Source organism: Podarcis cretensis (genome assembly GCF_951804945.1).
Source record: "Podarcis cretensis genome assembly, chromosome: 6".
In the NCBI taxonomy this organism is placed as follows: Eukaryota; Metazoa; Chordata; class Lepidosauria; order Squamata; family Lacertidae; genus Podarcis; species Podarcis cretensis.
Window position 1 is genome coordinate 52,049,467 of NC_137175.1, and position 141,494 is coordinate 52,190,960.

At 46.9% G+C, this 141,494-nt stretch overlaps 5 protein-coding genes across 13 annotated transcripts; 2 read left to right on the forward strand and 3 right to left on the reverse strand.

Annotated features, from left to right (window-relative positions):
* The first annotated feature begins 3,052 nt into the window (after positions 1 to 3,052).
* On the forward strand, positions 3,053 to 18,560 carry B4GALT2 (beta-1,4-galactosyltransferase 2). Of its 3 annotated transcripts, none has more exons than XM_079980497.1 (7): positions 3,058 to 3,293; positions 10,807 to 11,183; positions 12,473 to 12,708; positions 13,380 to 13,570; positions 15,198 to 15,320; positions 15,730 to 15,834; positions 17,010 to 18,560. In XM_079980497.1, exons 2-7 carry the CDS (start codon positions 10,874 to 10,876, stop codon positions 17,158 to 17,160), a joined length of 1,116 nt encoding a protein of 371 aa, XP_079836623.1. In that variant the 5' UTR covers positions 3,058 to 3,293; positions 10,807 to 10,873; the 3' UTR covers positions 17,161 to 18,560. The 3 variants fall into 3 exon arrangements, with proteins under 3 accessions (XP_079836625.1, XP_079836623.1, XP_079836624.1); XM_079980498.1 differs by lacking the exon at positions 3,058 to 3,293 and adding an exon at positions 3,554 to 3,747; XM_079980499.1 differs by lacking the exon at positions 15,198 to 15,320 and having other exon boundaries at positions 3,053 to 3,293.
* A 219-nt stretch (positions 18,561 to 18,779) lies between these two features.
* On the reverse strand, positions 18,780 to 23,285 carry LOC307218319 (von Willebrand factor C domain-containing protein 2-like). The gene is made up of 3 exons (XM_079980576.1): positions 22,732 to 23,285; positions 19,998 to 20,127; positions 18,780 to 19,454 (listed from the first exon to the last, which is right to left on the reverse strand). The coding sequence occupies exons 1-3, from the start codon at positions 23,089 to 23,091 to the stop codon at positions 19,270 to 19,272; spliced, it is 675 nt and encodes a 224-aa protein (XP_079836702.1). The 5' UTR covers positions 23,092 to 23,285; the 3' UTR covers positions 18,780 to 19,269.
* A 411-nt stretch (positions 23,286 to 23,696) lies between these two features.
* On the forward strand, positions 23,697 to 35,478 carry CCDC24 (coiled-coil domain containing 24). 3 transcript variants are annotated; one of them, XM_079980491.1, is made up of 9 exons: positions 23,697 to 23,926; positions 25,308 to 25,468; positions 27,610 to 27,794; positions 29,537 to 29,644; positions 31,497 to 31,583; positions 32,567 to 32,621; positions 33,900 to 33,969; positions 34,179 to 34,299; positions 34,691 to 35,478. In XM_079980491.1, the coding sequence occupies exons 2-9, from the start codon at positions 25,313 to 25,315 to the stop codon at positions 35,058 to 35,060; spliced, it is 1,152 nt and encodes a 383-aa protein (XP_079836617.1). In that variant the 5' UTR covers positions 23,697 to 23,926; positions 25,308 to 25,312; the 3' UTR covers positions 35,061 to 35,478. The 3 variants fall into 3 exon arrangements, with proteins under 3 accessions (XP_079836617.1, XP_079836615.1, XP_079836616.1); XM_079980489.1 differs by having other exon boundaries at positions 23,701 to 23,926; positions 25,281 to 25,468; XM_079980490.1 differs by having other exon boundaries at positions 23,850 to 23,952; positions 25,281 to 25,468.
* On the reverse strand, positions 35,429 to 90,108 carry SLC6A9 (solute carrier family 6 member 9). 4 transcript variants are annotated; one of them, XM_079980357.1, is made up of 14 exons: positions 89,888 to 90,108; positions 80,055 to 80,200; positions 46,204 to 46,360; positions 45,248 to 45,379; positions 44,290 to 44,545; positions 43,148 to 43,280; positions 42,273 to 42,407; positions 41,998 to 42,101; positions 41,033 to 41,270; positions 40,108 to 40,242; positions 39,901 to 40,000; positions 38,452 to 38,552; positions 37,926 to 38,096; positions 35,429 to 37,818 (listed from the first exon to the last, which is right to left on the reverse strand). In XM_079980357.1, the coding sequence occupies exons 2-14, from the start codon at positions 80,082 to 80,084 to the stop codon at positions 37,600 to 37,602; spliced, it is 1,911 nt and encodes a 636-aa protein (XP_079836483.1). In that variant the 5' UTR covers positions 80,085 to 80,200; positions 89,888 to 90,108; the 3' UTR covers positions 35,429 to 37,599. The 4 variants fall into 4 exon arrangements, with proteins under 4 accessions (XP_079836483.1, XP_079836482.1, XP_079836481.1 ...); XM_079980356.1 differs by lacking the exon at positions 89,888 to 90,108 and adding an exon at positions 88,827 to 89,125; XM_079980355.1 differs by lacking the exon at positions 89,888 to 90,108 and adding an exon at positions 88,827 to 89,125 and having other exon boundaries at positions 80,055 to 80,219.
* Positions 90,109 to 127,159: 37,051 nt separating this feature from the next.
* On the reverse strand, positions 127,160 to 133,778 carry KLF17 (KLF transcription factor 17). Of its 2 annotated transcripts, none has more exons than XM_079980448.1 (3): positions 133,012 to 133,778; positions 130,372 to 131,365; positions 127,160 to 129,702 (listed from the first exon to the last, which is right to left on the reverse strand). In XM_079980448.1, exons 1-3 carry the CDS (start codon positions 133,102 to 133,104, stop codon positions 129,527 to 129,529), a joined length of 1,263 nt encoding a protein of 420 aa, XP_079836574.1. In that variant the 5' UTR covers positions 133,105 to 133,778; the 3' UTR covers positions 127,160 to 129,526. The 2 variants fall into 2 exon arrangements, with proteins under 2 accessions (XP_079836574.1, XP_079836573.1); XM_079980447.1 differs by having other exon boundaries at positions 130,372 to 131,368; positions 133,012 to 133,747.
* Positions 133,779 to 141,494: the final 7,716 nt, after the last annotated feature.

Consider the following 141,494-nt stretch of genomic DNA (forward strand, 5'->3'; position numbering starts at 1 on the left):
CGGCATAAGGAGCCAAGCTGGCTCATCAGACTAATGAGCTGGCAGGGATCCTTGTAGCATCGTGGGTGGGTGTTGTGGGGAGAGTCTTCCAGGATATTTGTATCCTGGCTCCCACTTAATGAGCATGCAAGTTGCTGGGTGTGGTAGGAAGGTAAAGATTACCAGATCGAGGCACTAGGCTGGCATGCAAAGCTGTAAAGAAGAGCTGGGGAGCTTGACAGCTCTCACACAGAGAGAGAATAATAAACACATGAGCCCCGCAATATTGCACTGGGACTGAAGGAGCTCAGATGTGCTTGGGCAAGGATGTTGGCATGGCTTGCAGAGTGCCTGGAAGCACTGAACTCATTAGGTTACGTTACATGATAGTTGGAGGGGAAGGCTGGGTGGGGCTGGGTGGCTGAGAGGGAAGAAAAACAAAAGAAGCTCTTCGTTCAGAACTTACAGGGTTCTCCAAATTCTAGTGAGGAACAGACAATACTTCCTGATGATTCTTGAGGGTATTAGGGTGTGGAGATTTTGGAGGCTAGTGTTAATGGCACTGTCTTGGCAACAGCAGCATAGTCCTATTGGCAGAGGTTATAGTTCCCTGGAGGAAAAACGTGTTTTGCATGCAGAATGCCCCAGGTTCAATAATTAGCATTTCCAACTGAAAAGATACCAAGTGGAGAAAAAGAAGAACCTTGGACTGCCTCTGCTAAGATAGACAGTGCTGTCTATTGTGAGTTCTTCCCAAGGCCTACCTGTGTAGTTGCAAGAACAGCCATTCTGAAGTGTAACATACAAACAAGTGGCATTTATTTGCTTGTCTCAGCTCAAAAATGTTCAGAGAGGGTGATGTTCTATCAGCCCTGCCATAGTTTACCCAAGTTAAAGTTCAATCCTATTTATTAAAGAAAAGGATACAGAGATGAAATAAAAAGAAAGATGCATTTGTATTAAATATATGTAACTATGACAATTTCATCATTCAAATTTCCTGGGCCTCTCACCACTGTTAACATGTAGCATGTCTGCCAAACCATATTCTCATTTAATGAGCTCCTTCTCTCCTAGAATGTCCTTTATGAAGAAGGCTCGGTTCATTTCACAGTTACCTGGAAATATATCCCAAAAGCATTCTATAGTACAGCTGGAAAGAGAAACTTTGGGAGGAAGGAGTCACAAATTGAACTGAACTGGTGGGGTGGGGGGCGGCAGCAGACAGACAGACCAAGACAGAGAACATTTGAATGGTCCATGCCAGGTAGGAAGGTGACAGTGCACTAGCAGACACAGGTTGGATAACAGTCTCCTAAACATATGGACATTTTGGGAAACCCTAAGCAAGTTAATACCTTGCTATAGCCGATGAGTTACATGTATGCTTTATTTTTATTTATTTTGCATATTTTGATTACTGATGTAGTGCTGGAAATGAAGAGCCCAAGTCTCTGGAGTTAGGCACATCTATACCCTACCAAATTCCATGGGTCTGATTATGCACCCCCTTATCCAAGTGATAGCTCAAAGTTCTTATTAATACAGAGCTTGCTTCAGGGAGAGGCAACTGCCACTTGCTGGGTTCTGTTCTACTCCAGCATGCCTAGAAGTGTGACTTCTGTGTGCCGCTTCTGTGGGCAGCATTGGCATCACCCTATCATACCTTCGGCAGCATGAATTTCCCTTGCATCTCCACTTCATTTCCAAGTTGCCTAACCAAGCACCAACATGGTGACAGCCACATTTTACATTTCTGGCTATATAACCCTGCTGAGAGGCAGGTCCTGTGAAGCCATATTTAGTGGAAACATTCAGTTAGCGCTGTCCTGGGGCCTCAGTAGATGTGCTTATAAACTTGCCACCTGACCATTTATATGCCAAATTCAGAGAAGAGTGGAGAGGCATCAGGAAATGGAAGGACCTTCCCCATTGCTTTTGCAGTACCCTAGACTTGAAAGGAATCTTAAAAGCGAGATTTTTTATTATTATTATTCTAGAGAGCTGCAGATTGGAAGGAGGCCCAAACTTCCTTGTTTGTTGCATTTCACCAGTTGGGCTCAGGCTCCCTGATGGTTTTGGTTACCCTAAGTAACACCATATTCTAGCTTAAAACATGGCGGGCAGGACTAGTAAGTGGCCTATGATGAACCACAGTGCCACAGAAAATGGGTCAGGGTGACGAGCTCTGTGGAAGGGACAGATGGGCCACCACCCTATCTTGCATGTCAAAAACTCACAACCACAGAAAACATTAATTTTGGAATACCAACTAAATGCTCCTTCTTTTTTTGATGTGGCAACCCAACTCCTCCTGTTCGGTGTACCTTTGTAAGAGTGGGGCCTAGATTTCTGCGTGCCTGGACCCTGCGTACCTGGGAGCCCTGCTGCTAAGTTCAAAAGTGAGAAAAAGGAGTGGACTATTTAGAAGGGAGGGAGATGCATTCTGTATGCAGTCAAACCCGTTCCCTTGTTGCATCTTCACATGCTCCAGAGCCCACGACTGAAAACGTGTGTCCCCCATGGAGCTGAGCCCACAACGTTTAATATATGCGATTCTATTTATTTTATTTGCAATATGGTGTGTACAGTTGACATTATGGGAAAATATCATGGCGACGAACAGCATAAAATCAACAATAACATGAGATTCACAAAACAAGTACGAAATACATCACAGATCGGCAGAGAAGGTCAATACATCGCCGCTTCACCCCTCAGGTGAGCATCATCACCACTGGGTGATGAGATTCATGCCTTGGCTGGAGTGCGTGTGTGATGAATGGGTACTCCCCACCCCACCCCCTAGGATCTTCTCCTCTGATCGGGACGGAGAGCCGGCGAGGAACCTGTGATCTCCACCAATCCCGCTCTCTCCGCGTTCCCTAATCTCCCACGTGACTTCTTGGAGAGCAGCCCCCCGTCCTGTTGCACTAAACGGGGCTGACGAGGGCGGCGGCGGCGGCGGCGGAGACGGCGGCCCGGGGAGCGGGCTGGCTGGCTGGGAATGGCTGGCCGGAGCTGGCAGGGGCGGTGCTGAGCGCGCAGGAGGCGGAGCTGCCGGCGCGCCCAAGCAGGCCTGATCCGCTCCCCGGTGTGGGCGCCGCTCATCGTCCTGCCTGGGCTCCGCTGTGCTGCCCGGGATGGGGCGCAGGAGCCGCTGTTGCAGCTGGCCGGGCAGCCGCCCGCTCTGAGGCCGGGCCGGGCTGGGCTGGGGCCGGGGGAGCCGCCGCGCCGTCCCCTGAGCCGCCCGGCCCGGGCGCCGAGAGACAGCGGCACCACGAGCGCACGGCGCGGCCGGGAACAAGCAGGCGGTGAGCTGGAGCGAGCGGGGCCGAGCCGGGGAGGGAGTCCGCTGCTCGGGCGCGGGGAGCCCAGAGGGGCTGCACCCATCGCGGGCGGGCGGGTGGGCGAAGAGAGAGACCCTGCCTTTGCGGCCGCCAGCCTCCTTTTGTTGTGGAGAAGGGGCTGGGTGTGTTCCCAGCAGGTCTGGCTCACACGGCTCCTCTCGGCGCCTCCATCACCTGCACCCACCTCCGGGGTTCAGGGGCGCATCCCTAGGCGGGGCGCTTCCTCCGGCACCTCAGCCATGTTTCGTCTGATCAGCCACTCCTGGGCAAACGGGGCATTGTGTGGGCCGAGGGGCTTGGGCATAGGTGTGTCGAGAGGCGCTGATGGATGCTCTCGCGTGTACCAGTTCTCGGTGGTGTGCAGCGTAGATGCGTGTCTCTAGATAACAGTTGTGCACGGATGTCTGTTTACAAGCAGGTACGTGGGCGAGAGTAAAGGTGTGCCTCTGTCTGTCTGCGCGTATCTCTAGGATGCTGGCACTTGAGCCCCTCCCCCAGCCAGCCTTGCTCCCCCTCCCCCAAGATGGCTCCTGCACAATCCCCAAGGCGCTTCTTCGAGCAGAGAAAGGCTGGGGCTGGGGCTGGGCCGCCTGGGAATTGGGGAGGGGGGCGCTCTGGCACCTGCTGCACAAGCTTGTTCTCAGCCCCTCCGCCTCTGGGCCGGATCACTTTTGAGGTTCTTCTACCCGTTTGAGGTTCCTGACAAGACGGGGGATTTCCTGTTCCAGGCAGGGGGATCCGTGGAGAAACAATGTAGCCTTTCTCTTAGGAAAAGGGAAGGGGCAGCTGCTTTTAGGAACGAGGGGCCTCACAGCCAAGGCAGCCCAGGCGGAAAATAATGGAGCTTGTATATGTTTACCAGGCTGTGTGCTCTGTGTGGAACAGAATGGCCTTGTTGCTGTCTTTTGGATCAGTTTTGCAAAAAAAGAAGAAGAGAGGAATAAACACACACACAACAGCAACCCTTGGCTGGCATCCACTTACCTTTCCCAGAGCTTCCCCATGGGCTTCTCTTCAGCCAACTGGTTTTGTTGCCCCTTGGGAGCCCATGTGGGACTAGGGGCTAGCACTATATATAGCCTAGAAATGTGTGTGCCTGGGAAGCAGGGGGCTCCGTGCTGCCTGTGCCTTCCTGCAGGCACCATTTACGAATGTTTCACTTTCCTGTTTTCACAGATAGGTAGATAGGTAACTTTCCAAAACAGGTAACTGTTAGGGATGCTTATGCCAAGTCAGGTCAGCAAGGAACATTATTGACCCGAGACTATGTTTTCTGACTCCAGTTAAAACCTGGATATTTTTTAATGCCCACAAATTGTATAAACATTGGTGTCTGCTCTCTGGTGATCATCAGGCAGAAGACAAGACTGAATTTCCAGATAAATTATTCACAGCCAAGGAGCAGCCCAGCTGCAGTCTGGCTCCATTAGTGGATTGTTAACATTGCAAAAGCCCATCTCTCCAGCTTTGCTAACTTGTATTTTGCACAGCTTGCCTGCACTCTGTTTGTACAATGGGATATCCAGCTACATACTTAATCGAGGGGAAAGGAATGGAGAGACTCCTGTGAGGGAAAACACAGGCAGACCTGGGATGCCATCTCATTTAAGAGGCTGCTGTAGATAATATCCTAGGAATAAGATGGTGGCTAATGGGCTCCTGCAATGTGTACTAGCTTCACAAATAGTCTTTCTTGCCCCAGAGATGAGCTGTCTCTGACACACGGGCCAAGTTGCCACTTAAGCAGTTTCTGACTTCTGCCTCTGTTTCTCATCCTCTTGTGTGAGAGGAGGCCAGGGCTTTTCTTGAATGCAGTGGATGTAGGTTGGCAAAGGAAGTATCTGAGGATGAACTCGGGGACCAGCAAAGCTCCTGGGAGGAGATAATTATATTCCTTTGGCACCCACTCCACTAGCCAGAGTGCAGCAAAGCCATAATTTTGAAGGAATTACATGATGGACTACAACTTTACCAGGCCCAGCTAGCATGTGCCATCTAGGGCTGTTTGGGAGTTATAGTTCAAAACTTTGGAGGGTGCTATGTTGACAAGGGTTGCTTTAGGACAAGAGACATCTGCTTGACAGGTAAAACATAGTGGTTCTAAGATGCCAATGTGTATCCACATATTCTGTTTTGAGATATTTTGTTCCTTAAGAGGAGCCATCTTATTGTGAACAAGGATGTGTCTGGACTGGTTTTCTTAATCTTCAGGTTCCCAGTGGCAGACTTTGGATCCCCAAATTTCAGTGGCACCCTGTGTGATGCTATACTTTGGTTCCCCCCTCTCATGCCCCATTCTACATCACTGTTGTGGTGCCCCCCTGTGGTGCCAGTGCCTAGTGCGGCCAAACTGGCTGCACTACCTTAAAACTACCTCTGAGGTTCCCCACACCCTTCCATTTAAGCAAGGCCTTGTTATCTTCACCACGAATAGAGCAAACTCTGGTGAGGTTATTCATCCAGCAGACTCAGCAAGGCACTGGGATGCTGTCCTGGCACACGTTCTGAGAAATGGCTACTTTTGAGATTCCAGCTCTGCAATGTGCTTGGAGTAGAGCAAGTGCACCTGGCCCATTGCGAACCATTAGGAAGCTACATGGCCCTGAGACCAGTGTGATGTGCTCTGCAGCCCGCTTCTGCTTGGAGCATGACCCATATACAGCAGTGGTGCTGGTGTCAGTTGGTTTGGCAAGGAAGCTGCAAAATTGTACGGGGCTTCATTCATTCCCTGAACCATCAGAATGCCCCTGGCTATGTTGTCTTCTGCTCTTGATCTCTCCTTAGTGTATGCTTTGTTGGGTGTGCCGTAGTGGCAGGTGAGATGTGTGAATCTCTGGAATGGGAATTGTTGCATCAGCTCAGATGTTTATATTGTTCCTCTCATTGCACTTTCCTCGCTGTGTCCTGGAGCAAGTAAGCGGGGTGTTTGGGACATGCAAGGTTAAAATTAAATGAGAGTGCCTTATAAATCCTTTTTCCACTCTGCTGCATTCACAATAAACATACTTAGGGGCATTACTAGGACCTTAAAATACTCAGTGCACATGCCCATGATATATATTTGCATATGTTAATTTCCGTTCATGTGTAGGTGTAAATTTAGGCTCCCTTTCAAAGGGAAAGCTAGCCTGCAAGCAAAATGGTTTTGAAAAAAAAAAGAGAGGGGGGCAAGAGATCTAGGACCTAGTGCAAAAGATCCAGGACTCAAGACTTCTGTTCTATCCCCCATATAATGTCCCAGCATGTATTTCAGAAGTTGTGAAAAGCTGTGGTTTGTGTTCCAGGGTGAACACTGTCGTTTTAGTTCAACTCTTTTCAACCCCTAGCTCACAGCTAATATAAAAACTCCCTGCACATAGAAATGTGCGTGTCTGGGAGAAATCCATGCTTTCCCTGACATTTACATTACTTTGTGGGTGCATTTTTCCCCATGGGAAAGCATTCAACCTCACTCCAAACCTTCAGGTCAGATGATAGAGCTTTAGGAAGAGTGTTACAGTTCAATCTGTTGGTTGTGTGATCTAGACCTGGATGAAGTAAAGATTCCTGTCCGTTAGGGTTGCATCCAAAGCAGCATCAACAGAGTCCTGCTGACAACAGTGGCACTTCTGTTTCTTCTCCTACCCCTGGTGTTCCCCCAAAATCTTCTCCAGAGGGTTCCCCAATCCTCCAGAGCTGATTTTGAGAGTGTATGTGGAGCTGAATGGGAGAGGAGGTTCCATTCCATTAGCACAAGGTCTTTTGTACCAGTGGAACAGGAGCGTTGGACACTGCCCACAGTCGTCGTGAATTTGGAGGCAGAAGGAAGTAGTGATGATCAACTGATTGTTGTAAAATGAATACAGGAGTGTTTTCTTGTGCATGCATATTTTGGAAAGAGTGACTACTCCCACACCCACCACCAAAAATTTATTCTGACAGCTCAATTAAAAGAGCCTGAGACTCATAATCTCAGGGTCATAATCAAGGGTTCAAGCCCCATGTTGGGTGAAAGATTCCATTGCAGGTGGTTGGACCAGAATAGATGATCCTCGTGGTCCCTTCCAACTCTACAATTCTATGATTCTGTTATTCACTGCCTCCCCATGTAAGGAGAGAGTTATTGGCTTCTTCCCTTTTTGTGAGGGTCATAGAACTCTATAGTGCAGTAGTAAGGCAGAAAGTCTGCTGTTTCAGTCACAAAGGATGAAAGAGATTTTATGGGATTAAGGTATGTGGGTGAATGTACTGAATATGCAGCTGTCTGACGTGCTAAATGCTTTGTGATTAGCCCAGCATTTGCTTGAATGAAACAGCTTATTATAACTTTCCTCTGTATTAAGCTGAGAGCTTTGTCCTGGTGCCTGAAGTAGTTACTTGAAAACTCCTATTTCCTTCCATCAATGGCAGTGAGTGCAGTGAAATGTTTGACTTTGGCATAAGGTAAGACTCCAAATAAATAAACCTATTGTTATAGAGACTTTATTCTTCTTCTAACACAGGGATGCAGAACCCCTGGCCCTCCAGATGTTTCTGAACTACCCATCAGCCCCAGCGCAGAAATGGACAGTGGACAGGGATGATGGGTGTTGTATTTCAGCAACATCAGGAGGGCCAAAAGTTCTCCACCCCTGTTCTAACAAAACCTACTTACACACAGTCCCATGTTCAGTACTTCCTAACATTTCAAACAGCTAGAATGAATTAAAGGAGCAGGTTTATTATTATTTTTAAGCTGATATTTCATGCACAGTAACTTGAGATGATGATGATGATTATATATTTATACCCTGCACTTTTCCCTCACAGGGATTGTGAAGGTCTAGGCGGGGAAACAAAAATATTTGGAGGGGATACCCAGTTCCACACCAAAAAGCCTTACCCTGCCCCCTAAAGTGAAAAAATAGGCTTATGAAACATTTTCTTTTGGAATGGTGGATAGAGTTTTACTCCCCAAAATGATTTCTAAAAACTTCATAATAGAAAGACTTTTATGTAAGACTTCGTACAGTACAAGATCCTTACAATATTATTCCTGTACACTTAGAATAAGCAGGTCATGAGTTGCACACTGAAAGCACAATTCTCAAATGCAAAAGCAAGTTGCATTGCTACCTCTGTGAGGCACTGCAATTGACATGTGAAAGATTCAGTTACTTTGCTTGTGGGCTTCCTCTTGTTGGCACAGTTGTTAGGTTTGTTTCTGTGCTCTTGCCTGGGCCTCAAAGGACTGTGGGTGTGAGTGGAGAAAGTAGAGGTTTTAGAAGTCTCTGATAAATATGATGACAGATATTAAGAAGCGGAAACTGATGGCAATAGCTCTGAAAATGAGACTGATTAAATTCCATGTAGTATCCATTGAGTCTTGGTCACCCTCTTTTCCCCTCTCAGTTCTTTTTATGGAATTGAGTGCTTTATGTCTGCTTGACACTGGAGGTCTGGAGGAGAAAATAATATTCTTTGTCTTGCTATAATGTTGATGATTTATTCTCTCTGTATAGTGTTTTGCCTGCTCCTCATAAACTGGTAGAACCAAAGAGATGCTAGGTTCCTTACAGCCTTCTTGACCATTTGGCCCACTATTGGTCTCTTCTGCTGAACATAATGGAGCCTGTCTTTGCATACAGGGAAAGTCCTTAACTTACTGAGGATTTGAGATCCATTGGCCACCCTTACCTGGTTTAGCCAGCCAGTTGAAGCCATTTCCTGGAGTCTGCCACTGTCACATTCTGACAGCCTATAGGAGCCACAGGTGAGAGCTGAGTGCAGGGTGGGAACCAAATGTGGACAAACTTTCCCAGAAAGAGCTTTACAAGTCCCCTGCCAGAGGTACTCCTCCTCCCCTAACACCCCTCAATCTGCATAGTGCATTAAAAAAGTATTGCAAATGTTTCAGGGTCCCCAGAAATGTCTGTTTTGAGGTAGTGGTGGGAAAAACCCTGGGTTTTTAAATCATGGCTTCAATATTTCCAGAAAATTTACTTCTCTAGTTAGACCTTAGACTCCTTGGGAATCCTGAGAGTGCCATCCTAACCATTCCTATTCAGAAGTAAAGGGACCCTTGACCATTAGGTCCAGTCAGGTACAACTCTGGGGTTGCAGCGCTCATCTCGCTCTATAGGCCAAGGGAGCCAGTGTTTGTCTGCAGACAGCTTCCAGGTCATGTGGCCAGCATGACTAAGCCGCTTCTGGCAAAACCAGAGCAGCGTAAGGAAAGTCGTTTACCTTCCTGCCGGAGCAGTACCTATTTATCTACTTGCACTTTGATGTGCTTTCAACAGCCTATAGGAGCTGGAACCGAACAACAGGAGCTCACCCCATTGTGGGGATTCAAACTGCCGACCTTCCGATTGGCAAGCCCTAGGGTCAGTGGTTTAGACCACAGCGCTCACGCGTCCTTCTATTCAGAAGTAAGTCGTATTAAACACAGTGGGGCTTACTCAGATAACTGGGGCTAGGAGTGCAGCCCTGCTCTGCGTTCTGTTCTTTCTGCCTGCTTTCTGCTATTATCCTACAAATTCGTTCTCACAGATGGGGGGGGGGGGGGGAGAGAGATCCTGCTGATAAGGATAAGATCAGATACTCTTCACATGTGTGCAATTGTGCCTTAGATCCAGCTTGCCTTTTTTTATCCCCTCCACACACACAAAAGGGACTCCAGCATGGGATGGCAGGATTTCAAAGTGAAAGTGGAACAGCCCCTCTTAAATAAAGCTCCTGTTGAGAATTGTTCCCTTCCAAATGCTGTGGAACTGATGCCTTTTTCTGATAAGAGGTGTGATGATGGGTGATTGATCTGTGTTATCTGTCATGTCTGTGTGTGCAGGATGTAGGTCTTTGAGGGAGCAAAGGATAATTGAATACAGAAAAGGGGGTGTAGGGGGTGCTGGTCTGGTGTGGTAAAGGTCTAGTTCCAGAGCTGGTATCTGAATTGCTGTTGGAGAGATAAGACAGGCCCTGATCCCTGGAAAGGGATGCAGTGCCTAACTTGGATCATTCCCCTCTTGATTCCTGTGTCTGCCCTCCCCAAAGCTCAAGGGACATCTGCCCTTCTTTCATTTCTGATGTTAAGGGCAGGAGGATATCAGTGCTGGCAAGTGGGAAGCCCTCTCCTTCCTTCTTAATAACCCCTTGTTGAGTGCCAGCCCTTCATCTCTTTTGTTTTTGTTTCTTTGGCTGGGCTGCTTCTTGCCCATTTGCCAACATTTCTTTATAGGGGGAGATAGAATGTCAGGAGAGTTATTAGATTGAAAAAGCTCATCTACTTAGACTGGAATCAATGCCATAGTGTAAGCATGCATAGTCATTCTGCAGGTTGTGGGTGATGGTAGTGATAGGATGGCCACCCTTTCCCCATGAAACATGCCCAAAATTTGTGGGGAAGACCGAAGGGGTAGTACTTGCTTGCCTTTAACACACTGTGCTCTTATGAGAGTGTTTGGTGGGTGCTGCAGGTAGGGAAGGTGTATTTGCTGACCCCTCCATCTTTCCCAAACAGGCTTGGTGCCTGGGCCAGAGCCCCCTACACTGTGCCCCCCTGATGCTGGCTGGCCTGTGCCCAGAAGATGAGCAGATTGCTGGTGGGAGTGACCCTGGAGAGGATCTGCAAAGCTGTGCTGCTCTTATGTTTACTGCACTTCCTCATCATCATGATCCTCTACTTTGATGTCTACGCCCAGCGCCTGGACTTTTTCAGCCGCTTCAATATGCGCAACTCCTCCCGCACTCTGCCCTACGTCAACGTCTCTCGGCCTAACGGGACCGCCGGGCCTCTGGGCCCTGAGCTCCTGGCCCCGAGTGTGAAGTCCGTCAGTATGAACAGCACTGTCACCGAGAAGCCCTTACCACCTTGCCCAGAGATGCCTCCTGGCCTAGGTAGGATTACAGATGAGCTCTGTCTGCCTCATGCCGTGTCCTACAGAAGGCCCTTTAGTGGGGAAACTGTATTGCAGTTATTGGGTTTATTTGTGCCCTGCTTGCCACCTGCTGTTTCCCTGTCAATGCAAATATGTCAAGTGGCTTTGGCTCCTGATAATAGGAACTAGAAGATATAGGAATCTGCAGAACAGGCATGATATTGCAAATCATAGGCTCCAATAGCCTCTACCATTGGAGCCAATCCTGCAGTGGAAAAACAGTTGGGGATATGTGGACAGTATTTGTTGAAAGCTGGCAAACTGAATAGTGTTCTTAGTATATTTACAGTGATCAGATAGCGGATTTTTTATTTCCTTTTTTGCCATGGCAACTCCTTGTCTCTTTCCCAGCCCCACTGTACCTAGCTGGTGCCTTTCTGCAAGTGGGCTACAAGTAATTGGGGAAAGGGCTCAGCTTCTGCACAGACACGGCTTAGTAGGGGCTACAAGGGTTAGCTCCTTCTTATGCTGATCTCTTTGAATGAATGCATGAAGTAGACCAGCTTTCACTCACCTGATGCCCTCCAAATGTATTGGACTACAACATGGCTGCGGCTGATGAAACGTAGCACAGAAACCTCTGGAAAGCACCTGGTTAGTGAAGACCAAAGTAGACCATCTCCTCACCCTAGGGGGCAAAACATTTAAGGCATAGAGAACTTAATACCCTTATTCCTGACAGGTGAATAAAGAGTTGAAGCATAAGCTTTGGTACAGTGGTACCTCTGGATGTGAACGGGATCCATTCCGGAGCCCTGTTCGCATCCTGAAGTGAACGCAACCCGCGTCTACGCGTGTGCGGGTCGTGATTCGCCACTTCCGCGCATGCGCGTGATGTCATTTTGACTGTCTGCGCATGTGCGAGTGGCAAAACCCGGGAATAATGGGCTCCGTTACTTCCGGGTCGCTGCAGCGCACAACCCGAAAATACTCATCCCGAAGCTACTTTAACTCAAGGTATGACTGTATTGATATTTAACTGGGGCTAAAACTTATTAAACAATGCAATCTGCAACAAGCAACAACCTTTCCTGTTAACTCTGAATCACTTATCTGGGTATTCAAGTTAACTCTGCTTTGACTGTTTGCTGTCTCTATGCTTGATACATGTTTCGGTATTTAGGTTTCTTTGCTGATTTTTTTCTGGGCAGTGCCCCACCAACTTGGCTGGTGAAAGGGACATGAGCTGTTTGTGTAAGTCAAGAGGCTGTGGCTGATGCATAGATAATGGAGTCCTTTCTCCTGCAGTGGGCCGGCTCCTTATCGAGTTCAGCACTCCCATGAGCATGGAGCGGGTGCAACGGGAAAACCCAGATGTGCGGGAGGGCGGCAAGTATTCTCCTCCAGACTGTGTGCCTCGCCAGAAGGTGGCCATCCTCATTCCGTTCCGGCACCGGGAGCACCACCTCAAGTACTGGCTGCACTACCTGCACCCGATTCTACGGCGCCAGAAGGTGTCTTACGGCATCTATATAATTAACCAGGTGTGTAGAGAATGATAATGTGAAGCAGTGGTGCAGTTGGGTCATTGCGTATTCTGGACTGAATGGTCTCATGGGCATCCCCTTCAGATGGTAATGTGCATTACTTCAAAATATGGTGTTCCAGCCCTGCTGTGCTCCAAAGCAGAAGGAGTAGGGCCTGGATATCTGACCCAAAGTTCTGTCCTAATGGCACCACTGATGCGGAAGAGAGCAAGATGGTTGGGTTTAGAACATAGTGCCATCCGGTTCCCTTGAGAGGAGCCTGATTAGGGAAAGCGGTATGTTAGTTTTCATGAATATATGCCTCTCTGTTCTGAGTGGAAGCAAAGGCTTCCTGCTTTGTGGGGGAAGTTGAGTGTGGGCCTTACAATGCACCATGAACTTTGCACCTATGGTAAGTGTGGAATGTGACATAGATGCTTCTCACTTGCTTCTTGTTTTTTAAAAAATCAGGCCTGCTCTCTGACATGACAATAAATCTGCAATACAGTTGGTGGGACTTTGCAAGATCTATAAAGGGAGATATAACAGTTCTAGAAAAAAATAGGAAAACAGTAGAATGTTATTCACAATGAAATGTAACAAGAGAGAGGTCAGCCAGATGCATCAGGTAAGAGTAAAAGGGTTGTGGCAGTTGATGTGATCCTGTCCTTCATTATCTTTCCGTACAGTTTGGTGAAGACACCTTTAACCGAGCTAAGCTGTTGAATGTGGGCTTCCTAGAAGCCCTTCGAGATGATGAGAGCTATGACTGCTTCATCTTCAGCGATGTTGACCTGGTGCCCATGGATGACCGGAATCTCTATCGCTGTTATGACCAACCCCGGCACTTTGCTGTTGCCATGGATAAGTTTGGCTTCCGGTGAGTTTGTGCACTTTGATCTTTTTTGAAATGCCAGTGGCCCCTTGAAAATGTTCAGAGTGTCAGAGGCAAAATTGAAGGAGGAATATATGACTTTATTGCACACATAACTTATGTGCTCTCATTCTGTGTGGCTTGGACATTGTGGGGACCTGCAAGCTGTGAATTGTGTTTCTTATCTAGATTGCAGTACAGGAACCTCCCCCATTCTTAAGACTACCATGTCACATTTCTTCATAATTTGCAGGGGTTTTGTACTGAAAAGTGGGGATATACAACGGCTTTGGATGAATCCCAAGCCAAAGCAGGGTGCTTTGCAGGGATGCTGGGATTGTCTGAGACAAAGTGGAACCTCTTCAAGGATCCAGAGACAAAGTGGGGAGTTCCCAAAGTGCCTCATGGCACCGTGACAACTCTGAGAATTGTCTGCTGAAAGCAAAACTAATGTAGCTAACCTTAGTGTATAAGGAAAACACAAGGGGTGTGGAACGGCTGAAGTAGAACAAATGCCATGGTAAGGGGGGCGGGATTCTGCTGTGACTGACAGGTCAAGCTTGTAACCAGAGGGAATGAGTTCACCTGGAGTCTTCAACCCCAGTGCTTTGTGAGGAGGAAAGGAAATCCTTTTTAGTTCTGTCCCCTGCCTCCCAAGATTAACTTTAAAAGTCCCCAGTTCACAAAAGTTGAACCAATTTGTCTGCCATTGGCAAGTTTCCTCTTTTGTGTCTGGTTTCCGAACAATTGCCCTCAAAAGACATGGGAAGTTTAAGTGGACACTTTTTACCCATCCCCAAACTGTGAAGGCTGTCCTTGTGGGAAAACCAATGAAGCTATCATTCAGAAATTTGACAGGATTCATCTTTCTTGGAGACTCTGATGCCTGCAAATTTCATCCAATAGTGGGGGAGGGTGAAAAGTTTCCTTAGAAAAATAACCATAACATTTCAAAGGTACCTGACAGAAAAAAGCCCCACCCTGGAACTATTTGGCTGGCTGAATCCGCTGTGGAGCGGCAAATGTGCCTGCAAATTTTATCCACTGTAAAAAGGGGGAAAGGTATAGCTTAAAAAACAACAACAACCCAATAGTGAACGAGGGGAAATGAAATCTTGTTTTTCCCCAACTCAGACTCAGAAGCACTTGGGAATGAGGCATGTTGTTTTCTGAAGTACTGACTCAAGGTCCAAACTGAATCTTCTGTTTGGTGCACACCCCTAATTTAAACTTTGCTGCCTCTTATATGACTAGATGAAATGCTCCAGAGTCCTTGTGTTACTACATTATGGAATAGGCGCTTCCAAAACCTATATGGTGATGTAAACAAGCAGACAGGATCCCCACGTGAATTTTCTGTGTTGCCTATATTCTTACCTGCCAAAGATGGCAAAAGGAGATGGAGGAGGTACAGTGTGTATAAAATGGAACCCTGCATTCCAGCTAAGGAGAAGGGAAATGGGAAGGATTTAGGAGAGACCTGATGCAGGGGGAGCAATGGGTGACATCACATGGCTGATTTGGAAACTGGGATTTAGACTGTGTCAGGTGTAGCTTGGACCACCCAGGTTCTGTGCTCCTGAACCCATTCGTGGCTTGACTGATTCCCATCTCTCCTGCTTGTCCTCTGCAGGCTGCCATACTCTGGCTACTTCGGAGGTGTCTCTGGCCTGAGCAAGACACAGTTTCTGAAGATCAATGGCTTCCCTAACGAGTACTGGGGCTGGGGTGGGGAAGATGACGACATCTTTAACCGGTGCGTGAGAGGCTGGGCCAAGCCTAGCCAGAACTTGTTCTCTGCAAGTTGGTTGTAGTAGCCATGTAGTCTGTTTTTCCGTGTGGTGTCTCCTGGGAATGTGCTGAGTGGCAGGGAACAGCATTCTCTTCTGGGGTGGGGTAGCTGTGCAAATGGCAGGTGGCAATATGCAACACCTGCCTTTCCTATAACAATGCTCCCAAATCTGAGAAAGGAGGACATAGGCAGGTAGGTATTCCACAGCACATAACAGGCAGGGCCAAATAGAAGGCCTGGGGAGCCAATACTCTGAAAGCTAGAAGGGTTTGGGGGTGCTGAGGACTGGAGGGTGAGGACTAACTCCAGCTTTATTTAGAGTTTGCCCCCAACCTGTCTGCTGGTCTTTGAGCTGCACTTTTTCTTTACACAGGATCTCGCTTAATGGCATGAAAGTGTCACGTCCTGATGCCCGCATTGGGCGCTACCGCATGATCAAGCACGAGCGTGACCGACACAACGAGCCCAATCCCCAGCGGTGAGAGAGACAATGTGCTTGCCAGCTCCCTCCCTAGTCCATTGCAAGCTACATAAGGAGATAGAAAGCTCCCACAAAATTTCTGCACCATTTCCCTGGGCACATAATGGCTTTCAAGCCTGATTTCCAATGGAATATAATCTTCCAGACACATCTTCCCTTTTATAGCATACTACTGTACACCTCGTGAGGAGAGAGGGGCCACATTTGTTTGCCTCCCTGTAGAATCTCCATGAAACAAACCAAGATAGCCTACAAGTCCTTAGCCTTCCCCCAGAGAGTGTTTTCTATTACTGTGTGTGCATTCCTCTCTTTCTGATCTACCCCCAGTTTTAATTCCACTCTCTGCCTCTTCTAAGAGACACAGACATGAATCAGAGTCCCAACCATGCACCAGGTGTGTTTGGTTAAATCTATGTTTTGCTAGTTCTAGGCAGGGAAAGAGAAAGGGACTCCTGTCCTGTGCCCTAACATTTATTGTCTGGAACCAGAGAAAAGCCACAGCTGGCATGGTTTCAGGGCAATACACTAAACCTTATTTCATGAGACCCTGACATTCCACTTGAGAAGGTTGTGTGGTGGTAGTAATCACCTATCATGAGAACTAAATGCAGTCACCATCCATGGCCCTCCAGGATCCTATGACGCCATCACACTTTGCAACCTTGCTATATCATTTGACAGGGACTGTTGTTTTACAGCTGAGCTCTGGGTGGAGAAGCTCACTCTGTTACTTGGGACTTTCAACCTGGAAGGGCTGTGCATGGTGATTGTCCGTTCATGTGTTCAGAAAACACAATTTCATTTCGGAAGTCCCAGTGCTTTGTATGCTGGAAATCTGACATAAGAAATTGCTTTATTGTGCATGGATAATGCCACGTAAGGCTCTTCCCAAAATCCTTCCAAGTGGCCTGAGCTGTCATTAGACTCTCTATTCCAGGCTTCCTCAAACTCAACCCTACAGATGTTTTTGGCCTACAACTCCCATGATCCCTAGCTAGCAGGACCAGTGGTCAGGGATGATGGGAATTGTAGTCTCGAAACATCTGGAGGGCCAAGGTTGAGGAAGCCTGCTCTATTCCATTCATCAAGGAATGGCTGGTAGGTTTAACTTGAATTAACCTAACTGCCTACTTTCATGTGTAAGATGACTTTCTCTCTGGTTCTCCTGGCAGGTTCACCAAAATCCAGAATACCAAGGTGACCATGAAACGCGATGGCATTGGCTCGCTTCAGTACCGCCTGGTGGAGGTGGTTCGTCGTCCCATGTACACCAATGTAACCGTGGAGATTGGCCGCCCACCACCACGCCCCCCTCGGGGCTGACTCTTTGCTGCCTGGCTCTGCCCATGGCCCATGCATGAGGAGCTGTGCGGATCCCAGCCCTGACTGGTTCAGAGGACTGTGTCCTGGCTTGGAGGAGCTGTCTGCCTCCTTTGTGGGGATGCGGGAAAGGCCAAGACTACACCTTCGCCTTGCCCCAGCCTTTGGCTGAAGCCCATCTCCTGATCACTAGTCAGTTCTCCACAGTGCCCTTCACAGGTTGGGGAGGAAGTGTGAGTGTGTCATGGTGCCTGGCGCAGCGCTTAGGGGTCCTGGGCACAGCCAAGCCCCACTCCTGGCTGGAAAGCACTGAGAGCAGAGAAACCTTGTGCAGGTTCTTGAACCTCCCTATCCTCTCCCAGAACTTTTCACAGAGCGGCATCCCTTAAGGATCCCGGAAGTACAGTACAGGTAGTTGTTTTCCTTTCCTCTCAGTGTGCAAGAGTGCCGTTTGAGCCTTCCTTCCAGGGGGTGGCCTGGCCTTACGACAAATGCCAGCTCACAAGGTGTCCAGGTGGTTCACTCGTGCCCAGCTGAGGAGAAGCTCTTCCAAAGGAGAAGCTCTCATGGGCCTGGCCACTGCCCACCTCCATTCATGGCTTGGTGCTGTCCCCCTGCTGGGCCCTGGGTATCACTTCTGGCTCCAGTAACACAGGGGTGTTTTATACAAAACCCTCATTAGAATACTTGAGTGCTTCCTGGGTTAGTGTGACAGGTAGCCTGTATGTCAAGGGACAACAGGTCATTCTTCCTAGCAGTGTTTGCTCTTCTGTCTGTGAATGGGGAATATTGGTTGGGCAGTGTGTGCTTCACTTCTCAGCAAGGGTGGAATCAAAATGGCATGGTTCGGCCTACTCTCTGGTGTGGGCTAGCTTCTCTTTTTTACAGGCACCGATGGGCCTATGGCCATGGCTACAGAACAGAGGAAGGTGAAGTTGGCTTCTTGCTGCCTGTCCCCTACCTCTCACCTCCAACCCACTTACCCCATACCAACCCTCACTCACCAATCAACCTTCCCGCCATCTGCCAGGCAACCTGCCGTTGACCACTCATCGTGCCCTCTTTGTCAAGCTGCCATCTGCCACCACCTGAGGCCAGGCCCCTGGGTCCGACTGTCTGCTCATGACACATGGTGGCCGTGTGCCTAATTCCTGGAGCTAGGAAGCTGCTGGTGTCCCTCATCTCTGGTTATGGTGCCTGGCAGGTAGAATCTCCTGCGCCGGTCCACTTTGGGATGGCAGCTGGGCCAGGCTTGAAGCCAGGCACCAGCGTGTTGCGCAGCCCAGGTGTTGGTGACTTTTGTACATTTGAATGTTTTGATCCCTTTTCAAGCCTATGGTGAATGCAGCACTGGTCACTACGATCAGACTTTTGTATTCAATAAAGTTTCAAAACTTGGGAGACTCCTTGCCTATGGGATTCAGGTGGGGTCTGTGGATAGAGGCAACACTGCAGGTTTATGCAATCTATCTTGGCAAGGTACAAAATTAAGAATTAAATTCGTTTCCAAATGAATGGCACCTCATTGTGCTTCCCCAACATGTTTGTTTAAAGCAGGGACTGGGTTTTCTGGCCCAGGAAACTCTGGGCGTAGTTACTCAGCCCAGAAGACAAGAGAGAACTATTCTACAAGGTTCTTTTATTGATGCTCACACACAGAGAAAAACTGTTAAATAGTAGCAAAAGATGCTATGTTTAGTTGAAGCTGGAGTGGGAATGTGGTGGTGGTTGGTGGGTGATTCCCTAAATCATATGGGGAACCTCTAGCTCTCAAGATGTGGCTAAATTATTCCTAACCATTAGCCATGCTGGCTACAGCTGATGGGAGCTGGGAGTCCAACTATATCTGAATGGCCACAGGTTGCCCACCCATCCTAAATAAAACGGGCTTTCTCATATGAGCTACTCCCCTGTGTAATAGCTCCAGACATTGTCAAGGGAAAGGGGGTAGATCTGGAAAGGGGTCTACGACTGGCAATTGCTTATGTGTATGGTTGAAGGAGTTGGGCCAGGGCTGGGTGTAAGGGCACACTAGGGCTTGTCTGGGTAAGCAGAAGCCTTGCAGGTGCTGAAGAATGGCTGGCCCAGGAATTGTTTCGTGTTTGGAGCAGCTCAGGTGTGATGTGCACCTGTAGCCCGGCATCCCCGTAGCCGCTCGCATTTAGCTAAGCGGTTTCCTTCCCAGTAACCAGCGTCCTGGCCATCATGACAGCGGCAACGGGTGCAGGGCCCCACCCATATGCTCTCCCCAGCAGGAATTATGCGTCGCTGGCTCCCATCCACGTAGCAGTTGGGCCCTGTGGAGAGACATGTCCATGTATTAGAGTCTGCCATTGTTTGCAGAAGTCTCATCATGACTTTTAGAAGCAGAAATGGCAAGCAGTTTAAGAGTACATGTGTGGGTGGGGGCAACCCAGCTAGATGGGCGGGGTATAAATAATAAAATTATAAATTATTATTTCTCCAGCCTTGCACCCCTATCCTCTACCGGAAGCTCACCTAGTGCCTGTTCGTCCACAGGTTCTGTGCTACAGGCTGCTTTTGTACAGGAGGACATTTTTCATTTTTGGGGGAGCCCCTCTTCTAACACTAGGGGCAAACACCTGCCAAATCCTTCAAGATGAGGTGGGGGCTACCAGGTGTCCCACCATCATTTCTAAGTAGGAGGCTTCCTGTTCAGTTAAGCAACCTTGTGTCTGGTCAGCTTGGCCCAATTCCTCTCACTTCCCTGCTCCAGTAGACAGGGGCCCTGAACAGCGAGGGAGACAAAGTTCTCTCCCCCTTCTGGACAGCTTGAAGTGGAACACTTGTCCCTTGCTGTGAAGGTGTTTCTTTCTCACCGTCCTCACAGGTGGGGCAGCAGTGGCCCTTCTCGTAGACTGGATTGACACAGGGCGGAGGGGCGCAGTCTGCCACTAGGCAACGAGCGATGCCATCTAAGTCACAGGTACACTGCTCACACTCTGAGGGCTGTGAGAGACAAATGTTGGTCAATAGAGCAAGGCAGCTTTACGTGGACAGCACACGGTTATGATGATGATGATGCAGCTCCAGAACTATTTTGCATCAGTGGTGCAGAAGCTTCTTATTTTCTGAGAATTGCATTCCCTTGGGAATCTGTTCAGAATTGCATGCCAGTGGTGTGCTGGTCCAGAGTCAAAGTGGGTAGGGCACCTCCTCTGCTACTCTGTTTCCCTCCCCCTTTTCCTCCTAATGAAATTAGGCTGAGAGAAATAGGTTACCCATCCACCCCACACCACCAGGTTGCAGAATTGACTGGATTTTGCAGTTCCAGAATGAATTAGTCATGTCTTCTGTCTGTAACTTGCAAAAAGAGGTGTGTGTATGCAAGCAGGTGGGAAACTCATGCCTCAGATACTTAATTGGATTAGGCTCCTGGCTGCATCTTTGCTTACCTGTATCTGTGCTTTAAGTTTCAGGGAAGGGGGTGATCACAAAAGAAATATAAGGCCCATCATCTTCCTTTTTTTGTAATGTGTGAAGAAGCATTCCAAACTGAATGCATAGCCATGGCAGTACTGGGATTATACCATCAGATGGCACTATCAACCAAGAATTGATAGATAATGAGGGAGGAAAAGCTTCTGTCGCAATCTCCCTTGATTTTGTGTATCTTGTCAGCTCTGGCCAACTCAAGATTACTCTCAAATAATCATGCGGCTGGCCACTGGGGAAACTGACTGGTCATAAGAAAATGTTGAATAGAGAAAACTGTGAGTGAGTGAGAGATTGTCCCCAGTAGCACAGAACCATCAAGGATCCCAATATGCTAAAAAGGGCCATGAATGTGTTTTGGAACCCATTAACCAATCAAGCTCCTCCTTAAAATATCCAGTAAAGGATACTGAAGTCATTTTCAGCACCTCACCTCTCATTCGCCTTCTCACTTGCAAAACATGAGGTAATTCTAGCCAAGCCACATGCTTTTGTTCTCTGCCCTAAGGGGAAAGTTCCAAGATTCTACCTTCTGTCAAATTCCCTCCCTCCTGAATTAATAGATTGGTTGTCTGATTTCACACCTTCAGGGTGGGTGATGATAAAGACTGGGCTCCACTGAAGTTCAAGTGGTTGCAAATAAAAACATTGGTCACTTGTTCTAGATCACTCGTCACAATACTTTAAAATAACAAAGCTGGAAGATGGCATCAACATTTAACACCAAAAATCATATCTTAATGATGTAATTGTCCATGATCATCTTTATAACACCAGGGAAGGAGATTGCACAACTTCACTGGCAAGTTGATATCTTGTTCTTACTACAAACCTACAGTACAAAGGAAAGTGTTTACCCTTCCTAATTACAGAACTTTTCTCTCTCTAGATCTACAGCACTTGTCTTGCTTGTAAGCAAATGCAAGATAACCTAGTTCCAGGAGGTGCTGGGAAGCAGCCCTAAATTACTGTAGCCACAACCCAGATGTTCTGGACCTAGAGCAAAATGGCCATCCCTAGTAAAGAACTGAGAAGCTTTGGCTGAGCAAAGTATTTTAGGGCAAGTTAGGCCCCAGCTAAATGGTTCTGGATAATCAAAAGCTTGCTTGCTATTATATGATATTTTGGTTGGCCATAATAAAGTTATTATTTGGGGGGAAATTATGGCTCAATATGGCTTTGCAGAAAGCATTTACTTTCTGTGTACCTTTCAATAGAATTTTGTGTTTGGGTAAATGGGACAGGCCAAGAGATAAGTCATCAAACAGACACACAATAATTTGGTGTTTAGCTAACAGACAATTCACCTAGGAAGAACCCCACTGCCCATTCTTTGACTATATGTAGCAACTGGTCCTTTCTTCATCAATACACTTATTTTTTGCAAACACTCAATTCATGCTATCCAAAGAGGCATGGAGCCCAGGAATGGAGGGCTTTGATCTTCCACCTGCAGCCTCAGGGCCAGAATTTGACTCCCTTCGGCTAGTGCAGGCGTAGTGCCAAAAATACTCCTTTCCGAACCCACCCTCAATTGTCCAAGTCAGCCATGCTAGAGATTGTTTGGTCTGACTCAAGTCCTAAAATAAACTACACACATTTTTGGCAGCAACAGACAATAGCCAGAAGCAAGGTCTGAACAGGTCAATGTCAGGCCTAAGAAATGGATGAAAATGAAATTCAATTAGTCAAAGGATGCTCAGCTAGGTACTACAGCCAATAAAATTGCCTTCTGAATTATTGGTTTTATGGGAACATCTTAAGAGCACCTCCAGCTTCATAGAGCACTTTTGATTTGGTGCTTCTCGCCCACTTTGGAAAAAATGCAATTTATTAGTTTTGTTTGTATTTTCTTTTGCTTCAGCCAGTAATGAACAAACTATAAAAACACAGCGTTCCTGCTTCCAGTCTCTTACTCTCCTGCCTAGGCCTCCCTTTCAGAACAAGATTTAAGAAACAGAAGGGACTGCTTGAGATTCTTTTTCAGGAGCGTTCGCTTTTTCTCCTGCTTTTGAATATCCTCACTTTGCCCATCCATCACCTATTCATCCCTGCCCACCTCGCTCTAGATTCCTTCTCATGCCACCCCTTTGCCTAATTCTCCCTTGAATGCCTTACCTGGAAATGCTGCCCCAGCTCATACACTTGTCCACGGTGCTCACAGCCAACCCTTTCGCAGCGTGGGCAGCAGTCGCTGGGGTAGTGGCTGACGTGAATGCAGGCAGGTGGCAGAGCGGTGCAGTCCGTGCGGGCGCAGGCGGGCCCCTCCGCTGTGCACTCGCACTGGGTGCAGTGGTCACTGTCCAGGAAATACCACTCCCCAACATAGTACAGGCTCCCGTTGGCATCGCACGTGGTCACTGGCCCTGCCAGTCCTGGGATGGGCACCAGAGTCAGCAGCAGCAGCAGCAGCAGCGCTAAGCTCAGCTGTGCCAACGGAAAGGGCATCGCTGAACTCGAGGGACAGATGCCGGGCATGGGAGTTGGCGAGAGGGAGGAGCAGAGCAGCAGCAGCAGCAGCAGTAGGGAAGCGAAGCGGAGGAGAGCTGGCGGGGAAAGAGGGCATCCAGCCCGCTCCAATGCCGCCCGCGAGGTCCCGCCGGGAGGTTGCCTGCTGAAGCTGCGTCTAAGAACCGCCCTGGCGTGCCTCGGCCTTTGTGCAGCCGCCGCCCGGCCCGGTCCGCCCCTTCTTGCAACCCGAGCCCGCCCAGGGGCACAGCACCCCCTCCCCAACGGAGCGGGCGGGACCGGGGCGGTGGGAGGGACCTGGCCCCCTATCTGCACCTCAGGAAAAGCCTGCTAAGAAAAGTCCGCTGTGCTCCCTCTCCAAACCCCTCGAACACTCATCCGGGCAGCGAATGCTGCGTCTCCCCAGTTCCCAGTCTCCGCGGCCTCCAAAACACGCGCGGCGCTGGATCTCTCCCCCCCCCCTTTATTCCTAGGAACATTAATGGGCAAAGAAAGAAGTTTCTCAATACTGTACTGTTACCAAAGCGTAAAGCCAGTGGGACCCCTTCCGGATAAAAACTGGCCGACGTGTGGCTGCTCTTTACCTCCGACTGCTTGGGTGCAAGCGCGGGCGCACCAAGAGCTTCAACGCACACGCTTCCTTCCCCCGGGACCCCCGTCTCCACGCTCAACCGACATCCTGTCTGCCTCGTGGGCACGGCTCCTTTAAGAGGCGAGGCTTAACAGGAACGCGGCGGGGCGTTTCCATGGAGACGGCGGGTTTATATTCCAGAGAGTTAGAGGGTGGAGGGGGCTCGGATAGGGCAAGACGCCTGGCCCTCTGCCCCTCCGCCCGGTGTCGCAGGTGAGGGCTACCGCAGAGTTATGTCCGTGAGTCCGTAGGGAGTGAGGAAGTGTGGGGAGAGTAAAAGGTCTGGGGCGGAAGTGGGCTCGGTGGGCCGAGACGTAGGTGAGTTAAGCACTGGGGAGCAACTATGGGGAGGGATAATGGGCAATAGGTTACATTTGGGGCTATAAACAACTACCTGACATTCAGAAGACATCTGAAGGCAGTCCTGTTCAGGGAAGTTTTTAATGTGTGACATTTTAATGTATTTTTAATCTTTGTTGGAAGCCGCCCAGAATGGCTGGGGAAACCTAGCCAGATGGGCGGGGTACAAATAAATAATAATAATAATAATAATAATAATAATAATAATAATAATAATAATTACGATTAACGGGAATTAGTATGACTCTCGAGGTTAATGTGAGGGGATGAGTTTGGTATATGGAGAGCAAGAAAAATTATATGCTCTTATTCTCTGGTGGCCCACGTGGGAGAAAGGTGAGTGCAAGTAACATGATTTGTAGACAGTAGTGCAACTCGGGGGGAAAGTACAGAGCACCACAAAAATGGGGTGCCTCAAATGGCCATCTAGAGAGTGTCAGGTGATGGAATCAGGAACAAACGACCTGTGGCAGCACCTGGGCTGGCATGGGCATGTTGTGGTCTATTGGCGCTGATGGTAGTCACAGCGGCATCCTTGTTTTCTACAACAGTTTTAGTCAGAGGGTGGTTAGCCAGGCATGTACATGGCACTCAATTCTATTTTTTACTTTTATTTTCATCCTTGGTGCTCCCCCCCCCCCCAAATAAACGTATTTAACATCAGGGCAGCAGAAGCAAATTCCATTGTATTCCTGTAATGCTAGTGCTATGACTTAAGTGAGTTTAGAATGTGAAACTGTACATGCTCAGAGTATTTCACAACCATTTATCTATCGTGCTAATGTATCAGGAATGTAGGAGCAGTTATAAAACATGGGAATGGCTTAACTGACAACTGACAAATGTAATATGTGTAGCTGTCTAATGGGAGAGGGGTGTAAAACCATGGATGTGGCCAGGATTTTAGTTGGGGAGGGACAAAGTTGTTGAGCTTTTCTTGGGAAATCATGGGTGAAAATACTTCATAAATAGGATATTGCGGGGGGCCAGGCTTCTGTTGGGGGGGGGGCAGAACCTCAGATAATTGAATACTTTCAATGGTTTTCAATAATATTTGTGAATCTTGGGAGGACAGCAGCCCATGTGTAAAACCATTAAGTTCAGTGTCTAAAATTACCTAGGTGCACCACTGCATGTTGCACCAAGTAGTTGTGATGTGGAGCTTCTACTCACTGTCTCATTGGCACAATCTTTTTTTCCTTTAAAGCCTCATTTATCGTGGAATCGGATACAGCACCCATGTTGCCCTTGCCTGGTGCATCTGGGGAATCCTTGCAGTCCGTACCATCACTCTGGACAATGGTAGAGGAACAATTAGCACCCAGTGAGAGGCTTGAGGCGAAAGCTATCTTGGGTCATGGCCTTGTGGAACGGAGCTTGGAACTTCATGCTGAGGTTAAGTACCAAAATACTGGATCTCCTATTCAAAATGATTCACAAAAGAGCAGAACAAACAAACCACCTCTCTTACTACACAATTTAGAAGTGGCTGGTGACAAAGGGATATCTGAATAAAGCATCAAATCTAGGTCTTATCAGCTAAAGAGGCAGCACTAATTTTGTAAGGGGATTTGACTGATGAAAGGGCCCGCCTTTCATGTCTATAGATTGAGTGGCGTGGACAGTGCTAAAATTGAGTGGAGCTAAGGGAGGGCTTGGGCGGGACGCGGGTGGCGCTGTGGGTAAAAGCCTCAGCGCCTAGGGCTTGCCGATCGAAAGGTCGGCGGTTCGAATCCCCGCGGCGGGGTGCGCTCCCACTGCTCGGTCCCAGGGCCTGCCAACCTAGCAGTTCGAAAGCACCCCCGGGTGCAAGTAGATAAATAGGGACCACTTACTGGTGGGAAGGTAAACGGCGTTTCCGTGTGCTGCGCTGGCTCGCCAGATGCAGCTTTGTCACGCTGGCCACGTGACCCGGAAGTGTCTCCGGACAGCGCTGGCCCCCGGCCTCTTGAGTGAGATGGGCGCACAACCCCAGAGTCTGTCAAGACTGGCCCGTACGGGCAGGGGTACCTTTACCTTTAAGGGAGGGCTTATAAATTGTATTAAGCCCCCTTCCACTGGGCAATGGCCACTAGTTTTGGCATACATGCATTTTCATATAGAGTAGCATTCATGTGTATGATAATCTTGTATGGAGAAAACCTCTGGTTTGCCACTTACATCTGCTTTGAGTGCTGTTTAATTTAAGTGAAAGGAAAGCATATCTGAGAAGGCAAGTCAAGGAGGGGATAAAATATTGCAACCACCCCCTCCCTATTTGACAAGGTCCCCATTTGCCAGCTCCCAGCTCAGCTGGTTCCTAATGCTTGGCCAGAGCCCCTAATCCATGCTATTCCAGGCCCTTTGTTCTCCTCCAGCCATTCATGCCCTTTCTTTATTCAGCATGGTCCTGACTGCAGCTGAGAAGAACAGTAAACATCCCAGAGGCTTTTCACATGGTAATTGCCTTACCTCCTCCTGAAACCAGAAGAGCAAGCACAGCACACCCTGACAAGATGGCACCTTTTTCACTCTATCACTTCTTCATGTTAGAGCTTTGCTTGAGATCCAGCCCCCCCCATTGTGATTAGTGACCCCTCCCCAGCCTTTATGGGGTCTCTCACCTGGCTGTCTATTACTTCTTCATCACAAGCCTGATAAATGTAGCCCAGGTACTGCCTGTCTCCCTGCTGTGTTCTTGTATGTGTCCCCGCTCCCCTCCCCAATTGGATATCTGAGAGGCCGCCCAGGGAAGCAGCTGTACCATAAAGTTCCTCTTGTGGATGTGTGGGGCCAGAAAGGGAGTTCTGGCGCTCGCCTGCCTTACAAATATCCTGCAGATATTTTTGCGGCATGACCTTGACTTTCCTCATGGGGGGAGGGAGAGAATGATTGTGGGTGGGCTGTCTGCAGCTTTGCACCTTTTATGGAGTGTACAGACAGCAACAAAGTAGTGCCCTCTTGCCAGCTACATTGGAATGACAGTGTCCTGGCTGGTGTTCTTATCTTCTGCAGGCAACTTTGCCCACTTTCTGCAAAAGAGTTGTTTTTTTAAAACCTAAAAACTTCACTCTTAATCCTAAAATACACTTCACATAAACTAATAGCCTCATAGTCTGTTCCCAGTCTTTGGGGAGATGCAACATTTTACTGAATTTTAGTGTGCTCTCTCACACACTTATCACATTTGAGGCATCTTTTATTCCCTTGATGCATGACATACTTCCAGAAAGTTGTCAGTTCCCTGACTGTGGCCTTTATGAAATGTAATTGTCTACCATCAGGTGAGTAATTAACCCATGGCTAGGTATTGGTTTTCTTTTCTTGCAGGCAGGCACCTGGCTTGATTTCCAGGTGTGCAGAATAGCAATACTGGAATGGGAGTGCAACTTGTATTTTTAGGTTGTGTCAGTGCTTCATCATTTGGGGAGGTGGAGGGTGGGGGAAAGATTACTTTGAGAAAGTTACTGCAGTTTGTGTCAATGTGCACATGTGTGAATTTCTGCGTGTGGCAATGCACTGTCCCTAATGCAGTCCAACCCCTTCCCTATTTACAGGTGCGGACACTGTTGGAATTACATCAGGAGTTGCAGTCAGGCCGCCTTGGAGTGGAGCAAAGCCCACTGCAGGCGGATGACAGCTGGGCCTTGCTGGCAGCTCCCCCCCACCTCAAGGAGCTGGTGAGGGAGGAGATCCGCCTTCTTCTAATTGGCCTACAGCAGAAGGCATCGCAGGAGGGCAGGTACTGGAGATTGGAAGAGAAGGGACTTGAGAGAATTAAGGGCTGAGTTGAGGGGGAGCAGGTAGTAGGGATAGAAGAAAAGCAAGCAGAATATCTTAGGACCTGAAGCATATTTGATATAAAAATGAGCCCATTAGTTTCCAACTGATGTGGCTGGTGGTATTTATGTGTGCAGAATGGGTGAGTTTTATATCATCTTTGGGCCAAAGCAGTCTAGATTGAGGAAGCCATAACTATTTGTTATGAGAGGCTTAGAGTTTCATGGGACAAATCAGTTAGGAGGCTAGACAATAACCTGATTGTCTCTCTTAACAAGAACAGGATGAGGGAAACCTCTGATTCCACTCAGATATAAATAAGTCCAGTGCCACCTAGTGACTAAACTATATATTTACACTATTGACACAGTATTCTTTCTCCCTTTGCCTTCTAAGGGTGACTGTTCCAGAAATGCTTACTAGGAAATATCAGCTCCAGTGCAATTTAATTGGCAGTTCCAGTATAGTTTCAACATGATTGCCGCTCGGATGGCCAATGTCCAGCAAAAATAACCTGTACCAAACATATGTTTGCACCACACACCTCCATCTGTAACTTGCGCTCCCATTCAAGTGCAGCTTGTCAGTTTGTGTATCTCTCTAGTCTTTTTTATCTGTAGAATTAATTCCAGCCTTACATTCCCATTCTTTGGGTCTCAATAATATAACCTTTGTCATTCCCACTTAGCTCCCTTACATCATGCAGGAACTGCATTGCTGAGCGCCTCTATCAAGAATGCCAGTCCTGCTAGTGCGTTTGTTTTTTATGGTGTGTTCAGTCCATAGCCTGAGGCTGGGATTATGTCCCACCTCCAAGTTCAAAGTGAGCATTCATCCAAGTAAGCACTGGGATCAGCACCTGCTGGAACCCTTGCCTGAGGATTTGCTCCCTGCCTTAGCCCTGTGTAACCAATGAATAGCTCAGTGAAGGCACGGATTAGAACAGGCTGGCTAGTAAGGGATGAGCTCTCAAACTCCCCATGCTGGAGTTGTTTGTACCATGTTGCCATATCGGAGAATCCCTTCACACCCTTTAAACCTTTCTACTATCTCTCAGTCACAACCTGAAATTCTGCATTTGTTACTTACTTTCAAATAGCTCCCCTCTTGTTGAATTGACATGAGCACAGGTCATGGCTCCCTGTGTTCTGCCTAGAACTGGGTGGTCTAATAAATGGCCTGAGGGCTGCATGTAGCCCTCAAGGCCTGTTTTGTTGGCACGGGCAACATTTGACACCCTCCCCAGCCCTCATGCTGCCTTCCCAAAGCCAGATAAGCAAGACACTAGGCTTAGGGAAGGAGGTGTAAAGGATCTGGCAGGGTCCTAAAGTCCTCCTGTCTCCTACCCAAAGCCCAATTACTGCTTCCCTGGAGTGCTCTAGGACCCTCCCAAAGCCTGTTGTCTCACTTAGCTGGCTTTGGGAAGGCAGGGCAAGGACTGGGGGGTGGCATCAGATTTTTGCCTCAGTCTCCCCACTGCACAATACAGTATGTGTTCTGTTGGTTCTGTGTCAAACTACTTTTGTGGTCTACCTTGGTATGGAAAATTGGACCTCACTGGGCTCTTTAGTCCAGCTTGTTTTTCCTTTTAGGCTTCTATTCATTCCAGCTACTGGGTGGTTTTGTGACCCAGCACTGCCACCAACTGGTCTTCTCTTGTCCTTGTCAGCCCAAAGACATACAGCTATGTTTTCTGCTTCACAGGAACCAAGATTGTGCCATCGCTAAATACAGCCCTCATGTGGTCACCTTTGCACTGAAGGCAAATGCTGGCAATAGTCAGTCTTCATCTGGGAGCAGTGCCCTAATCAGGTAAGACTGAAGGAAGCTGCAGCCTCCACACAATGAGCTTCTGGGCTGTGACTTGTTCTTACCCGGAACACCATGAACTGTATCACCACAGGAGGTCTCAGAATCCAGGACTGATTTTGTCTGTAGGAAGCCTAACACCACAGAGTGCCATATGCCATAGACTTAGAAACCTAGCAGCGATAGGTTCTTTTTGCATCTATGGGCAGTTTGGGGCTGATCACTATTATCCCATTTGATGCTTATACAAGTTCCAGGAGCGGGGTCTTGCAATGAGTTGGCCTCCCTGCTGGTTTCAGTCCCATTGTGGCATTAATCTAGAAATGTGTTTGTATTATTTATATAGATATGCATATTATGCATATGTAGAATTAGCAATGGTGTGCCCACTTAAATTATAAGTCTCCATTTTGGATAGAACCTTAATGTTAAGTCAGAGAGGCTGTGAAATGACAGACTCAGCCAGCAAAGATGGGGCAATATCAATGGGGTGGGGTGGGGAGACTCACTGAGCAAGCAGAAATCTTTGTGCAGGGCTTCCACTGACAGTGATGTAGGTGAATCCCACCCCTAGTATGTTTTCCTTTTATATCTAGTTGAAGAAACCAAGAGCAGGTTGGTATGCGAAGGTACAGTCTCTCAAACATCTTGGTGAGGTTCCTGGGCATATCAGCTCCAGTTTCTGTGGTGTTAAGTACCACCTGTAGGTGAGTTTCAGAATGAGTTCCCTTCTTTTGGCTGATATGGACTTAAAGGGAGGTATAGACCACATTCTAGTCCATTGGGTGGGGTTAATTTCATAGCCTATATCATGCTCCCATTGTTCTTTGATTGCATCAGTGTTGTGGGGATTTACTTTAGTTTGTTTTGGAGAAATGGGTGTGCTGTTGTGGGGATGTTTTCGATGGTATCCCCATGAATTTTTGTTCCTCTGCAGTTATGGTTGGCATGGTCAGCCCTGTTAGGAATCTTCTGATTTCCTGTTCAGGTGGGTTGTGGGAGGTGTATAGGTTGGCATAAAATTCTGAGGTTATTTCTTTGGTGGTGGATGTTAACGCAACCGTCTTTTATAGTGACACAGTATATACTTGTTTTGAGTGATTCCCCCCCCCCCTCGCATCTGTTTGCTAATAGTCTGGAGTTCTTCCCTCCATATTCGTAAAAGCATTGTTTAGGGTATAGGATGTTAATCATTGTTTTATTGATTTCTGGAGAGTCAATTTCCCTTCTTTTTTGTTCTATGAATTTAAGGAGTTTTTTTGGCTTCTGTTTGTTTGTAGTGTGATGACAAGGTTGAAATGTCTTGTTCTAATTTACCAATTTTTGAGGAAGTTTGTTTTTTAAGGGATGTCCTCTCCTTTATGTAAGCTCCTCTGATGACCACTTTCATTGTGTCCCAGAGAAGGGGGGTTGCAATGTTGTCTACATCGTTGTCCTTAAAGTAGTTTTGGAGAGTTTTCAAGAGACTCTCTAGGTAGTTTGTTTGTGGTTAGGATGGGGCTGAAGGACCATGATTGGGTAGTTTATGCTTCCTCTCCTGTTAGGAGGGTTGCTTCTACTGGGGCATGGTCTGTGATTTTAATGTTCTGTGTCTGAGTCCTAAGAAGCATGCTAGTTCGGTTTGATGAATCCCTGTCCTGTGACAGCCATACAGAGAGGATGGGAGTACAACTCATTGAAAGAGACTAGGGGTCCTGGAAAGAAAATGACTGACATCCCCAACCAAATTCTGTTACCTGATCCTTGTGCCAGTGTCCCATTCAAGCTTTGTTTAGTGCAGGAATGCCCAGTTGCAGGCATCAAGCCCGTCTGGCCACAGGAAAATGCAAGTCTCACCCAATTTCTGTTTCCTTAGGCCATTATTCTCCAGAACCGCTAATCTGGAATCCTTCTGTAATAAACTGAATATTGCCCATATCAGTGAGGTAGCCTCTCAACTTCGGTAAGTTTTTGCTCTATTAGGTTTTTTATTTGCACAAATATTGTAAGAGGGAAGAAGGCACAAGAGGGTTACAGGTATCCGTTGCAGGTGTCTGGAAGGCAGATATAACAGAAGACCTTGTGTCTGAGAACAGTAAACTCACTGCAGAGACAGAAGGGAAGCTGGGGATGGCATTGTGTGAAAATGTGTGCAGATGGACCCAAGCAGCTTGTATTCTACCTTCTAACTCTCCCCATCATCTGTCTCCCAGTCTGGCCTATACCACAATCATGAAGACAAGGAGGGGCAAGAGTCTCTTTCCAAACTTCCTCAGGGTACAGATATAATTTTTATGGCACATTTTGCTCTGTGTAATTGCAAGGAGTGAAGCAGATGAAACAACAGTTGTGGCAGAACTTGGTGGGAAGGGCATAGCATAAAAAGGTGGGAACCTCAAGAGAAGGTCAAGAAGCAACACAGGAGTGTGGTGTCTAAGCCATACATAGTCTTGGCTTCCAGTGCAGTCTCCAGTGGGGAACACACAAAGGGCTTTGTAAAGATTCTTCCATCTTGTGCCACTGGGCATCCTGCAAATTCCAGGCAGTATGTACAGTTATTGAAGGGAGCTTGCTAAAGTCCACCCTCAGAAATGCCAGAAAGTGTTCACCAGCCAGGAACTTGGGGAACTCTGAATAAGGAGAGCAGCAGAGTACAAAACAAGGTTTAGAAACACTGTCAGCATTAGAGATACTTGTGCCTAGTTACGAACTGCTTCAAAGTAGCGTGGTTTTCTCTTCTCATCCCTAGCAACATGAGCTGCCATTGCAAGCAGATGGTGGCTATCCTCACATCTAACTTTCATTTGAATTGCCAGCCCCTACATTGGGAACGTAAACAAAAAGTGAGGAAGATGTGGAGACACCAAGTCTGCAATGCTGGCAATTGCTTTCTGTCCCAAATGTATCACCTCCTTTGGGTCTCACTGGCTGTACTATTTTTTCTAGAACCTTGCTAGAGGATGAGTGCTGTGATCTGGAAAGATACATCCCCTATTTACAGGTAAGGGCTGAACCCTTCTCATCTCAAGGAGGGTCTCTAGGGTTCCTCATAAGCAGCGTTTCTCCCATGCGCTTCCAAGCATCTGCTTCAAGTTTTGGTCAATAGGTCTGTGAGACTGGTTTTTGTTGCAGCTTGGGTGGAGCATCTGCGGCAACATTTCCTCAGCCCTTCTAGACTATTGTGTAAGAACAGAGGCAAGGCTCTGTGGGATCTGACCAAAGCCCCATCTAGTCTAGCACCCTGTTCTCACAGATGCTTATAGTAAATTTGCATGCAGGATATCTCCACGGCAAGTCATCTAAGTTGGCACCCATCCCTATATCTCATGGGGGCAAATTCCATAGTTACTTTTGTTTGTCCTGAATGTTGCAACCATCTTCTTCATTGGATGGACCCAAGTTCTAGTATTACCGCTCTCATGTCTTCCTTCCTGCCCACGTACATAGGAGCTTGATCTCAGAGCTGTACCTACAAAGCTGTTCCCATGGCTATGGCAGCCTGGGTTAGAACAGAGTGTGGGCAGGCCTTGGGTCAGAACTCTTGAGAGGAGTGACAAGGGTGTTTGGCTTCCATACCAGTTCTATAACTGCCCAAATAGCTAGCTTTTTTGTTTCCTTCCCAAATCTGGGGGACAGGGAGGGGCTGAGGAGTCAGTGGCAGGAAAACTGTTATGATGATTTGGATGTGAAAACACCATTACATTGGGCTGCAGGACTGCTGCAAGGGTACTTCCTGTCACCAGTGTCTGATGATTATTATTATTTATTAAAAACACACCTTTGCAGCAGTACACCCATAGTGCTGAGAGCTGCCAAGTTATGAAATCACAGTGACTTGTGACTGTGGAATCAGGGTCAAAAGAATTGTAGAACTGCAGTTGGAATGATCATCTAATCCCAATGAATCTGCTCCAACCTCCAACAATGTAGGCTACCCACTGCTAGAGCATCCCTGAGAAGTGGCCATTTAGCCTCTGCTTAAAAACCTCTAACAAATGAGAGCCTATTAAGTCAGCCCACTATTTTCCAGAAGAATATGAAAAGAGCATCATCAGCTGAAGGGACTGGATATGCTGGTGCCTCTCCATTAGCTTTCTGCAGTGACTGGGGCAACTAGAAGGCTGGGAGGTAAAGTAAGGTATTTAATACGGGAAGACATTCCAACACGAGGAAAACTTGTAAGCAGAGACATGTACATCTTTAAGAGAAATGGTATAGTTAAAGGAGCAGCTTCTTTCTTCAGTGTTGTGTTTCCTATAGCATTTTTCATGTTCCACAGTGCCAACTGGAGGAGGCGCATCAGCATGCTACAGAGCTGCTAGAGGCAACACATGAACCCACCATGGCTGGTATGCAGAACCCGAGTCTCGGATAAGGCCAGGCTGGGAATTGGGGAAGGGATGCAGCATCATGGTGCCTATAGCCATCATCTTTAGGCAGGTGTTGCCAAGGAGTGGCGTTTGCAGTGGGGCATGGTCTCTTTGTGAGTGCCAGCCCCAATGCTCTTCATGATTGTTGCTTCCCCCAACCCCCATGAAATAGGGTCTTCTCTCCACAGAATTACAAGAGGAGAAGCGCACCATGGAACGGGATTTGCAGCTAAGCCAGCCTAAGCCAGGCACCAGCCCTTCCCTGATGTCGAAACATCTTGGGAGTAGCAGCTACCAGCCGCAATTCAGGTGGGCTTGCAAGCACCAAAGCTATGATACCATGAAGCTGCATAATATTATAACTGAGGGGTAGCTGTTAAACTGGCGCCTGCAGCAGAGAGGTGCAACCCATAGTTCAGGGTTGGTTTATTATTCTATGGCAGGGGTCACCAACGCAGTGCCCTCCAAGTGGGGCTGTTGGGAGTCTAACATCTAGAGGGGGCATCTTGTTGGCTTTTTGTGCTGTATGGTCTCTAGCATACCTGCCATATTTTAAGTAAAAATTCTGGAGTTTGTTGTGCGTAGGACCCATTAGTTCTGCTGGTAGTGACTAAGGCTTTTCTCTCCTTGATGCTTTACATGGAAAGATGCTTGGTCAACACCTCCTGCTTCTTGGTAACCCCTTCCTTTCCTTTCGCAGTGGCTTGAGAGGCTCAGCAAAAGGACCAAGCTTTGGAGAGATCAGTCCTGCTTCTTCACCAACTCTCAGAGATCAGGCTTCTCCTTTATGCCATCAGGCACTACCCTGGCGGGGCCACTCAGCACGAGGGTCCTATGGATGGCCGCAGCGAGATGGTGAGGAACCCAACCATGCCAGGAAGGACAATGATGTTCTGTTGCCCAGACCTGTGCTGCCAGTGCCTCTGAAAGGGGGCAGGATTGCTTCAGCCTGTGGGCTGGCAGTAGCAGGGTTGGACCATGTCTTCCACCCCACGCCTCCTACAGAGCCATGCCCAGTGCCCCGCTTCTGCCCTCGCACTCGGCTGCTGCGATGCAAAGGACCCAGCTAGGGAATGGAGAGCTGCCGCCTTCCCTTAAGTACCCCATTTCCCGCTCCCATGCTGCAGAGTCTTCAAGGGACCTAGCCCTGCAGCATCCTGTGCCTCAAGAGTTGCTGCGGTTGCCTTTTGCTCATCCTTGTGAACAGGGTCAATGGGATTCCAGGGAAAGCGAAAAGGCAAAGAAATGCATACACACAACCTCCCCCAACCCATGAATGCAGATAAACTACTTGCAAGTGGGACCCATGCCAGTGAGATGCTTCTTCTCCTTCTTGTCCACAACACAGGACAGTGGGCCTTGTGGCAGTGAGGCTGTGAACCCAACCCCACACCTTCCACATACCTCCACGCACACCAAAGAACTGTACCACCCAAGGTTCAGGAATATAAATTTCATTAAAATCTATCAGACTTTAAAAATCTACAACTGGAAGAGTCACAGTATGGGAGACGCGTCACAATTATTGCTATGAACAATGAGGCGGCAATGCTAGCTGCCGCCTTCGACACAGGAGGAAAGGACAGACACGGAACCATGCATTAAATAGTGCAGCCTCGGCGCAGAGGAGGGAAGGTCTGGGGGCTTGCGGCTTAGGGCAAAAGTACCATCATGGCATGGAGCCATCTGTCCCCCCTCTCCCTCTTAACTGCTCACGATGCAGACGTTTGGCACTTGAACGCTGGCTGCTATGCCCATGCCACCGGCTGGAGCAGGTACCACGTGGGTAGGAGCCAGGTGTGCCCTTGCTGTTGGCACCATGGCTACACCGCAGCAATCGTGCACGGCTGGGAGCTGAGGGGTGCCCCCCGACATGCACTGTTTGGCATTGGTTAAGTGAATTGGCATCGGGGTACAAGACAGGATTGTGGCTGCCGGGGTCTCCTGTCTCCTCCACCCAGGCGTTTCTAGGGGGTAAAGTGCAGGCAGCAACACTGACATGGAAACACGGGACGGTGAGGCCGGAAGACGGAACCATAAGTACCTCCTACCCATCTGAGGCAGCACAGGCCCTGCTTTGTGTTAGGGAGAAAAGCCTTGGAGCTGGAGACGGGGCTGGTGCCTATGGCCAACTTCTCCAAAGCTTCACCATGAAGCTAGCAGCTTCTGCCCCCACCACTAGTGGAGAAGTGGGCCACATGGAACCCAGGCCTGGCCAGGATAGCCTTTAGGGAAGCTTGTGCTTTTGCTCTGTGTGTGTGTGTCTTTCCCACCTGCAATGGTGTGGGCAGGACATGGCACATCATCTGCTCTTAGCACCATGGTTGGCTCTGTCCCTTTCCCTGTGGGATAGGGCAGAGCTAGGTCCCAATGGTCTCTTACCTTTGTGGAGACCCCATTCAAATTAATTTATTCCCTTTAGGGGAAGAGTGTAGAAAAGTGCTTCAGAATAACAGGCTTGGGGGAGCATCCAGAAGATGCTGTCTAGACCAGGAATGCACACCTGGGCAAAATCTGTCCAGTGGGCTGCATGTGCTGCCCAGAGTCTGTGGTGCTGCCCAAGATGTCTATCATGGTAATACGGTGCATCCAGCCTCTCAGCTGTTGCTTTTTCTATTTGTGAGAGATGCTGTTTGCTTATGTTTCACTCTGCAGGTGTGCGATTCTGGATGGTGTGCAAATAAGGCTCAATATTAAGATCAGGAGGGAGACAAGTGCATATTTTTGTTCATGGAGTTGTGATCCTCCCATGCTCTTGCAACCCAATTAAAGAGAGCTCTCCTGCCCCCTACCCACCCACCCCAATCATTAACCTGCCAAATTCAATACATAGTTTCTAGCAGGAACGTTTCTTATCATGGGAGGCCATGGCGAGAAGTGCAAATTGGTAAGTGCTGGGGAAGCTAGCTTTCCTTTCCTAGGTGGGGAAGCTGGGAAGGTCTGTGCAGTGGTTGGGGGGGGGAGGTGCAGTCTTAAGTGCATCTCTGGAAAAGCCCTCGCAGGGGCAACAGCCTAGCTGAAGGCTGCCTAGCCTGTGGCCAAGCGATGCCTAGAATGTCAGGATTAACATTTACAATTAAAACCAACCCTCTTGCCCTCCCCCTCCCCCCACCCCAATCCCCCATTTGCTTATCTGTGGGGCCAGTCCCCAGGGCCCTGATCCAGGGCAGTATGGGGCATACCACCCCCAATAGATACCAGACCCCCTGGGCCCAGGTGCAGCTGCCAGAATCCACCCCCAAAGGGGTTGCTGAGCCAGCGAGGCTCCAACCGACCCTCCTCCTGGTGCCCTTTCCCAAGGCACCCCCAACGGTTCAGCCAGTGCACACCCTCCCCACCCCTGACCCTGGTCCTGGTTGCAAATTGGGGCCATCCGAACGTGACTGTAAACATGAGGGTTACAAGATGGCACGGGGGCACTAATGAGGTGGGTGGGGTTGGAACTCACAGCCCCTCCCCCAGAGTCCGGCGCAGCCCGGGAGCCAGGGCTCCCCCACCCAGTGGGGGGGCGCTGTCATATATCTGAGCAGAGTAGGGTTTGGAGAACCAGGGCAGGTGGGAGAGGGGAGGTGCAAGGAGGGCTCCCTGCCCTGCCTCCCAGGCTCATGTTCAGATCTTGGAGTCCTGGCTGTGGGTAGAGCCGTTGGTTCCCACGGTGATGGCAACAGCCACGCCAGCCTCGTCGCTCTTGGGCTTCTCGGGGTTCAGCAGCTGCACCTCCAGCTGGGACTCCGTGGAGGAGCTGAGTACTGGCGCATAGCGGCCTTTCCGGTGCTCCATAAGGGCTGGGCCCCACTCGCGGCTGGGACGGGTAGCGTTTTTCAAACGCTGCAGGGAGACAGGAGGCAAGGGAGCGGGTTAGTGGTTTCAAAGCCCTTGGCCATTGGGATCCAAGGCAGGGGGCGCTCGGCTAGCCTGCTCACGGACAGCCTCACCTGCATCAGCGAGTCCCCTTCTGAGCGCAACACGCAGAACACGGCATAGATGGGGATGCAGATGACCGACGAGAGCGCCATAAGGAAACCGATGGAGATGGCCCAGGTGGGGTACACATAGGTATTGTAGGAGATCGGTCGGTACTGGATCACTGTGAACACGAGGATGAACTGAGGAGAGAGGGGAAAGAAGACTGAGTGATACAAAGCCCAAGGGGAGCAAGGGGGGGAGGGGTGGCATCAGGCAACTGCCCTAATTCCACACCCTCCTGTCCTCCTTCATACTGGTTACGCTTATGCCCAATGTTACACTCACTGCATCTTTGGGAACCCCTCTTGCCTCTGCAGATGTGGTTCTTCCTCGTTGGTATTTCCCTTGTCTTCTTCCTTGGCACTGTTCTCTCCTGTACTGGTGCGCTACCTAACGTCTCCCCCCTCCCCCAACTCATATGTGAGTGGCTGTTCACAGTCCTCTCCCTCCCATTCTAGCCCCCTCTCACTGGGAGTGTTCTTGTCACACACTCACAAATATGATAACAGGAGAGATGAATCTCCAGCAGATTTGGAAGAAGATGGGTGGTGGGAAGCCCAGCATCATCTCAATGTCCTTGAAGTAGTTCCGGTGCCCTGTGTGAAGCAGAGGCAAAGGGTGGTCAGAGGAGTGGCATGAACCAGGGATGTTGTAACTGGGCACTAGGGCCAGTTGCAGGTTTCCATGGGCCCTGTTGTATGTAGTAGGGTGTCTGTGGGACTCCACATTGTAGATTGTGCACTTTCTCCCAGCGTGATGGGTCTCTCTTCCCACCCCACATCATGATTCCACAGATTTTCCCTGCTTTGACAGAGGAAGCAGAGCACCAGATAGTCAGTTGCCCCAGAGGTTCCAACTGCTTCATGGGAAAGGACCTGGATGAGACAACGGAGCTGAACCCTTGCACACAGCCAGTTCCAGGGTTGTGTTTCTTATGTGGGGTGGGAACTGGGCCCTCTAGTGGGCCAACTTCCACAGACAGCTAGGAGATACCCTTGTACTTTCCCACAATGCCCTTGGGTGCCTGATGTAGCTCTAGGGCACTGTGGGAAATGCAAAGACTTTCCCAGCTGGATAAATAGCTGTTTACAAGAGTGTCCACTCCTTAGGGTTTTAATTGTATTTACTGTTATTGTGTTTTTAATTGCTTTTAATTATTTTAAGTGTACATTGCCTTAAGACCAGTGGTTTAAGAAGGTGATCAATAAATTGTGGTGATGGGAGTGGTGGTGGTGATGATATAGTGCTGCCTGCAGTCCCAGCTGAAAGGCATAGAGGATCCAGAGCAGCCATCAGCATTGGTGGGCCAAGAAATAATCCTGAGGCCTCAGCAGTTGTCCAAGATTCCAGATGCTGACACCAGGCCTGCTCTTGCACAGTTTATTTTCCTAGCAACAAGCATTTCTCTCACTGGCGAATGGGAAATCAGGCCAGCATCTTGGACCTCAGCAAGTGCCTCACCAAACTGACCATTGGTAGAAGCCTTGTTGGACATGTTATCTTCAACAGAATCCGTATCGCCCTGCCTGAGCGACGTTACTCCTATATGGATTTGGGGACTAGGGAAAACATTGCCTTCATCGTTAGTCTGAAGAAACTAATCTATGGTGAAGGTTTCACAAGCCAAGAATGAGCAGAGGGTTTGCTGATTTCCCTCCAGAGGTACCACAGTCCCTTTTTCTTGTTGAATATAATTTATTCAATTTCCCTAACAATCCTAGGGTTCCTATCACACTGCAGACAGAAGGAAGATGTCTTGGTAGTCTTGACTACCAGTGAAAGGTTTTGTTGGATTGTGGAATACCCTGCCCAATTCTGATTGGGAATGCCAGTCGCTGCCCAGCTTATTCCTGACATAGCTTCTAAAAAGGACGAAGTGCAAACGGCCCATATCTTGACTCGCTACCCCAGAAGAAGCTTCCAGGCAACTCTCAGGATACTTACCATAGATGTACATGATAGAGACACACATGATGCACGAAATAACGACAAGTGAAAAGCTTGCTGCATAGTTGTCCATTAACAACAGCCAATAGATGCCAGCCTGGAGAATGGAGGGAAGGAAAGCTGTCAGTATGGGCAACACCTATTGCCTTCAGCTCAGTAAGGGCTGATTTCCCTAAGAAAGCCCCCTCTCCCTGTGCCCCATACCTGTGTAGTGAGTGGAACCCCTAGAAGAAAGCCCACTACAGCCACACCTAGAGTCACAAAGGTTTTCCGACGGATGATCCACTCATTTCCTATTTCATCCACAATGGCTGTGACCAGAGTCTCCAGGAGGCAGAACTAAGGAGAGAATTGACCAAGGAGAAACAGGACGTGAGGAATATTGAGATGGCTCCAACCTCTCCATCCACCCCCTTTAGCAACAGGGCCTGCTTCCTTCCTCCTCCACCTGAACCAGTTCTAATATACTTTCAGGGCGAGGATCTGGACTGTTTGAGATGTGACCCACAGCCTGTGATCAAAGATGCTTTCTTTGTTCTTTGGGACAACGTGGGCACAAATAACATTTTATATAACACCATTCTTATCTGTTCTTATTTTATCTGTAAGCCACATTGAGTCCCTGTCAGGGTAAAAGCTGTGATATAAATAAATGCATGAGGATGATAATAATAATAATTTTTTTTTAAAAAAATAATGTAACTTTTTTGTCTGCAGTAGGGATAGCCAAAGAGATACCTTTCAGATGTTGTTAGATTACAATTCTTACCATCGTTGACCATTGGCCATGTCACATGGGGCGGATGGGAAATTTGTAATCCAAAACATCTGGATGCAACCAGCTTGGCTACCTATCCCTAGTCCCTAAGCATGTGACTCAGCTCGTCCTTGCTCTACCCTGTCTGGAAAAAGGAGAATTCATTTCTGATGCAGTGCCCTGGGTGATTTCTGTCAAACCCTCCATCACCCAGTTCTGCAATGCCTCAGACACCAGTGCCCACTCTCACATATCCAGCCCTCCATTACTAAAGCACTCAAGTGCCCCAATTGCAAATGTGTCTGTTCTACATAGGTGCCTATACCCTCTCTCCCACCCCACAATATCTGATGGGTCAATTTCCATGATTACCTGTGTTCCCAGCCCCAGCAGGATGAGCATGAAGAAGAAGAGAACAGACCAAAGGGGCGAGATAGGAAGTAGTGTCAGTGCCTCTGGGTATGCCACGAAGGCCAAGCCAGGACCATGGTCAGCCACCTTGGAAACATCCACACCTAGATGATTGGCCATGAAACCAAGGATGGAGAAGATGACGAAGCCTGCATAGACACTTGTGGCGCAGTTGGTGATGCTGATGATGATGCTGTCCCTGTTGGAAGTGGGAGGACATGTCACATTATGAGACACCACGGAAAGGGTCAAAGAATGAGCCTTGGAGGTGGAGAGAAGGAGAGATTATTTCAGCCATGAAAAAATCATTGAATGAAGGAGGAAAAGGTCAAGCGAATGGTTTCATGGTATCTCATGTACTTTGTACTTCCTAAAGCTAAGCGCTTCTAGCTCTCAACAATATCACCAGAGACCCTCTGTAGAGCCCCAGATAAGCAGCTCTGATTTATGGAGGAACAAAAAAGCATAAGACACAAAATTTAAATTTTAAAAGGAGTAGGGAAAATCACCTCTTACTTCCCTTAACAAACTGTGGCTGACATATGTATGAGGTAACTAGTCCACCGTGTTTAATCCTGAACATATCCCCTATATTAGGGGTAGCTAATCTGTGGCCCTTGGAGTACATCATCCCTGACCATTGGCCATGCTGGCTGGGGCTGATGGGAGCTGGCGGTCAACAACGTCTGGAGGACCACAGGTTAGCCACCTTGCCCTATATGTTTTGTTAAGGCTCTGGTGATGAAATCAAGTCCCTAGACTTCACGGTTTCATGGAACAACTTGAAAATGGGCAGCATCTAAAATTGAGCACCTCAAAATGGAAGGGGTGCACCTCCCTATAGACACCTTCCAGAGACAAGAACTATGCCACGCCAACAAATAGTTTCAACATCCTTTCTGGATTGCTTATAGAATGAATCTTACCTGTAGCAGTTGTTGTGGAACTTGTTATATGATGCCATGGTGATAAGTCCACCCCAGGCACAGCCCAATGAATAGAAGATCTGGGAAGCCGCATCTCCCCATACCTACGAAAGACAAGGAAAGGGCATTACCAGCAAAGCTCCTTGCCTAGTTTACACAAGCCCCCAAACTCCTATGGTAAGGAGGGGAGGGGAAGAGGTGGTGTGATCATGAAATCCCAGAGATCATGTCCCAGGGGCAACAGCTCAAGACTACCAGGCATTCCACACAAGTACCTTTGCATCAAGAATTTTGTCCCACTGCGGTGTCAGATAGTACATGATCCCGGTAACGGCTCCTTCAAGGGTTATCCCCCGCACAAATAAGATTGTCAGCACCACGTACGGGAAGGTTGCCGTGAAATACACAACCTGGGAGTCAATAGGAAAGTTGGATGAGAACATTAGAAGAGTCAGCTGGATCAGGCCAATGGCATCCTGTCCAGTGTTCTGTTGTCACTGCGGCCACTCAGATGCTTGTGGGAAACCTTCAAGCAGGACCCGAGCACAAGAGCACTCTATCTGCCTATGGTTTCCAGCAACTGAACAAAGATGTCTTCTTCCCCAGAAAACTTAGTTTCATCACTGTGTCAGTCGCAACAGGCTTGCAACTTAACTTTTACTCCCCGTCCTGCTCTTAAGGAAAACTTGCCACTGTTGCTACTGCTATTGTTGAATGTTTCTTTAGTACAACATTTCTCAAACTTGCATCTCCAGCTGTTGTTGGACTATAGTTCCCATCATCTCAGACCACTGGTCCTGCTAGCTAGGGATGGTGGGAGTTGTAGGCCCACAGCAGCAGGAGACCCAAGTGAGGAACACTGCTTTAGTACCAACAGTCTGTTAGGCAGCATGATTTTTCTGCCTATGTCATGAATCCGTGTCCCCTGCTTAGTCAAGGTCTAAGCACTGGGCACACAGCTCAGCCTCTTCCTAAGGATCTAGAAGGGCAATTCTGAAGTAAACGTTTCTCACAAGCAACTCGTTAGGCCTGGATAAGAGAGGAGGGGTAGACTGTTCACAGGCATTGGGTAGGCCATGTTGGAGGGCCAGAGAGGTCATTGTGCTTTGGGTTTCCATGGAGACGTTAGAAGAGAAGGAACACTACTTGCTTTTCCTGAGGACTTGACACCCTTGATGAGGCAGAGGAAGACGACGACCCAAGAGACGCCCAGACAACCCAGAAGAGGGAGCCGTACTTCGCCCAGGTTCCCAATGTCATCTGACAGCTTCAGCACATACCGCCTGGGGTAGAAGACAGCAGCACAAACCAGAGTTCATATGTGCTCCAGAAAACACACACCCAACCAATCTGCACCTGCCCAACCTGCCCCCACCCAAAGGTCCAACCCCAGACATTAGGGCTGCTGACATTGCCAGGAGTGACAGCCTATTATGTTAAATGCTGGCGTAATGGCCTTATGACATTAGCTGCTTTGATCAAACAGTTGAAAATCGGAGATAGGAACCTGTGCATAAGTAAGCAAGCGAGCAAGCAAGTGAATGCACACAATTTAGCACTAGCCTCAAGGTTTTGGTTATTTCTAGACCACTTGCATCATGAGACTTAGAAAAAGAAAAAAAATATCACAAGCATCTCTCAGATTCCTATGGGAACAGTCCATTTATAACCCTCCTCACAATATAAGAAACATTTTGGGGCCCGACTGGAGCTGAGGTCAATCAGAAGATGAATATAAAAATAATCCTCAACATATATTCTGTTCCAATATTGTAATTCAAAAGGCAAAATACACAGGATGGTTTTGAACTTTTAAAGTGAAAATGCTGCAGGCTCATATTCACACCTACTATCTCCATCCCTTGGCTCAGCAATAAAGAGCCTGCCTTCTAATTATCCAGATGTGCTTGCCTCTGGCTGCAAATCCTTAGACACTCTCCCATCATTTATGACAAACAAGAGGTTTCCCCACATTCATTCTGATGACCCATGAAACTTTCAGGACAGCTGCATTCAAAACTTCTGTGCTTTGTCCCTATTTGGGGAAACATCTCTCCAATATGCAGCCTCCCTTAGAGACACCCAGTGATCCCAGGTCTGGAGGGTTTTGGTAACATCCTTAACAATTTAGGGAAGGTAAAAATAAGGCCATGATCTCCATCTGGCATATTTGAACTAAGATGTGTCCATGGTGGTCAGCTTGTCCTCTTGTGAGGCAGGCCCTCAGTTCCCGACTGACAAGCTGGTTCCCTCTTCATCCCACACCCATTTGCCCCCCTCCATCATCATCACCTCCAGTATTCCTCACTGGGGCTCGTGCGCTTGGCCGTCTGGTTAAAGAGTTGTGTGAAGTTGAGCGATGACCCAGCTGAGCCATTGGTAACATCCAACACACCAGCGCAATCAGGTGTGTTCCAGTAGTTGCCGCAGTACGTCCAGGGTAGCACCCGTGTCATTGATGAGAAGAAATAATAGAAGGCGATGCAGATCACAACATTGTAGTAGATTCCAATGTAGCTGGATACAACCATCATACCATACCCAACACCTGGAGGGAAAGGAAAGCGTGAGCACAAGTTGCAAGGGGGAGAGCTCTAAGGCATATAGGGATGGGAGTTTGCAGCCAAATAAAGTAATGGCCTGTGCAAGTATGGACACACATACACTGAGGCTGTGGATATAAGGCACAGGCAGACAAACTGCAGCACAATTTGGGCCTGGTTATGCAATTTGTTGATTTATTATTTAACGTACCAAGATCTCAGCTTTCTGCCTAGTCAGCACTCAGGCCTGCATGCCTGCCCACCTCTTTCACACATTATGCTGCTGCCTGCCCTCCCTGGTTCACTAACAGCAAAGGCACAACTGCAACAAGGAACGTGGGATGCAGGTGGAGGGAGCACACTGGCTGCATAGATGCTGCATCATGCCCTGCATGGTCTCCTGCACTTACAACAGGTGAGACTAAGCATGATGAAAAGGAAGTGGTATTACATGTGCAGTATTATACGTTCTAAATTTTGCTTTTGAACTAATCCTGCCCAGAGATGCCAAAGGTCCACTGCCCCAAAATACTGGTTATCTGTCTTAAATTGATTTTGCTCCTAGCAACTCCAGTTGAAATGCAAATACTGTACGGATGTGTGCACAAGTCTCTACCCACACGTGGGGAGCAAAGGATGCAGACTGCAAATGTGTTTGTAGCACAATAACCGTACAGAATGTATGCACTGAATGTGCTGCCTCTCACCTTTGAACATGGGGCTAATCCTCCAGACACCAAGGCAGCCCTGGCTAGCAAACTGTCCAAACGAGAGCTCCATGAAGAAGAGGGGGATCCCGCAGAACACCAACATGATGAAGTAGGGGAACATGAAAGCACCTGGAGACAGAAGAGGAAATGAGCACCAGAGAGGAACCATAGCTCAGGGGTAAAGCACATGCTTTGTAGGCAAAAAGGTCCATCTCCAGCATCTCAAGATGAAAAAGCTCAAGATGGGATGTAATATTCATTTGTTGTACTTACATCCCACTTTCCCCTCGTTTAACTCCTCCCCCCGGTGAGGTAGGTTAGGCTCAGAGGCAGTGATTGGCCTAAGGTCACTCAGGGAGCTTCATGGTCAAGTAGTGATTTGAGCCCTGGTTTCCCCCATGTCCTAGTCTGAGGCTCTGAACCACTATATCACATCGAGGAAAAACCTCTTCTACCTGGCACACTGGGCTAGATGGACAAATAGTCTTAGTAGATGGCAATTTCCTGTGCTTCAAGCCAGTGGAAAAGGAGCTTCAAAACCCTTAAGAAATGCAGAGATTTCCCCCAAGTGTCATATTCTGGGTGGGGAGAAAGCTGCCCAGAGTGTGGCATGGAATCCCAGTCCTCTCCTGCAGGAGGAGCCCTATACTCACCAGATAGTTGTGTATGAAGCTCCTAGGATACACCTTCGTCTGTGGGGACAAAGTTGCATCCCGGAACTAGTAGGACACAGCACTGCAATTCCCACCACACACAAACACACACACCAGTGCTATGCCAGAGCACTGGGTTTAGTACCAGCTGGGGGCAGGGAATCACTCCTACCCTGCTATTTGCAACACTGCACATGCTCTAGCCCCAGACAGTGTCAGGGCCAGGACTGTCAGCAAATGCAATGCAAGTGGGTCCTATCTCTCTTGTGCTGCATGCACCCTTCCCCGGCCAATACTCACCTCCTCCATTGCGATAGCAGAGGTAAGGGAAGCGCCATACATTGCCAAGCCCAACAGCGTAGCCAACGCTCGTGAGAACAAACTCGATCTGGTTGCCCCAGTTGCCACGCTTGAGGTTCTCGTCTCGCTTAGCTGTCTCGCCAGGCACAGCACCATTCTGCCAGAAGAGGACAGTCAGTTATTGCAGGTAGGGGAATGGCAAGAGGGTGGGCAGAAGTAAGTTATCCTATTCCTTCCTTCTGGGTCTCCCCTACTGTCAATCCTGTAAGGTCTTCCCACAAAAAGAGGGGCTTTAGAAGGGGCAACAAGCAGATAACAAAACAAGTCATATGGATGGGGACACACACACACAAACACACACCCTTCTGCAACTTTGGATGCTTGCGCTGCTGGTGGTTTAAAGTCACTCCCCTTCCCCAACTGGAGGCAAAGCAGGCAGGGGGCGGAGAGTTTGATTATGCTAAGGGGGCTGCTACCCCCTGCCTGCCCAGATGAATAGTCCTGGGTCAGGCTGTAGGGAAGCTGGCAGCTGCAGCCCATACAAAGCAGGCATAAGAGGAGTCAGCACAAAGGAGCCTCTGTGCCTGCTCCCTCTGCCTGCCTACTGATGGAGCACAAGAGGCCACAGGAAAGGCAAGCAGATCCCTTTACTCACTGGCAGGGAAGCTAAGCCCATCAGGGCATCAGAAAAGCCCTGCTGGACCACACCAAGCCCCACCTAACCCAGCATACTGCTTCCATCAGTGGCCAGAACAATTGCTTTGGGAAGCCCACAAGCCAGGAGGGGGGCTTCATGAAGATACCTGTTGTTTTGTCCCTGGCACCTGATATTTACAGATTTATCTGAATCATTTATGTCATTAATTCATGTGGAGGTTTCATTTAAGCCAAAGGTTTTCAACCTTCTTGAGTCCATGGCTCCCTTGACCAACTACGTTCTTTCTGTGGCACCCCTGTGGGGCTCAGGAGCCCAGTTATGTCACCCCTTGCTTGCAGAGCTGGCAGCCTCACACACTTTTTCGAACACCCCCCCCCCCTTTGTGGAGTGTTCCCTCAGCCTCCTCTCCGCTCCCCTCTCTTTGGGAGTCCTCTAGGCAGCACCTTAAACTGGGAGGCAGCAGTGGCTGCAGCAGGAGCTGCTGGGCCTACATGGCAGATAGGCTCCCCTTCAGCACAGGGCACTCGGATCCCAGGCAAGCCTTGGAAACAGCAAGAACAAGAAAGGCCAGCGCAGTACCTGCCTGCCTGCCCGGCCTCCCAATTGTCTGTCCATTCCCAACAGCAAGGGCTGGCGGGCTGACTGGCTGGCTGGGCTCCCTCATCCACTTGCTTGCTTACTCCGAGGCTGCCTCAGCTCCTGGCAAACAACACCTCCTGGCCAGCCCCACAGGCACCAGTTGCCTGGGGAGCTTGTAGCCAGGGCTTCAACAAACAGCTATGCAAGCCTTTGGGAGGTAGATGTGAAAGGGCATCAGAGGAGGGAGGGAAGGAAAGAGGGACAGAGCCCAGTGTTGCCCGCAGCACCCCTGAGCATCATTCAAGACACCCCAGGGTGCCACAGCACACTGGTTAGAAACCACTGATTTAAGCCATTGCATCCTGTAATTATTTATTGCCCTTTACAAAGCCCTATAAGCCAGTGACCATTACTGTATCCTGTGACAGGGAATGCCCAATGTTAACTATGTTTCGTGTGAAGAAGGAACAGAAATATACTCGTGCTTGTTCCTGGCAATCTCAGGAGGAAAACTGGATCCTCTCTTTGGCTCTTGGTAGCTAATTCAGAATATGCCCATTGAGCATACAGTCTATGGATGTTTACATGGCATCACTAAATTGCCCTTTTATAGATGTTAAGTCCCTTTCATACTCACAATAAAAGTGGGGAAATTACTATATCTGACCTGTCAGCCCATAAGTGAGAGCTGTTCTATTAAGAACATATAATGGTACACGGACTACAGGCAACTCCCCGTTTGCATGAGGATTGAGTTCCGGGTCACTGTGCATGTCAGCGGTCACATGTAAGCCTGTTCCACCCCCATCCCCATCTGGGGCCAAAAACAACATATGCACCAGCAAATTTGGGTTGCACAGTTATAACTTGTGTGACAAGCCAGCTTCTTCCCTGTAAGACTGGAAACTGGTGGGAAGAATGCACTAGAGAGTGGAGAGGGTGGGGAGAGAAACACTTGCTTTGACGCAATGTCATCTAATCTCCCCAAAAACAATTCCGAACCAATGGTCATTAAATAGCCAATGTTATCTCCCTTCAAACAAATCAGGGCGAATGCTTAGTAAACAGGTCATCTGGAAGGAAGTGCCCACGGTGTGTCTATCTGTGACAAAGGCTGGTTATTGGCTGTAGTAAAAGGATATCACCAGGAGAGGGAGCCTCAGTCCTCCTTAATCATACCGAGTCCTTTAAGGTCTGTCAGAGAAAATAAATGATACTAAAAAATCTTGGCCCATCACCTTAGAGTTCCCCTTCCGAATGTGTCCAATGCTAGCCCAAGCCTTAGACATGCCCCCAATTTCTCTATCCCCTAAGGGGCAGGGGGAAGAACAGAGGCTACTTGCGTTGACAGAGCCAAGGTCTGAGCTACCTTTGGAACAGTACGACTTCCAAGTGGCTGGAAGCACTCAGCCCCACACAGAAGAAGCCCAAGCACCACACAGGACAGGATGCTGTCATCAAGCGTAGCCGCTTTCCGCAGGACAAAAAGGGAGCTTTTGTGCATCTAGCTCCATCCTGGCACCACCAGTTCCCTGTACTGCCCAAGGATAACAATGACAGCCTTCAGATCAAAGGAACGGGAGATGTGCTGTGTCAACAACAAAGCCTGGCTTCTCTTCCCTTAGAGCGGATGGGGCACATCTGGCCATGCTCTGGAACAATATTTCTCTGGCGGCTACTGCCTGTACCTTGCCCCTTCCTCCTACTGAGAGATGGGACATCACCTGAAGATGCTTCTAGGTTCAGTTCTCCTGCATGAGACTTAAGTGATCGTTAGTTCGCTTGCCTACGTACTTGAGGGGTAAATCAGAATTTGAAGTAAGTTGGGTCAGCAATTTGCAAAGACTCTCCTCTGTCAACTGCCACTTGTAAAATTATTAACATCTTATTAAGAAAATTTCAGTTATAGAGAAAATAAAGTGATAAAAGAGAAGGGAGAGAGAGAAGAACAAATAAAAAAGCAAAAAATTAAAACATAAGAAAAGACATAGGATACACTAAATATAATCAGCTATACTACCATACATTATTATATAGATATATCAGTACTATTATTGTCCAAATACATATATGATTATTGATAATCTACTATATTCTGTATAATCTCATTCCAAATGCCAATATATTTCACCTATTATCCACAAGCAATTAAATAAACCATGACAGAGCTGTTTCTTTCAAGTTGAAGGCGTGATCTGTCAATAAGCGAAGATTGGGAGCAAGGCGATGCAGCTGGCGCATCCTAGAATCCCTTGGTTATACAGATGGATGATCAGCCCTGTGCTAGCAGCTTTTGCATTTTGACTGTTTAAAGCAGGGGCAAGAAAACTTGTGGCCTCCAGACACTGCAGGGCCGAAATTCCCACCATCCTCAACCAGGGATGCTGCGGTTTGTAGTTCAGCCACAGGTTTTCCCAACCCTGGGTTTAAACCTCCCCAACCCAATGCTGCTGCTTCTCATGAGGGTCTAAAGCATTTCCTTTTATCTTCTGAGAAACTCACATTGGCTCCTGTGGTTTGCACCTCACACCCAGCTAGTGATCCCTCCAGTTGCTGGTGTGTTAGGAAGAGGGTGCTGCACTTGAGTGCTTATGAGGGAGGAAGGGAGAAAAGAGGGTATTGTAAAAAAAAAGTGGGTGTCCTAGGAAAGGAGCACTTGGCCTCTGTGGGCCCTCCTGTTCATGGCTGGGGATCCAGCAGCAGCCTGCCCCTGCCCCATGTTCCAGGATGCTTTGCTGGGGAGGATGTTGCTCCCTGAGCCCCACTACTTCTCAGGAGCTCTGAGATGAACAGGCTGCCAGCAGGAGTCTTTTGCAGGAACCTCTCCTGTGGATGCACCTCCTTTGCTCTCCCCCTGGTGCACGCAGCACACTCCACGTAGGCGCACGTGGCTGCCCGCTGATCGCAAACAATTGCTGTGAGCACTCAGCAAATGGAAGCCGTCGTTTCAGCTTTGCCTCCTGCCACTGGGATGGGAGGGGGCTGGCAGCCGGCGAGTTGTGCACCTAACCGTGTCATTCAATTAGAGCCAGCAGCCGCTCTGGCACAGAGCTGCGAAGGAGCCATCTGCTGCGCTAACTGGGGGGACTGGCAGGGTACGGGAGAGCCACGCCTGCTAGAAGTGACCTCTGCTGTGAGCCCTGGCCATGGAAGCCGGAGTGGGGATTGTGGCATCATGGGGACTCAGCGGCAACCTAAAGGATCACCTCCAAGGATCTCCATGTTCTGGAAGGGACAGGGAGACCCTGCACACAACCTGTCTCCTGGGAGCTGTAGTTGGTTAAGGGTACTGTGAAGTGTAGCTCTATGAGGGGCAAACTACACTTCCCATTATCCTTAGGGGGGGTGTTTTAAAAGTATGGTATGTACACAGCCAAAGGTATACATTTGCCAGTGGCAAGCAGGGAGTAATACCACATCCTAATATCCTTATTCCAGTCTTTCTCTGTATTCTTCACATCCACCCCTGACACGAGGGAGGCTTGAAGTCATTTCCCCATGATAAGTGGAGTCTTGGAGGGGCAAATGCAAAGAGGGAAAATCAGCAACACTTTGCACACACAGAATGCATCCCAACCATAGTTGCAAGACAAGGGAGTCAGGCCAAGAGACAATCCTGCATCATGGCAACGTTTGACCCAGCAGTTCCAAGGGCTGCTCTTATGGGGGATGTTTGTGTTTTAGGGGCAGAGAATCTGGCACTTTTGAAGAGCTGTGGCACAATATGACCTTTAACAGATGTTGCCTCTCCTCCATCAATTCTGAAATGAGAAACAGAATATGAACAGAGCCCCAGAGTGTTCCAAGACTAGCAGTGAGATACATGTATTTATGCATATTTGTCCCAAGGTTTCTCTGCATGCTTGTTTTACAGAAAAGTATGTGTGTAACTGTTACATACCTGCACATATACATGTGTATACATGCATCTAGGTAAAGGTAAAGGTACCCCTGCCCGTACGGGCCAGTCTTGACAGACTCTGGGGTTGTGCGCCCATCTCACTTAAGAGGCCAGGGGCCAGCGCTGTCCGGAGACACTTCCGGGTCACGTGGCCAGCGTGACATCGCTGCTCTGGCCAGAGCCAGAGCTGCACACGGAAACGCCGTTTACCTTCCCGCTGGTAAGCGGTCCCTATTTATCTACTTGCACCTGGAGGTGCTTTCGAACTGCTAGGTTGGCAGGCGCTGGGACCGAGCAGCGGGAGCGCACCCCGCCGCAGGGATTCGAACCGCCGACCTTTCAATCGGCAAGTCCTAGGCGCTGAGGCTTTAACCCACAGCGCCACCTGCGTCCCGTCATACATGCATCTAGCTATGTGCAAATAACCTGGCAGGGTTTGCTTACAGAGGGATAAGGTTGATGGCCTGAGCATTGCCAGCAACTTTCCCTTGGTGCCTTTTGGCTGAAGGCTAAACCAGCCCTGCCACATGGGGTCTTTAATATGGGTGGCTACTCTTAACCAAACAGCCTTCTCCCTCCAGATACAGTCAAGCTGTTACTGCATAAATGCAGCTTCTGGAGGGGCAGTTCTGTTAATCTGTTGCAGCAAAACCAACAAAGTGCCTTGTGGCATCTTAAAGACTGAACCAATTTATTACGACACTAAGTATTATCCTCATTTGGTACTGTAAATACACCACACACTCACACTGTGCATAGCAAGAAGAAGAAAAAGGACAATCAGTGGAGCGGAATGGCAATAAAATGCAAAAAGTACATGCAAAGACTGATTTGAACTTAAATGGGGATGGGAAGAGCAGAAGCATTCTTAACAGCAGTAACTAGTAAAAATACAACCATCCTAGCATAATTAGGAAACTGTACTGGGACAGGAACCACTGTGTCTATTTATGCTGAAACGGATACAAGAAAACTTCTTAATAAGTTCTGATTCAGTCCTTTCAGCTGCTGACATCTCTCTTTAACATTTCCATGTTGAAGAGAAGCAGCTTCCAGGTCAGCATTGGAGTGTGTCGGAAGAATTAAATGTTCGCTCAGTGGATTCTGATAAAAAGGCAGGTATCTCACCATATCAGACCTGGGCTAGCAGCTCCAGTCCACTTGGATGATGGCGTATGTGTAATTTTATATCAAAGAGTCCCTACAAAGACAATCTGAGGAACTTGGAGTAGTAACAGGTTATTCCACTCCTGGCTTTAGTGGCAAGTTTCCTATTAAGGTTCTGGGTCTGTACCCACCTGAAGGAAGCTTCTTTCTTTGGCTTTGTAAGATGTGTGACACAATGGACAGCAGAGGCTCCTCAGTGCTTTTCCACTTAGACCAATAGGCCTTTCACCAGGGCACAGCAGGGAATCTGGGGCAGAGAGAGGAAGTGCTAGCACCCCCTCCCTTTCTCTCACCCGCGGAAGCAGGGAGTCCAGATGCTGTAAATCAAGCAACGAGTGCGTTCCCAGCTCCCCTCCCGCTCTGCCCCCCATTCCTTCTGCATTGATCGAGTCCTTGCCGGGCGCTTGCGGCCATTCATGTTCCCTGAGCATGGGCTTGGGACGAGATGTTCAGGCGGCAGCCACATGTGACCGCGTGGCACGTTCGCTGGCACAGTTAATGGGGTTGCCAGCCTGGCTACACAGCACTTTGCAAGGAATTGGATACACAGCCTGGTAGCCTTCCCCATAAGGAGTCATAACGGTGCGGTAGCTGTGTCAGGCTGCTGCAGCAAAAACAGCAAGAATATTGCGGCATCTCAAAGACCTGTGGAATAGAGTCCACTTTATCAGATGCATGAAGCATTATCCTGCATTTGCTGTGGTGGTGGGGGTCTCTCTCTGAGTGCATGTATGTATATCAGCCGTGTCTGCATGCCACAATAATGCTGTTGGAAGCGGAGTTCTGATTTGTTACCATGAAATAAACCAAAAATGTAAAGCCAAGAACAAAAGTTGACTGCTGTTCACAAATTCCCAGAAATAAATATCCCATGAATACGTTTGTGGTTTTTTTTACACTAAATCTTTGTCAAATCGCTGTACAAATCGGTGTATATAGCCAACACACAAATCCTCTCACTAATAATTAGTAAACTAATTAACAGTGTGGTAAGATGAGCTACTGTTGCTCAATTCTGGCACAGGTGAGAGAACTGAACTTTTCATAAATTACAGTTCAGCAGTTTCACGCTGGAAGTCTCCCTCTGAAGTTCCTTTGCTCAAGAAGGTCAGTAACAGTGATCTGGGTGGTTGAAGTGTTCTTCCCCCCCCCCCCCCGGGTGGTTTCTGAATAGGGTGGCAGTTTATGATGTTCTAGTACTGTAACATGAAGCTCCAGGGTATCACACAACACAACTGCCTCTATCCTTTATATTCTACTTGTGCCAGCTTGACATTAAAGAATGACTCTACACCATTAGGCTGTGAAGAAAAATGGTCATAGTTCGTCCTACCAGTTCAGCTGCCCTAGCTGGTACACAGTTTTCCATGGCCAAAGAAGCAACATCTCAAGAGTAAGGGCAGCACGATAGTTGGCTGCAGGTCAGATCCTCCATGGCTGACTTCTTAAAGCATGCTGCTCACTCTGAGTAGCCTAATCCAACTTGAATTGCAAAGCGAGCACTAATGAGGCTTCTGTTCTGCTTAATTAATGGGAGCTCAGTTCACTCTGGCCACGTGGTGGTCTATTGGGCAGAGAACTCCCAACAGGAGCTCAAAGAGAAGGCTGGAGTGAAACTCATGGAAGTAGCCCATTGACTTGGGCAACTCCCAGCATACACTGCTGCTTCTTAGCATGTTAGGATCAAGCCACTCTTTGGGAACTTTGGACTAGTTCATTTCACCTCCCTGAGGAGGAAATGTAGGGAATCGGTCCTCCACTGCTTCTGTTACTACTTCTTAGGGGGAGGTGAGTACCGAGGCTAATCCTCCGTTACCATTGCCTTTCCTTCAGCCACTGGAAGAAACTACCAACCCTGCCATTTTGGGGCAGGCAAGACAAGCAGTGGCTATAGCAGGGCAGGAATGGGCCACACATTCCCTTATTAGAGGAAGACATGTGAATTAGTTCCCACAGTGGGTCAGAAATTAAATCAGTTGACTTTTCATGAAGGAAAACTGTCTTGGCAAGAAAACAGGTATTTGGCGGGTCTGGCCAAATCATGTATTGGTGGCAGCAATTTTACCTGTCGCACACAGACAGAATGTTTCACTGTTTGGGAAGATTTATAATGATATCCTCCCAGAACAAGGGCTGATTTAAATCAGTGCTTTAAACAGAGTTTCCAGCTTTCTAATTCATGTATTTACTCAGCAAGTGTATATACTAAACAGATGAAAGTCAATGAAATTCTATATATTTTATACAAAATTTTGCCTCAGCTTTATACTACTACCTAGGAGCATATATGGTCATGCAGCTTTCAATGGTGAAGTTAATTACTCTGTTTGGCATTCTTTCTATACATATGTGTAAAGTCACTTACTTGAATACTTTTATACAGAACTTTCCAGAAACAAGGGCTGGTAGTTACTGTATAGAAGAGCACTGTTTCTCCATGGTTATTTTAATTTGTTTTTTAACATTATTTTGTTTTTTCCCCATTTTGCCAGCAGGACTCCCCTGTAACAGGCTCTCATCACATTGCCAGGGCATGCAGCAATACAGCCTGCTCACGCATTCCCATCCAAGGCCTGCCAAGCCTCCTCAGGAAGCATCCAGCAGCTCATTCATCCTCCAGACCCAAGGGCAAAAGAACCTCCTGGGGGGGGGGTGGCAGAATAGGAGAAGAACCATGTATGGGACCCTGGGGAAGAATGGGGGCAAAGTTCCACACACCTTTCTATACTTGTGGAAGAGGATTCCATTTGGATCAGACATAAGGAAGTGATCCGTAAATTAAAAAATAGCAGCAACAACAACAACAACCCTGGTCCAACAAACCAAAGAATAAGCTATGAGAACACAGACTCCTGCCTCTTCCCTTTTCTCTTCCTTAATTCAACATTTCCTGAAAGAGTTTCCAACAATATATTAACCAGGAAATGATCATTTGAGTGATCCCTGTCAAGCAGGATAACAAACCATGGACTGCTATCCTGGTTTGTAGGGATCATTCAAACCACAGTTTCTTAGTTTGGACATCATGGTTCGGATGCCACCAGTTTAATAACTTAAGTAGTACTGAATTAAAGTCCATGTGGGATAAAAATGAAAAGTCTAAAACAAGCTGGTAGGCAGACACACACACTTTCATTATCAGTTTATGATTCCAAGCTTCTGTTCTGACTTGGTACTTGGCAGTTCTAGAGTGGCATCTGTCTTAGCCTATTGCAGCAACAACAAAAGGGTCTTGTGGCATCTTAAAGGACAACAAATTAATAAAGAGACGTTTGTGGACTACAGTTGATTTCATCAAGTACATAAAGTTGCAGGTATATCTTCACATGGTTATTTGGGGGGGAGGGTTTTGATGCCAGAGGTAGTAATAAATTGTGTAATTAACAGTGGTAATTTACAAAACAGTTGTTGCTGATAACACAGAAACCCTGACATTTGTAAGCTAGGTTGCATGCAGAGTGCGATAAACAAATAAGCAACGTCCCAAATTTCCAATTCAGTCAACAAATTATAGCACTGAACCTCTTGATGAATTCAGTGGTTTTACACTGCAATTTCTCTTTAAAGATCTGTGATGTCCTTGGTTTCAGCATGCATGCACAGGGGCCTCCTGTACTGACATGGTGCAGCTATTTCATCACACTACATTGGTACAAGATGCCTCTGTGCAGGTATAAATGTATCACCTTACGTGCCAGACAATCATGATGAAAGCTACCAAGTTCTTGGTCTGCTGTGGAAGCACAGGTTTCTACCAAATTCTACCTCAGGCAGAATTGTGAGCCCTCCTTAAATGCTGTTTGTTAAGTCTGGATTTCCTGCCCATACATAGGCAGTGCACCAGGAGTGGGTGCAAACAGTCACCATTCTCCAGACATTTAGCTTGCCTCTCTCCCATTACTGAAATGTTGTGGTTACTTGAGGGGGGAAATGCATTTTTAAATGTTCACCTCCCCAGGAAGGCTCTTTATCCCTGGTGTGCTCCTGAATATAGATTATTCCTGGTGCTGCCACTATCCCCATATGAGTGCGGTACTATACCTTTCCTCACTATTTGTGACTATTGCGGAAATACCAATGCCTCAATGGACAAAAGCAAATGCTGCAAATGTTTTCATATTCAGCCGGAGCCATGTTGGAACTGATCCTGAGCAATAGTTTGAGGTGGCAAAACTAGGGGAGCCATTTACCCTGAATCCCCATGGATGCCATTAACCTGCTTCTCTCTCTTCTTGCTCTAACAAAGCACAAAAGGGGAAAGTACCACAAACTTCACTTTTTACTTACAATGCTGGTGAATTCAAGAAAAAGTGTGTGTGCATCTATATTCACATACATGCATGATTTTGCATCCTCCTACCTGCACCCATCAAGTCAGGACTCATTCACACTTCCACATGCCCTGCTGCTTGCCCTCGGGGAAACCCAATCTTTACTGCTGAATTGGAGCAAACATCAGTTGGGTTTTTGTCCAGATTGACATTTGCTCTGATTTAGCACTGAACAGCAGGCTTTCAGGGAGTTGTGGGGCATAGGCAAAACCACTCAGACCCATGTTTTCCAGGCATGGGACAAGCGGAAGTGCGGAAGTGTAGACGAGCCCTCAGTTGCATAGCAAATGTGGTACAAATACATACTGAATTTGACTCAAGTGATGACACAGATCAGAGAGTCACCCATGGTTTCTCCTAGAGACACAGCAGGATTTCATAGGCATGAGAAGGGGAAGGAAGTTCTTATACCACCTCATGCTCATCCATCAGGACTCCCTGGCAAGAGCTACCTTTCTTATGCTAATTCACCTGTTGGCTCAACTGGTGGGCCTCATGGCTGAGCTTGTAAGGCCACTGGGCTGCTTCCAGAAGGAGGCTTCAATCAGGCAACAGGATTTATGCTAGAGAAGCTCCTGTCAGCTGCACAGCCCCTTCCGGCAAGTGGTTCCCAAGGGACATGCTGCCCTTGCGGTGATGAAGGAAGAGAAGCAGGTCTGGGCTAGAAGCCAGGTGGCAAGGAAGGCTTAGCTAGGAGCCAAGGGAAATCCCTCTTTTGATCCCAGCTCACTCATTGCTTGAGTCAACTGGAGCCTCACCTGACCCCCACTCATTACCCCACAAAGCCTCCAACTCTGGGGCAGTGCAGGCAAGAAGACAACTAGCTGCTCAGCTTATATCAACAACAAGAAGCCTAGAGCATGCTGGAGTCAAACTGTTCATAACATGATGCCCTCAGTACCAAAGGGAACAGGGAAGATCATTTTGGAGTGCCAGTGGGTAGAGACTGGGTACAGAATGTTCATCCTAGGATAGGAGCTGTACAACGTGTGTGTTTCTAAATATTCTAGTGGAAGTCAGGAGGAAAAGAGAAAGCAGCAGATATTACCAGAAAAGCTTTCCCCAATTCCCCCAGCCTTGCTGGTCAAAGGGCTCCCATGATCACCTTCACATACTGCACCTTTATTGCACTGAATCAGTGTTGTACTCAATATACAATGGGTCAGAGGGGAGATGACCTTTCTTAATTTATTGAGGGTTCTATGCTTCAGTCTGAAGCCCAAACATTTTAGTAAAAGTCACATGGGACACCCAGCAGAGGTGCTGCTACCCAGGTGTGTTCTGAAGGCACAGGAGGTCACCACTTGGCTGATGCTAAACAGGTTTGTGGCTGGATTGCCTGAGAACTACATGCATGCCTCCTTGGATCCCATGATAGAAGAAAGGAGGGATATAAGTGTAATAAAATAAAATAACATAATAGATGCTATTCACACAATATGTGAAAGTATATTTAATTGGAGGGAGATGCCTGAATCAGGAGATGTTGAAAGAGTGGATTATTATGCCAGTGAGAAGTTAACATTAAGAATAGTGAATCCAAGCATCAAATTAAATATTATTCAGTGTTTGATAGACAGGGCTTATCTTTTCTTTTCTTTGCCTTCTTTTGCTACAACCTTTAGACTGCATTCACTATCATTCTATAGATTTTCTCTTTCTCCAACACATATCAAGTATGAGCACGGGGGGGGGGGGGGCTTCTCATTTCATTTGCCCCCAAACTTGAATCCTTTTGGCGTAGGAAGCAGCACTTCCAAAATGGTGCTAGGCAATAAATTGCGGGGATGGAAGAGACAAGCTGCTTTCCTAGGTGGGATGTTTTCTCCGCCTCATCCTTCTCTGGAATTGCAATAGGGTGGTGGCACTTTGGAAAAAAGATTACATAGATCAATCAGCCTTCCTCAGCCTGCTACCCTCCAGATGTGTGGGACTATAACTCCCATAAGCCTCAGCTAGAATGGCCCGTGGTCAGGAGAGTGGGCATTATTGTCTACTAACATCCAGACGGCCACAGATTGGGGAAGGTTGTCCTAGATGGATGACTAAAAAACAAACTTGCTTGCCATGTGCATCCTTGGTGCCATCTTGCAGGCACTTTCCCACCTGCCAGTTCAGGGGCTAGAGCTCTTAAAGTTAGGGTCCAGGGGCAGCATATTTTGGAGCAAATCTGCCACCCCTAAATTGCTCTTCAAATTCATTCCCTGTGATGGGGCTTTCAGCTTGCCTCAAGATTGATTCTTGTCACTCTGGTGCTTCTCTGTAAGCTCACCTCAGCACTATTCTATATATTTCCTCCATAAATTATTTGCTTATATTACCACCCTCTTAATTCAAAATACCGTATGGTTTAATGGATGTTGAACTAAAGGGAGCCTGTTGAATGGACAGAGGCAGCAAATCAAAGGCTTGTGTCAAAAGTAGCACTGTCCAGCATGCCAAGAATAGCCAAAACAGGTAGAAAAGAATAAGGAACTGAGGTTGTGCATCCAAAAATAAGACTTATGCCACCACAAGTTCTATACACACGCACAGCTCTACAAGGTGACATTGAATTGCATTTGGCCCAGTGCAATTCAAACATAGTTTTGAGCTGGGAGCAGGATGAATTCATTATGCAACCCATGACCTCAAAGCAGCTACAGAACCACCTGTATGATCTGTAGCAAGTTCATCAAATCAGAAATCTCATTTTGGGTAAACCTCTGAAAGGAAATGTTGCTCCACACTGCAAAAGAAGTCACCAATTGTGATGTCCCTCCCTCCCTTCATGTACTGATGAGCAAACTTCTTTTTAATCACGGAAATTATTTGTCTGCTTCACTGACTATAACAACGGTTTGGACTCCATCTGGCACCCAGGCTGAACCTTAAATTGCTACAGAAAGCAACTGAGGGTAAAACATATGACCTGATTAAATCTATGCATCAACCCATCAAATGCAGGATAAAAATAAATAGGCAAACTGAGGTTTTAAAAGAGGCATAAAGGAGTGAGCCGGGGACGCAGCACTCAACTCTCCTCACTCCAACCCATACACAAGCTGCAACCACAATCCATCTGGCCTCAGACTTCCTTTAATTGGGATAGATCAGCTTTGTTAGCTATCACATTCAGTGCGACAGCAAGGAAATAGACTGCAGTATCGGAGCCCCACAAGTCAGGTTGGGAGATAACACATACTGTGACCATCCAGGATTTTGGGTAGGTGGGATTAACTTAGTCAAGGTTTAGCCCATGTACAGGCAATTCGTGGCTCTCCAGATGCTGGACCACAACTCCCATCAACCCCAGACAACATGTCCAATGGTCAGGGATGAGTTGCAGTGCAGCAATTATTTGGAGGGCCCAGTGGCAGACCTTAATTTTTAGGGCCCTGAAGCTTGAATTGTTATGGGAGCCCCTTTGCAACCAGCAATTAGGTCTGGATAACCACTGGGTTGTTTACAATCTTTACAACATCCATGCTACTGACTCTCAAAACTCTGAGAAATATATACAAAAACAAATAAATAATCAATCTGAGCCATGCAACTCAAATTGAGTCTACTAGACCCATTTTTTTTTTTAAAGCAATGTGGATGAAAGTTGCTTCTGGGGCCCCTCTGGGATTAAGGGCCCTGAAATTTAAACTTCATTAGTTTCGTAGCAGATCCACTCCTGGGTTCCCCATCCCTGGTTTAGGCTCTTGCCTTCAGAAGGGTGCAGTCAAGACTGATTCACAGAAAAGTAGCAATGGAAACTCAGAAGTCTTTGCCGAAGTGAGAGGAGGGGGTATCCTAATCATGATGGCAATGGTTGTGATGCAAGCAATACATTTGCTTGCAGGTGTTGAGATTTGGTGAAGTTGGTGTTCCATTTTTTTTAGAGACAGTTCCTAGATGTCATTCTTAAAAAGGTGAAACCTGTTTCAAGGTGCTATGAGAAAAAACCAGTAATAGGTCCCACCCCCAATAATCTTAATTAATGAGTTGATTTTTCTTTTGTACTTGTAGTCATTCTGATACTTCATTTAAAGTTTCATAGTATATTCCTTGGTACATCCAAAACTAAGGGAACTGAACGTGATTTTCATTTTTTAAAGTCATTCTTGCTGGCTGTGGGACTTCTTCTAGAAGTGCAAAAATGCTGTGTTCCCCTTACCGCAAACCAAGTTGCAGAACTTACAAATTGCAGCTGGCTTCCAGTATTTGAAGTTTCTTGCTAGTATTGATATCTCTTGTAAAAATGATAGTATAACCAAGTCAGTATTAATACATTTTTTAAAAGGTTCAATTTCCTCTCTTTTAATTTTACTGCTGACAAATCCCCCAAAATATGACTATTGACCCTATACTATACTTTGTGTTGAAAGCCATGCATATAAAGGTACTGTTTGCTTGTGGCTGATGCAAGACATTTTGCTGCCTTTGGCAAAAGACAAAATGACGTCTCACCATTCCATGTACAGAAGCCAACAGATTAGTATTTAAATCTTATTTCAATACTAGCAATGGTATAGTGTCCACCATACCTGACGGCAGCAGACTACTTCTGTGGTTGCAGGATAGGTCACAAGGCAGCATTGTCCACAACAAAATGGTATGGTCTAGGAACTCAGTAGGAGCAGAACCCAAGGGGCTGCTGTCATTGCACCCCAGCACCTGGTAAATTAGACAGTCACATCACTCTGTCTAATGGTAAGGCCGGCTTTGTTGACGCCTCTTCTTCTTGCTTTTAGTTGTTTTCACTTTTAAAAAGTTACTGAGAGCATGGATCCTGCATTAGGAATCCCTCTGTTCAAAGGCTCAGATAAATTCCTTGTCCAAACCCCTGACCACAGACACTGTCCCAGCAGAGCAATCAGTGCATCTGTGTTTGAAGCTTCCCCTTTACTCCACACAGAGCATCAAAAGTTCTGGACAGGTGTTACTAAGAAAAGTGAGGGGAAACTTCTTGGCTCCATGGGCCAGATCCTTAGCAGGATCTGGTCTAGTCTCACAGGCCAAATTTGACAGGTGGGTGAGGCTTCCCACCTGTCAATCACCTGACTGCACAAGGGAATCAGTGCTTTGAGGTCTCAAAGCTATGACTTTAAAGCACCACATGCAGCTAATCCAGCAGGCTTCCGATCCGCAAATTGGTGGTGGGCAAGGCTGTTTTCCCTTGCTAATTCACAACAAGGAGTGCACTTCAAGGTTCCTGATTGTGCATTGGCAGCTGCATCTTACCTGCCCCGCACCTAACATCATATATGACATCAGGTGTGGGGCAGCTGGGGTGGCTGGCCGTATTTGAACCTCTGATGAGCCAAGTTTGGTCCGTGGGCCAGAGGTTCCTCACCCCTGTGCTAAAGTGTGCAGGAAGTGGAGTTACCAATAGCTACATGGCCTTTACAGCCCCTCATGCAGTAAATACTGTTCTCTGGCTCTCTCTAGAGGCCATGGGGAAACACAGCAGCTCCCCACACCTCCAGCTGGCAAATGTAATTTAATGTATATAAGCTGTGAGGGTACAATGGTGACCCCAAAGGTGTAGGGCCTGAGCAGTGCTGGAAAGCATTTCCTGCTACCGGACAACACAGACCATAAGGTGATGGAAGCGAGCACTACAAGAAAGCAAGGGCTAGAGGCCTCAAGAAGAAAAAGGCCACCTTACTGAAGTTCACAGCAGGGGGGATAATGCACATGTGCAGCCACAAAAGTTTATTCACTCACACCTACAACCATAACCAACCTTAAGTGCAGACTTTCTGGCTTCATAAAGCGGATGGAATGGCAGCCAAGGAGCAGCCCCCACTCCCTGCACTCCTGTATGTTTATGGGCTGGAGCCCCCAAACTGTTTTATGCATCTCCACCCTCATGAGAAACAGCCTGGCAGTGATGCCTGAGCCACATTGAGCCTGGCAATTCCTCACCTCTTTGCGCTGTCTCCCCGGGAGCCAGCACAAAGAGGCTTTGAGAGAGTGTGGTTACCAGCTTTCATTGAGTCTCCGGCATTAACTTCTCCCCTTTACCCCCTTTTTAAACTTGCTGTGGCAGCCGCAGCAACAGGACCCCCTCGCTTCTTTGTGGAACTCGAACACTCACACACACTCACACACTCACATGAATCCTTCCTCCCCCATTGGAAAAACGGCTCCCTCCCCTCCCCCCTCACTTTAGGGCTTTAGGGAAGATTCCCCACTGACCTGCTCTTGGGGGCAGGGAACCCCTTGGCTGCTCATTCCCGGTATCCTGGGGCGTTGCTAGAGCTGTGGCTGTTTGCTGCCTCCTTCACATCCAGCCCCGCTGCTACTGGGGCGGTAATGTGCTTGCCTCTCCCTCATGAACTTGGCATTACTCTCAGCTCAGTTCTCCCAGCACCATGCTGCCCCCGCCTGCCCAGTGCCCAGCACCGCGCTGCCCAGCACCCGCCAACATTCTATACCCAGCCACATGGCTCCCCTCTACTGCTGCAATCTCTCCCTCTCTCACACACACACAGAGGAGCCCACACTCCCAGAAGGACCTAGGATACCCATTTCCTCTGCTGTTAAGGCTGTATACACCCCACCATCACCAAATCCTGGGAACCATAGTTTATCCATTCACAGAGCTGCGATTCCCAGCACCTTTAATGAGCTACTTTTAATGTATGGCGCACATGCAGCCTAGTCTCCACTCTCATGGACAAAAGGTGGCTCCTCCTAAGAAGTGATAACCTACAGTACACAGGGAAAGCTCATCATGTTATCTGGGAGATCTGCGGTCAGATCTTCCAGTGCTTTGGTTTTCATTAAAGATTGGGTCAGGGCAGAACTGCTGTGAAAAGCAGCATGCAACTCCTCTCGCTCAAAGCATTTCCCCTGAGGCTATTTGTACCACTGCAGAAAGTGTACTTGGTAAATGATGAACAAACATGAATGAGGTAAAGACTCAGAGGGAACGAAGAAAGAGCATGGAATCCCAGCAAATTCCACATGCTTTCAGGCTACAAACAAATGAAGCTGGAGGGTGCAAGGCAGTGTCAGGATATATTTGGCCAGCATGACTAAACCAAGCAAAATGAGCCTGGAGGTCTATCCCTGCCGTACAGCCCATATCCATTTGCTTTCCAAGGGTCCTATGTGGAATTGCTCTTGTGAGGCACGTATGTACTTCATTTTCCAAGTGTGGCTCATTCCTTCCCAGCATTCAGTATTCAGATCCCACTGAACCAGAACCTAGGAAGCTGCCATATACCAAAGCCAGGCCATTGGTCTAGCTAGCTGCGTAGTGTCTACATTCAACTAGCAACAACTCTTTAAGGTTTCAGCCAGAACACTTTTCCATCTCTACCTGGAGATGCTGGGGACTGAACTGGGTACCTTTTCCATGCAAATGGTTCCCATTATATCCACTGGCCTGTGGAGCCAGCTATAAGCACCTTCTGGTAGAGATGCAGCAAACAGCTCCAGGGCAGGGATCTGGCTTACCTGAAGCTGAGACTTGCATGCACAGCAACATGGAAAGCTGCCGTATATCATTTAGCAACATCTGGATAGCTCAGTTGTTAGAGCATGGTGCTGACAATGCCAAGGCTGCAGGTTTGACCCCTGTTTGGGGCAGCTGCATATTACTCCATTGCAGGAGGCTGGACTACAGGACCCCTGGACAGTTAAGTCCAGTCAAAGGCAACTATGGCTCATCTTGCTTTCAGGCTGAGGGAGCCGGCGTTTGTCCACAGACGGTTTTCCAGGTCATGTGGCTAGCATGACTAAACCACTTCTGGAGCAATGAAACACAGTGACATAAGCCAGAGAGCATGGAAACACCATTTACCTACCTATTTATCTACTTGCAAAGATCCTTAGGGTCTTTTGCAACTCTACAATTCTGTGATCAAGTCAGACCCTTGGGCCCACCTAGATCCCCCCTCCTGCCTTTCCCAGGGATTGAACCTGTGACCTTCTGCATGCAAAGCAAATGTTCTACCACTGAGCTACAGCTCCTCCCCAACATCCCCAACTCTGACATCCCCGCCCTGACTTCCCAATTCTATTTGGAAATGGAGAGAACTCTGGGATGCAGGGCTGAAGGAGCATGTGGGGTCTCTTGCTCCGCTTTGCATCCAATAGTGACACAACCCTTTCCCATTTGCCCAGCAGGCACTCAGTGTGGTGAAAGAGCCAGCTCAGCCTGACCTCGCCTAATGAGGCCTCATTAGCAGCATCCAGCTGTTGGCTGCCCTCCCTTTCAATTAGCTAGCACTAGAAGGAGGGGGCTGCCTCACAGATGGGCTCAGACCCCACAGCGCTTGGGCAAGCAGCCGGGCGCCAAGAGGGAAAGGCAGCCAGGAAGGGCTCAAGTTTTTCTTACTCCTGCGGTGAAGGAGACTCCACCCGCTTCTGCCCCCCCCTCCGCCGGCCACAGGCAGCCCCTCCCAAGCCCAGTGCGGGCTCAGCGCCTGTGCTTTCAGCCTGGCCTGGCTCCTTGGAGGCAGTAATACCTGGCACAGGATTACAGTCTTGCTGGAGTCTGCAGAGGCAGGCATCCTGGGCCCAAACAGATTTCATAACAACTCATTCACAGTGCTCACATACAGTATTCCTTGCTGAGCTATTTAAGTCTTGGCTTGGCACACACCCCTGGCCTTATAGGGACTTCTGCCTGCACCCACCTGTTGTAGGGCATCCCAAAAAGCCCAGCCAGTCACAGAGCTGAGAAGAACTCAGAGCTGTAAAGAGACAGCTCTGAGACATGTACGTGTGTGTGTGTGTGTGTGTGTAGCCAGGCTTGAGTCTAGTTCTTGGCATGACAGTGTAGGTCTTGCCCCACAGGCAGCTTAGCCCTCTGAGGTCAATGGCAACTGTACACTGCCGCCTGCCGCTCTGCAGGGGCCTGTATATAGCACCACAGTCTGCTTAGGATACAGCTATCTAGCACTGGGCCTGGACTGGTGTCGAAGGCTTGATTGTGAGAGCCAATGTTCCTCTTTCTCCTTGCCACCCTTGGATGTGTGTGTGTTCTGTAGCCATGCCTTGGCCAAGTAGCTCTGACACTCAGAGAATACCAAGAACTATGACAAGATGGTAGGTTTGAGGTCCCAGGTGGAAGATCAGTGCTGGGGCAGCCCTATGAAGCCTGCCTGCCTGGGGGTGGGGCCACCCTTGGCAAGGCTGCCCCTGAAAGGGGCACAACACCAAAGGGGGCAACAGCAAAGGGGAGTTATCCACTGTGGGGGTGGAACGAGGGTGTGAGCCAGCCCCCTTGTGTTAAAGTTATTGTTTTCACGGGGATGTGGTTTTAACTTGGATGGGTGCTGTTTTATTGGGAGGGTGGCGTTGTTTTAAATTGTTTTTAAATGTTATATGTTAATTTGGATTTTTCTATTTGTATTTGTGGGTGGGCTGGAGCATTGTTTAGGGGTTTTTGTTGGGGAATGTATTGTTTATTAGTGTCTATACTGTACATCACAACTGTTTATTGTTTTGATTATTTTTATCATATATTTTGTGCTTTGATTATTTTTCTTACAAATTTTTTGCTTTGTATATTGTAACTTTGTGTTGTGAACTGCCCTGAGACCTACAGGTAGAGAGCAGTATGCAAATTTAAATAAATAAATAAATAAGTAAATGGAAACCTTTAGGCAGGCATATTGCTGGATACATGGTTCATGACATAAATTTGCATTCAATCTCCATATGCTAACTTAAATGTATAGATATTTATGGGAAACTAAGGTAGCGGGTGACTAAGGTAGTTGGTTCACCGGTAGTGAACTCTGCAGTGTGCCCAGCTGTCCTATATGCAAACTGGTTTTTTAAAAGTCCCCCCCCCCCAAGAGGCAAAGGAGTAGGCAATCCAGAGCCTACTGCAAAAACCCTGGGGTTCAGCAATACCCCTGCCTGCAGGTTCTCCTTCCAGTAGAGAAGGGCTATAGCACAGTGGCATGCTGACAGTCCCAGGTTCCTGGCCTCTCCAGGCAAGGTAGAGAAAGATCTCTGTCTGAAACCCAAAAGAACCTCTGCCGATCCTTGTTGACCATACTGGGCTAGATGGACTGACCTGGTGTAAAACACTTTCCTATATGTGAGTCTGGGTTTTGCTCAGAGTAGACATTGAGTAAAACTAGCTATCACTCATTTCCTTAAACCATTCCATTCCTCACTGAGACCTTCTGACTTTGTATCACAGTGGTATTAGGGTGCAGGAAGGCAGGGTGAAATCCACTCTGCGAATGTGCAGTGCTGCTAAATATATCCTAATCCCCACCATGTTTTAACAATGCCTTATCTTTGGTCAGTTCCGGCTCTTTGGGTGGATGAACCAGATATGCTTAGATTAACTTTCTGAACCTTTATCCCACTATCTTGAGATGCAAAGGTTCCCAAAATTGATTGAGGTAGTGGCCAAGGGAAAAGAGCAACAACTTATCCAAGTGGAAAGGGAAGTCTATCCAATAGTGCAGACCTCACCAGCCTGGTGCCTTCCAGATGTTTTGGACTACAAATCCCATTGGCTGGAGGGCACCAGATTGGCGAAGCTGCTTTAGGGACATGTGATCCCTCAGAGCCATCCCAGGTTGCCTTTCCTCCAAGAACCACATGCCACATCCTGCTGCTGCTCTCCCTTCCTCTTGATGTCATCAAAGCCATCTCCATGGTAACCATTTATGAAGTCACCATGCACTGAGCTGACCATCTGGTGACAAAAATGAGCAACAGAAAAGAGGGGAAGTTAAGATGGCACCACAAATGTCTTCTATTTTCTCCAACTTGGGCTCCTCATAGGGGCACCAAGAACTTGATTCTCAGTCTCCCCTTTTGGACTCAGTCTGACCTGCCTTGTTCTTTAGGGACGCTCTTGTTGTCTTTACTGCTTTTGATAGAATTCTAAGCCTCACCACCTCCCCGACTATGGCTTCGAGCACCCCAGCTGTTTCCTGAGCATCAACTGTCCAAGGAGCCCAATGAGGCGTGAATGAGACAGCAGAACATGGCAGGGAAGTGCAGAGAAGGAGGGGGGGAGAGACCAGATGGGGTCTGGGGGGCTGCCATTGCTACACATGGACAAGGCATGGTCCAGTGATAAGCTGCCACGCATGGGGGCAGTCGGCATGCAATACTAGCTTAGACCAGTAAGTCCCACTCTGCAAAACCTTCTTGCCACCACAGCTGCAAAAGGCAAATTGAGGGTCATGCCAGCAACAGAGTCTGATTCAGCCAGAAGGTGGAGCTAGACAGGATAGGCAGGATAGGAATCCTATGTCAGATATAAAAGCAAAGGGCAAAGGAGACACATTCATTCTTGTTAGTTACATTCATTCTAATGCAAAGAAGGAAAAATACAGTTGGCAGAATGATAATGCTTTCCGTGCAGATACAAATGTCTTACATTTCAGGAAATCAGACACCAAACTGCAGGGTGAAACTGTGCTCTTGGGGATGGCTTATTTTTAATGGGAGATACTTATGACCAGCACACAGAAGGAACATGCTCAAACATCTCAAACTAGAACAACTGTGTTCTGCAAGGCCTACATAAATCCTGGATGGGTCAGTCTCAGGAAACCCAGCCTGGCTAAAAAATCTTGAGCTGAACGTAAGCTTAGTCATTCTTCTAAATTGGAAATATGTACAAAGACTTTATTCTACCTTAAACCATTTACAACAACAAACAAAGCAAGAAAGAGAGCGTCTTTCCATTTAAAACCACCACACAAGTATTTGTGCCATATCACAGAAGAGCTTCACACTGGGTTTGGGGTTCCATCTTTGAGTCCCTTTGCTGTCATGTCTCATATTTTCCTTGGAAATAAATCCAGCACAGGAATCATGGTGTACAAGTCCATGTCACCTACTATCACTGCTTAGGACAATGGTGTTCTTTGCTAGTCTCTGTGGTCCAATAATCTCCTTAAAGTCACATCATGTACTGTGTCAATCTACATTGCAATAACTGTGTTACAGGGCCACATACCTGTCTCTGGACATCTTTGGGGTGTTGGTGGGTGTTGCAGTGGCCTATTACAGGTTCAACGGGGTGTGCTCAGGTGTATTATCTGCCGAGGAACATGTATAAAGACTAAATGAATGTACACTGAAACTCTCCACAAAAGATTCTTTCAGTTGCAGACTTAGCTTAATTGTTTAGAACGATTCCCCTGTGTACACACACACACACACACACACACACACACACACACGGCTTGCACCTTTTGGTTTCCATGCATTCACAACAGCACACACACCCACTTCATACAAAGGGATTTGCACATCTCTTCTCCTGATCCCCACTGGTATATCACCTTGAAGCAGGTCAGAGTTTCTGGCATGCCCTTCTTACTCCCAGTTTCTCAGTTGTGTACACGACAAGGATACATACACCCTACAGGAACCCAGGAAGAGTGGGAGCAAGCTTTGGAAGTGTTTTAAATTCCTAGGCACATATTTATTCTCAGGCTCAGCATATGAAGGATGAGAACAGGTCCTGACCAAAGGCTCCTACGGACAAGTAGATTTCCAGATGAGAACAGGAAGGGAATAAATCTGGCCACAGCCTTAGTTGCATCTGTACTGGATAAATGTAATGCATACACAGAGCTACCTGGAAACATCTGCTGGTAGTTCAAAATGCAGGAGCTAGACTTAACAGGTGCTGGTTTATTCGGGACATGCAACTCCTCTTTTGTACAAAGTACATTGGGTACTAGTTTGCTTCCAGGCACAATCCAAGGGCTGATTATTGCCTTTAAAGCCATTGATGGTTTGGAGCTTACACAGCAATCCAAACCCCTCTTGGGCCTGGCTATGGCGGGGCTGGATAGAGTGGAGCTACCTTTCAGCTCAGCACTGATGCCTGAGCTTAGCCTTCCACTGGAGTAACTGCCCACTGGCAGTTTCTGCACCAGCAGCAGCCAGTTGAAATCCCCAGAACCTGGGTGTTCCAAGTGCAGGGAGGTAGTAGAGCAGCGCTGGCCCAGAATCTGCTGGATCTTGAGCTGGTCTTGCTGCCACCACCTGATGGCATCAGGCTCAATCCTCCTCCATGCCCCCCCCATCCATATGTGTGCTGCCACTACTGCGAGCAGCTGGGCTGCGGATGCTGCTGTGGCTCTGCTGCTTTGCACAGCCCTGCCAGAGGGGTGGGGAGTTGGGCTGCACTCATAGATACCTAAAGGACTGCCTCCTCCCATAAGAACCCACCCAGCTTCTATGTTCAGTGGGAGATCCTGTTCCTCATGGCCTCTCATCTTCAGAAGTACAGCAGGTGGAAACAAAAGAAAGGGCCTTTTCTGCCATGGCACCCACAATGTGGATTGCTGTTCCCTAGGATATTTCACTCACCCTCTTTTTATTTTTCACTCTTTTAGATACTTTTCTTGTTCTAGAAAGCCTTCACCATGCTTATTATGAGATTTTGTTTTGCTTCCCCCATCCCAAACCGCCCCAGAAATTGTTTCTGTAATTTTACACATTTTTAAAATGTATATGTTTTATATTTTTAATACATTAGCCATCACGTGTTTCATGAAAAGGTAAAGATGGGTACGAATCTTAAAACAAATAAAATAAAAATTGGTCACACAACTGAGTAAAAGAATCTAAACAGATGGGCATATAACTTCAGTTGACATTTTGCTACGGCCAGGCTTCCAATGAATTACTCAGAATGCAGGTGAATGCTGTGAACTGAAAATCTGGCCATAACTTCACCCATCCTCTTAAAAAGGCACAGTAAATTCTCCTACCATTTCTGTTGTACAGTGTGAATGGGGGAGCGGTGGTAATAACTTCTGAGATAATAGCTGCAAACGAGTACTATATATTCCATTACAGACAGATGGAGTATGGGTACATTCCTCACTGTGTATGTGTGGGGCGATAATTTCACCTATAACACTGAGAGGGACAGTAGAGTGGCATGGCATTTCTATTATAAAATAAGTTCGTCGCCTCATCCCTCACCCTCTACCTCCCAGGAAGCAGCAACAATGCAACTGAGGTGAGGTGACCCCCACTACCCATCATGCATATATCTCATTCTCTAACAATTCTCTATATCTCATATCTCTATATCTCATTCTCTAACATCCAGTCGGTGTTACCACTTCGTGGATGTGAAACCAACTGAAATAAGTGAATAAACTTATGCAACAGCTTTTCTGAATGTACGGGAACTCCCACAACAGCAGCTGACAAACAGGTCTTGGGACACTTCCTTTCAACAAAAAGAAGAGTTTCCCATTTCTCATGTAGCTTTAGTGAAGCAGCCAGCAATGCTCTGCAAGATCAAAACTTAAAACCCAAACATATCCCAACCTGTGAATCGCAGCCTTCCTGAACCACTGTGAAAGTCAGACCAGAAGATGCTCAAACATTCAACCCACGCCCAGCACAGCAACATAGAATTCAATGGTAAGCAGCAAATACAAATCAGTCAACAAGTTTGGCTGCTATGGAACCTTTTGTCTGTGTAACCTCTTGTGGACAAAGGATTAGAAGATTAGAAACCTTTGTTCAATTTCAGTTCAGTGATGTTTCATTGCCATTACAATATACAAAACTTTTGGCAAAGTGTATTAGAAGGACTTGCTCTCTGAAGTGTTCATCAGAAAGTACAAGTTACAGAGCAATCCTATGCATATTTACTCAGAAGTAAGTTCTACTCAGTTCAGTGGGGCTTAGTCCTAAGGAGGTATAGGATGTCAGCCTTAATGTACAATTAACTTACAGAAACCATTTTCACAAGATATGATTGTGGCTACAACTGTAGATGTTTTTTTAAAAAAACAAAATCCAAGAGCTGGAAAAATTCATTGGGAATAGGAGCTATACAGTGCCTTTTAGAAAAATAACTAAAAATAGAGGCCCCCATGTTTAGAGGCAGCAAGCATCCAATTACCAGATGCTGGGGGTATAGAACAGGGGATGGCTATAGTTGCCTGTGGCTGTTTTATGTAAACTGTACTTAACCACTGGTTCTTTATTGGAAAATTCCCACTAAGAAATAGCCCTATTAAAGCAACAATCCAAAGAACTACAGTACGTTTGTATATTCAGTTAGTTTTAGAAGATTTAGTCCCATTGATTTAAATGGGTCTATTCTAAACAGGACTGAGCCTGGACCCAATCCTATACTGTTGACAATATATGGAGCATCTTAGGAGGATTAAATAGCATATTCGAAATTGTATATATGGAGATTAGATAACGCACATATGTGCAACTATGTTCAGTCAAGCTTCTTAGAAGGTGAGTTAGAAGGGAGCATAGCCCAAAGGTGAAACCTTTTATTAGACCAACTTTTGTGCGGTAAAGAAACATGCAACCACTGGAAATAATACAACATTCTTCTCAGGCAGATAAAGGTTTTAGCATGATTTGAAGGGCAGCTTGCTAAACCAATAGAAACAGATCTAATTACCTTATTTATTTTTACATGTTTTAACTTCTCTGAGAGAAACCTGGCAGTGGAAATTTATACCAAAAGAAGCCAAGACAGATCTATATATCTTCAAACGTATTCCACTCATATATCAGACCATTAGAAAGAAACCGTGATCAGCTTGAAGTTGTTCAATATGCCCAGCGTGCTTTCCCCCCTTAATCCCAAATAATTATTTTGCTGTAATCAGGAAGGAAAGCTTCCTTTTTTTCTGTTCCAGGACTCCCATGTGAGGAAAAGTGTGAAAGTGGTATCTTTAAGCTACTAGTGTTTTCAGACAACTTCAAAATTTGAAGTTCAAAGAAGAAGAATGTGTGCGTTCAATGCTGGGGTGTGTGTTCTATCCTGGGGGATGGAGAGACCAAGATTAATGGAAACTACTATTCCAGTGCAGTCTATTTATTATCCAAATCAATGTAACCGCAGGGATAGGAGAATATGTATTTGCTTATAAAAAGCATGTCAAAGGAAGGAGAGGCACCAAGGATGCTGGCTTTCTGCACTTAAATACACCTTGAGCATGCAACATCAGAAAACGCAGGCATCCCCTCTTTCATTTCCCCCAAAAGGAAGATGTCTCTATGACAAAGGTGTCTCTCACTAAATGTAAATGAACTGTGAAAAAGACTACAAATTGAAATTGGAGACAATAGCTGTACCTGTCCCTCTTTGTCTGTTTGTTTTGTAACACAAAAAACTTAAAAAAAAACTAATTAGAAATTAAGAAAGAAAGAAAACAAACTCAGAAATAGTGGTACTGGAACATCTGGTTTTTCAGCACTGGCAAATACTCCATTCTCTACCATCACCATCAAACAGAGGTGAAACAGAACTGAGACGAGAGCATGGTTAGAATCAATAATTGTGCACTAAAATCACCACATTCTGCAAGCAACATGCCACAGTTTCTCAATTAAAATAAAGTTTGCATAAACCTATGTGAACAGAGTCCATACTTGGCTGGGAAATATTTTTTAAGGTTTTTGCAAAACTTGGATTTTTATCTTAAATTATTTATGGTAAAGAAGTGTTGGGATTCAGACAAGAGTGAAGAGAAGAGAGAATATATGCAGGAGTTTGGTGTGGGGTGTAGCTGTAAGGAGTATGGTAAGTTAGGCTTATTATTGTTTTGACCTTTGGAATCCTTAAACACTAATGTTCTCATCTGAATGTTCTGTATTCTGTGCTTTTTAAAATATGGACCATGTGTTTTCATTTTTTTCTCTGCAATCATGCAAGCTGAAAAGCCATTACTGAGAAGTAATACCACCAGCATGGCAGCAGGTAACTATCAGAAGAAAACCTGCCAGTAAGAAAAGAAAAAATAAATTCTAACAAAGTTTCTAATATTTAAAAGTCAAGATGTATGGAAATCGCTGTATATTTCAAACCATAGACTCTTTATTATTAGCAATTCAAATATGGTGGCCATCTTCCCTGAACACCATTTTAAAAAATAACAACAGTGCAATCATATGCAAAAGTAAATCCAATTATGTTCAGTGGAGCTTATTTTCCAGTAAGTGTGCGTAGGTCACTTTCTTAAGCAAGCTGGGATTCTTGGGATTTTAGCTATTGTGTTCCATGTTAAATGTTTATTCTTTGTTCTATGGCAGGCATGACCAAACGTGGCCCTCCAGATGTTTTGGGACTACAACCCCCAGCATTCCTGACCACTGGTCCTGTTAGCTAGGGATGATGGGAATTGTAGTCCCAAAACATCTGGAGGGCCAAGTTTGGCCATGCCTGTCTATGGCATGACAACAGCCAAGCATATCTGCAGAACCCCCAAGGACTAGAATGCCAGCGTGATGAAGGTACATTGGTGAGACACTACAGATAGATAAGAGGTAACTCGGAGTCTAGGCAATCTTATAGCACATCACATATAATGCTTCAAGCAACTCTCTCTAAATTTCCACTCAGTTTATGCAGATCAGGGGGACAGAGAGAACCCACAAATATTCTATCAAGCAAAGCATCCCTTAAAAGCCCATTGAAAAGAGTGGTGTAAGGTGTGTCAGGTCATGCTGGAAATATGTGTGCCAGGTCATGCTGGAGGGGTTGAGGGACTGGAGTGGCAGAAGCCTTTGCCTGAGCAGACAGACAACTTGATGGAATTGAGCCTCATCTACCCTTGATTACGCTGTGAATATCAGCAACAGGGCTGGCGTGCCAGGTACATATAACACCTCAGGATACGATAGGTGCATTTCGAAAGGATGGGACCGGGTCCTATCTAGCTGCCTCATTCACAGGTGGCAGCTCTTGTCTCTGTCATGGGTGTGGGGGGAGAACATGGGGCAAGGAAGTGGGTAAGGAGGGAAAGAAAGAGGCCTGTGCCAGACACATACATCCTCAGGCGACTTTCTCAGGCCCCGCTGACAGCCCGGCCTCAATTCTCCAGGGCTGCTCAGGCAGAAAATCCTCACCAACCCCCCTCCTTCTGCTCCCCCCCTTATTATTCCAGCCAGAGGAGCTTCCGCAGCCTAGTAAAGGCTCAGCACCCACAGCGGGGGTGGTTTGGCCAGAGGCCGGCAGGCATGAGCCAGGCTTAAATCTCTTGAAACCCAGAAGTAAAATTCCCTCATTAGGCTTGAACCCCGCAGCTAAGTGGAAGACAACCGCCCGGGTCATCACTGCAGTATATGCCACGGACGCCCCTGCCCTCTTTACCCGCCCGGTCTGCCTAAAAATCCCCCAGCAGATGCTGCAAGCCCCCAGGCAGCCAGGGAATCTGCCCAAGAGTCAGGAGGCGCTGGCAGGGGTTGCTGTGCAAACAAAGGCAATGGCAAATCCAAGGACAAAACATAATGTCCTTAAAAAACGAGCAAGTGAGAGAGTGTCTGGCACTGACTTCTGCTGGGGGGTTGGGAAATGCCACCCCCTCAATGGGAGAAAACACACACACACACACACACACACACACACACACACACCCATCAGGCAGTGTCAGGGCAGCAAATGGGATTTGTGAATGGATCCCCGTTCCAGTGAAAAAGGCAGCTACCTCAAGAGCTCAGCATCCTCTCTCTCTCACTCTACTTAGTACCCTCTCCAGGATTCACTGTGTCTCCTGACATCTCCCTGGAAATCAGAGTTCCCAGCTGAATTAAAGGTACTGCAGTCCACTACACACTATTGCAGATCCCCCTTTACTGCCACACTAGCCATCCCCCTTTACTATCTGGGCCCCAATCCCACTGCAGGCAGCCTGGAGGGATGCTGTAGCTGGCTGGAGCCCAGGTCTTGTCCATCCGGACTCAGGAAGCAGCAGGACAGAGCTGTTTTTCTCAGGTCCAAGTCCTGCCCACATCCTGGTGTTTGCAAGCTGTACTATGATGGCCCCATTTGCAGAACTTGTGGAGGGGGAGCAGGATCCAAGTGATCTAAAAATGTCCTGCTGCCACATTTGCCCTCACCCCTGCATTGGACTCCCAAAATGTTGATACTGCCTTTCCCTGAGGCACTTGAAAGCATTTCCCAGCCTGCAGCAACCCCTCTGAGGTAGGAATGCCATACAGCATCAGGATTCCCACCCCAAACCCCCTTGATCAGAAAGAACCGAAACAAAATTCTCCAGAAGTTGGCTCCACAGCACAGCACTGAGAGGTAGAGTTAACACCGGACACATAACCGTTCCCTGTCTTACCATCTCTGCCTCTTTTCTGTAATTGCTGGGTGCTTCCACATAGCCTGCTCACTGAATATTCATCCTGATGCTTGTAGGGCAATCAGACAACATTGGTTATTTAATGAGTGCTCATTCTGATTTATTTTCTTTGCATTTTCTCATATTTCCTTATCAAAAAAAAGTCCAATCTTTCTAGGGAGTGTGGAAACTATAAGTCACAAAGCAGTGGGTACTTTTTAAGTTTAGAAAGAAAGCAAGAAAGAAAGAAAGAAGGAAAGAAAGAAAGAAAAGAAAACAGAATGAGGCTACAATCCTGTTCCTCATTTTTTCTTACACATTGTATAGAACTCTGGGTTTGAGGCAAGCACTGCTGCCATCCCCGGAAAGTAAAAAAAAGGCCAGTTCAGGACTAAGAGTCACATACGCAGAAGGGCTGGAGTCAGAGTGCCAACACCAAGGAAATTTGAGGAGAAACATCCACACCAGTTTTGGGGAGCATTATATACACATACAGAACTATGAACACGCAGTTCTTCAATGGCTGAACAGACCTAGATGCTTCTCAGTGGCCTGTCTTCCTCCTCCTCCCTGTTTTAAAATGAATGGTTCCTTCTTTCACCTTGTCCTAGAGCATTAGAAGCAGGAAATACACTGTCCCATTGACAGAAATATTATGTACCCACAGATTTCCTAGTAGCTGACTGAACTGGGCAGAGGCCAGATGGAGAAACCCCATTGCACCACAGATACCTGTAAACCTGGCTCTTGAAACACTGATCAATTCCACAAAATAGATGCTAGCACTATGGGTGAATGACATCGCTGGCCCATGCAATCATCTCACTTGTGGCTTTGTGCCCAGCTTGCTCCATCTCCCCAACCAGCTGAAAAACTGTAATTTTCCACAACGTCAGACTGATCCACACAATGTCACTTTGGGTAAGAGGTAAATAGACCAAAGTTGGCACCTCTGGGCATACCTGGGCATTTGATCCGTCCAAACATCAGAACCCCAGGCACTGCTGGCTGATGTTGGCGGCAAAGAGTGCCAAATGAATGGAAAGGACCATCCAAGGCTAATTACCACTAGCACTTCTGGATCTCACTGTGTGTCAACAACACTTCCCAGTCTCTACTGCCTTTATGTTAATCCACAGCCAATATAGAGCAAAGGGACTGGGCAGCTGCATAGGTGGCATTTTGCAAAGATTCAGTTATTGATAGAGCCAATTTCATGACACACGTAAACATGCAACAAGATGGGGAACAAGACTTGGCTACTATGGCTCCAGAAAGAAGCAAGTGGCCCAAAACTATTCCCCCACCCACAACTGCATAATTGTATTGCTCTGCACTACCTATCAGGAATAGGCATTATGACAATAGTTGAATGCTGTGCGATAAGAAAGTTATGTTTTGTGACAGACAATCCTTGAAAAAGCCAGGAAATATTATCTTCTGAGGGCAAATCCTATGCAACCACAAGTCCGCCAATGCTCGTCAGATGAAAGAGAACTACCCAAGAGGACAAACTGGGGGGTGGAGAACAGGACACAAAGAGGTGAGAGAGGTGACCAACAGGGTTTTTATGTGCTATTGACACCACCACCCCTTGTTTGTTTCTTCTTGGAAATGCTTGTGGTTCCCAGACTGGGACATCCTGTGCCAAGGTCATGTTTATTTGGTATTTTGGGGAATGTGGACATTAGCAAATCAAGCCCCATCAAAAAGAAGTGCCAGAGAGAGCTGTCCCATTCTTTCCCTGGACCTCAAAGGGAAGCTGTAGGCTCTGAGATACTATTACTGTCTTGGGATAGGCGATTAGTGGGTGATGGGTTTATGCTGCCATTTCAATTATGTCTAGGCAGCTCAATGAGGGGATTAGCTTCTTCTCTGTGGCCAGAAAGCTCCGAGTGCCTGCTCCAGTGACCTAGAGACACTACATGAACTGCATGAGAGCAAGCAGGAAACTTCAACGCCAGGTGATTGGGTGGGGTGAAATGCAGGGGCATTTCTGATTCACCTTCCCATCATAGAGTTGGAAGGGATCCCAAGGATCACCTACTAGTCCAACCCCTTCCCTTGGCCTAGTAGCCTCTGCAAACATCCTCTTTCCCATTTGACAACATTGACTCCCAGAATTGGTTAAAGATTGACTCGGAATATACGTCGTACTCCGAAGCTACGCTGGACTCTCCCCGCCACACATCCTCTTTTCCCCACCCCAGGGCACAAAACAACATTGACAAAGGACTCCAGAAACAAAAGTAGCAGCCAGAGCATTGAGCAACAGTATAAAAGTTGTGTCAAGGGAAGAAGGCAAGGATGTGCAAGTCATTATATACCATTTCACACAAAGAGCACTGCAGTATAGCAAAAGAGGAGCAGTGCTCTTCGTGCCTGTGCATGTGAAAGCATGTGCACACATTTGCAGGCCTGCTGGGATGCTTTCTAACACCAAGTGCTGAACCTGGGCAGCAAAGGGTATGTGCATAGTCCAAAATGTCCCGCAACCAGGCAAATATGGGAATCTGAGTAGTTTTCGCACATACCCTTTGCTGTCTAGGTTCAACCAATCTGAACCGCACTTGGGCAGGTGGTTCACCCATTTATCATCTCCTTTCATTTTGATTAATGCTGGCTGGCCTGACTTGGTTTCTAATCAGCAGAATCACATTCAGTTGAATGGAGATGACCCAATGGGCACAGCCCTTTACACGTGTGTTTGTGTGCATGAAAATATGTCTGTGCATGCATTGATGTATTATTATTTATTACATGTGTATCTTGACATTCCTCCAAAAAGAGCCAGCAGGTCAGCGAGCAGAGCAGCAATAGCACAATTAAAACATCTAAAAACAATTCCAATACACATGCAGACATGTGGATTGAAAAAGCTATGGGAGGAAATAGTGTGTGGGGATCATACAGTGCTGTGCTGTATGCACGAATGCCAGGGTCTGAGTGCTCTGTGCTTGCAAAACGATGTTTTATGCAGGAAAAATATAAAGCAGCACATGAGAGGAAATGTGTAGAGGAATGCATGGACGTGCCTGTGAAATGCTGCAGTAGAGAAGACCTGCAATCTCTATGGATGGAAGGCAAGGGGCTTTGGTATCTGTGTGTTGCAGCTATCCAAGCTCCCCTTCCCCCACATGTTCCAGGCCTGAAACTGGCACGGTGCCCCCTGGCTGGGGTGCAGGCTATTTCAGGCGTCTCCTGGGAGCCTCGCTCTCAGTAAATGTAGAAATCCAAAACACAAACAACACAGCGGTGTGGATGGGGGCTAACATTTCCCACCTGCTGAACTCTACATGTTTCCTTGGTAATGTCTGATGACTTGCGGGGGGGGGGGGCTTTAAGGGAAGTAGCATCACTTCACCTATGAGAGAAGCGAAGAGCCTAGCTCTGGTAAAGGCACCTGCGGAAGCCACATCCTGCCTTCCACTTCCCAGGCTATTTGGGGGAAGAGGAAATGGACAGGTGCATGAGGACTTCTCGGTAGTTGTGCCCGCCCTGTGGAATGCCCTCCCATCATATGTCAAAGAGATAAACAGTTATATGACTTTTCATAGATATCTGAGGGCAGCCAAGCGTGCTTTCTTAGTTTGGGGAATTCCCAAACTCTACATCCACTGCCCTTCTGCTTAAGATTGTTGTGATGCATCTGCATCTAACACCTTTTTATACCGATAGCTGTAAAATATAGGGCTGCGATTTCCTGCACTTGACACATCTGAGGAACTGCCTGCGGGCTATATTATTTATGAAAACCTGGCTACACTGGAAAGCTTTATTGTATCTAATTCTGGCTTAAACGTGCTTTAGCAACTGATAAATAATATAAATTGATAGTGTGCTTTAATGATTTATACTGCCTATTCTGAAATGAATGTACTATGTTATAACAGTACAGTATTAATGAAACAGACTCCTTTGTGGAGATTGCTGTATTATGATTTGAAACGAATTGGTACTGAGCTGTTTACGCTAATGCTGCTTTGCTGCGTTCTCATGTAGTGCATCGCTTTGGGCACATCTGTGCAGAAAAGCAGCAAACAAATTAAGTAACAATTCCTCACCATCACCCCCCCCCCAGACCACCGAGACCCATGGATCCCTCTCCCCTGCATTCCAAGGGGGCAGAATATGCCAACTCAAACCTGACGTATTCCCCGCAAACTCACCAGCAACCCCTCACTGCATTTTTCTGCCATGGTTGGGGGCCGTGATGTGAGCGCCCAGCTGCCCACTGTCCGTCTTGATGGCTAGGCTTCCCAGGCTACACAGAGAGCTCAGACAGAAGCGCAAATTAGACCAAAGAGACAGGAAGCTGTGGAGAATAAAACGGGCTTTGGTTAGAGAAAATGAAACAAGAGAAGACTCCTGTCCTCTAAATTAGGGGTGACAAAACTTTTTTTTTGGGGGGGGAGGTTCAAGGGCCGCATTCACTCCTGGCCAGTCCTGCAGGGGCCACATACTAATGGTGGGTGTGGCCTAAAGTTATTGCAGTCACCTCACATTTGCACACACACACACACACACACACACACACACACACACACAGAGCTCCCCTCTCCAGCAGATCAATGTGGAAGGGGGGGGGGTTATTGCTCATCTCTGCTCATCAAATGATTGATCTGATGACCACAGAATGAGAGATTTGCATCCCCATCAGGGTGCTGAGCAGAGAGCTTGAACCCTCCCTGACCACTCAAGTTCTGTGTCTACTTCATTCACACCAGCACTACTTTTTTGCCACTGCCATCAAAATTAGGGGCAGGGGAGGTGGTTTGGGAAGGTGGCTGGATCAGGCCTCTGGGCCAGGGGTATACCCCTGCTCTAAAGATTCAACGAGGGGAACACACACACAAACACACGTGACCAAGACTGGTGAATTTGCAAGGACCATCTCTTTTTACAGCAAAAATTACGTTGCCGTTTCCCAGTCTACATTCAGCATATTCCCAAAGATGGTAAAATGAGAGCAGGGCTGGAAGAGGATGCAGAGTTTGGGTTAACAGGCGCTTATATCTGCCCCATCATTTCTGGTTCCTTCAGCCCATTGCCATCTCTGAAGCGGGAAGAAGAATCACACACGTGGCTGCAAAGAGCGTAGCAGTGCTCAGGGCAGGGGAAGTCTTCAGGGCACCAAACACGCACAGGGGCACAGCTGCCACTGAGGACACAGATGGGAGGCAATTGCCTTCCACCCTGGTGCACCTAGTCACGTGCCAGGTCAGCTCTGCCATTGTGCTAGAGACCAGGTGGTACTGCCAGGCAGTGAAAAAGGGACAGCCATGGTGTCTGTGTGTCTGTCTGTGGCAGGGAAAGGCATCGCCCGAGATAGTTTGTAAGACATCGGCGACAAAAATGCATTGGTTGTTGGTCATGAAGGGGGCAGAGCATGAAAGGTTGCCTCTATAAACTGTAGCACATGGGGAACAGGGTGGATGGGGAGAGGACAGGGTGGGTACTTAGAGGGACCTTGCTGGTGGCTGAGCCTGAGCCAGTGAGAGAAGGAGCTGAATGAAGTGTGCAAGCTCTTCTCTACTGTCCCACACAAAGGGGACGCAAATTCCGAGTCATTTTTGTCTCTTCTGCGATGATTCAACTCCAGATAAGGTGACTTGGAGAAAGCAAACCTGAATTGACTCTTGTTCAGACCCTCAACTCAAATGGCCCAGCTTCATGTTAAATGCCAGGGGTCAAATACCCCATGGAGACTGAATACCAACCACCCAAAATGCACGCAGCAATTGGTAGTGTTAAAAATTCTTTTTAATGTACTATCACTGCACTTAGCCGCCACTCCAAGGATGTGGCTACTGTAAGGAAAGGGTTCTGGTAATTCTGTCTTCTCAGCTCCTCGCAGACCTATCTGAGCATCCACTTCTGCCTGTGCCTTCCAATGGTGGGCCCCAGGTGCCCTCCCCCCCCCCCCAGGGGGCTGACCTAGCTGCATCAGACATTTCTGGTCACCAGGGAGGAAACATCACCTCATTCTCTTCACCTGGTCTCCAGCTAGGGGAATGTGCACATGTAAGCATGAACACCAGAGTCCTGGTCTTCTCTTTACTTCCATAATATACTTGGCTCTGAGTACCAGGGTAAACTGGCGCTGAAAGCAGAACTCGGCAACAAGAAAGTAGACACAGACTGTCATTCAGTCTCTCTAAATTATTGAATTAAAATTCAGAACCCAAATTCGGGAACACTAACGACTAAATAAATAACATCAGGACCACAGGATCCGTGATCGAATATAAATTATGAAAACCAATATAATTAAGCAAATTAAGCAGCTTGGGTTTTTGCAAACGTAGAACAGGGCAAAAGAGAGAGGTGTTTATAAATAACATGGCGGACTCACTAGTTTGGTTGAAATACAGCGAGCCATGGGGTTGGGTGGGGGGACAGCGCTTCATTTCAGCTTCAGGACAAGGCTAGATCCTTTTGCTTGACATTCTATGGATGCTAATTGTATTCAGCAAGCAATAAAGCTGAACAAATTGTGCTTCACTTCCTGTGAACAGGACTGTGAACACAAAACTGGGCCCTGGATATCTTATTGTGAGACAACCACTAAACAGCTGGCACATTCACTACAGAAAAACAGGAGGTAGTCACTGCCACTTTTTTTTTTCAATTCTCCAGGACAGAGGTGGCAACCTCAATACCACAGGGCACATTTGGTTCCTGGACACTTGAAAGGGCAGCTCCTGAATAGTTAAAGACAGTGAACTGGAACAGATGTGTCATGAGTATGAGCACACAGACTTGCCTCTCAACCCATTTCTTCCATCAACTATTTTCTCATGGATTAGTTAAAATATATTCATTTTTTATTTTTATTAATTAAATTTCACACCACCCTTCATCCAAAGATCACAGGATTGTTTACAATATAAAAACACAAAAATATATAACATAATGACAAAAACAATAACACACCCCACCCCCCCACCCCACCCCCCCGTTTAAAAGGCTTTAATTAGCCAAAGGCCTGAAAGAAGAGAAATGTTTTTTGCCTGGCACCCAAAAATATGCCATTCTTTGGAGACATGATTATATTCATACTTAATATTGTATATTTTTCAAAGCACTTTACACACACTGTCAGTTGCCCTTACAACAGCCATCTAGGGTACTCTGTATTATTAGCCCTGTACTGCAGACTGGAGAAAAATATGTCTCATCCAACATCCTCTACCAAATCCATGGCAGAGGGGATATTTAACAAGGGACTTCCTGGTTCAAAGCTTAGTCATTTAGTTACTACACTGTGCTGTGTTGGGAGCTGGTCAGTGAAATCCCTGCCCTGGAACTTGTGTAGAAATGAATTCTCTCTACCACAAGAATAAGTTTCAAAGCTTTACTGCAGAACCATCTTAAACACTAGTTAAAATAAGATAAGCATTGCAAAATAACAAAAGTAATACATTGGAAATGGGGTCCGGTCCTTTATGCAGTTCAGTAAACTTTTCTCTCTCTGAACCCAGAGAGAGATCCTAAGCTTGTTCATCATTGCAGAGCTTCTTTGCAACCACTGCTGCTCCTGCCAGCTATCTCCCAGAAGCACATGCTGGCTTCTTAAGTTCCAACTTCCTGCTGTGAGAGCTCTGCAGCTCTCCTGTGATGAATCACCAGGTAGTTTACCTTATTGAATGAAAAAGTATCAGTCTTCTTATAGGGCGGCTTCCCATACATTTTTGTACCAGTGGTCTATGTTCACTTCTTATGGGTCCTTCCAGTGTCTAGTTACAATATTTCTAGCTGCTGAGAGTAAGTGACTTAAGCTTAAAGCAGCATGTGGACAAGCAAAGGAGGACACCTTCACCCCGGTGTAGCTCTTTTTTATCACATATAAAGCACAACAAGACAACGACCTATCCCGCCCCAACAGCATACAAACTACTATGGCTAATCTGACCCAACAACACCGCCCCCCCCCACAGCTCACAGATACAAACAAACCATACTGAAACCAAGCAAGCTTTGAAGCCTCTAGTCTCTCGCAATGCCAATACAAATAAATATATAAATAAAGGACCTACACACATGATGCTGACACAAAAACCTTGTGCAAACACTGTGCAACAGAATGGAAGATCGCTATCCCCCCATCTCTCTCCCTCCCTCTCTTTCCCCCTAACCACACACAGTGTCTATGACAATAGTGTCTCATACCAAATGTAAATGAAATGTGAAAAAGACTCTATGAATCGAAAGCAGAGACTTTCCTTGTTCATTTGTTTTTATTCCAACACAAGCCAATCTTTAACAAGAACCAATTCAAAAATATCAGCCTTCTCTGACACTTTTGCTGGAGTGAAACTTCTTGCCTAAGGTAAACTTCCCTTTAAAGGTAAAGGTAAAGGTACCCCTGCCCGTACGGGCCAGTCTTGACAGACTCTGGGGTTGTGCGCCCATCTCACTTAAGAGGCCAGGGGCCAGCGCTGTCCGGAGACACTTCCGGGTCACGTGGCCAGCGTGACATCGCTGCTCTGGCGAGCCATAGCCGCACACGGAAACGCCGTTTACCTTCCCGCTGGTAAGCGGTCCCTATTTATCTACTTGCACCCGGAGGTGCTTTCGAACTGCTAGGTTGGCAGGCGCTGGGACCGAGCAGCGGGAGCGCACCCCGCCGCAGGGATTCGAACCACCGACCTTTCGATCGGCAAGTCCTAGGTGCTGAGGCTTTAACCCACAGCGCCACCTGCGTCAAACTTCCCTTTACGGCATTTTAAATACAATGCATTCAAACAAAGCAAGTGATGTACGTTAAACATATAACTATAACATGCTGGCTGCAATGAGGTGGGGTTTCACTTTGTACTAGAGACTGGCAGCATTAAATGAAGGAGTGATCATTACTCCAGCTGAATGCAAATGGGAAATGTGCGCTGGGAAAGGGAACATTAAAAAAATGGTGCACTGCAATCTCTAGGCCTCCAAGTAGTGAGCTTCTGAAGAACACAGGGAGGGAACAACTGCCAAGTGAAGAAGAGGAGAGAGAGGTAGCAGTGGCAGGACACAAGGCCAGCTATACTGTTAGGCAGAGAGAGGGGTTCACCTCAGGTGGCAGATTTAGGTTGTGGGGAGCAGCAAGGTTGGACAGCAGTTCTGTGTGTGCCACACAGCCCACACCAGACCTCTTAAACTACTACCTCCAGGCAGAGTGGAGGATGCTAACATGTCACCAGTCTGGTTAATTTTAGATAGAGGTGGCACTGAGGCTCTCATGTTCTTCAACTTAAGAACCAAAATGTTTTGGGCTAGCCCTTGTTTGATGTTTGAATTTGTTGGCATATTATTATTATTATTATTATTATTATTATTATTATTATTTCCTGAGGAGGAAGGAAGAAATACAACATAAGAAGTACAGACATATGTTTAGAAGCAGACAGAAAATTCAGCATCCTGCGAATTTTAGCTGTTGTTGATAAAGAGGTGGGTGGAAAGCAAATTTCTGGCAGTTCTGAAGGCAAATATAAGCTTGAACATCCAAGTCCCAAAAACCAGAAGGGAAATAAGCACACGATTTTGAGTTCAGGAGGAAGCGTGACAGCGCCCTGCAAATCTCTTCGGAAATCAGGGAAATGGTGATATGCAAAAGGTGCAAATCTGATTTACATGCTTGCTAACACAAATTGTGGCAACCTCTGTGCAGATCTCTCTCTTAAAAAATAAATAAATGCAAGAGTATGCACAGTCTTGGATATATGGCTGCTACACACGAGTTTTCAGCAGCCCTGTTTCAGGTAAAAGGTGAAGTCTCCACAACATTATAACCAGGAAACAGGCCCAGCATAAAATATGAGGCATGAGTGATAATCCTCTCTGCTGCTTCACAGCCTAGCTCTCACAACCAGAAAGGTGTTTAAACCACCAGCCTAGCAAACAAATTGCCCTCAGGATCCTGCCCAGTGCACACTTGCAAATAAATGTTCATTTCACTTCAAGGAAGGACTCCATAATAATCACACTCTTATGCTTGCAGCAAGGAACTAGCCAAAGACCCAAGGTGAAAATGCAGCATAACAAAGGACACTCTTGAGGCCAGAGGAGACGTTGTGCAACCAAAGGGACCCTGAGGAGCAGCTGGAACAGAGGCCCTTTCTGCTCCGGTGTCCTAAATATAAGGAAGTACGTGAATGATACACCCTCAAGCTGTCAGGGATCAGACAAGGGGGGGGGGGAAGTATGCTCTGTGGGGAGGTGCAGGAATGAAGCGACACAGAAGGCATTATGTGATAGGGAATCTACCCCGTTCCTAAGCTTGAGTAACTTACCCCCACTCTAGGTAGACACCGGAATGATGGCTCCCTTTTCATACTTGAGCAGTCCTTGTCCTGCCAACAAGCAGCTACTGAATTGGGATGCAGAAAAGTTTTTCTGCTCTGCCATGCCAAAAGCACGGAAGTGCAATTAAGAAACCCTGCAAAATAGCAGGACATCTCACAAAGGGGACACGAGGGAAGCTGTGCCCAGGGATGGCACTTTCTCTCAGAGCCACTTTGTCACTTTGTCCACACACCCTTTCTCTCTCAAGTGGACTGACCCACCCTGCCCACGGGACCGAACAAGGAGCTCTCCCCCCCCCCGCCACACTCACTGCATTTTGGCCAGGGGGAGGGAGCCCTCCTGCCAACCATGTCTTGGTTCACTGAATAGCCTTCAGCAGCTGTACGTCACAACTATAAGGGGATCAGAAGTCATGCAAGAAAGTCAATTGCCTTGGAAGAGTCAGCAACGACTTTGGTGGGAGGGAACTTCTGAGACCTGGCGGGAATATATCACACTTGATACAAGAAAAAAATCCTGGCCTTAGCTCAGCCCAAAGTGTTATTTTAACAGTACAGTGGTACCTCAGGTTAAGTACTTAATTTGTTCCGGAGGTCTGTACTTAACCTGAAACTGTTCTTAACCTGAAGACCACTTTAGCTAATGGGGCCTCCTGCTGCTGCCGTGCCGCCGGAGCCCGATTTCTGTTCTCATCCTGAAGCAAAGTTCTTAACCTGAAGCACTATTTTTGGGTTAGCGGAGTCTGTAACCTGAAGCATATGTAACCTGAAGCGTATGTAACCCAAGGTACCACTGTAATCAGATCTCCACTCTTGGCCCTGATTCACTACTCAGGTATAGCACGACACAATAATGAAGACTGCCCTAGGATTAAATGTCTGGCTATTCAAGCGGCTGAACCCAGATGCTAGGAAACTAAGGACCACCCAAACCACATTGGCAATGTCCACAGCTCAGTGGTGCAAACAGCTTGATGCATGAGCACAAGTATGGTTATGTGGAACAGGGCAACCTGCGCTTTTATCTCCTCAAGGATGGATGAGACTGTCTCAGAATGAAGCATTGATCTGGCATGTAATCTAGTGACTCTTGCACGTCCCAGCCCATGAGTGTTGGTACTGTTTTGCGGATGGGCTGAAATGGAGATCTGGCGGAACATTATTCCTCATAATCGGAAATAAAACATTGTTACAGATTCTTTTTTAAAAATTAGAACTCCAGGGGGTAGCCATGCTAGTTTTGTGGCAGCATAAACAAAAAATAATATCACAGCAAAAAATAATTATACATTCATTCCCCACTTTCTTCTTTCATCTGTATTCAGGGAGGGTCAACGTATATTTCACTTCAGGCATTTGACGAAGTGAACTCCGACCCACAATAAACATGTAATTCTTTAAGGTGCCACAAGGGTCTTTGCTGTTTTGATTATTCAGGAGTAATTTTGTAAGTTTGTTCAGTCTCTCTTTGTAACTGAACAGCCTTTATTTCTGAGTGCGAAGTGAGCTTTGTGCCTTTCAGTCCATCCTCAGGACTGAATCTATTATTTAGGCTCTTTGTTTTAGTTGGGTGCACTTTATTATGGCAAGCTAGCAGCACTTTAAACAAAGTCGTCCAGCCATCAAACCTGTTGCAATTAACAATATGTAAATTATGTGTGGATTCCTCCCCACACACTGTACCATTGGTACATTGTTGCATTAACTGATTTCCTACTGCCTGAACTTTCAGATTTTTAATTCTACAAGTCGGCATGTGGCCAAGCTAGAAAGAGGACACAGGATACTGTGAGGCAAGTTTAGGCTCCCAAAGTTGAGTGAAAAACTGTAAGTTCTTTTTCAGCATAATGTGCGTGCGCGTGCGTGTGTGGCCCACACACACACACACACAGAGAAATCCTGGTGGCACACCATTGACAAGTGCTGGCAAAACCTCTCACTGATACTACCCCCAAGCTGATGTAGCTATTAAGTCACTCCTTCAACTCCAAATCCACACCATTCTCCACTTTCTATCTGATGTCACAATACTGAACCCACCACAGCATCGGTTGAAGGAAGCACCACCACCCCTGGCACACAGCACGCACACACACACCGTGGGTGAAAACAAATCCAGAGAAGTCCGAAACACCTGGCCAGAGAGGGCGCGCGATCCCTTTAAAAGCAGCGGAGGGGGCAAGAAAACGGGGGGTTACATCAGCTGCCACGTGGGAGCTGCTCCGCGCCCCGCCCCCGCACATGCCGGGGTGGAAAATTACAGCGCGCGGATCCCCCGGCCCCCGGGAGCGCCCGGCAACTTCACCTCCCCTAGGCCAGAAACCCGCGGCGTCCAGTCAGGCCGCGCGCACCCGCTCCCTTCCCGCCTGGCGGTTTCCGTAAAGCTCAGGGGTCCGGGACACCCTTGGACAGCCCGCCTCCGGGGCTGCCCGCCACAGGTCTCGCCTCGAGGCGGCTCCGGCGACAGCGGCGGATGGAACACACTGGAAGCCGCGCCGCCTCCGGAGCTTCGCCGGCGCTTCCTCGGCGGCACCACGCTTTCCTACCACGCTTTCCCCGCCCCTTCGTTTCTCTTTTCCTCTCGCGCACACCGGCGCGCGTGTCTCCAAACCCAACCCCGGGATCCTTTTCTCTCTGCCCGCGCCTTACCCTCTCCATGCCGCTCCCCGCCGGTGCCTCGCCCGGGCTTTTCAGGCGCGCTGTCAAGGTGGAGGATCCTCTTATTGAGAAAATTGCATCAGCCCGAACCGTACTCCTTCAGCCTCGCCTCGCCTCGCCGCCGCCGCCGCGCACCCTGCGAGCTGGCCTGCTGCGCGTCCCGGGAGCAGCGTGTCCGCGCGTGGCAGCCGACAGTCCCTCTTCTGCCGCGGGCTCGGGGGGGACGCCGACTTTAATGAAAGTTCTGGGAGAGGATTCCGAGGGGGCGGCAGCAGCAGCAGCAACAGCAACAGCGGCGGGCACGTCCCGCCTTCCCTGGCCGGCTCCGCCCCGCCCGATCCCGCCCCGCTCGCTGATTGGGGCGATTTGTTTCCCCGACGCGCTCCCGCCCTGCCGCGCCGTGGGGCTCTGGGGAGGGGGCTGCGCAGAGCCCTGGCGGCGGCGGCGGCGGAGAGAGGCGGCTCGGCGGGACCCCAGAGGCGGCCCCCTTCCTCGCGCGCGCAGCGTCAATAAATATCGTCGCCACCCACATGACAGGGAAAACATATACCTCGAAGGCATGCTTCGGCTTGGAGGCGCGCGCGCACGGGCCGCAGGGGGCGCGGACGCACAAAAGAAGCGCGCGGAGCAAAAGAGATGGCTGTGGCCACGCGCGTACTCCGAAGGGGCACCGGCGCAACGCGCGCTCTCTTTCTCAGACAGACAGACACCGACGCAGAGAGCCGGCTGGGGGCACGTACATTTTCTCGGGGAAACATGTGCGATGCCCTTGGCACATAGATGCGCAACCAGGAAGACATCCGCGCAAGCGCCCCTCCCTCTTAGGGCTCCCGCTAGCAGACCCAAGAAGCCCCCGCGCGCCGAGCAGCACTTGGACAGGCACGTACCAGAGAAGACGCGCGCGCCCCCGAGGTGCTTTGGGTGGACCCCGCGCAGCGGCTTGAGGTGCCTCAGGTCCTCATTCCAGTCATGCATCGGACGAAGCCGACAATAAACCTGTTAAGGCTTCAGGTTGCTCTAGGAAAGCCTCGTTGCCTTGGGCCCCTTCTTACCTGACGATCCCAGCGATGGTTCCCCAGCCTCGGGGGGCCGTGCCTTAGAAGCATCGTGTCTTCCCTGCCCTGCCCTATCATCTTGGGCCCGCTCCCACGAGAGTGCTCGATCTTCTTCTCCAGCCCAAGACCGAGGGCGCCCGGCTTGTTGCGTCTTGCAAGCAAAGGGATCGCATTGCTCAGCCTTGGTCAGACAAACGCGGGGCTCCCTTCTACGTACGAACTGCCCCAGGTGCTGTTAAGAGCCCACTTGAGGAGGGATAGAGCAGCGCCCCCTCTACCCTAGCCCCAGAGTATGAAACGCCCCCCCCCCCCCGGTTAAATTGGTCCACAAATTTTGCTCGAGATTTGCGTGTTGCTACGTGGCAGCGATTCTTTGCTGCGCCAGGGAAGCGAGGGATTTTGCGCGCTGCCGCCCCCTGCCGGCCCACCCTGGGGCCTGCGGGTGGGGGCTTGGGGCAGGGAGCAAAGCTGCCTCCATCCATCCCAGGACGAAGATCGCAGCTTTGAGCCAAAGAGTCTGCTAATCAATTCAAACCAAACAAAAAAAGTTCCCAGGGTCGACTTCCCTCCGCCCCTGACTCTCGGCGCCCACCTGCCAGCAACAATCGCCCCCTTAAGCCGCAGCAAGGTGCAACTGGCTGTGACTGTGTCCCCCAGAAGACAAGTAGGAAGTGTTTCGTGACGCGTCCTCGCCCGCCCCCCTCACCGCAAATGCAGATGCCATCATTGTACTGAAGTGGCATTTCTTTTATAGGACAGGCGCCACAAGTGCCAGTGAAGAATGCAACGGCTTCCAGCAATCATCGCTGTGAGAGGTCGCTGGTGCTGCTCCACCTCGCGTCACGGGGGGGGGGACCTGTTGACCAAGAGAGCGCCTGCTACTGACCTCTGCCTCTTCCCTCCCCCATCACTGTCAGCATATCTCTTCCTTACATCAAGAGCACATTGGGGGAGAAGGAAGGCTGCTTTCTGTCCGTCTGTTTTATCATGCAGAATCTGTTTGAAGGCTCAGCTGTACAATTGTACCAGGGATGGATTTCAGAAGGAAACTCCAAAGTAGCCAACTCCTGTTTAGCCTTTGGCAGTTTTGAGTTCATTGCTGCGTGTGCCTCTTGCACCTTATGCAGAGTATCTTCTACTTTACACCTCTACTCACAAGGCTTAGTACAGGCTAGAACCCCAGCTTAAGTGTGTTGGGGAATTAGGAAAATCCACCTTTTTGCCACTTTTTAATCACACAGTTGTCAGCACAGCAGAAGTATTACACAATGTTGAAAGATACCTAATCTCTGTTTCTAAGGGACATGTTCCAACAGCCAGGTATGGCAGCAAGCAGTGCTTTTTTTGGTATTAAAAAAATGAGGTGCCAGCACTCATATATTGAGACAAGCAAGACTCACCCGCCCATTAGCCTTGGTCCAGCAGCAGGCTGGGGACAGCTGGGAGGGGCAGCAGATTCAAACCTCTGAGGAGTGCACCTCCTGTGCTTGTTTCCCATGCGCAGCCTGGGAAGATGCAGGGGGCTGCTGCTGCCACCTCATCTTTTCTGGCCTCCTTTTCTCTCTCCTCCACCTTTGGTGTTCCGGGGCTTACCTGGGCCTCCTCCAATTGCCTCAGGTTGAGGTGGGACATGGCAGCAGAGGGCTGGCGGAGGAGGAGGAGGAGCCTGCTGTGGCAGAGGTGCCATTTTCTGTTCTGCCTCAAGCGGCAAAATGTCTTGGGCCAGCCCTGTATACAAGTGCTGTGGGTGCCAGCACAAAATGGCTGCCACGGGCAGCAAAGAAAGAGTAGTGTTGGGCCGGGGACGGGGAGGGAGCCCTGGCACTGCTGGCAGTCAGTTTGTGCATGTGAGAACATATGTGTTGAGGTTTAAAAACTCTTTCTGTGTTTGTTGACCCAGGTAATGAGACTGCTGAGCAGTCAAAGGGCCTTTAACTCTAACCTTCTGGGCAAGAAGCATGAAAGTAAAAGTTATGACTGAGCTTGTGGTTTCTGAATAAATGGAGAAGCATGCACACACTGCATGCAGAAACTTGTACCGGCTGCTTATTCACATATCTCCCATCTCTGAGATAAATAAAAGAGTAGGGCTTGCACACAAGCAGGCTTTTTACCCGTTATCTAAGAGGAAATTAAGGAAGAGGGAGCAGCATACACCAGAAATCCCCACCTCCCTGATAAGCAGGTATTTGGGGTAATGAACTTTTCCCAATTGCCTTTTTTCAGTACAACAGATCTTTATCTCTTACTTTTTTCCTGAAGATGGTATTTGCAGAAAGTGAAAGAGCTTTAGTGGGTATGGGGGTGTGGGTCCTTTGGCCTCCAGACCTGATGGTGGTAGGGAGCACTGGAATAGCCGGGGGGGGGGACAGGGAGGGTCAACTGCCCCCCAATCAATAAAATTCAATAAAAATACATAGCAAACTGAGGTTCTGCACCCCCAACAAAAATCCTGGCTATGCCCATGGTAGGGAGCCTTCACACATGAGTGGCCCCCACTGTTTCTATTGCTCAGCGTCAAGCCCACATTCCTGATCAGCTCCCACATCAGTGCCTATTTCATAATACCTTTCCCTGCATTCTTAGAGCGTTACAATCCACTGCTTCTTGAATATGATCTACTGCTTTCCTTTGGGATAGCAGTAGATCACATTTAAGAAGTCTGTTTACCTCACATGTTGGCAGATTTCTACCTCTTCCCAAAGGATCCCCAAAGAGTTGCTTAAAGCTTGCACACCTCACACTGCAGCACAAATAATGGAGCCCTGTGGCTCCTGAACAACTAATAGGATATATAATGACTGTTTGTATGAGTGCAGAAGATTAGATCTTTATCTCAGGAAACTGTTGAAGCAGGTGCTTGGTACATATTAGCAGGATTGGCAATCAGAAGCATTTGGCAAAGAAATAGGAACAAACATTGCAGCGCTTCAGGTTATGCCATACACTTGAAGTTCTTTAGAAGGCAAGATTAAAGGCTCAGGCTATCTCCACATGATGACCAACAAGGGATCTGTGTGATTATTTAACTAAGCACACTAGGTAAAGGTAAAAGACCCCTGGACAGTTAAGTCCAGTCAAAGGTGACTGTGGGGTGTGGCACTCATCTTGCTTCCAGGCCAAGGTTTTTGTCTGCAGCCTTTTGTCTGCAGACAGCTTTCCGGGTCATGTGGCCAGCATGACTAAACCACTTCTGGCACAATGGATCACTGTGACAAAAGCCAGAGCGCACAGAAATGTTTACCTACCTGCCGCACCAGTACCTATTTACCTACTTGCACTGGTGTGCTTTCAGATTGCTAAGTTGGCAGAAGCTGGGACAGAGCAACGGGAGCTCACCCCATCACATTTGAGCTGCCGACCTTCTGATTGGCAGGCCCAAGAGGCTCAGTGGTTTAGACCACAGTGTCACCTATATCCCTTTACCTCAGGGGTCAGCAACCTTTTCCAGCCATGGGCCGGTCCACCATCCCTCAGACCATGCGGTGTGCCGGACTATATTTTTTTGAGGGGAAATGAATGAATTCCTATGCCCCACAAATAACCCAGAGATGCATTTTAAATAAAAGGACACATTCTACTCATGTAAAAACACGCTGATTTCTGGACTGTCTGTGGGCTGGATTGAGAAGGCGATTGGGCCGCATATGGCCCCTGGGCCTTAGGTTGCCTACCCCTGTTTTACCTATTTACCCTTTACCTTTACCTATGCACTCTAGGCAATGCTAACTTGAAATATCCTGTCCTCATATGTTATTTTTTATGGTGGGGCTGGGGGAGTGGAATTAACCATTCTGCTGTAAATGTCCTTCTTAGTTTCTTTCTTAAACAAAATAATAACATACATAGCTGCAGCGCTGGTGAAGGGGAGGGAACAGTAAAAACAAAAATTTAAGAGTGAGAAGAAGAAAAACTTTTCACAAGGCAGCAGGGCATTCCTGCATGGGAGGAGACATGCGTGAATGGGCATCAGTGATGTCCAGAAGGCCAGCTAATAGATGTATATGTCAGTAGCATAACCGTAACATATCCATGACATTCCAAACAGATGCAAAAGTGCTAGAAGTAGATGGGGCTGGAATAGCATTTTTTCTAATGGAGGAAAAAATGCAGCTTCTTGCCTAAAATGTATGCTTTCCTTTAAAGGACATGACATTTCAGGAAGGAGATTCCGTTTCCCCTGGTTTCCCTGCAATGAGTACACAAACTGGAGGAAAGACTTGGGATCCAGTTCAGCAATCGCAACCTGCATTTGTATTGCTCAGTAGAACAGAATTGTTCAGAATGGTCCTCATCTGGACTACTTTGTTCAAGCTGAATGACACTGCTCCTTGCAAGGTATGAGCAACATTTGTGAAGGGAGATGGAGAAGTCTGGAACTGTTTCCTCCAGAAATGAAAAGAGCAGGATGAGAAAATTAAGAAAAGGAAAGGAAAGGTGGAGGGTGTGTGTGTGGAGAAAACCTTGCACTGTTTTTTGGGGTGTCCATTCTCCTCCCCACCTCACATAAGGCAGAAACAGAACTACTGTATATAGAATATCCCCAACATACTTTCACCACCAAAATAAACCACCAATAGACTAGTGCAATAGTGCATCCAGTGATTTCCTTGTCAGAAATGCTTGAGATGGCTCTAAGTCAAGAAGAAGTCTCTCTCTCTCCCTCTCTCTCTCTCTCTCTCTCTCTCTCTCACACACACACACACACACACACACACACACACACAGAGCCCTACCTGTTAGGGGAAAACTTTCTAACACAGAGCAAAAAATGCATTCCAAAATTATCCACCATATTTGCAGGTGGGAAAAATGGAAGGAGGATTCACTGAATATTCTACAGGGGGAAGATGAATTCTCCAACAGTTTAGGGGGAGAGGGACCCAAAAAATAAAAATTGACAACATTTCACAGAAAATGCTATTTCAAGAACTTTTGTCTCAGGTAATACTGAATGGAACTACTGTTAGTCCATGTGGTTGGAAGAAACAATAGGATAAGAGAGAAGGTTTGGAAGGAATACAGTCCACACCTGTTGCTTCCATTAACAATATTAAAATTATATTAAAACTGCATGCAAAACATTTCACCTTATTTGTGAATGCTGGAATTGGAGGAGGGGATTTCACTGAATATTCTCCAGGGTCCTGCTGTGATTTCTCCAAAAATATAATTCTCAGTAAGTTTACCTGTAAATTCTTTCCTGACATTCTATGGTCCAGTTCTAAAACTTCCACACATCTCATGAAATAGGACCTTGTCACTAAAAGCATATGTCAAAATAAAGTTGCTAAGCATTTACAGTGCCACAGAACTGTTGCTTTTGTTCCCTAATACAGTGCTAGGAAGATAAGACAAAATACATATAGCCAGACAGTAAAAATAATTCTTGTAGCATCACCTAAGTAGACCAGGTGAGCAGAGCAGGTGCACTGAGCTTCATAGGACTTAGCAGGGTGACCAGAGGAGTGTTAATTGCCATCAGTTAAATACTGCTGTGGGAGATTGGGGGCTGGATCTCACTTATGGTTTCTGATGAGTTTCTTGGGTATCTATTGCATGCCTTGAGATGAATGCTGCACTGTTTGAAAGGATACATATTTGTATACACACATCCCTCCTTCAGATGCTTTCATATTCACCACTGGACATGCAGTACACGGTCAGTCAGACAGGCAGCTGGACAAATGCCTGAATGACAGTGGGGTCAAGGACAGTTTAGGGTACTGTTAAAGGGCATCATGTTATCACTAATTTGTTTTTTATTTAAACCATTAAAACACACACACACACAAATAGAAGGAACAGTAGCAGTGCTAGCAGGGGAAAGAGTTCTTTTAAGACACTGTTGTCACTATCCCCACTTTCCAAAATGCTGATTGACAGGGACAAGATGTGGTGGTGTTTATTTTTTTTTATGATAATTTTTATTATTATACATTTTATAAATTTCCCTCCAATTCTTCGTTCAATCCCGCATACAACAAATCATAGTTATTTTTTTTGACTTCCTTCAACGTCTCTGACAATCATCCGTAGTTACACCTTTAATACACATTCCCTTCTTTCGTATTGCCATTTTTCCTCCTTACTCCTATTATTTCTCATAAACAATACTTATTTTCTTTTTTTACAGTGCCTCTTTAAATCCCGCTAGCGTTGTGTTCACACCACATATATTTTTCAGATAATCCACAAATTTCCCCCAGTCTTCAAAGATGTGGTGGTGTTTAAGGCACACAAAACGTAGCAGGTGATCAGACATTGAAAGGTTCTTGTAATAAGAGAGGTTTTTTTGCATACCTTTTAAAGCATAAAGAGAGGGGTCCCAGTGGGTCCAAAGATTGATGCTACCACTTAAAAGGCCCTGTCTCTTGTGATACTGAGCATTCAGGGAAAGCATTGTGTAAATTCTATTCATTATTTTAAAACTAAGATGGGAAGGTCTTGTGCTTTACAGCTGCAGCTGAGCACCATGACTAAATTAAGATTTTAATTGGGGGGTTTCCAGTTTACAGCCAAAAACTTATATGCTATAAATTATTCACTTTAAAAAGAGGCCAAAAAAACAACTCGCACCACTTGGGTCCTGTACCTGAGAAAGGAAATGAGATATGTTTCACCTGTGCCTTACCATTTATAACTCTATCTTTCTGAGCTGGTATCACAATATAGTTCAAGTTTCTATGAACCCTCCTATCCACTCTTGCACTGAAGGAACACATTTGCCATATAAAGCAGGAAGGAACTCAAATAGCACAGCTGTATACATGTCTTCTCTGTTTTCCCCAATGGGATTTACTCCCAGGTAAGTGTGTATAATATTGCAGCCTAAATGTCCTTTGCCCCTGAGTAGTTCTGAATGTATTTCATTTCAGGCTGTTGGTTTAGACTATGTTCCTTGTGAGTGGGTGGTATCTTATTTATTTGTTTGAAAAACCATTCCTATCTCACCCTTCAGGAAAAATAAAACTTCCAAATCCACTAGCAGCAGTCATGACAATCAGTTTGAAACAGTTTCCCTGCTGGTGGGGGGAAGTATAAATAAATACTAATAATAATATCAAATACTTTAAATAAAATATGAATTAAAACAGCAGTACAATGTAAGATGGAAGTGTGAAGTCACTGTATAAAAAGTATTTCGTTTGTTTTGTTGCTCTCTAATTTTGCAGTAAGGAGGACCTGATTCACTTGATAAGATTAAAGGGCTCAGCTTGCTAAACGATCATATGGAAGGCCTGAACTTCGCCTTCCGTCTTCCCATTCCGCCAGAGGAAGGGCACCGTGAGGTTTCTACACTCTTGCAATTCAACCCAATAAAAGTACTTGTCTTACCTCCTCTAATTATAGCATTCTCGGGACCCCGCCCCTCGTTTCTGGTCTCCCCTTGGCTGGCACTCTCCTGCACAAACAACCCAAACCTGGAGAGCTCAAGGTTTCTCCCACACCAATTGCCCATACGTCTTCCACCGGCAGGCCTGTCACAGCAATGATCTCCAGGCCCCATCTCACCCTGCCTGCTGCTGAGGCTGCACAGACAGAGCTGAGCGCTACCCTCTGGAAATGACAGCCGGTGCAGAGACAGCCATGGCACACTCTCTGCTGCAAGCACAATGCCCAGGAGCACTGCCATGTGTCTGCCTTCCCAGCAAAAGGACTGCAAGCCCATCCTCCCTGGGATGACAATTGCCTCTATATCTCAGGAGAGAGCCTGAGTGCTGTGTGTTTGCCACTGGGTGTGCATGTGCTTGCCATAACAATGAGTGCTGCGAGAGGGGAAAGGTTTGCACCTAAGCAGGGCACGATTTCCCCTTCAGATCCTGTAGAATAGAACAAAAACCCTACCGAACACTACTGAAGCCTGCCTTGTTGAGGGAGCCGCATGCTCCCAGCTAACATGGACAGCAGAGCCCCAGACTGTAATGGAAAACCATATACAGAAATCTGTATGTGTGTCTAACAAGGAAATATCTGTTTTAGCCTGGTCAAACTCTCCTTGTGCGTCCATCTCTCTCTCTCTCTTCCTCCCCAGAGACATTTGGATGCTAGGCATCAACACCCCACAAAGCTATGTCAGATTTCTAAAGGAGTGGTGCAGATGTAATCTTGTCTTTCACAGAGCCTGCAGGGTGACCGTGCTGGTGCAGACTTCCTGCTGATGAGGCTTTCATTACTCCCAGCTCCACTTGATGGATTTCCTCCTGTAGAGCGTTCAGGATACAGGCCATGCTGGCTGGCAGAACTAAGAGATTTTGCAGCGCCAATGCTTTCATGGCAGGAGATGCTTGTGCGTAGTAAATGCAGTGTGTGGAAATAGTGGCTGCCATATACCAGGACATATTTGTTGCTGTATTCAGCACAAAAAAGCCCACTGTTAATGTGTCCATTTGTGAAGAGGGGCAGCATATTGAAAGGAAAGGACACGGTAGGCTAGCATGCCCTGCCAACTCCCACTTGTGTCTCCATTATGTCGTGGGGATATGGAACAAAGAAAGAATTGATGCCCTCTGAGTCATAGTCCTTCACACATGCTACTTGCCTCATTGTCTATTAGTTCCTGCACTTCTGTTCTGTTTTGTTTGGGGATGTGTCTTCTTTTATGCTGCTAAGATGATGATGAATGCAACTCAGCCACAACATTTCCCAGAAAAGCAGTCACTACTGCAGTGTCATTGCTGTATCTTCTAATATTACCAGAGAAGCCGCTTGTTGGTTGCCTAGGAAACGAGGTAGAAGATTTGGGCCTTAGGATGGATCACTTGTTGCCACCTGAAAGGAGAGGTTTCAGAAAAACAAAGGGGGCAGACAGATTAATGTCTGAGGTAAGGAACTTCAGTAGATCATTTTCTGTAATGAGTAAGCTCAAAAATCTCTCAGTGCACCTGAGGAAATTAGAGGCTTCCAGTTGATGACCACAGGGCAGTTCTGATAGTTTTGTACAAGGCTGGATTAGCCCCACAGGGCTGGCAATGGCACCTGACTCTGCCCAAGCACAGGCAACCATCTATGCCAGTAGTTAATCACCCTCCCTCCCTTTCCAGACTGTTAGTTTCATTGCATTCTTTTCCACTTCCTTCTTCACAACTGAGATATGATAATAATACCCAATTTTTAAACTCAATAATGCATCGGTAGGGCTATCTCTATTCTACATTCTCCCACTCATTGCCCCAGTTTGTCATGAGGCGTGAGGGTGGCAATGGTGTCATGTGGGTTGTCAGCACCCAGGGCAAGGTAAGGATCCTCAGCACTGCCCACCAGTAATATGGAACAATGGGGCAATAGCTTGGCGGCCTAACCGAGTGGCAGCCACGGTGCCCCATGAGTGCCGAGCACGGCAGAGAGTGGGACAGAGGATTGGTTAGGAGCGGGTATCTTTCTAAAGCCCATGCAGAGGGTGCCTTAGGAACTGGCCATCGCTCAAATCCGCTCCTCCATCTGTCCAAGCAAACAGATGTGAGGGGGAGGGTGCACTATTTTAAATTTATTATTTCTACTTTCTCTTTTTTTCTTTTGAAATTTTGCACCCCTAAGAATTTGGCACCCAGGCAACTGCTACGTCACTGAAGAGTAGTTACCTTTTTCTCCCTTGAAAGGGAGAAATTGGAATAGGGACATTCTTTTTCATTTCTTCTTTCAGCTCTATGGGCTTTTCAAGGTTCAGATTCATTCTACTATATTTCAGGCAGAGGTCCTGATCCGGGGGAGGAGCGGAATGGAGAAGTGACCAAATGAGTCACCTACGACTCCTTTTCAAAAATCCAAATTTGACCCTGAACCTAGAAGGTTGGTGACCCCGGAATTGTAACCAGTATTGATACTGCTTACTTGCCAGAATGAACTGGAAACCTGTGGCCAGCACCTGCTGCATTCTCAGGATGTTTTCACGGTTGCTGCAATGTGAAGCTGACAATCTAGAAGACTTGGACAGTATTGCTGGCAAGCAGAATAAGGCATGCAAAATAAGGACGCAAACCCGTCTTTGTAACCTTTTTGTGCTGTGTGTCTGAAATGATACATGTAACAAGAGGCAGGGATTCTTTCCCCCCCCCCTTCCCTTCAGAACACCAGAAATGTGTCGCTTTGATCCGTGTTGCAATGCTGACAAACCTGCACAGCAAAAATGTAAGCTTGTGTGTTGACTCTATAAAGCAGAGTTAAAACATTGGAAGCATTCTGTTTCGTGTATGTATTGATCAGGCTTTTTGAAAAATCACAATGACTGGGCATTTACATGGCTCCTTACCGCATTAGAAGCAGAAGCATGAACACGCTCACTGCTAAAAAGGGAAGTCTTTACCAATGGGCTCTCCTGTCATTCTGTTTCACTTTGTTTCCAAATTCTGCAGGTCTTCAATGTTGTCATATTGATATATGTGAAAATACAAACATGGCCACACAACTTGCGACCACCCAAACCTCCCAGCTGGTCTGTCTTGTTCCTTCTTGCACTTCCTTTCAACACAGATGCAGAGACTACACATAGTAAAAGGAAAATACAGAATTACATTTTACGTTGTCACAAAATTGGGTTGGATATGGGTTCCACCCTTAAACTGTTCTTGTAGCTACTTCCATTTTCTGATTCAAATCTGTGGTTATTTTGGGGGAGCTTAGAAACAAAGCAAGCAACTTAGTGATGAGGAATTCTGTGTCACACAATTAGAAAATTGCTTCATTTCCAATCAGTGCATGTCCCATAGTTTTCTGCTGAAATTTATGGTAAATTTTTGTACCATAAATGTTCTGGTTTATTTTTTACCCCACTTCTGTTTATTTATTAAATTTGTATGCCACCTTTCTGTTGTGCTGTGATATAAGAGTGCCCCTCCAGACAACAATAATATGTAAACATTGGGGAAGCATTGCCAAACACCTAACAAAGCAGAATGATGTATGGATGGTCCAGTATAAATCCACCACTGATGCCCTATTATTGCATCAATGGCATGTTGCAGAATATGCCATAAAGAAACATAAGTTTCCAGTGGCCCTGTGATGGACAGATACCCTCTCAGGCCAGATAAGTTGTCGGCTTCTGTGAAGGGCTGTTATCCAGGGGTGGGGGAAGGAAAGCTCATAGTTATTGGGGGTGGGGTGGGAGAGAAATACATTCAGGTTGTGAATTTAAGGCTCATCCACACTTTTGCTTGACCCATATTTTGATCATATTGTGTGCTAACTAATTCCCTCATGTCTGCAAGCTTTTCTCGTTGTTCCACAACTGTGCCTTGCGAAACCCCAGTCTTATATGCCACCTTTTCCTCCAAGAAGCTCAAAGTGGCGTACATGGTTCTCCCCCTCCTCATTTAATCCCCACAACAACTCTGTGAGGTAGGTTAGGCTGAGAGGCAGTGACTGGCCCAAGTTTCATAACCAACTGGGGATTTGAACCCTGGTCTTCCCCCTAGTCTGACATTCTAACCACTATACCACCCTGGCCTGCTCAGTTAAGCCAAATCTCTCTACTGATTTTCTGTGCATCTGATAAGATCCAATTCAGCAGGCAAGATGGGATTTTCTCAAGGAACCAGCCATGAAACAATGAGGAAAGCTCTCAGACTCAGGGGAATTAATGCGTATTCAGTATACAGTGGTACCTTGGGTTACATACGCTTCAGTTTACAGACTCCGCTAACCCAGAAATAGTACCTCAGGTTAAGAACTTTGCTTCAGGATGAGAAGAGAAATTGTGCTCTGGTGGTGCGGTGACAGCAGGAGGCCCCATTAGCTAAAGTGGTACCTCAGGTTAAGAACAATTTCAGGTTAAGAACGGACCTCCAGAACAAATTAAGTTCTTAACCCTTAACTCAAAATACAGGTGAATCAAAAGTGTTGCTGAGCCCTAAGAGGAGAACAAAGTTGTGAAGGGAAATTGTAGGGTTAACGTTAAGGTTTTCACTATATTGGGAGCAAAGGACTCCACCCTTAGACTGTGCTTGTGGTTACTTTGATTTTCCTACTCAGTCTTGTGTTTGCTTGTTCTTCAGCAGACAGCCTATGATTTGGGACCTATGAAATTTCATGAGGAATGTTGGAGGGTATGTCTGAAAAGTGAGTACTGTAAACCATGGGCGTGACCAGGATTTTTGTTAGGGGGAGACAGAACCTCAGTTTGCTACGCATTTTTATAGATTTTTAGTGATGGAGGAGCTCCTCCCTGCCCCCACCCATGCTGTAAACAGAAGAGGTGGCTGGCTGTGGCCCCAGTTATGTGTGCCCAGAAGGCCCACTGCAAACTGGAACACCTGGCCACTGAGTGCTCACTGAGCTGCCCCGCCCTCACTAGAATTGCTCCCCCCGGGGGGCTTTGGGTGGAGCCAATTTTCTAACTGGAATGTCATACTGGGCCTGTATCATGCCAGCTTCTCTTGTGATTTTGTGTGTTGGCTGCCAGTTCACTAACCAGCTTGGGTTCACACCCAACTCTACAGCTCAGTGGCCAACGTGCTGAGCATATGAGCAGTTCTCTCTTCTCAGTGCAACCCAATCCGCACATGCTAGCTGCCAGCAGCTAGGGTCTGAATGCAGAAGAACCAGTTTGCTGGTTGGTCCAAGGTTAAGTTGGCTGCAAGGTCTGCATGCATTTCATGAAACTGTGGCCTTTCCCCCGCTTTATGTGCATTGCATCTGGAGTGCCAGCCACGCTAGGTTCAATGTTCCGCTGTCTTTCCTGCTCTGCTTCTCCTAGAGAGGCATCTGGAGAGCAGTTACATCCACTCACTCTAGCAGACCTTAGCAACACTAGCCTTCCCAGATTACAGGGCAAACAATCTAAACTGGGGAGCAGTTGGTATGGTGCAATGACAGTCCTGTCACCAATGAAACCGTACAAAAGGGTTGCTACAAAAGTTGCACCAGTATATACATCACATTGTATTTAAATCAAAGAATGTGCTCCTCTTTTGATAGGCAAGCAACTACCATGGATTCAGTCTATGGTGAGTATTGCTTGTGGTCTGTCAACAGAAGCACATATCTCACTTTATCCATTATCAGGCCAGTGGCGGAGCTTCATGCTCCATCACCAGGGGGCAGAGAGCAGGCGGGGGCGGGGCTGGAGTGCGTCCCATGGGTGTGGCACGCCGCCTGCAGGGGCGTGGCATGTGTCCTGGGGGTGTGGCACCCAGTGTGGGTGGGGGGATAGCTGTGATGGCACCCCACTGGGATCGTGCTGTCGGGTGCGGTGCGCTCACCCCGCACTCCTCTTCTTCCGCCAGTGTATCAGGCTAGCTCTGAACCTAATTTTGCTTAACATGTGTCTCCAACTTCCACTTTTGTAATGTTCTGTAGGGACCAATCTAATCCACGGTCAGATCTCTCAACACCTTTTTTCAAAAACAGCCTGGCCTTACCCAAAATTGGATCAGGACTGTGGCACACACCATTGGCTTGAGCGAAATCACACATGCACACAAAGCTGTTAATACCCTTTCTGGGGCTTAGAGTAGATTGGGCAATTTAAGGGGGCTGAAAAATAACACTGACATCCAGTTAAAGACCTCTCATATATCATCTAGGTTGGTCCTAAATAGCAGAGAAATAAAAGATTATGGTGCTGGAGGAGACTCTTGAGAGTCCCATGGACTGCAAGAAGATCAAACCTATCCATTCTTAAGGAAATCAGCCCTGAGTGCTCACTGGAAGGACAGATCGTGAAGCTGAGGCTCCAATACTTTGGCCACCTCATGAGAAGACCCTAATGTTCCTCCCTGGAAAAGACCCTAATGTTGGGAAAGATTGAGGGCACAAGGAGAAGGGGACGACAGAGGACGAGATGGTTGGATAGTGTTCTCGAAGCTACTAGCGTGAGTTTGACCAAACTGCAGGAGGCAGTGGAAGACAGAAGTGCCTGGTGTGCTCTGGTCCATGGGGTCACTAAGAGTCGGATACGACTAAACAACTAAACAACAACAACAAAAGGTTTCTAAATAACGGAGAAAATTGGGCAATATTGAAAGGGGAAAGTTTGTTCAAAACAGAGGACAACATAAAATTAAGATCTATAAGAAAATAAAGGAAACGTAAAATGCATCTCCCCCTAACATACCGTTCTACCTTACATTTGAAGGAGAAAGATCACATGGGAAGATATGGAGAAGTTACCAGTCCAAGAATTACTGAAACATATCCAGGCATGTATAGCTATTCACAACCTGAAGAGCAAAACAAGCACCTCTCAGCTGTATCCGGTTCTTGCGATCCAACAGGCATGCACAGCGGAACCCAAAGAGTAACCTATTGGTGTGCCCTTCTAGAGATGGAAGCACTTTTAACTGGCATGAAATCACGGAGTTTGTTACAGTTGGAGATTTAGGGTAGAATAACAGATGATTCAGAGCTCATTAAAAGTGTTTCAGTTAGATATTGGAAAACATATACTTGTGCCTGCCAGGATATTTTCGTGCTGTAAAATGAGAAGACCTGGGAGCTCAGAGACGTCATTTCCAAGAGGGGCCAAGCTGGTTGTTGTCTGCAAGAAGGAGCTGCAAAAGCATAATTGTGTTGCTTTTCTCTGCAAGCTGCCATGGCTGCTTTTGGGCTAATGTCTGTTTTTAATAGGTTTGTTTTTAATAATTTTAATATGGTACCTGATTTATGTTATAAGGTAACCCTGCTCGGTATCTGTTTCCTGCCACGGTGGGTGCAAGGGAGAGAAGGATCTGTCCATTTCTGTCCTCTCCATTTCCCATTTTTCCAATCTTAAATTCAGTTATCCACCATCTTGCAGCAATTTCTGATTAAAAAAAAATCCTCACAAAAATTCAGCAGCATTTTAGAGCAAATTTATCCTTTAAAAAGATGGTTCATATGCAGTTTTGACTAATGTACACATTTTGCATGCTATTTGGCCCCTAAATTTAGTGGTCAGTTTCTGCAAAATTGGCAGAAACCATGCCTTTGATACCATGCCTTTGCAGAAAGACCCTCCAAATATTTCCAGTGCCTAGAGATCTTGCAGACATCAAGAAAAAATTCAGCTCAACTTTTCCCTTTCCCAACTCTGTTCTAGTTGTTACTGGTGGTTAACAGTGCCAGTGAGGACACTGGCAACGAAGCCTATGCTGTTATTTGGATAATCACTATGAACACAGTTCTTCAAAAGACGCTACGATAGCACATTCCCATCAAAGGTGAAAAGACATTCCTTTATGCTGCCGACATTTTGGGGGAAGATGTTTTCAATACCTAAGCTCATTTTACCTCACCCTATTCCTGCCAGTCAGGCTGTTGATGCCAGGGGACCCCAATCTTCCTTGTTAAACCAACCTGGGTTCAAAGAAAAACGTTATGAAATGTTAACATCTAGTCATGATTCTTATACTGACCCCATTGAGGTAGTGCCTCTCTGGGTACCATTTCCCCTTCTTACCTTTCTGAAATGCGGAGCCAGTTGACACTGACCCTCTAGGCCAGGCTTCCTCAAACTCTGCCCTCCAGATGTTTTTGGCCTACAACTCCCATGGTCCCTAGCTAGCAGGACCAGTGGTCAGGGATGATGGGAACTATAGTCTCAAAACAACTGGAGGGCTGAGGTTGAGGAAGCCTGCTCTAGGCTTAACAAGTATTTCCACTGTCTCCCCTCATTTCCATCTGCATCTCCGTATTACTGAACTGCAAACAAAGATGTTCAGGTCTTTCCCCCTGATTGGCTTTGATTAATTTAGGACCCAGTGATGTGCATGAGTAATTCTTATTATGCTCGCCAATGTGCATTTACTCTGTATTAGTTGACACTGATTTGCATTTGTCAGCATACAACTCATTCCCTGAGCTTGTTTAGGTCCCTCTGAAATTTATCTCTCACAGAAGTTGCACCCCTGCTTTATCCATCTCAGCTCATTTCCATCATCTGCCTAGCTCAGTCACACTGCTTTCTGATTTGTGGTGGCCGCTGTAAAAATAGAAAAGAAAGGAAACTTCTGGCTTTTTTACCCAGGAAAATGGGTAATGCTCCATTGCAACAGAATGGGATCTGTGTGAGAAGGCAGACACGGTTCCTGCACCTTCAAAAGTTGTGTAGCAGAGGAAATTTCTCCTGCAAGCTTCCATCTGCTGAAATGTCTGCACAATTAAAGGTGAAGGAGCCCTAGTCTCCTTTCTTAAACCTAGCCACCCTAGAGCTGTATGATCATATTTCTCCCACCCTCCCTAGCTCTTTGGGAATGTTTCTGTACAGGTGAGATCCTGGGTTTGCCTCCCACCTTAATATTTGTGAACACAGAGCCAGGAATTCTAGTGCTCCACCAATCAAAATGCTTTGTGCAGAGACCGTAGTGGCTGGTGCCCATCACCCCAACCTGATCAGAAATCAGATAGGCTGATTTCTACTTTTGGAACTAGTTCCTAAATGGAGGCTTTGTGAGATGCAGCTCTCAGGCATGCCCACAGTTAACAGTTACAACAAAAAGCAAAATTCCTTCTGATGCAACAGCCAGATTGAATGAAATTACATAATTTTAGTTCTTTTTAAAGTCTCAGACCACTCAATCCTTTTAATGGTCTCTCATGTAGAGACTTGAGGCTTTCTTAATTGGAGTACAGGCATGCAGAACAGGACAGAACTTCCCCTTCTGGACTGGGCATAGTCATGCTCCCCCCCCCACAGTCTAATTTATGGCTTCTCTACAGAATTACCAGCTTTCATTCTGTTGGGAGCCCCCCCCCCTTGTGGATTGTTAAACTACTGGTTTTAATAGAAATGTCAAGTTGTGGTGTGTGTTTTTTACTGTAACAGATTTTTGTGCTCTTCTCTCTCTGCTTGCAGCTGTGACTGCTAACCATCGTCAGAAATATGGAATGCCAGTAGTGATTGCTTAATTCTGTCAGGGGCCCAGAAGTATCTATAAATCAGTCAGGAAGCAGGAAGTTACCCAAGACTGGGGATAGGGAAAACACAGCCCTCCATATGTTGCTGGACTCTAACTCCCATCAGCCCCAGCCAGCATGGCCAATGATCAAGAATTATGGGAATTGTAGCTCAGCATCTTCTGGAGGGCTTCCCATCCCTGCTCAAGAGCACGGCCAGGAGACTTACAGCACAATCCCACACATGTCTAAGTCCCATTGAGTTCAGTGGGACTTACTTCCTGTTCCAGGTAAGTGAGGGTGCTAGGATTGCAGCCTTGGTATCAGAAGAAGTTCAAGGGAGGTACAGACTCCAGAGTGGGTGATGGAGGCAAAAATCCTATACACACTTACACAGGGAGTAAGCCTGATTAATCTCACTGGGGTTTACTTAGGAGTAGAGGTGCATAGGATTGTGCTGTGAAGCACTGGGTAAAAGTGGAGACAAGCAAGGTCTAGCTATTGCAAACTGAATTAGCCAAGTAGACTTCTTTAGGCTATGTGCAGATAGAGAGTTATGAGACCTGGTCTAACAAAGGTGCCAGTAGGCTCAAGCCAAATGAAACCAGTCATTTAGGTGAGGTAACTAAGGTGTAAAGATTTATAGGAGTAGGAATCTGGGCAGCATGACTTAACATGGCCTCATGAGAGGAGCAGTAAACCCCATTGCCCCAGTGGACATGGACTAGTTGTTGAGCAATTCAAGCTCTGTTCCCACTGGAGATACCAGAATAGTGTAACTCAGGCTCAATAAGATCTAAGTCGAAGTAAACAATCATCCCAACTCACAAGCTCATATATGAGCAGCAGATTGGCTTTGTTTCCTCTTCCTACTCTTGCAATATGCCAGACAAATATTTCCCAATCATAAAAGAAGTAACACTGTTATGCTGTGTGCTCAGTATACACTTCCTCTCCCCCAGCCCTTTCCTTTCATCAGGGACTGCAGCAGCACTGTGAGACTCTTTGGAGGAAGAGCTGTGAGAAGGAGCAGAGAAGTTTGTTTATCCAGCTAGCATAGACATCTGGAGAAGAGGAAGGGAGCTCACATGGTGCCCTGCAGATATTGCGGGCGATTCACTCCCATCATCCCTAATCCTGCTGGCTGAGGCTGATGAGAGTTGGAGGACACCACATTGGCCGTCCCAGGGCTAGATTAGCCAGTGGGAAGCAGAATTCCATGATTTCATTGTTATTGGAGCCCTTCCGAACCCAGCAAATGCAAAGCATTTCCCCATATGTTGAATAGTGAGATTGCTACCTCTTTTCTGATAGGGCTCATGGACCTTTAACTGCTGCATGTTAACTGCTGTCCTGTCTCTGTGCCTAGGGGAGATGCCCCCTGCTGTATTTCTTCCTACCAGGCAGCTGATAAAGGCACAGGAGCCTGTCCTGGTGGTATACTATTTCATCACAGAACAAGGCTCTGTTTTGTAAGCTGTTGAGATACACATGCACACATTGGTATAATCCTGGTGCTGGAGTAAAGATATGCATGTGGTCACAGGACAAACATAACTGTATTTTGTCAGCATGGTGAAGGCACACGGCTATGGGAAGTTTGAACAAAATCTGTATCCCAACCAAAATTCCTCCAGTATTACTTGCTCAAGCTTTTTTGTAAGCACCAATGGCTATAACGCCTACCCTATTTACCCCATGATCTCAGGTAGAGGATCAATTGTGGCTTGATGTTCTTTGCTGCCCTCTGCTGGCAAAGTGAATAGAATTATTGGCTCAGAAAGCGGAAGATAAGCATTCTGCATGGGGGTCACCATTGGGAGCTTCCAGTTGGGAACCATCATTCAAGAGGATCCACCATACCTGCATTTCAAGTAAGGCAGCCATATGCTAAGTGTCATGTTCAGAGCCATAATAAATAACAAGATGAAAGATTAAAAAAATTAAAAGATGATCCAAAAAGAACTCCCTTAAGAGAATCAAGTTGTTTCGTCTTAAGACAGTCTTTGAAAGAATCTTTCAAAAGAATCTTAAGATTGTCTTAAGATATTTCATCTTGTTATTTATTATCACTACGACTGACCAACACGGCTACCTACCTACCTGAATCTATAATCAGAGCCAGTCCATTTTTCACTGAATGGACAGTTATGAAGGGGCACCGCACATGATAGCCTTGTCTTGTCTAGAACTGTCTTTTTAGATTTCTACAAGGTCTTGCAGCTACTAATAGGTGTACAACAAGCACAAAATCAACAAGTGTAGCTAGCTTAGCTACTGCTTCCTCAGCAGTCGCAGCAGCACCTCATGGAAAGCTCTATCTGTTAAGCTGTTTGCCTTGTGTCTGTTAAAAATGTATTAGCCTTGTGTTTGTGTAGCAAGACTTAAAACTGAAACCCTTTCCCCCCTTTTGCTTGTAGCAGTTTTCTATTCCCATCAAATGGGTTGTCTTTCTTTCATGTACTACGAGCAGAATCCTCTCCAGTTTGTAGAGCACCTCTTAAATGTGGATTGAATAGGTAGCCTGTCGACTGTTACAAGTTCTGCTGGTGTTCAGCATAAGCAGGGAGCTACGCTACCACAAAGGAAAAATTGAACACCATGTGCAGGATGATTGTGTGCTCTGGTGCTGAAGTAAATGACAAGATCTGTCATCCTACAAGCACTAAGAAGGCAGTGTGAGAGATCTTGTGCTTACCAGGAACATGCCCAGCCCCAGTAAGGACAAGTGAAACTGTCCCTCTCTATGGCGATTCCACAGCTTTGCCTGCTGAATCCTGAAGGTCTGCAGCTGTTAGAACAGGGTTGCGGAATCTGTGGCCTATCAGATATTGGAGATCACCATTAGTCATGCTGGCAGGGGATGAAATCCAACAATACCTAGAGGACCAACACAGGTTCTCCAGCCCTGTATTAAAGGCATAAGGAGCTTGCCAGCAAGAAAAATGGCTAACAGGTCTAATGGAGGTCAGAAGCAACCAGATCACACATTTCCCTCCCCTTTCAGTTCCGCAGTTGTGTTAGCAGAAATGCACCCCATCTCTTGCCTTTCTGTAGACTGATTTGATGAGTCCCGGGCAGTAACTGCAGTAGCTTCAAGTGTGATGTGAAGTGGAGTTATTCTGGAGGCAGGAAGGGTGGGTACCATTTGTTGAGCAAGGAGATGAACACACACAGGAATGTGCCATACATTTGGAAAGAGATATGTGGGATGCTGTTGCTCATATGGGGGACTCATGAGCACAGCAATGATACACACCATCCACACCGTTCACATGGGGAGATGGTATGACTGGGGTGTCCTTGCTTCCATTTTAGACACTAAATCACTAGGGAGCCTTACACAGCAATTCTGTACTGCACTGACTTACCAGGGAGTAACTCAATGAGAGCTCACTGAAGCTTATTTCTAAGTATCTAAAGGGCTGTCACATGGAAGATGGAGCAAGCTTGCTTTCTGCTGCTCCAGAGTGTAGGACCAGAACCAATGGATTCAAATTACAAGAAAGGTGATTCTGACTAGACACTGGGAATTTTTTTCTGACAGAGCTGTTTGTGAGTAGAATAGACTACTTTGGAAGGTGATGGTTTCTCCTTCATTGGAGGTTTTTTAAACAGGCTGGATCTGTCAGGGTTTTTAAAAAATAGTTGTGATCTTTCATCGCAGGGGGTTGGACTAGATGACCCATTAGGTCTCTTCCAACTCTATAGTTCTAAGATTCTAAATAAAGATGTATAGGATTCTGCTGTTAGGCAAATTCCTGTTCTTTTCAGTCACCCACCACCGTTATGAGGAAAATAACATTGGCCTACTTGGAGGTTGTATTTTTCGCTCTATAAGACGCACCAGACCACAAGACGCACCTAGCTTTAGAGGAGGAAAACAAGAAAAAAAATATTCTGAATCTCAGAAGCCAGAACAGCAAGAGGGATCGCTGTGCAGTGAAAGCAGCAATCCCTCTTGCTGTTCTGGCTTCTGGGATAGCTGCACAGCCTGCATTCGCTCCATAAGATGCACACACATTTCCCCTTACATTTTAGGAGGGAAAAAGTGAGTCTTATAGAGCAAAAAATACGGTATGTCATTCAAGATCTGGGGAGGCTGAAACCACCATGTTATCTGAGCAATTTCATTCACTGAAATATTGCATAATATTTGTTTTGAGCTGGCAGTTTCCTTTCCCAGAGATACATACAGTTTATCCTTGTATTGTTTTTTTCTTGATAGTCAGTCCTTCATTATTCTAGGCACTGTCATTCTTGCAGCTTCAAAATACTAGCTTTAGAGCACTGGATAAGTGCTGTGATTTCTATAGCAATCCCAAGGAGCCCCTGGATGAGGGCACAGAGCCTAACCCCCTCTGCTCCTGGATAGCTTTGCCCATCCTTTGCACGCCCTTCCCATTATGATGGGCACAATATGAAGAGCTTCCAGTCAAGAGGTCTGTATCCATTGCCTTGCCCTTCTTGCAGTGGGGAAGCTCAACAGCTGAGCTGTCTGCAGCTGCTCAAAATAACCTCCAACCAGTGAGGCACTATCATGTGACTGGGCCTCAAAAGGGGCCTCAGCAGCTGGGGTGAAGGCATCTGAGCTGGGCTAGCAGCTGGCACCAATTACTTTGAAGGATTTATGGAGTCCCCGGGCCTAAGTATAGAGAGGGGGGCTCCACGCATGCAAGGAGCCCTTGGCCCGGTGGGTAGCACCTGCTGCTGGATCATCCTGGGTCTCTCTTGGGCGGTTCTTTCGTATCAGAATAAACAACCTGGAATAAGGCTGTGTACACACTGCCAGTTTCAAATGGTGCTAGGTTGTTCCTTTCCTCAATTTGCATTGAAGGTGGTTCGCGGAAAAGCGCACCAAAATGCAGAATTTCATGAGAAATGACGGGATGGATGCAGGATACATACCGCTTGTGGTTAATATGATGTGTGTACACCACTGCCCAAACCAGCAAGGAGAGCACAGAAGATGCAGAGTAAACAGGATTGCCTCCACCGCACAAATCCACTCTCTGGTTCTCTTCTTGCTGACATGACTTTTTATTATAACACCCACACATTTAATGACCTGCTCTCAAGATAATTCAACATACACTGTATGTTTTTAAGGGTTTTTAATGATCTAGTTAAAAGGTAAAGGGACCCCTGACCATTAGGTCCAGTTGTGACCGACTCTGGGGATGCGACGCTCATCTCGCTTTATTGGCCGAGGGAGCCGGTGTACAGCTTTCGGGTCATGTGGCCAGCATGACTAAGCCGCTTCTGGAGAACCAGAGCTGCACACGGAAATGCTGTTTACCTTCCCGCCAGAGCGATACCTATTTATCTACTTGCACTTTGAAGTGCTTTCAAACTGTTAGGTTGGCAGGAGCAGGGACCAAGCAACGGGAGCTCACCCCGTCGCGGGGATTCGAGCGCGTTAGGATGGTTTAAATTACAGGGGTCAGCAAACTTTTTCAACAGGGGTCGGTCCACTACCCCTCAGACCTTGTGGGGGGCCGGACTATATTTTTTTTGGGGGGGGGGGGAAGAACGAATTCCTATGTCCCACAAATAACCCAGAAATGCATTTTAAATAAAAGGACACATTCTACTCCTGTAACAACACACCAATTCATGGACTGTCCGTGGACCAGATTTAGAAGGCGATTGGGCCGGATCCGGCCCCCGGGCCTTAGTTTGCCTACCCATGGTTTAAAAAAAGATGAATCCACTGCTTCAAGGAGCAGTTAAGGTTCACGAACTATCTTGAAGACACAAGTATGGTCCTGAAAGCAACAGTTTGAAACCACTCTCCCATTCTTTAAGTACTTCAAAATCAGTGTCTTACTATTCTAATTGTGCAAACAGAAAGACAATCAAAATATACTTGTGATCATTAATACTTATAAAATCCTAGCAAATTCTTTCTCTCGCACAGAGACACACACAAACATACATACAATGATACCTCAGGTTACATAAGCTTCAGGTTACAGACTCCGCTAATCCAGAAATAGTACCTTGGGTTAAGAACTTTGCTTCAGGATGAGAATAGAAATTGTGCTCCTGTGGCGCGACGGCAGCAGGAGGCCCCATTAGCTAAAGTGGTGCTTCAGGTTAAGAATAGTTTCAGGTTAAGAACGGACCTCTGGAACGAATTAAGTGCTTAACCCGAGGTACCACTGTACAGGTATCTCACACCTGGATTTCTGAAGTATCACCGCTCTCCAATAGGGGGAGGTATCTATACATGCCGCAACAGAGATAGCAGGCTACAAACCTTTCCCTGTATAACAAATGGCTGACAGATTGCAAAAGAGGACAAAATGACTGTGATTTTGTGATAGCTGTGTTGAAGGGGGAAGTTTGGAATGTTCAGCTTGTCATGGAGGGATAAGAAAAGCATCATCAGTCTACACAACTCTCCTTTGCTGCCTGGTATGCTTGGAACTGCCTCCCAGATTATCTCTGTGATGCCACCTCTCCCTTCCATCAAATTCCTCTTCAAAACCCACCTTTGCTGTGAAGCCTTTTGCATAACCCACAGGCTCCCAGGCCCTCCTGAAACTCAGCCTAGTACACAGAGAACTGGAACCACTGCTTGCCTGAGTACACCTGTCTCCATTTCCTTCCTCTGTTGGCTTCACCTGTGTCAGATTTTAGACTGTAATGTCTTTGGGGCAGGGACCTGTTCCTCTGCACTCTGTAAAGCACTATGCACACTGAGGGCACTCTCTTAAATTAGTTTTGAATCCAAGATGGGCAGCTGTGTTAGCCTGCTACAGTCAGAAGAAAAACAGGAATATTGTGCCTCAGACTAACACATTTATTGTGGCACAAGCTTTTGTCTACAAGAGCCCACTTCACCAGATGTCATGTGTGCACACTCACACATATATATAGGGGTGAGAGGAGAATCTTGTAAACCATGGAGCCAAAAAGCCATGGAATAAAAAAATTATAGTGCATAACATTTCTGTGGAAAACACAAATAGCAGTGTGATTATTTACAACAGCAGTTACAGTGGTACCTCGGGTTACAGACGCTTCAGGTTACAAATGCTTCAGGTTACAGACGCTTCAGGTTACAGACTCCGCTAACCCAGAAATAGTACCTTGGGTACTAACTTTGCTTCAGGATGAGAACAGAAATCGCATTGCGGCAGCATGGCAGCAGCGGGAGGCCCCCATTATTTAAAGTGGTACCTCAGGTTAAGAACAGTTTCAGGTTAAGAACAGACCTCCAGAACGAATTAAGTTCTTTACCCGAGGTACCACTGTATAGTGTTCCTTGCATTTGGCAGTCTTTTGGTTCCAGTTTGTTAATTTCCCCCCATGTACCCCATGTGTACACTACTGAGGAACCATGCATCTGATGAAGTCGGTTTAGGACACAAGACCTTTGCCACAATAAATCTGCTAGTCTCTAAACTGCTATAAGAATCTTTGTTGTTACATCTATTAATGGCACAGGAGCCTTGTCCTTGGCATTTGGTTAACCCTCATAGTACCTGCCTGCTCAGGAAGACCTCATAGGAACTGGGCTGGAAGCCAGAAGAGTTGGGTGCCTCAAGGACTCTTTCATTCGGCACAGAGAAGCAAATACAAGAACTGTCTGTGAAATACAGACAGGTTAATTTTAGGAATATCCCGGTTTCTTTTAAAATGGAGGCTGCTTTAATCATCTGGCACAACAGGCCCTGAGGTGGGAGGGATTCTGAGTTTTGAAGTCTCCACGTTCCCATGCCTTGTCTCTGTAACAGGAGAAGCACAAGTGCAGTTGGCTGTGCAAAAGTGGGCTTGATCCAGCAGTACTAACCAGAAAGGACATGAATTGTAAGAAGCTGTCATATTATCAGGTCAGATCACATGTCCATTTAGCTCAGAATTGTCGTCACGATGGCAGTAAAGCTTCATACTACATGCAACCTTGTCCTTTTAACATGAGATGGCCAGGAATCAGACTCGGACAGCCAGCATGGTGTAGTGATTAGAGCATGGGTAAGCAAACTAAGGCCTGGGGGCTGGATCTGGCCCAATTGCCTTCTAAATCCAGCCCGCAGATCGCCCGGGAATCCGTGTATTTTTACATGAATAGAATGTGTGCTTTTATTTAAAGTGCATCTCTGGGTTATTTGTGGGGCATAGGAATTCGTTCATTTCCCCCCCTCCCAAAATATAGTCCAGCTCCCCACAAGGTCTGAGGGACAGTGGACCAGCCCCCTGCTGAAAAAGTTTGCAGACCCCTGGATTAGAGTGTCACCCAACTAGGACTAAGGGGAGTTGGGTTCAAATCCCCCTGAGCCATGTGTTTGGTTTTTAGTATGGTTGAAATGTTCTGAATTTATATAAATTGTATTGTTTGTATTTGCATCATTTTGTATTGACATTGTTGTATTTGTATGTATCTGTTGATACTTGAGCAGTGCCTCCCTGGACAAGGGTCCCTCTGCCTTATCTTACTAACTTAAACAGCTCAGGACTCCAATACCTCAAGGGCCACCTCTTCCCATATGAACCTACCCGGACCCTGAGATCATCTTGTGAGACCTTCCTTTGTGTGCCTTCTCCTTGAGAGGTCCGGAGGGTGGCAACATGAGAATGGGCCTTATCTGCAGTGGCTCCCTGTCTGTGGAATGCTCTCCCCAGGGAAGTTCACCTGGCGCCTTCATTGCACACCTATAGGCACCAGGCAAAAACGTTCCTTTTTAACCAGGCCTTTGGTTGATCTGTTTAACATCCCATACCCTTTTAAAAAGGGATGCAGGTGGCGCTGTGGGTTAAACCACAGAGCCTAGGACTTGCTGATCAGAAGGTCGGCGGTTCAAATCCCTGTGATGGGGGTACCGCTCCGGCGGGAAGGTAAACGGCATTTCCGTGCGCTGCTCTGGTTTGCCAGAAGCGGCTTCGTCATGCTGGCCACATGACTAGGAAGCTGTACACCGGCTCCCTCAGCCAATAAAGCGAGATGAGCGCCGCAACCCCAGAGTCAGCCACAACTGGACCTAATGGTCAGGGTCCCTTTACCTTTACGTTTACCCTGTTAAAATGTGGCTCTTTTCTGCCGGGGTTTTATTGGGTTGTTGTTTTTATTCTGATTATATATGTTGTGATCTTTTCTGTGAACCACCCTGAGACCTCCAGGTAATAGGGGGGTATATAAACTCAATAAATAACTTCTACCACTACTTTCTCCTCCTCTGACTGCCTATGAAATCAGCAGTTCAAAAAGGCTGCCGCCACCTTCTACTCTGCTTGAAGAACTTTCCTCATCCTCCAACTTCTTTCTTTTTGCAGATTGGTATGATTTAGCAATGGCGGGATTAACCCACAGAACAATGTGTTTCCAGCTTTCTTCCATCCCCTCCCCCTGGCTCTGTTCCCAAGGGGTGAACTGCACATGCTGCAGCTGTGCTTTTAGAACATACATGCTGTGGCCCAAGCAGAGGTGGGTCCTGCAGCAGGAAGAGTGAAGGACGCCTGGCTTCACTGTCCATATCTGTGGCACATTCACTAAACTCTTTAATTCCTGACTCTTTTGATCCAGGAGATCCTAGCAACCCTTGCAATGTGTGTCTTCTCTCCTGGCAGTCCTCCAGTGTTGGAGAAGGGCCATAGCTCATTGGTAGAGCATCTGTTTGGCATGCAGGAAGTTCCAGGTTCAATTCCCAGCATCTCCAAGTAGGGCTGTCCCCTGCCTGAAGTCCTGGAGAGCTGCTGCCAGTCTGTGTAGACAACCCTGAACTAGATGGCCCAGTGGTCTGACTCATAAAAGGGCAGCTTCCTTTGTTCCTAGCATCTTCCGTGATCCTCACATCCAGAATCCACACCACTGAGTATTAAAGGCAGATCAGCCCCTCACTCAAATGCTGTTTTCCCTCTCTGCTCTCAGCAGGACTATTTAGGACAGGGCTTGTGGAACAATTGCCCAAGCTTCTCGCATTATTCAGGGCTTTTCCAGATGATCGGACTGCTGCACAATATATTCACAGTAGTTAGCTGCTTTGCTGTGCATGGTCCAGACATCTTGCCTCAAGGTAATACTTCTGTTGTGGGAGAAATACCACATTTTCAAAGCATCCGAACAGCAGCATTTTGTTCTTAGCGAAACATGTTTGTTTTCCAGCTAGTGCATCCATGGCCATTGTGAATGCTGAGTGTGATGTGGGTTGCACAAGAATTTGGGGTGGATGGGTGGGGGTGTCACCTACAGGATGATACCCCCCCCACCCATCCCAGATGGTACTGCTGTAGGATGGTACCAAGAGCCAGCCATGGGGTGAAACACAGCCTTTCCCCTCATGCCTTTCTATCAAATTGGGCCAATGTAAGGCAGAGTTTCAACAAATGTTGAGTTGGTTACCCCAAACTCCCAGGGAAAATCGGGGTGGGTGGGCAAAAGACTGGAAAAAAGTGACTATGGCCAACATTTCAAGGGAGAGAATGAATCAGGGTGGAGTGGGCAGAGAAAGTTTCTGCCACTGCAAGGCTAGTATTTGAGGCTTGCAGGTATTGCAGTGCCTAAAATAATTCAGGACTAAGTGTCCTAGCGCTCACTGCAAGATGAAGAACTCGAACTCCCAGCTCTGTGTTGTTGTTTTTTGCTGCCACAGGTTTTAATTTGTAAATCAGATTGTGTACGCAGGCCAGACACAGGTTACAAAGTGTGGCAGGTACACAAGAGGTGGCTAAGTGCAAAGTAAGACGTTGATCCAACAAGCAACACACTCTGTCTGCACCTTCCGCTTGAAGAGCAGGACAGGCCCAGCTCTTAGGGTGGCAAGCAGCCAGAGCCCCAGAACTGGTCAAGGGAACAGGCACGCTTTGAGTGGGTTGGATCTGTGAGCTTGTTCATGCCATCACTGGCGTCTCTGCGTCCCTGGAGGCCGAGGGGTGTCGGCCTCAGCATCTGGTTTACTCTGTCACCCCTTTGAACACATAGACTGCCTATGTTAATCTGTCTAAGTTAGGATTGATGCAATGCTTTTAATTGCTATCGTCAGTGTTTATTTGCCCCTGTTATATTTGCAAAAACAAAGTGTGTAGGACAGAGCTTGATAGTAGCTGCTAGTTTGTTTACCTGTGAGATGCTGATTTGAGAATAGCTTCTGATTGTATAACTCAGGTGATCACACGACATGGTGCATGCACACCATTTGAATGGCAATGTTCACTGACTTTGGGGGCAGTGGCCCCCTCAAATATTTTCGGGGGTAAGCGAAGGGACCTCTGCCCCAAGGAGTTGGCTCCTACAGCACTAGTAAAACCCACCCCGTGCAACCTGGGCAGAATGGATGATATCCAGGGTGGAAGTAACAGCTCATGAAATGTGACTTGTAGTCGATTTAGATCGCTTGTAATAAAACATGGAGCAGTTTCTTATAACTTTGAGTAAGGGACGTTTTCACTTAAATGTCTGTGTCTCCCAGCACCTGTGAAAAATAACCACTACAGTTTGACTGTAACGCTGTGTCAAAGCACGGAGCAAAGGTTTGCAGGAGGCCAGAGCTGGGATTTTATTTTATTTTGCACGCTTGCATTGTCGCAGGATTGAAAACCAAAAAAAAAATATGCTTTAAAAAACTGAACTGGAATGGACGGAGCTGCAAAGCATAAGGGGAGGGGGTTTGACCAGAAGCCTGCGCCAGCTGGCATTCCCTAGCAAGCGCTGAAAGCCACGCGGAGGGCAGTGCGAGCTCCCGGGTTACGTAACTCCGCGCTCCTGCAGCCTTACCAGCCGCGTCGGCTCAAAAGGAGCACAGTGCCCTCTGGTGGTTGCTCTGGATAACTGAGCATTTAGCAAGAGGCTGCGCTCCTTTGGTGCTCCTCCACATTCCTCTCTACTCGACCGTTTCTGTACATTACTAGATGCTCAACGGGCCACGCAGCCAGATCTGACGCTGGTGAGAGCAAGGCGGGGTAATGTAAGTGTCAGGACCCAGTGGAGCCTTAATGCAGGCAGAGGCTCATGTTCACAAGGAGCTTGTTGCAGGAATCCTCAGGCACCTGGGAATCCAAGGAGAGGTGTCAACAGGGCCCCTTCAGCCAAGCACTTCTGGTTGCCAGTTCTTGGAAAATCAAGACAAATATTGATTGATTGATTGATTGATTGATTGATTTGATTTGATTTGATTTGATTTGATTGAATTTAACTTCTTCCCTCTCAAAGGAGCCCAGGGCGGCCAATACATCAGTGTTAAAACCGTACAGTTTTTAAAAGAATAACATATTAAATAATAAACATCTAAAACAATTGCATACTTCCACAGCAACTGCTTCCAGGTTGCAAGGAACAGAAAATGTTGACCTTCCCATTCCCCCATATGTAGCCTACGATACCAAGGTCCCTAATTCCCAGACAACTGTATATGGAAATTCATTTCTTAATGCAAACCTGTGTAGGACAAACATGCCAGTTGCACAATCTGAGCGTGTGGCCATGTTTTTCCTTTGCTGTTTGCCCAGTGTTACAGCTCTGATCAGATTACAAATTGAAGGCTGAGATTATTAAGCCATGGGTATCACACTCGTACGCACGCACATGGCCGGCCTCACCCTTAGGAAACATTTGCCTTTGGGCACCAGAGTCCACAGGGCAGTGATAATTCCCAGCTCTCCCTTGCTACCTGATGTTCACATTTGGTGCTATCAGTTCTTAGCTGCACTCAAACAGAGATTGCCCTATGGATGGTCACATCATAGCCTTCCTCTGCCTTGCTAGCATTGCATCACAATTTGCACCCAGTCTCCTCTGCTAGCAGGGCAGAGGTCTCAACTTGGGGAGGCATGTTAAAGACCCCAGCAGAGAAAGAAGATACTTTGAACCCAGTGAGGGTAGCTAGTGCAACACCCCAACAACTTCAGCCTACCCTTGCCCAGCCCCCACCTGCCTGTTTACTTACCAGCAGGCCAGAGGGTGGACCTAGCTGCTAGCTTCCTCCTTCATAGGGTCTCTCCAGACTGTTTTCTCTGTGTGGGGGAGTGTATTCTACAACACATAATTAATAGTGTATTAGTGGTAGATTTATACTGGACCACCTGCATATCGTTCCACTTTACTAGTAGCTCTGCAGTGCTTCCCCCATGTTATTGCATTATTGACATCTTGAAGGACACCCTTGCACTATAGTGCAACAAAAGTGAGACAAAAATATTTTCCCCTGAACCTTTGGCATCATAAAGGTATAGGATTTCATCAGTAAGTACAGGACATGCACTGACTGGAAATGAAATAGTATGTCCACCACAAAACCTGTGCTAAAAGCAGGTTTGTGCATAGCTATCCCAAGACCTTCATGAGTGCACATAATCACGAATGCACAAAAAAGGACATCTAAAGGAGCCATATAGTGTTGCCATTATAGATGTCTATATAGGAATGCAGGCAAAATGAGAATTAGTTGGTTCCGCCTCTCATTGACTCCAGCTCCATGTATCATTGGCCTTTTGACCTGTCAGTTCCAATAGGCACCAGGCACCAGTGTCTGAGCCAACACTTCAGTTTAAACAGCTGCACAATGCAGAGCCTAACAGGAGTCAGGGAAAGATAAAGAAATGTCTGAGGTAACAGCCCACAGAACTTACAGAAATACATGATCTAATTTCACTGTCAAACAGGTCATAACTCCTTTTAGAGGGCAATCTGTTAACCATTACTGAGGATAGTAATTTAGTGTCCTGATTGATACGCTCTATTGGGCAGCAAGAGCCCACTAGAAGAGAGCATTTACCTGGTGACCATAGCGCCACGATTTTTGATTTCTGCCATGAATCAGCTACGGTACTTGCATCTAGCATGCTGTTGAATTTAGTGAGCCATGGTGTGGCTTTATAGAAGTTGCTAGTGAACCCATGTTCCCTGGGTGATTCACCACTTGTGAGGTGTTTCATAGTGTTAATAAGACTTGCTTCTGAGTTGACATTGTCAGGATTGTGCTGTTTGTCACCTCCCCCCCCCAAAAAATAGAAAGCTACAGACATCATAGTCTTTCCTCCCATGCAAGGTGCTGATAATTTTGGTTGCCCATTCCTGCACCAAACTCTAAGATATCCTTTTTGAGCTACAGCAACTAGAACTGTACACAGTATTCCAAGTGTGTGCTTGTATAAGGGCATTGTGCTACAGGCAGTTTTGTTTTTTATTCCCATCCTAATAATCCCTGGCATGGAATTCACCACCTTCACAGCACACTGGGTGAACATTTCATTGAGTTGTCCCCCAAGTTCCCTTTCATTGTGAGCCACTGCCTTTTGGATCAAATTGGCCTATGTGTGAAGCTATTTTTCCCCCCCCCCATCACTTTATTAAATTGACTCTCATTTGCCATCTTGCTGCTCAGTTCAGCCAGCCAGAGAGGTCTTTTGAATCCTTTGTAGCCTGCTTGTGTTTTCAGTATCCCAAATAATGTGAAAATTGAGGTGCCACAGATGAAACTGTGTGGCCAGATGACTCATGGAATTTGGAAGCTAGGGCTATCATGATGACTATGTATTACCTCCAGGACCAGAGTCCATAAGCCTCTGAATCCTCAGTGTTGCTGGGGAACACAAGCAGGCTGTGGTGTGCTCATGTCCTGCTTGTGGACTTCTCAAAGGCACCTGGTTGACCTTTGGAGGAACAGAATGCTGATGGAGATGGGCCTTTGGCCTGATCCAGCCCAACCTTGTTGGTTATGTCTCTTTACTCCCCTACCTGGGGTGTATGGGGTGTTTGGGGAAGGGTAGTACCTCTGGTGGGGGACATGTCATGTTCCTTTTGGGGTAGTTTGTCCACCTTTGGTTCCCATCCAACGCAGCTCTCACCTTGTGGGTCCTGGAAGCTGTCAGCAAGTGACAGCAGCCACACCCTGGTAAACAGTTTTGACTGGCCGGCTATACCAGGTAACGGTAGCCAATGGATCTTAAACCCTCAGTGAGTAAGGGACTTGCCCCTGCATGTGAAGACAGGCTCCAGCAGATTGAGTGGGCCCAACACTCAAGAAGGTGGTTTCTGCACATGCTGTAGAGGGAAGTGAGAGGCAGAGGGGGCTCATCAACCTCGGAACATAACTCATCTAAGAGGAGGAAAAACTGATCCTAAACCTCCGCTGCCTTGTGGGATATCTTCAGGAGAAGAAAAGGCTAAGGAGTAAACCCTACTCAAATCTGAAGCGTAGTCCCTAAGATGGTTGTATGGTGCCTTGTATGCCTCCTTCCAGCAACTCTTACAGCCAAGCTGATGCCAAAAGCACTGCTCTGCTTTCTTTTGGACCACTTCAGTGAGACTGAGGGGGGTGGGTCTTGTCATCTGTGCAGCCCTGGACCTCCATCTATACTGCTCAGGCTTGTGCCCCAGGGAGGTCACCGGTGCTTCTAATGCAGTGGTTTGACTTCAACCCCAGAGGTGCACTCCAAGGTCTCTTGAGACAGGCGGGTGACAACAAACTCCCCTATGTGAATTTCTTATTCCATTTCAGGACAATTATTTACAGTGCAATCCTATACATGACGACTCAGAAGAACTAAGGCTGTCAGAATTAAATAGGGCTTGCTCCCAGGCAACTGGGGCAATGCACTGCTGACTTGTTTTTGGAAAGAAGAAATACATACGATTCTAGCATTCTTATCAAGCTGTGTTGATAGTACACTATACAAAGTCTTCACAAGGGGGCATAATTCTATTTTGGAAATGTAATTGAAGTTAGGACAAGATACAGTACAGCCTCTTTGCATCAAGACCTGCCAGTGACTGAGTTCTTCTGAGAACTCTGACCCTAGCTTTTGTTCTACAAGTGCTGCTCCCTGGAGGCTACCTGGCATGCAGGCATACAGAACTGCTACACTAACTCCACCCAAAGCAGCTCATGTTTGTGATTTTTACAAAGCTAACACAGAGAACACCAGCCACTTCATGATTTGCACTGAGGGCCTCATTCACTTCCAATGGTTGGACCATCATGTAACGTATGCAAGCAGGCTTGATGAGCTGGTTCCACTCGAATTACACACCCCCAGCAGTTCAGTGAGCAACACCTCGGAGGCCAAGTATTGTGATTCTTTCTGCCCTGTTTATAGGATCAAGGCCTCATCACAATATCCAGGTGATTCATGTTTTCTGTCATCTTAGGGCATTGCCGTGCTAGTTGCGTTTTCATTTTCCCTTACCCCACAGAACAGGAGCTTATATTATCACCAAAGATGGTGGAGATGAGGAGCCTGTAGGCCCTTCCTCTTGGTACCATCTTCTTTCCCCTCCATCTTTCACATTTTGCATAGCTGTACTCAGTCCACCCCCTTCCATCCCAACACATAACATTCCCATTAGTACTGCTTTTTCTTTAGATGCCATCTGAGGATTAGACTTGTATCCTATTGCCAGGTGTTGAATAGTCTCTTTAAATGTGAAGGTTCATTATTGTTCCACAAGATGTGTATGTCTTTAAGGGCCAGAGCAAATAACGAGACCCAGTTTTACAGCTGTGAAACAGTATAGCAGGTGCTGCTAAGTTGTGTTAATTAAGCTGTGTCAGCAATTGGTTATAGTATATAAAGAGCAGCACCTAGCTCTCTCAGTACCCTGGGGGATGGGTTGGTGGTTGGGTCATGCTTGTTGATATATTTAGTGTAAAAGGAGTTTTTGTTTTTATTATTAAAACCTTGTTAAAGTTATTTTTGAGTTCCTTGTAATGCGTGGTCGCCCCAGCAAGCTTTCTGCAGCGCAACTAAACTGCAAATAGCCAACACCAGGGGCATACCTAGGGGATGGCAAAAACCAGCCCCAACCAGGGACTCAAGCCAGGGGTGGGACAAGAATCACTTATCAGATCATGGAGTGTATGATGTATATATGCAAGATCAAATGCAAGAGAAGTTTCCCGTCCTTGTTGCACCATGGCACAAAGGTGTGCATTTTATTTATTTATTTATTTATTTATTTATTTGCCCTTTCTACTCACCTCGCCCTCACTCTGAATGCTTTGAGTACTTGAATCACATAAAATGTAGTAATTTCCACAGTAGCTATTGTGGTAAAGTGTTTTTTTCTGGCACCAGTGCAGATACAGCTCCTTGCCAAAGGTGCAAAGGACCCTAGGTAAACCTCTGCCTATTTCAGTTTTAGAAGCTGTATAAGGAGTTTCAGAACAATAGACGCTCCAGCAGCCGAAGCTTAGGGAGTTTTCACCTGACCATCTTGCCTAAAACAGTAAATATTTGTATCCCACTCATTTTTGGTTTTGTTTGGTACACCACCTTCTCTCTAGTAAGCTATAAACACTATGGGAACAAATGCTTTATTCCCTCTTGCAAAATATATGAACAGAGCAATACACCACCAAAGATTTAAGTAACAGTGCTGTGGAAAGTAGGGTGTTGTACTCATCTTCAAAAAGGGGAAAAATTAAAGCTTATTTAACTACCAACTGGTAAGCTTGACACTGATACCAGGAAAGGTCCTAGAACAGTTAATTCAACAGTTGGTCTGTGCACACTTAGAAAAGGATGCTGTGATTATGAAGACCCAATGTGGGTTTCTCAAAAACAACTCATGCCAGATCATGGGTGTAGTCAAGCTGGGGCAGGGAGGGGCAGCTGCCCTCCCCCAAATGAATAAAAAATACATAGGAAAGGTTCTTCCCTGCTCCCCTACGAAAAGGCTTGCTTCCCCCAACAAAAATCCTGACTATGTCCCTGTGCCAGATGAATCTCATTTCTTTCTTTTTTTATAGTTACAAGCTTGGTAGATCAGGGGAATGCTGTAGACATAGTATATCTTGATTTCAGTAAGACTTTTGGCAAGGGCCCCCATGATAGTCTTGTGGAGAAGCTGGTAAATGTGGATTAAACAAGGTAATTGTTAGGTTGATTTGTAGCTGGTTGACTGACCAAACCCAAACAGTGCTCAGTAATGGTTCCTCATCATCCGGGGGGGGGGAGTGACAAGTGGGGTGCCACAAGGTTGTCCTGGGCCTGTTGTTGTTCAACATCTTTATAAATGACTTAGATGAAGGTATTCAAGTGATGCTTATCAAATCTGCAGTTGACACCAAACTGGGAGGGGTAGTCAATGCCACTAAAGGCAGAATCAGGATTCAAGATTACCTTAACAGATGGGAGAACTGAACCAAAACTAAGAAAAAGAATTTCAAAAGGGACAAATGTAAGGTTCTACACTTAGGCAGGAAGAACGAGCTCCACAAATTATAAGATGGGGAACACTTGGCTAGCCAGTAGTAGATGTGCAAAGGATCTAGGGGTCATAGTAGATCACTAGCTTAACAATGTGATGCAGAAACAAACAAACAAACAAAGCTAATGTTATTCTAGGCTGCATCAACAGAACTATAGTGTCCAGATCAAGGGAAGTAATAGTTCCGTTCTATTCTGCCTTGGTCAGACCACACCTGGAATACTGGGTCCAATTCTGGGCACAATTTCAGAAGGAGACCAACCAAGATGATCAAGGGTCTAGAAACCAAGCCTTGTGAGTAGTGGCTGAAGGAGCTAGGGATGTTTAGCCTGGAAAAGAGGAGACTGAGAGGAAGTATGATAGCCATCTTCAAGCATCTGAAGGGCTGCCGCATGGAAGATGGAGGAAGCTTGTTTTCTCCTGCTCTGGAAGGTAGGACTTGAACCAATAGCTTCAAGTTACAAAAAAGGGTATTTCGACTAAACATCAGGAAGAACTTTCCGACAGTAAGAACTGTTAGACATTGGAGTGGTCTCCCTTAGGAGGTTGTAGATGCTCCCTAAGATTTTATTATTCTATTATCTGTCATTCCACATAATTCCCCCCCCCCCAATAATCGCAGGCTGTGGATATTTGCTGAGAACAGGGGAGGTAAACTCTGAATCCAGCTTTTCCAGTGTTACAGGATGTTTGTAGGAACTAAGAGGCTTAACTATATCAAGAGCAGTGGTGCTCTCTCTTTTTCTTTCACAAACACACACATACATACACTTGCCTGATTAATCAGGTATTCAGCTTATCCCACACCTCTTTCTCTGGTCTGTAAACAAAGACACTCCTTAGAGAAGTATCACACACACAAACCTGGATCTATTAGAAAATCTAATTTGAGGCCAAGATCATCTTCCATTTATCCAGCCAGACAAGCATATTTCAAAATTCAAGCAGAGGCGGCCAAGCTTCACACAAGGGACCAAATTAGTTTATCAGCACACAAGTATTAAACCAGCCATCTGGACACCAAACTAGCTAGTTTGAAATCAGGTTATGCGCTAGCGATTAACCAAATCCAAAATCATGTCAGCACTAGATTTAGTGAGTCACAACTAGTTCAAAGGCTTCCAGCAGGGCGAAATAAGATTTACACCGTCAGCATGAGCAGAATCTAGCTCTGTTACAGCAAAGAAGTGAATAAGTTATCCTTTCTGGTAAGATGCACACAACTAACTGCATGCTTTCTTCAGATCTCGCTACCAACCAGCTACCCTAGAATACCCCCCACAGGATAGCTGCCCTTACTTCATTTTAAACCCCTTAATAAGTCTGCAAAGTTCTCAGGACAGATCGCTATGTACACCCTCCCACTCTGCACCTAGCTAAGTAATCTACAACAGAAAAGCTCCCTCCACCAGATGACTGAGTGGATGGCCAGAGCCCATCATTCCTACAGATTCCTCTGTTCAGATGTGGCCTCCAGTTCCAGCCCCAGCTCATGAAACCCATCTTGTTTGGGACAGTCATTTTGCCTGTGCTAATAGCTCCGCATCAAGTTTGCACAAGCCCAGCCCTTAAAATGAGTATGAGTGCCTGTGGGAGGGAGGGAGAAAGACCTGCTTGTTGGGCTTGGGACCTGCCAGAACTTAGTCACCCTTATTAAAGAGGAAGCCTTCGTGCCTAGCAAGGAGTGAAACTACCAGTAGATCCAGTGCGGGAGCTCAGCTGAGCCAGAGGGATGGGTCATGCCCAGCCTTGATAGAATTTGTGGAGGAACCTGTCCTCTAGCCACCTGGCATCACAGAGACTCAGAAGTCTATTTTAATACAGCTGCAAACACAATCCTGGTTCCTGAGTAGGGTGGCCAGCTACAGACAATGATGGGACTCCTGCGCCTTTAACAAGTGTGTAAGAGTGGGGATTTTAGCAGGTACATAAACACCACTTACTTCCACACAACCATTAATGGCATAGGAACCCTATCCCTCTTTGCACCTGGCCACCTCATACCTGAATTTCCATCTGTGTTAGGCACCCAAGCAAAATGGGGAGAAAACTGAAACTGGCACATCTGCAGGTTTCGTTAGTCCAAGTGTTACTGAACTCCCAACTCGTATCAGCCACAAGGGATTGGGAATGACAAGAGTTGCAGTCCAACCACTTCTGGAGGGCCACAGGTCCCCCACTCTTGTTTTTAAACCTAACTTGTGAAACAAAGAGCAGTTTCCTATTTTAAAAGATGTCTACCTCGCCATTTCAGATGCCGTCCTCCTGCCCACATTTTTTTTTTTGCAGTTAAATTAGAAATAAACTACTTTAGTTCAGATTTTTTATTATTTGTCTGCATCAGATCAACAATCTTTAAAAGGTATGCATATAGAGAAAACTAACATTTTGCACGGTAGATTGCTTGATGGGCCCAAGCCAAACACACATACAATATTAACAATATAATACAGACAGGTGCAGTGCACATACCAGGGCTGAGGTCATTTACCCAGCCTATAAAAAACAACAACAACAACAACAATACATTTACAGCATTTTTAAAAAGAATTACAACTTGTTTGCAGGAGCTACATATTAAGAGGGTCCTTTTCTCTTCGGAAAGAAAGTTTCAAGTATAGCAGAAATGGACAAAAATGCCCTTTACAAAAAAATGAAAAGTAAAAAAGCTGCCATGGCAGTTGTAGGAGAGGGATTGCAGCTGCAGCAGTACCTGGCTTCATGATCATCCTTTGGAAGGAGACACCAAAACAGATTTTAAAAGGTTATCAGTTAATCAACCAAATCATTAGTCCTGTAGAACAGATTGCTTTCATGCTCCAAACAGCATCTTTGCTTTGAGCAAAGGAATAGGCAGTTCAGGAGAAATGATTGCAAGAACAGAACCATAATTTTCAGATGTACTTTTACAAAAATGTCGCTAGCACATAAATCTAAAAGAGTCTTGGAGCATTCCTTGCCTTACACATTTGTTTAAGAAGCAAGCAAAGATGGCTTTCTTTCCCATTTACGAAGACAAGAGGTTGAAAATCATGTTACATTCTCACAAAGCACCTAGAGGTATTGCAACTAAGCAGATGTATGGACATCTTCTTGTCAGTTAAAAGCTAAGACAGTTTGGTTGCAGTACTATGAACACTTATCTGTGAGTAAGCCCTGCTGAAAAAAAGTGGGATTTATTTTTCAGTAAACATATAGGATTGTACAGTTAGCCAGCCAAAGCACAATTCTATATAAACTTATTTAAAAGTGGCTCCCACTGCATTCAGTGTGGCTTGTTCCCTTGAAAGCAACGATCGCATCCACAAGAATTTTAGCTGGTTGACAGCACCGAAGTAGTACACATTTATATGGCAACTTTTTCAAGGTTTCACCTATAAATATGTGATATCTCAATTTTGCAGGAAAAAAGTGTATTTGAATGTTAAGGCATTTTTGGCAATGCTTTAGCAGCATCCCTGAGCATGACAAGGGGGAGGGGGAATTAACATTGCAACTCTAGGCATACTTTGGGGTTAATGGCTGAAAAAAAAGACAGGCACTCTAGGCATACTTTGGGGTTAATGGCTGAAAAAAAAGACAGGATTCCTCTGCTTAATAAAAGTTGTGTAGAAGATGTAAGCCTGCGTGACAACTTACAACTATTAAACTATACAACTATACAACTAATTAAAGGTGCCGGAGTCTTGTCCTCATTTTCAGCTTGGCCACCTTAGAACACTTGGTGTTTTTGAATGTATGGATTGTGCTGTTAGTCCCATTAAACTCAAATGAGACTTGCTTCTGAGTTAAGTATCAGCAGGATTGTCCTGCCCTACATTGGTCCTTGAAACCCTTCAGCTCATGCAATCTTCCAGAGTAAGTTTTGCCTTTTGTTCAGGGTTTATATTTTGGTTTTACAGCCTGTTCCAGAAGTGACCATTTTAGAAAAAAGAAAAAAGTTGACTTCCCCCATGTCCCTTCCTGGGTCATTATATACATTGGCAAAACATGAGGTAACACCCCCCCCAATCCATCTTTGATTAAAAAAATTTGGTATGAGATGCAGATGTTTTAATTCACTGGGGTAACTTAGTTCAAGCCAACCTTTTTGGATCTGTCCCTTTTGGCAACATCCCTTTGAAAAAAAGGAGCCAGCAAGTTTAAATTTGTCTCTCTTTTCCTCAAGGATACCTACTATAAAAAGGTAGTTCGACAAGAGCAAGCATTTTACATTACAAGATAAAAAATAAAGACCATTGTACAGAGCAAAACATTAAAAAGTTAAACTCGCTTGAGGCAATTGACATAGTCTTTGAACTATGGCTGTGTGCACACTGAAGATTTGGAATGGGAATGGCAGAGATATGCTGCCACAATTATAGTGCCCACACACAAATATTTCCAGTGCAATTTTTTCATATACTCTGCTGCAGTTAGATCTGTGTAACTATTCACTCTTAAATACACAAACGTTTTCCATATTGCCATGGAAGAACCAACTGGGTTTCCTCTTTAAATATTAAAATGTTTTACTAATATATACATAATTTACCTCTTCCAATAAGAAAATATTCCATCCCTTCATAAATAGAGTTCAGAGTCTCTTTGCATCCCTGCCCCGTTGTCCTGTCCCATCCCCCTCTTCTTCATCCCTACCACATCCCACCCAGGTGCCCCAGGAATCAGGCCATGCTTCACACATGCCTCTTCATGTGCAGGGCCAGGTGATCTGATCGGGAGAAGGCACGGTCACAGAGGTGGCACTGGAAGGGCCGGACACCAGTGTGTTTGCGGTAATGGCGTGTTAGTTCATCTGACCGTGCAAATTTCCAGCCGCAGCCTTCCCAGTTACAGTGATAAGGCTTCTCACCTGGAAAAACAGAAAAGGAGAGAAAGGTGAACTTTCTAGCCTGGTGAGAAGGAGTGCAAAAGGCCCTGTCTCCACCTACCCTGGGGCAAGCACTCGCCCAAATAAAAGACCAAGTGAGTCTATTCCAGGGAATGTGCTCTCCACTGATCTCACATCCCTCGTGAAAACTGGCCCCAGCGATGTCCTACATTGGACATAACCGCTTTACATCAAACTAGCATTAGTTCAACCTAGTCAGCGGTCTTAACTGGAGAGTTCTGTAAAACTTCCGGGCAAACAACATGCACAGGATTGTACTGCATGCGCCTTTCCAGAAACAATTTAATTCGCGAAATAAAGCAACAAGGCGCACTGGCGCTGTCCTGCCAAGCTCTGCTGCTGCTGCGTCCCCTGTACATTCCCGGGAAGACCGGATTGGCCAAAGCACGCCCAGGTGTCATATAAGATCAGCCTGGCAGAGTTTGCTGCCAGTTTTCGCACACTCGGCGAGTCTGCCCTGAGTCTGTGCGCCCGCAAAACACCTCCGCGCTTCCCCCGCCCCGCTCCTCCTCCTGGGGAGCCCTTCTCCGCGAGCCCGCTTCTCCACATCTACCCACCCGAGGCGGTCCGCACCCCCCACCCCACCCCCAGCCACCCTTCACTCCACTCCCAGCCCCGCGCCTTCCTTACCCGTGTGGGTCCGCATGTGCGCCTTCAGATGTGAGCTCTTGGTGTAGGTCTTGCCGCAGCCGGCGAACTCGCAGTTGTGGGTGGCCGTGCGCTTGCGCGCCCAGGACCTGCGACCCCTCTTCGGCTTGCATTCCTCCGGGGGCCCCATCGGGGCATAGTAATCCAAGACGGGCGAGTTGGGCGGCGTTACCAGCAGCCCGTGCAGGCCCTGGGCGTGCGCGTTCAAGGACTCCCGGAAGACGCTGAAGTGTCCACGGAACTGGGGCTGCATCTGCCCGGCGAAGTTGGGCGGGAAGAGGTGGGCCCCCCGGGGGTAATGCTGGGGGGCTCCCATCTGCGCGTGCATGTCGCCGGCCACCTGGCACTGGGCCGCGGGGCTCATTTGCTCGCTGGGGAAGGCGGAGGGCGCATGCTGCGGGAGGGGCGGCTGCTGGTGCTGCTGCTGCTGCTGCTGCATCATGGCCTGCATCAGGAGGGGCTTGTGGTCCAGAGGAGCGGGCCCCAGGCAATCCGGGCTGCCGCTCATCATGCACGGCTGCCCGTCCATCGGCTCCTGCTTGACGCGCAGGTGCTCCATGGACAGGCCCCGAGCTAAGCCTGGGGGAGCGTGGGCCAAGCCAGGGGCGCGCAGCTCCGTGTATTCCCGCCGCTGCAGCTCGCAAGGGCCCGGCCCTGCTGCCGGGTGCTGTTGCATGTCCTGCGTGAAGAGCTCGGCCATGTAGCTGTGGCCCGGGCTGGGCATGTAGGACGCGGCGAACTTGTTGGAGGGCTGCTGGTAGTTGGAGCTGTCGCTGTCGTAGGTGGTGCCGCAGCTCTCGGGAGTCTCGGGCAACGGGTAGTTGGGGTTGGGGTGCGGGGGCGCCGCCACCCCCGTGGGCTGCCCGTTCGTGGTGTGCGCCAGGATGAACTCCAGGTCGACGAAGTTCCCTAGCTCGTCCGCTTCCCTCTTGATGGTCGCGGCGCCCTCCACGTGGGTGGGAATCCTCTGCTGCTGCTGCTGCTGCGTGGATAGGAGCAGCGGGGTTATGGCGGGGAAAGAGTTAAGGTGCCAGGCGCAAACATGCTACTGGGGAGCCAAATCCAGACACTATTTATAGCACCCCTAACCTGAAAAACGGGTTGCGCACCCCTTCCCTCTCCGATGAGTTTAAGGCCAGGGCGCGCCTGGCACTCAAATCACTTCGAATTAATACCAATCTGCTAGGCTCCACTGGATCCCACCAGGTCCCCTCGCTATGGTTTGGAGGAGCGGATCCTGCATCTACACAGCCTACTAGTACACTATGCCAGTCAGGAATGAGCCGGGATCGCTTCCTGATCTCTCCAAAATGTACCCATCTCCTCTTGGAATGTAGTTAATTATGGAGGAGTTAATTGACTTGACCCCCCCCACTAGCCCCGCCCTCTCTCCGCCCCCGCCCCAATATTTGATTGGTTCCGCTCAGCGAGAAGCCCCTCGCGCTGGAATATGACAGGTACGCTCCGTCCTTTGCAGATTACGGCGGTCTTTACCAAAACGTCCCGCGGAGAGTTAAGTTTAAATTTCTCGGCCGTCAAAAAAACTTCATCCCTGCATCCTTTCCAAGTTCCACAAAAATATGTTCAAGGTGTTTTTGTTTCTAGCTAGCCTTTAAATTGTTAGATCGCCCAGAAATTCTCGTGGGGACAAAAATACATTTTACACGCAAATGCGTATAAGGGAGCCGTGACGACCTTTAAGAAGAAAAGGGAGATTTTAAGTGGGGGGGGGGGGAGAGCCATGCTTAACCACCTTCCACCTCCACTACCACGCTTTTCTGCACAAAATCGCCTCCCCCAAGAGCCTTTTTCGTAGGGACACCCGGCTTCAAAATGCCCCTCTCCCAGAGCTTGCAGGCGCCGCCACTGCCCCTCGGGGTGCCTAACGCAGCGCAGGATCGGGACGCAAATCAGGTAGGAATTCCCGTAACTGTGAGGGGCTAACTTTGCTACCGAACAATTCGGGCATCAATTCAGCCTGACCAGGAACTCCACCCTTACTCTCTGCACGTACTCCTGGACCAGGATAAAACTCTCGCTTATATACATTCTAGTATCCTGCCCGCCCTCCAAGAGGCTGAGTGCGGTATTTTAGCTTCACAGCTGTGAGCTGAGTTCAAGGCATGTGCCACTCCAGAATTCTTAAGATAATTTCGAAAGTTTTTTGTTTTTTTAAGCGAAAACCTCAGTAACGTTGGTGCCCCCAAACAGCTCAGGCAAGAGTTTTAAATTAACATCGTTGAAAAATCGTATTGCTCGCAGCTGATCCTGACCTGTGTCATTTTTATATGATCCAAGGTAGTTTATCCTACGAGTGCAAAGACCAGAAACCTCCCCAGCAAAGCCAGGCAGGTTAGAAGTGGGGTGCAGCCTCAAGGCGCCGTCGCGCAGTTTCTAACACCCCACCTCAAAACACACATCTGGATCCTGGCGGCGGCAAGGGGAGCAACGGGGGCGATTAAGAACGGGGAAACTGTCCCCAGGGGCCAAGGGCCCTTGCCCCGCAACCCCTCCAAACAGTCTCGGAGCGCCATTCCGTTAATATTAGTTTTAAAGGACGAGAGGGTCTTCCTTGGGCCTTGCCCCTCCGGCGCTTTCCCGAACAGTTCCGTGCGCCCTCACCTGTACCATGTCGGGCTGCCGGTCTTCCAGTGGCACCAATCCGGCAAAGGTGGAGATAGACGGCAAGACAGCTTCCTCCACGGCTGCGCTCATCTTGCACGGTGGCTTGAGCGGGAAAGAGCTAGGAAACTGCCCCGAGTCCGGCAGCTCCCCTCCAGGCACTGAACGAGCGCTGAACTTCTGCAAGCGCCAAAAAAAAAAGTAAAAAAAAGTTTCCTTGCGTTCCAGTAGTAAAACAGCTGAGCTCCCGTGCGCTCTGATTGGCCGAGGCGAACTACATATTCAGGAGGCTCATCTTTGGAATTTATTACAAAGGAAACGGCCACGCCCACTACAAAGGTCTGGGCTGTAGTCGAAGCTCGTTGACAAGCAAATGGAAATGAGCAAGAAAATCCCATTCTTGGTAAAGGAAGGGGGCACCGTCTCACTTTTTTTAGATCCAGAAGCAGACCTACAAAGTAAGCGGTCTTTACTCTGGAGCAATTGTCACGGAATGCTTCGGGTAGGCACTTCGTAGGAAATCGATTCGGAGAAAGCAGCCTACTCTTCGAGATCCACGGTGCTCTAGTGATTAGTTAGTGTCCCCCTGGGTTTGCGGAGAGGCAGGTTTAAATCCCCACTCTGGCCAACTGGCGATGGCTAAGAGACCACGCAGGAGGGGTTGTTGTATGCGAGGATAAAATTGCGGTGTGTGTATGAGAGACAGAGAACATCAAATACTGTACCCTGCTTTTCCTAGAAGGAGTGGTGGTGGTGTGTGTGGTCGATAAATATGAGATACAGCTTATAACTAAAGTCAGGATCCAGCTTCTAGGGGAAGCTGCAGCCTTATTAGAACATGACTTGTATCGTGATCCTATGCATAGAAGCTTGGAAGTCATTCTGCACGCTTCATGCATAATTGCAAAAAACAGAAGTGCAGGTGGTGGTTGCCCAGTTAACTGTAATAACAATGTTAGGGAGTTGTGTTTTGCCTCTGAACATCTCATGAAGCAGAGAAGAAAGCAGCTACAATGAAGGGCTGTAAGAAGATCTTACGTGCCCCCACGCCAATGTCCACAGCTGAAAATGGCATAGTTGGGGCTACTGCTAAAGTTCCAAAGAACATACACCCATTAAAGCCTACAGTTATGTCTTATGCAGTTATGCTGCTTTCTACTTTGTTACATTGTATGTCTAATGTCTAATGTTTTCTTCCTTTCTATAAGGTGTCCTGATTTTTCTTTTTAAACTGGACATCCTACCAGTATTGTTCATAAATTTTTTAAAGGGTATGAAATAAGAAAGGCAGATCAGGTGGCTGAACAGGCATGTTTATCTTAATTAGAGAGTGAGAAGGAATATTGAAAGTCATGTCAACAACCTATACCCAATCAAAATGTTTCACAGCGGACTGAAATCCCCCATAAAAGTCTTCACAGAAAGGTATCCCATAACTGCCCTTAGACTCAGTTCAGAAATTCAGAGGTGCCCATTGTAAAGGGATATTAGGGGTCTATAGAAATACAGTTCTGCTATTCCTCTTCAGTAATTTGCTGTGGAAGTAGCATCTATAGCAAATGAGTTTTGGTTCTGACACATGATTTTCCCTCTATAGAAGAAGGTAAGAGGAGAAACACACAGGGTGATAGACATAATGTTTGGCACACAATGTGTTTCATGGGTATCTCCACAAAAATAATGATTAGAATTGAGTGAAATAATTTAAGAGAAAGGTCTGACTTCCAAGTTTAGAAACCAAACGGGGCAAATTCTTAGCCCCGCCTCCCAAAAGACAGCAGAAGGGAGATGTCACAATAGTGAATGAAACTCAAAATCATAATGAGATCAATCCTCTGCATGATTACTCAGAAGTAAGCCCTTGAAGCCTGTCAATGAGTTCTAAGCATAATGTGCATTAATCATCCTTTATATGCAAAACCAAAGTCGGTAAAAGTTCTGGGTAAAACTGGGACTTTAATCTATATGTGTGATGGTGTGTAGAAATCAAAGGTTGAACATTTTTGAGCAAAAATGATGGATGGTATCCAACTAGGCCATACTCAGAGTAGACCCATTTAAATTAATGGACTTGAGTCCGTTGTGATTTTGTATGCTATGTACATATTAACAGTGTTCTGTGGACAGCTCCTTTGGTAGAGCATGCAACTCTTAATCTCAGGGTCGTTGGGCAAATGATTTCTGCATTGCAGGACCCTCCTGGTCCCTTCCAACTCTACATTTTTATGATTTCCTAGAGCTATAGAAAACAAGCTGTTGAAATTAAACAATTAAAATCATTTTTAAAAATAGACAATCTGCTGTTTAAATTACTCCTTCCTTTCTTCCTTGCCTCCTCTTATGTATGAAACTGCTACTCATATCACTTGAATGATGCTCTGTCTTAAATCCCAAATCTATTTTTTCTATGAAGCCTTTGACACAGTCTCTATTTCCTATTGCAATTAAGCCTAAATATGTGTAAACTAGTAATGCACATTCTTCTCTTATTTGCCCTGGCTTCAAGTTACAAAGAAAGGATATTCTAACTAAACATCAGAAGAAACTTTCTGATAGTAAGAGCTGTATGACAGGGGAATTATCTCCCTCTGGAAACTGTGGACTTCCAAGGAAGGATCCTTGGAGGTTTTTAAGCAGAGGCTGGATAGTCATCTGTCATGGATGCTTTAGCTGAGATTCCTCCTTTGCAGGGGGCTGGGCTGGATGACCTTTGGGGTCCCTTCCAGCTCTATGATTCTATTATTCTACATGTCCCTCTCCTTTCTCTGTTGTCTCCCTGTGATAGATTATAGATTATAAACCCTATGGGCAGAGACTTATCTCTTTGTACTCTGTAAAGCCTCGTACACGCTGGTATTTATATAAATCTTCAACAAAATGTTGCATTGGGGAGTGTTCTAGGCAGTCAACCTTGGGTTTTAAAAGCCAGGATATTACAGATTTTTAAAAGTTTCTATATCAACTAGAGCCAGGGCTTTCTCGGCTGCGGCTCCAATCTGGTGGAACGCTCTGTCACAAGGGACTAGGGCCCTGCGGGACCTGACATCTTTCCGCAGGGCCTGCAAGACAGAGTTGTTCCACCAGGCCTTTGGTTAGGGCGCAGCCTGACTCCCTCCTCTGGCAACCTGCACAGAATTTTGCTTAACGGTTGCCATTAATTTGATTTTAATTAATTTTTATAATGAAATGTTTTCAGAATGTTGGATTATTTGATTGTTTGATTATTTGATTGTTGTTAGCCGTCCTGAGCCCGGCTTCAGCTGGGGAGGGCAGGATATAAATACAATTTATTATTATTATTATTATTATTATTATTATTATTATTATTATTATTATTATCATTGCTATTGAAAACAGTTGCTTTTTGTTTTATGCTGTCCATTTATCTTCTAAGATACTTTAAAAATATTTGCAAACTCTTCAACATATCTGTCCTAACTTTATTTCCTCTAAGATGGACCTGTTGCCCAGTTTCGTTAGCTTTTCCAGCTAGGAGTACTTTTAGACCCTTTGCCACCTTTGTTGTTTTCTTGTGAACTCCTTTGTTGCCTGTTAGCAATTTTTCTGAACTGCAAGTGCCTAAATGAATGCAATACTCCACTTGCAACCTTCAGCTAGACCTGGGTGAGTACCATGTGAGTCTTAATGACAAAGAACACTTACTTCACTTCTTCTTAGTTTTAGAAGTGATGCTTCTGCTGATAACAGAAAAAGACGTTCACCATATTTGTCACAGAATTGTATTGCTGACTCATGCTTGGTTTGTTATCCGAGCTAACACTGATACCATTTTCAGCACTCTTGCTGCCTGCCTGGTTGTTCTCCTATCTTATTCCCAAACATTTGTATCTTCTTTGCCACTTCTAACACATATCCCACTTCTAACAGATCTGCCTTCGTGTTTCTTGCTGTCTTCTCATTTTGGTGGTTTGTTAGCTGGGTTTTGAATTTTGAGCTTGAGCAAGTGATAAGGCTTACATTTCTCCCACACCTTAGGATTGAATCAGACTGCAGGGTCATATTGATTGGATTAGGGTTTTAGAGCAATATTAGCATCCCAATACTGAAATTACATCCATTAGCAGCATGAGATTGCCTGAGGCCACAATGCTAACCAAAATGGAAGTAGGGAGTAGAAAGGTGTGATTGGTAAACTATGGAGTAAATAATGGGTTATTCTAGGCCTACAGATCTCGCATGTCAAGCTTCTTGAAGACCTAGCTCAAATGGGTTGAAGGAGAAAGTTCACAGATTTGTTGTGATGATCACATGAGGAGAGGGATAACCATCCTTGAGCCGTTTGGAGGAAAGGTGGGATATAATAATAATAATAATAATAATAATACAGTGGTACCTCTGGATATGAACGGGATCCGTTCCGGAGCCCTGTTCGCATCCTGAAGTAAACGCAACCTGCATCTGCACGTGCGCGGGTCGCGATTCACCGCTTCCGTGCATGCGTGTGACATCATTTTGACCTGTGCATGCGTGAGCGGTGAAACCCGAAAGTAATGCGTTCCGTTACTTCCGGGTCACAGCGGAGCGCAACCCGAAAGCGTTCAACCTGAAGCAACTTCAACCCGAGGTATGACTGTATAACTATAGCCCAAGTTCATATCAGAATACTCTAGCATGTTTGCAGTTCCTCCAGATGTAGTATCATCCACAAATTTTATAAAGTGAAATGTACTAGACCCTGCAGTACTTCTATGGAATGCCAGTGGTTGTTTATTTTCAGAATCATATTAATCAATTTGTAACTACCATAGAACCACAGTACAGTTGTACCTTGGATACTGAACGCCTTGGCTCCCAAACAAATTGGCTCCCGAACAATCGAAACCCAGAAGTGAGTGTTCCAGTTTTTGAATGATTTTTGGAAGCTGAACATCCTGCGCAGTTTCCGCAGCTTCCAATTGGCTGCAGGAGCTTTCTGCAGCCAATCAGAAGCCGCGCTTTGGTTTCCAAACATACGACTGCATTGAAGAGTTGGAAGGAACCCCAAGGATCATCTAGTCCAACCCCTTGTAATGCAGGGATATGCAGCTGTCCCATCTAGGGATTGAACCTTCAACCTTGGCATTATAAGCAACACACTCTAACTAAGCTATCCCAGTTACTCAACCCATCCATTCCTACCTCTTCAGTAAAGTAGCAGAAGACAATAGGAATGTAGTTTGGATTCATTAAGGCTTTGAATGTAAGAAAGCTTGAGGAAAGTGACATAAAAGAGTAATATAAATTCTATTTTTTCTGCTGCTTTTTTAGCATGCCCAGAGCTGAGCCCACCTACAAGAGGATGCGTGCACATCAAGTTGTAGAAACAACACATGCATTTCCCTATGTGAGGAGATGCACAGGCTTAGTTTTAGGTGTCAAAACCCTAGTGTTTTGCTTGTTCTTTCCCACCCCCTGAACAATAGTTGTAAATGTCTGAAGCAACTCAGACAATATAGCAAGAAATGAAATTGGGAGGCAGGTGGTTGCTGCTGCTTCCAGGACTAGAACAGGGCCTCCCATCAATTATCTCTGACTTTCTGTTCATGTGTAAACTCATATCTAGTAATAGGAAATGCAAATATGCCCCTCCCCTCTGTGATAAAAGGTGCAAAAAGCAACATGTACCGGTACTACACACATATTCAATAAGAGAGGAAATGCGAAAAGGTAAATTGTTCTATTTGCTTACTACTCAAGTGTGGGCACATGACTTCCCTATGCATATTATTTCCATTCTCTGTGTTAGGGCATCCCCACACATGACTTCATAATTTGAAGTATTGTATGAATGCCTCTGTAGTTCATGAATGGATCCTATCCTGTCTTGGTTTCTTGCCTACCTGCATGACTGATGGGGGAAGTTACAAGAATATCCCCTGATTTCACTATGGGGATGCCCAAGGGAAAGTACCTGCTTATTCTAATTACCTCCTCTGTTTCTGCACTGCAGCACCAGACTGACAGTGCAAGCACTGCTGCATGAATATGGCCTTACCTGCCAATCTGAAGCACATTTTCTTGGAAGAAGCTGCTTCAAAATATTGCACTGTATGTATGCATACAAGGGACGCAGGTGGCGCTGTGGGTTAAAGCCTCAGCGCCTAGGACTTGCCGATCGAAAGGTCGGCGGTTCGAATCCCTGCGGTGGGGTGCGCTCCCGCTGCTCGGTCCCAGCGCCTGCCAACCTAGCAGTTCGAAAGCACCTCCGGGTGCAAGTAGATAAATAGGGACCGCTTACCAGCGGGAAGGTAAACGGCGTTTCCGTGTGCGGCTCTGGCTCGCCAGAGCAGCGATGTCACGCTGGCCACGTGACCCGGAAGTGTCTCCGGACAGCGCTGGCCCCTGGCCTCTTAAGTGAGATGGGCGCACAACCCCAGAGTCTGTCAAGACTGGCCCGTACGGGCAGGGGTACCTTTACCTTTACCTTTATGTATGCATACACCATACAAGAGATACTGACTTCATTTGCATATGTGTGTGTGTGTGTGTGTGTGTGTGTGTGTGTGTGTGTGTGTGTTAACCTAACGCTCATGTCACAATAAACCAATTAGCCCTTAAACTGCCATAGCAGCCTTGGTCTTATTAATTTTAATTACACGAGAATGCCTCAGAAATTCTCTGCATTGGAATGTTTATGTTTCAGTCCTGATCTGGTCTTCAGAGTTCCCTTCTTTTTTAAAAAACAACAGCAGCAACAGACCATTCACTTCCAAGTCTGGAATTTATTTTTTTCTAGATAACATGAGTGTCTGCTGGTGATGTTCGTTGTATATTCCAAGCAGTGATAGTTTTATCACTGAGTACGGGGTCTCAGCTGCTGCCTTTTCCGTGAGGTACAGTAGCTGTATATATGTGTGGCAGGAGAGAGATAATTGGGGTTTTTTATGATAGAGAGAAGTTTGCAAAAATGTTAAATAAGCAGCATTGTGAGTGGGAGAACCCTAACAATGGGAGAACCTTTTGTGATCCATTTGAACATGTAGCAAGCACATCCCAAATGCAGACAGGGTTAAATGTTGTACAGAGTCCCTGTGACCAGTTAGACAGCTACTACTGATCTCAGAATATCAACATTAATTATTTCAGCTCTTCTGGCATGGGGTGTATTCCTTTTGACAAGCTGGGGCTTTTCATACCCTGGGCATGAAAGGCAGGCTCCTCCTCATATGAGCTCTGCTTCACCTGCCAATGTGCAGGATAGTTGGAAGAGTGACTGTCGCTGGGGATATCTTGGCAGATTCCCAAACAGGGCATGGGCCGGCACACAGGGTGGTCTTCAGGCCCTTGAAGAACTACACAGGACTGTGCCAAGTCAGGAAGCAAAGTGTCTTCTGCTTTCTCTCTTTAGCTGGGATCTGGCTTCCAGCCACTCAGTACCAAGAAGCTCCTTAGCTGTTGAGTTTGTCGAGCAGAGATAGGTCTTATCTCCCCAAGCTGCTTGCCAGCACAGGGTTTCCCATATCCAGTTACCTTTCTAAGAACTTTGGGTTGATTCTGCTGTTTGGAAAGTGCACAAAACCATTCTAAGTAAAGTGGATGTGCTAATAACCATCAAGAGAGAGGCACACTGGATTCTCAAGCCTGAATCAAAAAGCTACTCTTCCAGTTACTCTCCTTACCAGACCATAATTATCTGGGTGGAGCAGGACAATAAATGGTTGCCTTAATCCAGAAAAGCAACAACTATGCAAATCTCTCCCCAAGAGATGCAGCACTCCTTCTCAAGGCACATGCTGGTCTCTACAAGGAAATTGGCTCCACACTATCCCTGTTGCTCATCTTTGTTTCAAGCTCAGAATTAATTCACTGACAGTGGCAGTGCAAGACCTTGAAGGCTCTTCTGCCTTCAGGGTAAATTCAAAAGAAAACAGGTCTCTAACCTGGTGAGCAGCAAGCTGCTTTGCTTTTGCTAAACCTAATTTTTGCGTATTAAAGTGACTCATTCAGCCAGTGAGCAAGGCACAAGCCTTAAGCATATTTCTGTCCCAAGAGTCAAGGATGTGGGGAAATGGTGTAAACAGCACAAAATGAGCACAAAGCTTTGGCATCAGTTTGGAGGGGATCCAAAATTTCAGGGTTACACGTTAATGAAGCTGGTTTGTTACCTACAATCATTCATAGAAAGTGGAAGCTACAGCACAACTCCTCTTAAATTATGCAACAGACAACCAAAAATCTCCAGTTTAACCAGATGCTTCAATAAAAGTGCCATCTATAGAAGAGTACCTTGATGTATGGTGTCATTGTGGGTGGGGGAAAAAGTGAATTTGGATAATGGATATTAAAGAGAATTTGATAAATGAGGTTTGGGGAATGAGATGTTGAGGTGAAAAATTTGATGTGAAACTAATATGTTTTTTGTTTTTTCGATGTAAATTAATAAAAAATTTAGTTGAAAAAAAAAGAGATGTTGAGGTAGAAAATGTGAGCCAGTGTGGCGTAGTGGTCAATGCGTCAGAGTTGGACCGCAAAGGCTTGGATGA

What these genes read in the sequence shown, in the direction of transcription:
- B4GALT2 (XM_079980497.1), top strand. Translation starts at nt 10,874, where the DNA reads ATGAGCAGATTGCTGGTGGGAGTGACCCTGGAGAGGATCTGCAAAGCT. An exon ending in GATGACGACATCTTTAACCG is followed by an intron (nt 15,321 to 15,729) that starts GTGCGTGAGAGG and finishes TTCTTTACACAG; the next exon opens with GATCTCGCTTAATGGCATGA. An exon ending in AACGAGCCCAATCCCCAGCG is followed by an intron (nt 15,835 to 17,009) that starts GTGAGAGAGACA and finishes TTCTCCTGGCAG; the next exon opens with GTTCACCAAAATCCAGAATA.
- LOC307218319 (XM_079980576.1), bottom strand. Translation starts at nt 23,091, where the DNA reads ATGCCCGGCATCTGTCCCTCGAGTTCAGCGATGCCCTTTCCGTTGGCA. An exon ending in AGCTGGGGCAGCATTTCCAG is followed by an intron (nt 20,128 to 22,731) that starts GTAAGGCATTCA and finishes TGTCTCTCACAG; the next exon opens with CCCTCAGAGTGTGAGCAGTG. An exon ending in CTGCCCCACCTGTGAGGACG is followed by an intron (nt 19,455 to 19,997) that starts GTGAGAAAGAAA and finishes GTCTCTCCACAG; the next exon opens with GGCCCAACTGCTACGTGGAT.
- CCDC24 (XM_079980491.1), top strand. Translation starts at nt 25,313, where the DNA reads ATGTTGCCCTTGCCTGGTGCATCTGGGGAATCCTTGCAGTCCGTACCA. An exon ending in GGGAGCAGTGCCCTAATCAG is followed by an intron (nt 29,645 to 31,496) that starts GTAAGACTGAAG and finishes CTGTTTCCTTAG; the next exon opens with GCCATTATTCTCCAGAACCG. An exon ending in AGCTACCAGCCGCAATTCAG is followed by an intron (nt 34,300 to 34,690) that starts GTGGGCTTGCAA and finishes TTCCTTTCGCAG; the next exon opens with TGGCTTGAGAGGCTCAGCAA.
- SLC6A9 (XM_079980354.1), bottom strand. Translation starts at nt 63,046, where the DNA reads ATGAGCAGCCAAGGGGTTCCCTGCCCCCAAGAGCAG. An exon ending in GGGTTCCACTCACTACACAG is followed by an intron (nt 40,001 to 40,107) that starts GTATGGGGCACA and finishes TCCATTCTCCAG; the next exon opens with GCTGGCATCTATTGGCTGTT. An exon ending in TCTCTCCTGTTATCATATTT is followed by an intron (nt 38,097 to 38,451) that starts GTGAGTGTGTGA and finishes CTCTCTCCTCAG; the next exon opens with TTCATCCTCGTGTTCACAGT.
- KLF17 (XM_079980447.1), bottom strand. Translation starts at nt 133,104, where the DNA reads ATGAGCGCAGCCGTGGAGGAAGCTGTCTTGCCGTCTATCTCCACCTTT. An exon ending in GGCAGCCCGACATGGTACAG is followed by an intron (nt 131,369 to 133,011) that starts GTGAGGGCGCAC and finishes TCCACGCAGCAG; the next exon opens with CAGCAGCAGCAGAGGATTCC. An exon ending in GCACATGCGGACCCACACGG is followed by an intron (nt 129,703 to 130,371) that starts GTAAGGAAGGCG and finishes CTGTTTTTCCAG; the next exon opens with GTGAGAAGCCTTATCACTGT.